Here is a 141,376-nt window from a genome sequence, read left to right as displayed (position 1 = left end):
ATTTGCATATAAAAATTAAAATAGTAAGGAACGGCCCCATCTTGCTATGAGGCATTTGTGAAAAGGAAATACGTTAACTTTTGCTAAGTCCAGTTGTATTAATGTATTTTCATTAATAAAAGGAAATATCAGAAGAAACCAGACAACCTAGGCCTTATTCCAGACATGTCAAACACAAGGCCCGGGGGCCGGATGCGGCCCGCGAAGTGGTTTCACGTGGCCCACGAAACCATCCTGGAAACAGTGGGGGAACGGCCCCCACTGCCTTGGCCCTGGCCCAGAGACCCTCCTTCTGCCAGAGACCCTCTGATCTGTCCCACTCCTGCCCAGGCCCCCATAGGCACCCTTGATGCAAACGATGTAGAGCTGGCCACGCCCACCCAGTAGGCCATATGCACTCTAGCCACGCCCACCCAGTAGGCCACGCCCACCCTGGCCATACCCACCCGGCCCCCTGAGGGCAACCGCAATGCTGATGCGGCCCTCAATGAAATTGAGTTTGACACCCCTGCCTTATTCGGTCATTGTTTCAGAGATATTTCCTTACCTAACCACAGAAACCGAATGACAGTGCAAGAGAGAGAAAAAAACGCCACATGCAGGCACTACTGAGCACAAGCAAGTCACCAAAGGCCCTGGGCAGGGTTTACTTAATATGGATGGGCTGGCAGGGGCCACTATGGAGTGAGGGGAGGCAGGGAATGCGATGAAGCACAAAATTCCTGGGATCTCATAGCTGTAAAACAGCACTTCTCAGGAGAAACCCCCTCCCCCAGCAGAAACGACTTACATGAAGAACTTGTGACCTTTCCTTGCCTGATTCCCATTGGGGTTTTTTTGGTGGGAAATTGGCAGGGAGCATTGAAAATGATGGTCATGTGACTGCAGCTGACCATGGCAATGGAGCAATGCTAAAGCAGACACTTTAAGAAATTTCAATCTGCTTTAAGTTAGCCCATTTGAAGTACGTCGATATAAGTATTATTGCTGTTTCACCAACTGAAGGTTAGGAACAGACGAAACAGGAGTTTTTGTAGTATATAGATGACTGACCCTTCCATTACGCATAGCAGAACAAGTGTATGAGGTAGCAGGTGCTGGTTTTCTGAACTTCCTTCCTTCCTTCTTTTCCCTATCTACCTAAACAAGAAGACTTGAGATCATCCACAAATGTGATATACAATTGCTGCACTTGAGGAGACAACATGACAGCTGTCTCTGGTGGGTTTAGAATTCCTGAAATTTCTGCAGTTATTATCTGAGCATTTCTTTTACAATATTAGCATAGGTTAATACAGCAATTCTGAGTCAAATTTCTTACCAAAGCTATGTTGTTGTTGTTAGTTGCGAAGTCGTGTCTGACCCATCGCGACCCTATGGACAACGTTCCTCCAGGCCTTCCTGTCGTTTTGCCTTTTGGTACTGTCCATAGGGTTTTCATGGCAAAGATACTGGAGTGGGTTGCCATTTCCTTCTCCAGTGGATCACGTTTTGTCAGAACTCTCTGCTATGACCTTTCCGTCTTGGGTGGCCCTGCACGGCATAGCTCATAGCTTCATTGAATTACGCAAGCCCCTTCGCCACGACAAGGCAGTAATCCATGAACGGGACCAAAGCTATACAGGTAGTTATAGACCTAGAACAGTTTTACCGACCGTTTGAAGTTACAATGGCACTGAAAAAAAGTGACTATGACCATTTTTCACACTTAGGATCATTGCAGCATCCCCGTGGTCACGTGATCAAAATTTGGATGCTTGGCAACTGGCATATATTTATGATGGTTGCAGTGTTCCAGGTTCAAGTGGTCACCTTTTGCGACCTTCCGTTAAGCAAGGTCAAGGGGGAAGCCAGATTCACTTAACAAATGTGTCACTAATTTAACAACTGCCATGATTCACTTAACAACTGTGGCAAAAACGGTCATAAAATGGGGCAAAACTCATTTAACAACTATCTCACTTAGCAACAGAAATTTTGGGCTCAATTGTGGCCGTATGTCGAGGACTACCTGTGTCTTTGGCTTCCATTATTAATATTATAGATTTAATAAAACATCCATTCCTATTTGAAGGACAAATTTTGATGGTATAGTTTTTATTTTAATATTAAGAACATAAGAAATTTCTCTTTTCCATCTAGGAAATAGAAGAGTCCAAGGAATATGTCCCGGCATTATTTATGTCTCCAAGATGTTCAGTCAAAGTCCACTTGTCTGCTTTGCTTCAAAGAAGATCGTGCTTTTTTTTGTTGGAGGCGTTCTCTGTTCATCTTCTCCACCCTAAACCCAAACAGATGTAGAATATGACATTTAAGTGGTTGCAAATTAGATCTGGATTCTTACCCTTCTTTTCCCAGAAACATTTAGCAGAGTACTTTATAGTCCTTTTGCTGCAACTGTCTGCCTGGGTAGGGGATGCCCTGTTTGTTAATAAGGGAATAAGGTATAGAAATAAGCTATAGAAATAAGGGAATAAGGTATAGAAATCCCACAGCCTGTACTGGCCAATCACAGAAACATACAAGGGTGGTAAAAGAGAACTAAAATCTATATGTCTACATTCCTTCAAGAAGCAGGAACTTTAGAGGCATATGATAAGGGAAAATTTACCTCTCCCTTGCAAGTTACAAATATAACACAAATTCTAGATTGCTTCTCTCCTTGATTAGCTTCCATCCATTGCTTCTTGTCCTGCCTTCAGGCGCTTTGAAGAATAGCTTGACTCCCTCTTCTTTGTGGCAGCCCCTGAGATATTGGAACAATGCTCTCACGTCACCCCTCGTCCTTCTCTTCGTTAAACTACACATACCCAATTCCAGCAGCCGTTCCTTATATGTTTTAGCCTCCAGACCGCTAATCATCTCTGTACTCTTCTCTGTACTCTTTCCAGAGTCTCAACATCTTTTTTACATCGTGGTGACCAAAACTGGATGCAGTATTCCAAGTGTGGCCTTACCAAGGCATTGTAAAGTGGTATTAATACTTCACGTGATCTTGATTCTAGTGTTTTTTGTGTTGATCCATGATGTGCCATTCAAAATTAACAAACAAATGCTACCTGTGCTTCTCTAATTGAAATTAAGACAGTGAAGAACTAGAATATCTTATTATGATGTATTAAACCAGGGGTGTCAAACTCGCGACGTGATGTGTCGCGACGTATAGCAACTTTTTCCCCCCATTGTCGGCAATAGGGTGGGCGTGGTTTCGGCATGGTGCATCCGGCCCATGGGCCAGCAGTTTGACACCCCTGTATTAAACTGTAGGTACTCTGTAACACCACAGGTCTTTCCTTAAACTGCCAAATGTGATAATTATGCTGAATAATGGGAGAGAAGAAGCTCTTGTTTTAATTGCAAATGGCTCCATCTCAACCTAAGAGAGCATCAACTGAGAATTCTGGTGTACCATCTTCTTACGTTTCAAATGAATTCTAATTCAGTGCTCTGTTACTTTTGTCTCAGATTTACCTTTTTCTGATCATCTCAGCAGTTTCTTCAGATACAACATGAGGTTTCACAGTGGATTCTGCAATCATGGTCCTGATCTTTTGTAAGCAGTCTGCCAAATTCCTCATCTGATAGCGACTCACTTCAGAGGTGATTATTAGCTCTCCCAATTTATTGATCTTATGTTTTTGCTGAGAAATAAAACATTTTATTATTTTATTTTTCATGTTTCTAAACCACCCAACTTTCTCAAAAATAAAATTTATTTATATAATTTCCTATCCTCTGGAAAATAAAACAGGTTTCTATTATCAAAATACAATTTTTAAAAGCACCACATAAACTGTAGTGGTTTAAATTACATAATGTTACACAATAATAAAACTTTTATGTTTCCATTAAGCCAAAATCAAATGAGTCATATTAAAAGTTAAGGTAAAATGTGAAACCTGCCACTCCCTATATTTGTGAACAAATTATGTTTTTGTCTTAGCAACAAATAATTCATCTTGTTTGAAAACTTGGGATTAGACCTTATTTAGAAATATTTTGGCCCCAATTTTTATTTGAAACCATTCAAAGCAGTTCTTTGACACTGGGACCTGTCTGCTAAATTATAGGAGGCCACTTATTCTTTGAAATAAAGGAAATAAAGTAATACATTTTTGCACACAACCTCATATTCTTACATAATCCTGAGTTTTTGAACTAAAGAGAGAAGTAAAATGTTTCTACTAAACAATCATACAAAGAATATAATTAACAGAACTCTCAGCCACTGACCTAGTAAATGCCTCCTTTTTTCAGTGGTCCCTAATATCATGTCTTTTACCAGGCATTTACTGTGTTATCTGTCACAGTGCTTGTAAAAAAAAAAGAATTTAAATGTCATAATGGGATAAAGAAATTTTAAAGATCCATCTTCCGGTGTTATATGTTTATGGATTTATATTTCACTACACAACCTAAATGGATTCCTCTGGATGGTCCTTTTTTTGTGTGTAGGAAATTGGTAAACATAGTGTATGCTACTTAATAAGCTATCTCAAAAAGGGAAAATAATTTTTGAGAATTACCAGCACTGCCATTTTTTGTCGCACTTCTTCCGTGATCCAGTCTGCTGATGCCAAATGGAATCTGACTTCCGCTTTCGAATTCACTGGGTGTCATAAGAAGAAATAAATAACCACTCTGCAGGATAAAGAGTTATGCAACTTGGAAAGGCCTACCTTTCCCTTCCAATTTATTGATGTGTGCTGCTCATGAATACCTGATCTTATTTATTTGTCAAATGTCAAGGCTGCCCAACTCCAAAACACATACCTTAATTTTATTGTAGGAAGTCTCATTAATGTCAATGGGATTTGTTCCCAAGCAATATATGTATACGTAGTCAGACTTGTCTCTGCTTTGTCTTGTTTTTACCTTTATTAACATTCTGGCCTCCTGGGCCACTGCTCCGTGAATAGGATACAGACAAACGACCTGGAAATCCAAAAAAAATGAAAGCATGAAAAAGAAGGATTAAAAAGATATCCATTTATGCTCTCAATATATTTAAAAGACAACAAGTTAACCTATATTGACATCTGGAGAACTTTATTAAGAATAAATGGTCTCTTAAAGTATAATATTGCCCATTTTTAGGAACATTTTGGTGATTAGAAATAATTCTCTTGCTGAAGTTATTATTGTTACTGTTTTTCCCCAAGTAATTTTATTAAGAATTTTTAAAAGAAAGATTAAAAACTAACGGAAACTAATATAGATTAAATAATAGAAATAGGGGGGGGAAAGGAAGGAAGAATCCAAGTGTAAGAAAGTCCAAAGTAAGAAAATCCATAAGGGGTTTCCAGTCAGCAATAATCAAAGAAGTCAATTTAGCCATTTCAGCAAATTCCATCATCATCACCATCAACACCATCATCATTATCAGCAGCAGCATCCATTCCTCTATTGTGGGTACAGTCACATTTTCACATCTTTATGCATATAAGATTGACACTTCTGTACAATGTTCCATCCCTTCAGTATATGCTAATATGCATTTAATAAAACACAAATCCATTACTTTCAATGGCATTTATTTGGGACCAAATTTTATCTATAAAGCAGATAAAATAGATAAAATGCATAAGGAAATCTCTTTGGAAAAATCAAAGCATTTTGTTTATGTTCTGGACTCACCCATAGGAATCTCTGGAATTGTCTGGCTTGCTGAATCCTGTAACACAGAGATGCAATACAGTTGAATACTACAAATTATTCCTCTTGCAAACACTTTGTAATAAATTTATCCTATTAAAAGGGAAGTAATAAAAATAATCAATTTTTAAATAAGACCTTATGCAAAGTCTGTTTTCACTACAAACAAGCACCAGAGTTCTAAGCCACCTGTATTATTTCTTTTTTCCTATTTTTTATTTACTTTATTTATTTCTCCCTTTCACTAAATTTCAGAGTAATGTATTCATGATCAGATTATATTCTATGTTAACTGCTACCAATCCGGTACTTTCAAATACGTTGGACTGTAAATAACGTAAGAGCCAATGGAGTAGACTTTTAAAGGTATTAGATCAGGATCATGAAGACCCAAATTCAGTTGTACTATGAGCCACTTACGCTCAATCTACTTTACAAAGATATTGTTGTAAAAATAAAACTGGAAGAAGTTAATATTGCTATCTTATGCTATCTGCATAGCCCATGGTTAATATTGTACAACAGTTGTACAGAAGAAGAAGTTATGGCTTTTTAGCAAATAAACAGCAATATAAATACTTTTTTTTATCTCTAGCAAAGATCAGTCTATTTGAGGTACTCCCTCAAACTCTTTCCAGCACAAATCCATTACCATTACCAGTTGCAAAAGCATTTGTATTCATTTATTTTAAAAGTGCATGAGGGCATACTACATTTGCAGAAACTCACTGCCAAGAACTAAAAGAAAGGGCTATTTATTACATTACTTCTAAACTGTGTGGTACAGTCCCTTCAGATTTACTCAGTTCTTGGATCTACATTTAAGTTAAAACTGAGGTATAACTTTTTAAGTTAAATTACTTTCACTGTTTAATTTTTGTATGTTATCTTATTGTTTTTGTTGCGCATTGCCTTAATAGAAAAATATTGAAACAAATGTAAATATAATATGCTTTGCAAAGTTTCAACAGGGTGAACTAGGTTTGAAATAATTTTACTGCTAATTTTGGAAGAGGGTAAAATGTAAAAATAAAGTACTCTTTAAGTCAAGTTTAATTCCTGATGACTTTATCAGCCTTGCTGTATATAGTGAAGGGGTGTAAAGTAGGTTAGAGTAACATGAGTGAACACCACTATAGAAGTGAGGTAACTTGGATGAGATGCTAGGAGGTAGATATGTCACTACAGCATATGCATGACAACAACATTGCACGTGTATTAATTGAGCATCATTGTGGTTTGCAGCAAATGCTGTTGGACACCTGCATTTTTTTCCGGCAATAATATGAAATGCTTTGCCATCATTCTCTTTTGACTCCACAGTCCAGCCCTAAGATTTCCAATCACCCTTTTGGGCACAAGATGCAATAACTGGTCAGCAAAAGTAATGATTGGTTTATGAAAGCTGATGGAATCTTAGGGAATCTTGTTTTAATTAACTTTTTCCTCCCGACATTAAAAAGTGAGCTGACTACACATATTAGACCCGAGACTTCATGGTTCCTATCCTTCTGTCTCTATGGTCATCTTGTCTCTATAATCTGTGCCCCAACAAACATCTCCCTTCGGAGCTCCGAATCCCAACCTTTGCAGTGTCCGCTTCCTTTTCCTGCAGCTGATACAGTTGGTCCAAACTGTATGCACTTCGGAATTGAGAACCGAAGGCCGGGCGACCAGAAGCTAAACCTCGAAGCGGAATTTTCCTAGATGTCTCCCAGAAGAGTAGCCACTGAACCGGCATTCGTCGCAAGCAGCACAACGCGCCTGCCGCCATCTTGAGATGTGGCGATCACTTTCTGTAACGACTCCGGCTGAAGTTGGCTTCCTGTCACTGGCGTTCCGTGAAAATATTGTTCCGGGGTGGGGAGGTTATGGGGATCAAGGAAAATACGACGAGTTATACTTTTATATTTCAGTATTACTTATTTGCGTATATATATTTAAATATCACACTGTTTTCGCTCAGTACTATAAGATGCTTGGCTCAGTAGAAATGCTTACGAGGGGAACTGCATGTTTGTGCTTTAAGTTCCTAATAATGTTTACGCGTAAGCATACATAATTCCTAGTAAAATAGCAGAAGACTGAGCTGCAAATTACATTAACATAAGAGGCTGAATATAGATCGGATTTCAGATGCCACGGGATTAAGGTTACAAAAAGATTTACAAGGGAGTAAGTCACACTGAACACAAAAATAAAAAAAATACATTAATTAACGAGCCAGGGTAGAGCTTTAATTTATTATATATGTGTTTCACAGTTGGCTGAAAAGCCATAGCGTCTGTTTGAACGAACTTTAATATCAAATATTTCTATTATGCAAAAATGGAAAATATTTTTAAAAGAAAATTTATCTTAATTCTTTAAAGAATTATTTTAAATTTCCTTTAAAAATAATTTTCTTTTGTGCATGAAATTTCTTATTGATACTTAGTTGTAAAATCAGAACATGAATACATACTTGTACATACGAAAATATTATTTTGATTTTTAGGTATTCAGTAACAAAACAAAAATCAAACTTTTAAAATTTAAGTCAGACCTTTGATATATACTATAAGATTGGCTTTTTGCAAGCCCCTATGTTATTCATAGAACCCTGCTAAACTAATTAAGATAGAATAGTATGTATGCCTGTAGCAGTTTGGAAAAAAGGCTTCAGCAGTCACTTATGTCTTTTACACCTCATGACAAGCAAGCATAAGCATACATATGCTGGCTGCAAAAATCCTGGGAACTATTGTATGACAGCAAAAGAGCTAAGAGTTTTCTGTAGCTCTTCATTGATATTTTATCAAGATAAGGTGTGCCTAAAGTAGAATTACATAAGACCCATGCCCTGGTGACCTCCTGTTCAAGATTATTGCTATGCCCTCTATATGGGACTGCACTTGAAGAGAACTTGGAAACTCAGAATGAAGTGATGCGAGCAGTTTTGGACATTTTTCATTACATGCATATAATATCACTGCTCTGCAAGCTACACTGGCTTCCAGTGATTTTCTAGGCGCAATCCAAGGTGCTGATTATCACCTGTATAAAGTCCTATGTGGCATAGCACAAGGTTCTTTACAGGACTTCTTGTTTCCCATCATCTCTGCTTGCCCCACCAGATCTAGGAGGGAGGATATGCTCTGGGTCCCTTCCATCAAGCAATCTAATCTATTTGGAGTCAGGAATCATGCCTTCTCTGTGGCAGTACCTGCCTTGTGGACAGTATCACCTGAAGATACAGATAGACCAGATTCAGTTAGTATTTTGTAAGTCATTAAAGACCTGGGCCTGGAAGTTTAGGAGAGCTTTTTTTTTTCTTATAAGCTGGCATTTTTGTGGCATTCAATATTATAGTTTGGATTGTTTAAATTGTTGGTTTTACCTTTGCATGCTACCAAAAGTCATTGTTATAAGCTGTATGGCCATATAAAATGTATTGATCCATAAATCAATTAAAATACTTTTGAAGTAATGTAGCTGTTATATAAATGATTTTTGTTGCTGTTAAATTACATTTTCATGTATCCAGTAATTTTGGAGCGTTAGAAACTCTGGAAGTTTGGGAGCATATGGTGAAGCGTTGACAAGAAGGCAGACACTGGAGACTTTTTTTAATTTTAATTCCATTTATATCCTGCCCTTCTCCGAAGACTCAGGGCGGCTTACAAGCTTACAAGACTTGCCTATTAATTAAAAACATTGCTATAATGAGTTTGGTTGGTCATATAACACCCATTTCTCTGAAAGTGGACACCCAGAATGCTCTTATCACCTCAGTGGCATCTTTGTGGGATTTAAAGGCAAATAAATAAATGTAGTGCTAGAGGCTATGCTTTGGTATACAGGTTATCAGGGTCCCCCCCTTTTTTCTTTTTTGCTAAAAGAATCTTTAAAAGAAATGAGGTGAGAAGGGATTCTGTAGGACATCAAAGAAAATAATTAGGCACTGATACTAAACTTACTATTTTGCCCACTCTTGACATAATGTTATACCAGTGATTTTCAGTAAAAGGAAATCTATTCCAATGTATTAATGAAAGAATTCTTTGAAGTCAGTATCATAAGACTGAACACTTTAAGGTAGAAGCTAGCCAGATTTTTGCAATCATGTATTAAGAGTATGATTTCACACGATGTTCAGGCTAAATAAAGGTATGGTAGAAGTCTAGAATTAGGTCTCATTGAATTCATAGTTTCCTGGCAGGTACACTAAAACAGGGCTTTTCAACCAGTGGTACAGGTACCACCTGTGGTACATTAGCACCTGGCAGGTGGTACACAACCATCCTAGAAAAGTGGTAGTGGGGGAAGGGAATGAGGTGAACCGGTGGCAGCAGCGCACAAGCCTGAGCGAGAGATGGTTGGAGCTGCAGGGCTGTCAGGGCTCAGCGGAAGCGCCAGGATCAGTGCTTCTTCGGGGCTGTTGGCTCAGTGGAAGCGCCAGGATCAGCGCCAGGCTCCAGCTTCTAAGCCAAGAAGCGCCGATCAGCTGGAATGTTGCAGCATCCCCAGGGTCTTGTGACTTATATTCAGATGCTTGGCAACTGATTCATATTAATGACGGTCACAGAGTTCCAGGGTCATGTGAAGTGACCAAAACCTGCTGCAACCACCCAGGAGATGGGGGGAATAAAAACCAAACACCCCACCCCACCCCACTCCCGCTGCCAATCCTCAACAGAAATGCTCACAACAATGAAAACCTCGGACAGGAGGAAGAGCGCCGCTGGGTGGGCAGGCAGGTGGCTTGGGGGGCACTTTTTTCAGTGCCATTGTAACTTCAAACAGTCACTAAGCGAACTGTTGTAAGTCGAGGACTACCTGTACATCACTTTTTTCCTTTTTTTGTCAAGTCTTTGACACCTTGCTAGGTGACTGGTGGTACTCGGATGTTGCCATATCCTAAAAGTGGTACAATGGGTGAAAAGGTTGAAAAGCCCTGCACTAAAATACTGATGATTTATCATTCTTTTATATATTTCCTTTTGAATAGAGAGTTCCTAGAGTGCAAACATCAGAAATGATATACATATTTTAACATGTGTAACAGAAGACTGCGTTCAGCCAAAAAGCTTAATGATCTATGTCATATTTTTCCAAATATATTTAGTCCAGTCCTACTTTACAGGAATATTAAGCAGAATATGCCTATGATATAGCCTAGCTCCCTTATCTAATATCTAATGCAGCTTATGTTTTCACTGCATCATATACTTTATTGATCAGGGATATATATATAGGACACTGAGGCTTTAAATAGGGCAAAGAGGGAAAGGATTTCTGTTATGTCCTGTAGCATATTCCTCCCTCCCCATTCTATTGAACTTGTAATTTTAACTTAGCAGTATATGGTTCTAGTAGCTATATTATTAGCAATAGTGGCCTTTGGCTCCTAGAACAAAATAAATAACAGATTTTTAAAGATAGTACTATGAGGCAGGAATTATGCTCTTGAGGACAAAAATAATTGTTACTTAGGCAGAAAATACAGAACATGTATGCTAAGGATTCTGGCAGCAACGTTGTGAAAAGTGACACACTGCAAAACTACTTTTGAAGTACATTTTGAATAGTCAATATTTCAGATCCCAATCAAATTAAAGTGCTGGGTTGTTGTTTTTTTGCTGCTCTTACAGATTGCCCTACAGTTGGGAACTTGGATCTTTACTTACATGTAAATCTGTTATTTATAATTCTTGTTATTGGTCTGGTTTAATAGCAAGTAGTTTGGAATGATCAAATGCTTAGTCTTTCATGGTATAGGACAGGGGTCTTCAAACTTGGCCCTTTTATGACTTGTGGACTTCAACTCCCAAGAATTCCTCAGCCAGGCACGCTGGCTGAGGAATTCTGGGAGTTGAAGTCCACAAGTCATAAAAGGGCCAAGTTTGAAGACCCCTGGTATAGGACCTGCTTATTTGAGGTATCACTTGTCTCCAATTGTTTTTGCCCATCCAGTGTATGGGCAGGGTGGATACACTCCATGTTCCATCAATGAAGTATTTCCATTATATGGGATCAAGGAAGTGTGCTTTCTATCATAGCCCTTGCCCTCTGGGAACAGGATGCGCAGGATGCCGATTCCTTGGTTTCTGGAAGTCTCTTTTAAGACCTGGCTCTGGTCCCAGTCATAAGGGTAAGGTCGCTATGGAGCCTATTGCCCTTTTTTTCTTAAATATTGGGAATATTTTTTAATCCAGGCATTGGTATTGTTTATAATGTATGTACAGCTCGATTGCTTCATTTAGTGACCATTTGTTGTTACCATGTGATGAAAAGCAATTTTGTGACTAATCTTCACATTTATGACCTTTGTAAACAAAGGAAAGCTGAAGTAATGTCATAAGCAGTTTCATTTAGTGATTGCTTTACTTAATGGCCAAGTAGCTGTCCCATTGTGTAGCTAAACAAGGAGTAGCTGTACTGGATTTATTATATGCCACCCAAAATCATGCTGGAGTTGGGTGGCCCTGAGAAATCCAGTAAAATAAACTAATACATTAGAATTGGATTGTTAAACAGGGTATCTTGTGGATTACAATGTAGGAAGTCATGGTTGTCATGAATTATATATGTGGGAAGGATTGTCTGCCTGAACAGACTAAAAGCACCTGCCCTCCTTCCTCCCACCTTCTTGGCCCTCCCCAGTTGTCAAGACAACCCGGTTGTCAATCAAACAGCAGCTGCTGAACACAAGAGGAGAGACAAGATGGTTGCCTGAGAGTTCTGCCATCACAGGCCTTGGGAAGAAAAGTTTGCACCAACACAGCCAAAGCATGCAAGTCAAATAAAGAGACAAACTAAAAGACAGACAGGCCCGATTAGAAGAGGCAACCAAGAAAGGAACAGCTAAAAAAACTGTGGGAAGAGATAGATCTTTTTTCCTTCCCTCAAAACTGGTATGAGGTAAAAGTTCTTCTAGCCATTTCCCTCAGAGGGAGTAAAGATTCAAGACAGAAGAACTAAGAGGTCCAGCCAAAAAAACCCACAACCAAGTAGAAAAGATGAAGAAAAAGTCAGAAATACACAACAAAAAATAGAAAACAAACTAAAAAAAGACTGAACTCTGCAGAAAGCATATAACTATAGAATGACAACAGAGATATATAGGGATTAAGATAATAAAAATATAACAATAAAAAATAAAGAAATACTAGAAATACAAAAAGAAAGCTATAAAATATAGTGAACATAGAACCTTATTTTATTAAATTATTTCTGAACTACCAGGAGTTGAAGGCATTTATAACTTTTTATATATAAAATTTCCTTTTCTAAAATAAGTGTCTTAACTGAAGGAAATACAAAAACAAAAAAACAACCACCTATCCAAATTTCCTCTCTGTGTTAGTGTGTGTCTCTTATTCAGTAGTTTCATTTAATGCCGATATTGCTTTTGGTCAAAAATGTTATATTTTGCTGATCTGACATTATAGTGTAACTGTTTCTTTGTTAAACTCTGTATTTTGTTTCTTATGTGAATAATTATGGAGCCAGTTTTAAATAATCAGAAAAGATATTTGCAAAGAGATTAAAAATACGTAGTAATTCAAACCACTGGAGCATTCAGAGTCTACAATATAAGATTATGCTTTCTCTTTATTCTGTTGCTGGAGGAAATATCTATTATAAAAACAGCAACAGTGCTGTTTCCTGGTTTGTTCCCCACCACTTTATTTTATGCCTAAAACGTGTGTGTGTGTGTGTGTGTGTGTGTGTTTGTGTGTGTATATAAGGAAAATTCAGCATTCATAGTACTGGTATTTCTTTTTTATTTAAGAACAGAATAAAGCATTTTTAAATATATTAATTTTAAGTATGCTACACAAACAAGACACTGGTTTATACGTTAACAGTTTTCAAAACCAAGATTGCAATGGCCCTTTCCCACCCGAAATACTGATGCAACAAACAGATTATTTTTAGAACAAATATAAATTCAAAGTCCTTTAGTAAAAAGGTAGTAACAGAAAATTAAAATGCCACAGCTATGATGGCGACAGATCAAAGTAAATGTTATGAGAACCAACTTCCTTTGTTATTTTCACAATTACTGATTTTTTACTGTAAGGCATGAAGGTTTATATATGGTTACCAAAGTGGTAGCCACAATCATGGGTATGGCTCGTTTAGACCACATCCAGGGTACAGAAGAGATTTGAACATTTAATAGAACCAATTCAAAGAATAGCTCTGGATAGGCTAACTTAAAAGTACTTCCAAGTATTTCAAAAGTGACTTCATTTGGCTAAGCACAAGGACTCAAAAGTTTTTCATGGCAAGAATATAGGAAATGAAATGTCAATCTGGTGACACAAGAATGAAGATGCTCACTCTCTTTGACTTCACAGTTGACTTCCCACACAACTACGTTCTTAAAACTTTTATTTACTGTTTTCATGAAATTGGATATAAAAACTAGACAGATCTACCATGATGAAATGCAGTGTATGACAAGAGGCACAAATAATTAGAAAAATCTGTAAGCCTCCATTTCCTTGATGAAACTTAGCAATATTGACCACTAAATAATATTGTCTGAGGATCATGGTATGAAAAATCACACAACAGTGTTTAAAGATGAAAGAACAAGAAGGTAATATGCTGAACATAATAATAACGGCACATTAAAATATTTTGTTATCATAATTCCAAAGAAACGACGACGACTTTGGATTTTATTCAGATATATATCCAAAAGGACCCACAACATTTTTTCAAGTATTGTACTGCTTGCTAAGTCAATAATCTTATGTATGTGTACCCTAAACACTATTGAAATGTAATACTGGTAAGCATCATGTGCAGGAATTCCTATCATTTATTATGGTGTATCTAAAACAGCCCAATATTTAATTTCAATGAAATGGATAGTGATGATTCCTGAGACTGGAGAGAGAAAGCTTTGTGTATAAATATGTGATGTATAAATCACCCCTATTCAGGTTTTGCAAGGCATGCAAATTATCTTAGGAGCAGGTCACAGAAGATAATAAGGGTAATCCTTTGAGCAACCAGGCTTCAAAAACCAACACTAACTAAAGATGGAGCTCTCTCCCCAAGTCAGTAATAGCACTTATTTGTTTGACTTCTGGAAAATCCCAGAATGACAACTTACTGAAATAAATACTGGAGGAAATATACGTCCTATGTTTACTTGGTTAGATGTTAGATGATCAGAACAATTAGGTATGTCTGATGAAGACATTAATCACTGACTTTTCTCTTCAAGTTTTTCCAGTTGCAATGAACTTGCATTGTAAATATTGAAAAATTTGACCAATAAAATAATGGCTTAAACAGGAAGAACACATTCCCCTTCAGAAAAGGGAGAAGTCCATTTAAAAGTCTCACTGATGGGTCTGATTCCATGCGTTCTTTATGGAAAGAAACAAAATGGAACTACAGTATAGAGGAAAGGTTGCATTTCATGAGTTGCTTTTGGAAATTATTTTTTTAAAAAATTATATTTTGGACACTCCATATCATTGTCAGAAATCTAATCTTGATCCTATGTTCCATGCAGAAAAGTGAACAGTGGCTGTGGCAACAAATGAAGCTGTGGTTAGTTGGCCCGATTTCCTATTTACGCATTCTGGCTGCTGCATGATGTGAAGAAATCCTCATAAAATCTTTGATACCAACTACAACTACAACATATAAATTTTGCAGCAGATTCAGGGAGCCAGACATTTTGGAGTACCAACTTAAAGAATATGACTTGGATTCTTGCTGTTTTTCAGGCACTCCAGCAGGCTCCCTTTCTGTGCAAGCTATCAATATAAGAAGCTTCCAGAGCACAAAGGCAGAAAGCTAGGCAATTTTTCCTGGGCTAAAAAGAATATGAGGCTGAAGGTGCAGGTGGATAGGGAAGATTCACTTGCTAGTCTTCTTTTTCACCTTGGTGGCATTGATATCTGCTTTCGTCTTCTGGATTCGAGAGAAGATTTCCTTAAACAGAGCTTTATATTCTGGCTGACTCTGCTCTAGTCGTTTGTCTACAGCTTCCACATGTTTGCTAAAACTCTTCTCCATTGTTTTGAGCTCTTCCAGCTCATAACCCTCCCCCCGGAAGTCTCTAAAGGAGCTGTCACGGGAGATGGGCCGAGAGGTTTGTACACCGGCATGGCGTACGCTGTCCTTATGCTGACGGCACTTGCTGAGAAGCTCCTCATACTTTTCCAGCAGGGCATGGTATTGCTCATCCACTTCCCTCAGGATTGACATTCCCCTTTTCCGTACATTGTTGGCATGGAGTGTATAATTACCTTCATGGCGGCTCACAGCATCCTTGGTTACAATGGCATTAAGAGCTGTGTCGCTACAGCTTTTCCGGACAGGATGGTTCGGAGAAGCTGCCATGGAGGATTCATGATTTTTCCTCCCATCTTCCTCAGAAAGGTCTATGTAGTCGGCTTCAGGAGCATTGTTTAATGGCTCCAGAAGTGTTTCTGACAGGTTATCCTCTCTACTGAGGAGATACTTCTTGACTTGTTTCATCTGCTGGAGTTCCAATAATTCAGTTTCCAATTCTTTAATGCGCAGTTTGCAGCTTTCCATCTCACAAACTCGTTGCTCAAGGTCTGAGTACTCCTGGATGACTGATGTATACTCTCTCTCCACCCTCTCTTTTCGCTGCTTCTCCTGATTAACTTGGGACCGGAGAGAATTGACCATTGCTTGCAGTCGCTCATTCTCTCGTTCCAAGGGCATCTGGCTGAACTCCATTGAAGAGCTGTGGATTTGGAATGCATCCTCATATCTAATATTAAAAGGATAATATAGTTAGCAAATTAACACAGGAACCACAGGTAGACAGCATTATCATTCTTGTGAAGTGTCTAGTAGGACACTTCTGGATAGACACATAGGATAACTCTGGATAAAAATGTAATCTTACCAAAATTCTGTTTATCACATATCCAAGATTCAAAAAGTAAATCTGTATACAGACAGTCCTTGACTTAGAACCATTTGTTTAGTGATCATTTGAAGTTAGAACAGCACTGAAAAAAAATGACTTACACTGGCTCTTGTATTTATAATCACCATAGCATCCCAAGGGTACATAATCAAAATTTGGGTGCTTGGCAACCAGTATATATTTATGATGGTCGCAGCATCTTAGGGTCATGTGATCATCATTTGTGCCCTTCCCAGCTGGCTTCCAACAAGCAAAGTCAATGGGGGAAGCTGGATTCATTTAACAACTGCAGTGATTTGCTTAACAAGCATGACAAAAAAGGATATAAAAGCAGACATGACTCACCTAATAATCACCTTGATTAGCATTAAAAATTCTGGTCCTAAGGACTATTTACAGTAGATACAGTAGATGCGGTAGATATTGAGACTGCTTCTACGTTGAATGCCAGTATTCTCATTTGAGATGGTGGTGGTGGGTGGTATTAATATACTTTCTGAAGTCATACAAATGATTCCTGACAGCAGCTGATATCTAAAATCTTATGTCTTTCTTGTTCAAATACCAGTTTTAACTTGCACAGGAAGAGTGAAACGCTACAAAATTACTTCTATAAATCTACACCTTTCTTCCAGTTGGGTTGCCTAGAACCCCTAGTGTTAAAACAGAATTGTGCTATACCCTGAAGTGACTGAGACCCTTACTTCTCAATATAGTGTATTTCTGTAGTAATAAGAGCTACTATTCCATTTTGATTATAATGGAACTACACTGATCCTTACTGGCAGGTGGATCATTATCAATACAGTACTAAAATGAAGATGTAAAAGAACCTTATTCATTTCCCCCATTACCCTAAGTTTCATACAGCTTGGATGCTTACTGAGCAACTCATGAAATTTCAGACCAAGAGTCCAGATTTTTAAAGATGGTCCAGAAATGCGACAAAGAGAAAGCCCAGATTTTATTTATCAGCTAAATTTATGTCTGACTTTTCTGCAGGAGTTCAAAGCAGCTTATACAAGGATTTCTTTGATTTTGTTCCCTCAACCAACACTGGTGGGATAGGTAGGATTGAAGAAAGAGGGACTGGCTTAAATTTTCCATGGCTAAAGGTGGACTTGAATGTGGATCTCCATGGTCCTAATCCAACACCTATACCAATAATTCTTGTGGTATTTTTAAATCTTGAGAAGAGTTGGATAATGAACAAAAGACAGAATACTGGACTGTGACTTTTTATTAAGACTCTTAATGCATGGAAATACTGTGAAATTTAAACTTGAACCAGTATTCAGTTAATATCAGGTAATGTTTAATTTAATTCCTAAAGGAAATTAATATAGTACATTTGGTAGCAGACTACAGGAATATACCCCATGATGTTAACTTGCTTTTCCTTTATATAGTGCCGTCTCTATAGATTATTTCATTTTAGGATATTAATTTCAACTGTGTTGAAAAAGATAAGGAGAGAGGAGGAGTTAAATAGGAAGGAATGTGATATGGATTTAAGCTGTTCCATAAAGAATTGGATAGAGAATAAGCATAATTTGAAGAATAATTATTTCAGTCTTCAATAATCAAAAGGACACTATGTTCCTTGTGTGTCCTGGATACTGTACAATATTTAACTATATCACATCAGATCTAACAGAGAATTCTGGCAATACTCCTTGAACCTTGTTGATTTTCTGATGTGCTGTCAAACCCCGCAAAAAACTGGTATACTGATTTGACAATGGGGAGACACAAAATAAATAAGTATATCCATGGGGACTGGCCAATTCCCCTTTGAAATTCTGTCTTCAGGTGCCTTTGAATCTGTCCAGTTAGTGGGAGGATGGATATAAAAGAAATGCTGAGAAAATCATATTTGGCTTAATTCAGCATATATTCTTCCTTGACTCCTAAAAAACAACCTGTGGTACAGTTATTAAATTGAAAAAAGCTTGTGGATGGGAAGGGAGTGAGCAATACCAGACTCCCCCACGCCTCATTCATATATGGACTAGAAAGAGGGCAGTGAAATCCCCCTTAATTGTTATAAATCAGTTATCTTTAAAATGCAAATTTTATAATGTTATACATAGCCTTAGGACACCTTGGATAAAACATATCAAAGGTGTGATAAGGATATTTTTACATGGATACTTAAAAGATTTTGTCTAGAATTATTTTAGAACCTAAAGACAACAGTAATTATGTTTGTCAGAACTGCATGAATAATGTTTCTGCTAGAACCAGATGGGACACCAAAAAAATCTTTCAAAGGCAACTGAATTGTGATTAGTATTGATGATGAATGAGATCTCTGACCTTCAGCTGGTAATGAAGTAAAGCGTGTAGAAATGTGTATATTCTTATTCTGTGTCAAATGGAGGAGTTTCAAGTGTGAGAGGAACTCAGTCAGTGCTCTGAATGCGTAATGTGCACTAAAACTAATACTAAGCTAATGGTGAGGAATGCTTTAAACCAGACATGTCAAACTCGTGACATCACATGACGTCGCGCAATGTATTGAAGCTTTTTCCCCATTGCCGGCAATGGGGTGGGTGCGGTTTCCTTGTGACGTGTCCGGCCTATGGGCCGGCAGTTTGAAACCCCTGCTTTAAACTGATACAGAGGACAGTAACTTCTTGAAGTAATTATTTTCATCCATTTGGCACTGCTGGCATTAGATGAAACAATCACTGGAACAGTGTAGCCCAGACATGTCAAACTCACGATGTTATGTGACATCACGCAACGTATCGGAACGGTTTTGCCACTGCTGGTGGGCGTGGCTTCCAGATGATGCATCTGGCCTGCGGGCTGGCAGTTTGACACCCCTGGTGTAGCCTATTTCAAAACAGCTTCTATTTGCATAAATTAGGGAGATATTACATAAAGTAATCTAAAGTCTCTTTTCTGCATTGCTGACCCAGCACATGGCAAGTGCACTTGTTTTCATTTCAAATGCCAATTGTTTGTTTCGGAAAAAGAAATGAACTTCAGCTTTGTTTTATCTCAAGCTGAAGTTCAGTTGCCTCAAGGGATAGTGCAGAAAATCCCAAGCCTTGATTCAGTTAAATGATGCCTTGATTCCTAATATAACAAAGGGAGATTTGAGAATACTGTGAATGGCTCCAAAACTGGGAAACAACTATTTCCACAATTATTGAGCAAACAGTTGGGAAGGAAGAAGACAGATGTAAAGGTCCACACAAAGTTAAGATACACTGTTGTATCATCTGCTTCCTTTATAAACAGTTGGCCAAGCAGAGATATTTAACAAAAATGAAGTACTATTTCTCCTGCCCAAAATACCTAGGACTTGAGCATAGTTCCTTGAGACAAGGAAATGTGTGGATCGTTCGACGCCTTTCTCTTTTTTCCCGGCGGACACGCAGCTGGTCTAAGCTCTGCAGTTCTTCTACTTGTTTTTGTAGCTCGTCAACTTGATTTTGCAGTCCTTCAATAGTTTCTGTCAGGCTGTAAATAAATTTAGGATTGATGGAAAAGAAACAAAAAGCTGAGCACTAAATTATAAAGAATAAAATACAGACATAACATGAAGAAATGGTTATACTACTCGTACACCTATGCTTTCCTCCAAGCTATAATTATCTGCAGCACCATCTCTGCAGAATATGTATATGTGCCCTTCAACTAAAATTTTACACTTCAACAATTCTGGCCTGTAAATTGCAATCACATTCTCAGGGAGGTAAGCTCTGACTGAACCAGCTGACTGTACTGTCAACTTTTCTCTGTTTCTTTTCTCCCTCAATATTAATTACCGTATATACTTGAGTATAAGCCGACTCGAGTATAAGCCGAGACCCCCAATTTCACCCCCAAAAACTGGAAAAAGTTGTTGACTCGAATATAAGCCGATCCGCCGTTCTGCAAGCCTCTGCCGCCAGCAGAGGCTCGATCCGCCATTTTGCAAGCCTGAATACACAGGAATACCCTGTGTGGCCGCGGCTCTCGGGGAAGCCCTGGCTGTCAGCTTCCTCGCTCCACGCTGCCATTCGGGGCCCGCGCGTTCCCCGGGCAAATCGCGGCGCCCAGCAGGCGAGGAAACACGCCCGCTCCAGTCGCCCCCCCTTCCCTCAGGAGACGCGAAGCAAGTGACCGCCCGGAGCTTACCGAGGACTTGCTTCGGTGCTTCCAGGATCGCGCGCACCTCTCCCAAGCCGCCGCCGTCCGGAGACCTGCCGAAGTTTGGGGAGGTGCGCGCGCACCTCCCCAAACCTCCCCAAACCTCCCCAAACGTCGGCAGGTCTCCGGACCTCTGCGCCCTGCCTGCCTGCTTCTTTCCGCAGCGGAAAGAAGCAGGCAGGCAGGGCGCGGAGGAACGGAGACCCGGCGACGTTTGGGGAGGTTTGGGCGCCTCCCCAAACCTCCCCAAACGTCGCCGGGTCTCCGTTCCTCTGCGCCCTGCCTGCCTGCTTCTTTCCACAGCGGAAAGAAGCAGGCAGGCAGGGCGCGGAGGAACGGACACCTGCCGACGTTTGGGGAGGTTTGGGCGCCTCCCCAAACGTCGCCGGGTCTCCGTTCCTCCGCGCCCTGCCTGCCTGCTTCTTTCCACAGCGGAAAGAAGCAGGCAGGCAGGGCGCGGAGGAACGGACACCTGCCGACGTTTGGGGAGGTTTGGACGCCTCCCCAAACGTCGCCGGGTCTCCGTTCCTCTGCGCCCTGCCTGCCTGCTTCTTTCCACAGCGGAAAGAAGCAGGCAGGCAGGGCGCAGAGGAACGGAGACCCGGCGACGTTTGGGGAGGTTTGGGGAGGCGCCCAAACCTCCCCAAACGTCGGCAGGTCTGCGCGGAGGAACGGAGACCTGGGGAGGTTTGGGGAGGCGCCCAAACCTCCCCAAACGTCGGCAGGAGGAACGGAGACCTGGGGAGGTTTGGGGAGGCGCCCAAACCTCCCCAAACGTCGGCAGGAGGAACGGAGACCTGGGGAGGTTTGGGGAGGCGCCCAAACCTCCCCAAACATCGGCAGGTCTGCGCGGAGGAACGGAGACCTGGGGAGGTTTGGGGAGGCGCCCAAACCTCCCCAAACGTCGGCAGGAGGAACGGAGACCTGCCAACGTTTGGGGAGGCGCCCAAACCTCCCCAAACGTCGGCAGGTCTGCGCGGAGGAACGGAGACCTGGGGAGGTTTGGGGAGGCGCCCAAACCTCCCCAAACGTCGGCAGGAGGAACGGAGACCTGCCGACGTTTGGGGAGGTTTGGGGAGGTGCGCGCGCACCTCCCCAAACCTCCCCAAACTTTGGCAGGTCTCGGACGGCGGTGGCTTGGGAGAGGTGCGCGCGATCCCGGAAGCACCAAAGCCTCGGCCGCGCACAAGTCCTCGGTAAGTTTTTTTGTTGACTGGAGTATAAGCCGAAGTGGAATTTTTCAGCCCAAAAAGTGGGCTGAAAAATTCGGCTTATACTCAAGTATATACGGTATGTATGCTTTCCCCAAATATTTAAAGAAGCATAAATCAAAGAATAACTATGTTTCTATCTGCCTATTTTTTCCAGAAGTGCTAAATCATCAAAGTTGCTATTATATCATTTAATTTAATTTTAATTTTAATTTTAATTTAATTTTAATTTAATTTTTAATAATTTTAATTTTAATTTGTTTAATTGTGGGCTAGTCTTATTTAATTCTATTTTAAAGTGTACTTATTTGTATTGTTTTAACTCGCCCTGTAAACCGCCCTGAGTCCTTCGGGAATAGGGCGGTATATAAAATCAATCAATCAATCAAATAAATAAATAAATAAATGTTATGAACTGAACCTTCTCACACATCCTTCCTCCATTTCAATATATTTTCTTTTTCCATCCTACAAATCCTACCCTGGAAATATGAGATGGTATAGAGGACTCAGTCAATAGTGTTTTCCAGTGGGAATTATGTGTCAGAATTTTTCATTCGGAAACACTTTTAAACTACCCTTCAGGAAACAGAATGTACAAAAGCTCTGGGGCAATGATAAGTCCAAAACAACATATGGGGTAAGAGAGAAGTCATCCATTCACATGCCCATCTAATATAATTCTTTCCTCATAGGGAGCTGGCTAACTATATTTTTATTTGTAACAGGTGTACTCAAAAGAGAACATGTTTGTGTATCTCTCTGTCACTACAGTTAGTGGCAAATGCTACCTTGCATACCTTTTTTTCAGGAGGGAATATGACTACAAAATTTCCTATTAGTTCTGAAATCAGCAGTTTTTATCATTTAGAAGCTGCAAAATACAATAGCTAATCTTTCTAAAGATTGGAAAACAAAACCCCTCACTCAGAACTGAATACTCTTTCAACTATTAGGTAACTGCCAGCAATGCAATCTCTACCTTTCAATTTTTGACATACCTGAAACAAACATGATATCCCTGGGCCCCACGGTATGGTGGGACTTTTCAAAGTCTTTGTGAGCTGAATAAATTACCTTTGTTCAGCTGTCTGTATAGCGAAAACTACAAGGTAACTGCTCTGGAGAATCGTGGGAAACCCCACTTTATTCCACTTACCCACTCCTCAAGACGCACTTGTCACTTGAACCCAAGGCATTTTAACATTTCCCCCCCCCCCCGCCCCCAAGCAAATGCAGGGAAGAAATGGCAAATCCAGGGGAAGGATACTGACTGACTGCCATTTTTGCATTTTTCCTGATCGACTAGCTAGCCAGCTATATGCAAATTCAGGAAATGCAGCAAGACATGCTGCAGAGGTAAGAGGGGTATTGCCAATGTCTGTGTAAAGGTGTCAATAGATTAATATTAATTTTCTCATTTGGTCATCAGTAGACTTAAAAAAATTGACTTTACGATTAACTCTGGCAAGAGGGGTTGTATTTTCCTGTCCATGACTATGAATGAAAAAAATCTGATCCTTTGAGGATAGCAAAAAAATCTTAAATCTACCAATCAGACCCACCAGTCAAATGATTACCATTGTATCTTCTGCTGTGATGCCTTACTCTCTAGCACAAGCTTCTGGTTGGCCAATTCTAGATCCCGTGCTGTTAAATCCAGCTGTTCATAAACTTTAGCATGCTGTTCATTCATATGCCGCAACATTTCCAGCTGTTTTGTCAAATACTATAAAGAAAAACAAAAAAGAAGTACAGCCGAACCAATCCAACCTCTTTAAGAATAGCATAATTAAACAGAAGGCAAATCAACTGCAACTTTTTAAATGTCTAAAAATGTGTCTCTAATCAAGCATCAATTTTAGGATAGCCTAGGCAATTATAAAAATGAGCAAATGGGACAATCTATCTTAAAAAAACAATATAAGCTTTTCTTTCACACAAAAAGTACAATCTGTGGAGAGATGACTTAGGAGAAACTATGTCAGCGACAGTTACAAAAACATATTTTAAGCCCAAGAAATGAAGAAAATATTAGAAAGTAACTCAAATTGACTCTGCTTTAACTCCCTCCCTGGGGTGTAAGATGGAGGGAAGGGAAAATGCAGTCAGGATTCTTGCGTTATAGGTTTTCTTCACAAAATCGATCTTCAATCTTTCTTGAGGAATCTGTTTCCTGAACTGAACTACTTCAAAGGGATGGCCTCAATCTTGAAAGCCTCACTTCTCCGCCTCTTACATTTTATACAGATATAATTTAAAAATACATTTATGAGATAATCAAGTAAGACACACCAATTTAAATCCCTTTAAAGCAGCAGAAAATGCCTTATGGAATTTTTTCCACCCTTTTAAAAAAGTACTCTGCATCATGAGACTAGAAAGGACAGAGGGGCTTATGGTGAAGCAGTCAGAAGCATTCTGAGATGCTTCCCAATTTCCTCGCCCAGATACCCGAGGGACTTTTTGCCCCCTTCTGTTTCTCCAATCAGGGCTGATCACTTTCAACACTATCTTTCTCTTATTGGTTTTTCCCACATCAAATTATCCTGTTTATCGAGAATTATCCCACAGAGAGAGTTATGAGTCTCTTCACAAGCATTTCTCAACCTCAGTAATCTTAAGATGTATGGCGTTCACCGCCTAGAATTCTCCAGCCAGCACATCTTAAAGTTGCTGAGGTTGAGAAGCGTCACTTTACACAATTCTGTTTTGTTGGGTAAAAAAGTAAAATAGAGAACCTGTACTAGCTCAAAACAACCCATATTAAAGTTTCTGCTCAAGATGAACGTGTATGAGCTGGGGGACAGAGGGCTTCGCTGGATAGTGACAAAACAAACACATCTCAAGTGACAGAACACTTTGTCATGGAACTCTTCTGCTCTGTTCTTCTGGGGCTTAATCCAGCTTTGCTTCAGCAATTTTCATGTGTGCTTCTCACTCCCTCCCTAATCATACATCTTTGTGGATGCTGCTGATTTGTCTGTCCTAAATTAAATTCTACCCAAATATTTACATATATTTTTTTAGCAATGCTTAATGTACACTTGCAGCATAAATGGGTTATTTGAGTTAAACATTTGCTTGTGCTTCCCCAGTCTCTGTTGACAGTACCTCTATCTCTTGCACTTGTTCCTCATTAGTGGTGTACATTTGCTGCAGAGAATCTTCCAGTTCCTTGTTGCGCTCCAGAAGTGTCTTCCCTAATTCGGCTGCTAAGTGCAAGTCTAAAAAGCAGACAAAACATATATAAAGGCCTTTTTACTCTAAGTAATTTGGAATGCCATATGCAATGCTGGTAAAGTTGACATGTTTAAATATTCTTAACCCATTTTTTTCAAGATCCAAAGCAGCTAATGCCACTGAAAGCTGTATCAAACTTCAAAGGTAAAATCACTACACATCTGACATTACATGATAAAAAGTAACTTCTTTAATTATAATAATTCTTTTAATTCCAAAGAATCTTATGATAAAACCCACATTTATTTTGTCCCTAATTCTTGCAGACTAGGTGTTTTTAAGCCTCTTATATAATTGAATCATTTTCTCGCCAACAAGTTTTTTCCTACACATGATAGAAATATTTTATTATTGGGTTCAGCATACATATTTATGAGTGATTTAAGGTTACCTATGATTTATTTATTTCACAGCTCAGCTGAAGGGCAAATTGTTCTAATTATCTCGCTCTGGTGGAAATTACAAGTCAGCAGTGCTAATTGTATTTCTGCTATCCTAATTTCATATTATAATTCTTAGCTGCTCAGAGAAGATGTCCTGAAGAGTGGCATATAAATTCCACAGTAACAAGAAAAATAACGATATGACTAGAACAGTAGAACTAGCAACATGTGCTTTATAACATACCTTGTGACCTCTGCAGAAAGATACAAAACATCAGGAAAAGCATTCAAGTTTACCTTGAGGTAAGATGGGTAGTCTATAAATTTTATAAATAAATACATGTCAATGCATTCCAAGGGATCCAAAATGACCCTATTATGCTGATACTAAGCCATCTGGAATAGAGTATGATCATAGCAGTATGCTACTACTTCAGAGCCTCCTAAAGAAGAACCTGAAGATATGTGGGGTCCAGCCTATACTGTAAAGGGTTTTTAAAAAGTGAGCTCCTCCTTTGACTTAATCTGGGAACACACTGGCAAGTTAATATAATTTTTGTGAGATTCTTCATTATGTACAGTAAACAACCAACAATTGTCTTTGACAGTTATGAACTTTTGGCCCATCCCTTTAAGAAATCAATTTGCCATTCTTCCTTCTTGCCAGGTGGCTGACACATGGACACATAGCCACAGACAAACTATAGTTGTTCCATTTCTAAAGAGATTTATTCAACTTCCTCTCTCATATTCTTGCTATTTGGTCAAAATGCAATTGTTCTAGTTAGCATTTCCAAATGTTATGTGAACTGACTGATTTTAAAGGCATTCTATTTGCTTGGACTTTTTATATGTTAAGTGTTTATTTGATGCCTTTATAGTTGTAGGAGAGAGACTGGCAGAGCTAGGGGGAGGAATTAAATGAGGCAGCAGTTAGAATCCTTATCTAGCCACAAAAGAATGAAGTCTAACCTCCCTTGATTGCTATTGACCTGCATTTAATCCTGTCCAGGTATAAACTGTTAATCTGAGAAGATTCCTATGAATAGGCTTTAGCAATAAATCAGTAATTTAGAAGCTTCATGTGTAGACCTGGTTTTTGGCAATAATTGCTATTCTATGCTGCCCTGATTATTATGAGAACAAAACCAAACATGTTATATGATGGTATATAAGTACAGCCTAGAAAGTAAGCTTTAATCTTTTTTTCTTATGCTGTTCTATAGCTTCCTTGACTGCTTTCTACATTTCTATATTGGGTTATTAACCCAGAGTGTCTTGTAGCTTACAAAACACTTAGGAAAGTTGGGTTTATAGTTTTGTACAACAACTCTCCAATCCTTTTTGTCCCTTTCTTACCCTCATCAGCAATTTTAACAAGTCCTCCCAGCTGCCTTTACTTCTGTTTGATCACCATTTTGTCAATGCAATGAGAGAGAAGATTGGAGTATTGGCTGTCTCAGGTGGAACATCACAGAGACTTTCAAATGCAGCTGCCCATTTAAATGACAACTCTCTCAGGGCAATATGGCTATAAGGAAATGTCTTAATTATCCCATCCTGGTGGGAAGTAGAAGGGGGCAGTGCTACCACTGAGGTGCTAATTGAATCACTGCCTTTTACTTGGGTTTCTCTGAATTTAACAAGCTACTGGTGTTGGGTAGCTATTATTTGGAATCCGTTGCTATAGTAAAAGGAGGAGAAAGGTGCCCCACTTCTTTCCATCTGCTTCATTCCCCATACTTGCATGGTTCAGGTTTCAGAATTAACATGCCTTTCCTTTAATAGCTCTTGACATATATAGGAAGACAAAGATTTAGCCTCTACTAAATCTATTGATAAAAAATCAGTGCAGGTATTAAAAAGGAAAGGTGAATTGTGATAAACATCTACATTGCAGACAAGAGGTAATGGTGTACAAAAACAAAGGTAAATTATTAGTAGGTCAATTTTGCTTAATTTTCCTTTAAAGGCGAAGACTTCTCAGGAAGCACTATATAACATCCAAAGCTTGGCTTAGGAGTTTGGTATTCCTGAACTTTTATCTGTTGGTTATTCGCCAGAAATCTGATCTCCAGTTTTGGCACTATAGCACTGAATGAATTGTTAAGAGCCAACTTAACGTTAATTGCAATAATGATATGTGAAAACCCTGGCTGCCAATTGTACTCTTTGACTGGAGAACATTAACAGGGAGTGATAATTATTGCTAAAAAGACATATACAGTCATCTCCAATTTTCTAAGTGTGCTCAGGAGACTGACAACATAACAAAAATGGGTTAGATGGAAACAGTATTAATTAGTTTTTATATTTCTGCTGTATTCCATGACCAAAGTTTCCATCCAAATTACAACATTACATAAAACACTTGATTTTTCTAACATTAACCTGCTTGAAAAATAATGACACACAAAAAATAAATTAGCCAGGAAATATAAATCCAACTATCCTGGTACAGGCTAGGTACTTAAAATTAAGCTGAAACATTCAGAAATCCCTGAAGGAAAAATAGCTTTCATGATATGGAAAATACATTAACGTGGTTATTGGAGAGGATTCCAAAACAGAGACACACAACTTGTAAAGTAGCCCTCCCTTTAGTGGTCCATGTAGAAAAATAACTTTAAAGAAGACAGAATAACCAGGCAGATACATAAGAGAATAGGCTCCTTGAAATACCTTCTCCTTTGGATTAACTGAACTTTTTGAACTATCTGTACATGGAATTCCACATACAACACAGTGCAATAATTCAAATGAAAGGGTACAGAAATATCAAACGAAGAGCCTTTCCACATGAAGCCTTTGTACTAGTTTGAAAGCAATTCTGGGCTTCTGCAATCTCACAATATCCAATATATACACTAGCAGAGTCAGAATTAAATTGCCCTGAGACCACAAGAAAAAGCATCACAGCACTGTGGATGGAGCCTGTGATCCATTTTCCCTTGGCAGAATCTTCTGCTCACTCTGCCTTCCTGTTCTTGGGGTTCAGGCCTTTCAAGGAGAAATATAGCTTGACATTTTTTCCCAAGCATAGATATAGTTGGGTTTTGTTTTGCTCTTTTCAGAAAATCAAATGAATAAAATAAGGATATTGTTGTAGGGTAGTATTTGATTGCTAACTGCTAGGTATTAGTATAGAAGTATTCATGCTGATTCAGTAAGGTAGAAAAGATTTGAGCTTTTCCTGTATTTCTGAGGATTACGTCACTCGTAACCCTCTCTATTCATCATATGGCATCTAATTTAATCTGCTGGGATTGGGGTTACATTAAGTGGATTAGGAAACACAGGATTTTAACTTCAGGATTTTAAAACCAATCCAGCAATGTTATTTGTAGGCGTTAGAAGAGATGAAAGTAAAGAAACTGTGATAAAATATAATTTAAGGTTTTTTTCTATAACTGAGTAATACTTTATTGAAAGAAAGTAAAGTTTCCATTTTAAAATGTCTACTATTTAAATATTCATTAATTTATTACTGGATCAACAATTTCAAAAAGACTGTATATGATTTACAAATAATACAAACATAAACATGGAAATAATAAATCCATAAGGCAATAAGAATAAATCTTACTGTCCTTTAATGCACCAAGCAAAAAAACCAACAATGACATCAGCCACAATCATCCACTTTAGGAAAAATACTAGAAATTGTTGAAGTTGTTGCAGTCTTAGTGCAGTCTTAGTGCAGGGGTGTCAAACTCAATTTCATTGAGGACCGCATCAGCATTGCGGTTGCCTTCAGGGGGCTGGGTGGGTGTGGCCTACTGGGTGGGTGTGGCTAAAGTGCATATGGCCTACTGGGTGGGCGTGGCCAGCTCTACATCGTTCTCATCAAGGGTGCCTATGGGGGCCTGGGCAGGAGTGGGACAGATCTGAGGGTCTCTGGCAGAAGGAGGGTCTCTGGGCCAGGGCCAAGACAGAGGGGGCCGTTCCCTCACTGTTTCCAGGATGGCTTTGTGGGCCGCATGAAACCACTCCGCGGGCCGGATCCAGCCCCCGGGCCTTGTGTTTGACATGTCTGTCTTAGTGCTTCTCCTGAAATCTAATTAGGCTGGCGCTGACTTAACATTGGATGAAACACAAAGAAAAGAGGCCACAGAAAACAAATCAAAATAAGCAAACAAAAAAGAGAGATCACTGATGATGGCAATCACTCAAGAATGGGTCTCTAAATACCCCTAGATCCTATTGGATGGTTAGAAATTGCATATACCCAGGTCCTGAATCACTGAAGGCCTGCTTCTTTAATATATTAATTTTTAAAAAATATCCAGGGATTTTGCAGGTATATTATTGGCTGGGTTCAGACATTATACTAAAGTAGATATGCTTTAGTTATTGTTTGTTAAAGGAATTGTTATTACTATGTTCTGTGAACCCTGCCAAGCCATTAAACATGTTTTATAAAGTCTGAGTTCACAGGCTAGGCTTACAAATAACTATGTAAGTTAGTGTGTTATATAGTGTGGAAAACCAAAAATATTACAATACAATAAATGGAAAAGGAATGAGTGTGTGCACATACACACAATCTCTTTCTCTCTCTCTCTCTCACACACACACACACACACACACACAGAGAGAGAGAGAGAGAGAGAGAGAGAGAGAGAGAGAGAGAGAGAGAGAGAGAGAGAATTGAACTAAGATGATTATAGAAGCTGAGACCACCAGAACTTTTAACCATAGAAGCAATAAATGAGAACTGATCTGGAAATTTTTTTGGAACTATTGGAGATAAGATGTAATTCAAAAAACACACTTGGACTTCTTTGTTGCTTGCAAAATCTGGTAAAGTAGCTTTATCAGCTTGCATTTTTACAAAAGAGACATCCAATATTATGTCAGAAGAATGAGGAAGGCAGATAGCAGCACAGTAAGAAAACATGAACTGAAAATTCATAAATTCAGAATGGAACAAAATGGCAATAGTCTAGGAACCAAGTTGTCATGGTTACTGAAATAGCTCTGGATGACCCGACACATTTGTCACACTCAGTTCAGTTTTAGAGCAGCTTAAATAAAAGATAAATAAATTGTGGTTAATAAAGCTTGCAACTGTATGTTTATTCCATCTATTTTAACCATTATCTAATAGTTAAGCTGCACACTAAATAAAGTTTTAATAATGATTTTTCTATATGACCATTCTCCAATGTGTAATTAAAGGTCATTATTTATCACCCCACAAAGAATTAAACTATCTCCATTCAAGTCTGAGCCAAGCAAATCAATATTACAGGGATTTAAGTCTATGCTCCACTCACATAGGGGAAAAACAGGAAGTTAAATATCTTTATGGCAACTTGTACATCTTGGTGTCACAACACCACCCGTATTTTTAAAAGGCATACACTAATTAGAGAAGAATGAGTGCTAAAGTTGGAAGGAAATGAACATTTGGATTTGGTCTTGGTATATGAAATGAAATCAGGAGACAGACTAATGGCATTCTGTTTAGAAAAATCAATATTTATAGCAAATGCCCTCTTCCAGCAATAATTGATGGCTATACACATGGAGATCAATGGATGTATAACAACTAAATCAAAATGTAGTACGCATTGTTCAAGCAAAGATACAGAATCTCTATTTGGTCAAAAACCAGACTTAGGGCTAAATATAACTGTTCTGAAAAAAAGCAAACTTAACAGAACAAATAAAATAACCAAAGCTACAAAGTATAACTCAGTGATACCACATTTGATGATGTGGCAAATATAATGAACAGAATTAATGATTAGATTGAAATCTGTGACATTAAAAAAGAGACAAACAAAAATATACTGAAATACAGAAAGAAAGCAAAAAGGAACAAAATGGGTGTTTGACTACTACACACTAAAAACACAAGAAAGCTGAAAAGCAAAAGACAACAGAGGCACAGGAAAGATTAACTAAAAAAGTAATGTAAATAAATTGAGGATAATAATCAAATGGGAAGGACAAGAGATTTTTAAAAGGAAAATTAAAGAAATGATACCTAGTGGGTTATGAAGTTGCGAGGCAACCAAACTATTGAATTTTGTCATAACAACTTTCCTTCCCTCCCAGATTTAATATACCGTACATTTATTTTACAAATTTATTGTCTCACCGTTCTATCATTTGTAAATCAAATATTATCTCTTTAATGACTTAAGCAAAGACAGGGTTCTTTTTCTGTACTCTTTATTATCTTTAAGCACTTCTTCTGTTCTCTAGAACAAATCTGATGAGTAGAAAGTGGCTTTCCTCCATATCTTTTATTATAATTTATTCAGTTGCTATACATTTAATGATCACTGCCTCTCATATTAATTATATAATACTATTACTGATTTGGCTGAGAGGCCCTAACCTACCTCCAGGGCCAATGATAGGTTCTGTAGTTTAATCAATATCAACTATATCTGATCATGAGAAATGTTCCATGATCTTACATGGGGCTGCCCTTGAATGCCACTCGGAGGCTCCAGCTGGTGCAGAATGCAGCCGCGCGAGTTGTGATGGGGGTCTCCCGATACTCCCATGTAACACCTCTGCTCCGCGAGCTGCATTGGCTTCCAGTTGTCTTCCGAGTGAGATTCAAGGTGCTGGTGATGACCTTGTTGTTGTTAGTTGCGAAGTCGTGTCCGACCCATCGCGACCCTATGGACAATGTTCCTCCAGGCCTTCCTGTCCTCTACCATCTTCTGGAGTCCATTTAAGCTCACGCCTACTGCTTCAGTGACTCCATCCAGCCACCTCATTCTCTGTCGTCCCCTTCTTCTATTGCCCTCAATCTTTCCCAGCATTAGGCTCTTCTCCAGTGAGTCCTTCCTTCTCATTAGGTGGCCAAAGTATTTGAGTTTTAGCTTCAGGATCTGGCCTTCTAAAGAGCAGTCAGGGTTGATCTCCTCTAGGACTGATGACCTATAAAGCCCTAAATGGCATGGGTCCGGGTTATTTACGGGAGCACTTCTTGCCGGCGTTAACTTCCCATCGCCCTGTGCGCTCCCACAGAGAGGGCCTCCTCAGGGTGCCGTCGGTCAGGGAATGTTGACTGGCGGCTCCCAGGGGGAGAGCATTCTCTGTGGGCGCACCTGCCCTGTGGAATCAGCTTCCAGTTGAGCTTCGGATGGCTCCCGACCTTCGCTCGTTTCGCCGCGACCTGAAGACTTGGTTGTTTGAACAGGCCGGCCTGGACTGAGGGATTGGATTTTAGAGTTATATTTTAAAAATTTTAAATTTTACAATGTATTTATTACTTAGGGCTATTGATTTAATCTTATTTTAATTTTTATATCTTGTGTGTTGTTAGTGTTTTTTGCCCTGTACACCGTCCCAAGTCCTTGGAGAGGGGCGGTATATAAATCTAATAAAATAAATAAATAAATAAATTGTAAAGAAGTCTTAGGAAATCATTTCCCCTGCATTCTACTAATGGGATAAAAAAATGCATGTTCAATGCATAATATAAAATCCTTCATAACCCTAAACTGTGTTCATAATTTTCTCATTAAATTAATTTCCAAAGAGAAAATTTAAAATATTGAAACCCAGTAGTCTCTTTGCTTTAACAGGCTTTCCACTTTCTTAGAAATGATTCTTATTATCCTAAAAATGTAGAAAGACTGCAAAAGGATCTTCATAAAAGTCTTTTTATTAATGCTGAGCTCTAGTAAGAAATTTTTCTAATACTGTTTTAGTATCTTCTCTGAAATCTCTATTACTAATAATTTTCCTTCTGTTGATTAACATTTTAAGTTTATTTTGATTCCTACCATATGTGTGATGAGCAGAGTTCCAAGCATAAAACTGAGATGATACATAATCCAATACTGCCTCACATCTCTCTCACTTCAGTTCCCTTAGCCTAACCTGTTAAATAGAGATTAGTCTTTATTTTGGCCTTACTAACCCAGGAGTAAGGAAATCCTTACCTCCAATAACATACTTTTCTGGAAAAAAAATTCAAGTGAAGTAGTCTAGCTTTTTGACTTCTGCTTCTGGTTTATTCTACAAGCTTTTTCAATTGGAAAACACTGTTTAATCTGCTTTCAATGCATAATAAACTCCCAGTAGTCTTTGTAACAATAGACTAACATTAATTTTCCAGAATCACCAATACATTTGTGATTTAAGGTTATGCCAAGATTTCATGCTGCTACTTCACCATACCTTTATTTACAATCAGACAATGTGATCCATAGATTTGAGCAGTAGAAATATTTAGGAATGGCAAGCTGAGTCTTCCAAATGGCCCTTCTATATTTTTAAGTAGCACTCCCCTGAACTTTTATCACTAAAATCCAGTGAAAATCAGAGGTGTTAAATTCCTGCTCTTTTCAAAACTGTCTGCAAATCTTTCAATAGCTTAAGGCCACAGCAAATTAAACAAACCAATTAATTTTAATATGGGTCCATTTCAAGACTGAAAAACTTTTGTTGACCTTGGAATCACTTCTGAATTGTGTTCTGTGATGTCAGAATAGTCCATTTCAAGCTTGAAGCATTTTTACTTTGAAAGATTTTGCACTCATCTAAAAGCTGTTTCATGGAAGAAAATATGGCTTCACACAACTTAAAATGAAAACACAGATCAGAATCAGAATAGAGTTGGAAGGGACCTTGGAGGTCTTCCAGTCCAGAAGTCCCCAACCTTTTGAGCATCAGGGACTGGTTCCGTGGAGAGAGGTTTTTCTGTGGACCGGGGGGGCGTGATTTCATGTACTGCCTACATCCCACAGATGGGGCTTTGCTTGTTTGCAAGAACCGGTTTTGGGCACGCCACGGCCTGGTGCCTGTCCAGGGACTGGGGGTTGGGGGGCCCTTTTCTAGTCCAGCGCCCTGCTGAAGAAGGAGATCCTATACCATTTCAAACAAGTGACTGTCCGTCTCTTCTTAAAAACCTCCAGTAATGAAGCACCCACAATGTCTGAAGGCAAGCTGGTTAATTGTCCTCACGGTTAGGAAGTTTCTCCTTAATTGCTTCTCTCCTTGATTAGTTTCCATCTGTTGTTTCTTATCCTGCCCTCTGGTGCTTTGGAAAATAAATTGACCCCCTCCTCTTTGCGGTAGCCTCTCAAATACTGGAATATTGCTATCATGTACCCCCCTAGTCCTTCTTTTCTCTAGACTAGCCAAACCCAAATCCTGCAAACGTTCTTCATATGTTTTAATCTCCAGGCCTTTAATCATCTTAGTTGCTCTTCTTTGTACTTTTTCCAAAGTCTCATAATCTTTTCTGTAATGTGGTGACCAAAACTGGATGCAATATTCCAGGTGTGATCTTACTAAGGCTTTATAAAGCGATACTAATATTTCACGTGATCTTGATTAAGAATTCAACATTCATACTTCTCAGGTAGGAATCACTGCTCCATCACATCAAGGCATCAAATTGGGAGACAATCATTTAAGCAACAATATGATTTTCAGCAACTAAAAAGCAATGGCCAGTATCTGTACAAGTGTGTTTACTAAAAATATAATTACCCCAGTGAAACACCAGTTGAAAGCCAGGCCTAGTAAGTTGAAGGACAGAGTTAACCAAAATGATAAGCTTGTGGAACAGGATGGGCACAAATCAAAAGTTATTTAGAAAAAGTGCTCTGGATTTTGCATAAGCACTAGACAAAGTCACAAGTAACTAAATTCTCTCTTTGGAATTTTTCTTCCCCAAGCTGGCACAGAAATGTACCTGACTCTTGCGCTGGAGAGGAGCACTGCCCTACTTCTCCCTCATGTACAAGGCAGGAGGACCTGGATAGCCAGTTAAATCTTTTCCTATTATAAATGAATAGAAAATATCTGGGAGAAAAGGATAGCATATATGTAATTTGGTTTTATGGTATTTCATTGGTGGGAATTTTTGTTTACTCTTTCAAAATATTTTCTATTTTCAGCAAATGAAACAAAAACATCCTGGGGAAAAAGATAGAGAAATAATTCAGAGCCTTCACTTTTTTTTTTTTGCCACAACGCAATTAATTTTGGTGGCAATGGGTTTATTGGATTTTGAAGAAATGCTCGCTGGCCGTATAAAGCTGCTTGGTGTGGCTGTATGTTGTGGAGATCTTATTTAAATTGTGGTAACTAATCTATGTAATTACGTATAAGAAATGATAAGAAATTAAAGTATGTTGTCCTGGTAAATCTGGAACAATTGTTTTGTGCCAGCCTAATCCACTTCACAAGGTTGCTGTGAGAATTGATTGGGAAACAAAGCACACCAAGTCTTCAAAAGTGGCTGGCACTGAGCGGGATGCAATATATAGAAATAGATTACAAAAGGAGATGTGTGTGTCATGTTCTTGAACGCAACTATCAAATCCTAGCAAGAGCCAAGTGTTGTTTTATTTGCATCCAACTGCAATTCATTTTAAAGAGGCATTAATTGTGAAGCAGGCAAGATGCAAAGGTTTAGAAAATGTTCTTTGATTCTTCACAGTTAAATTTCCTAATTCTCTTTTCCCTTGACAATTCTTAGCAAACATTCCTTGGAAAGCCTGCTGGATTATGTCAGAAGAGCCACATCATCACCTTCTGGCTGACAGAAACACAGCTCACTGTCGCCACTTCCCTCCGTAGTTCTTTCCCCGTTCATGCATTCTAATCATAGTACTTCCTGAAAGGAGCAAGCAGCAATACTTTGATCCCAGAATGCCTTTCTTCAGCAAATAGGAATGGGAGGAATGATTAAACCAAATACATACATTTCAACAAACTACAGGCTGTTGTTTGTGTTTGGATGGATGCATTATTGTACAGTCAAAACCCAACAAATAATTATTGGTAGTTTACATCTGCTGTTACAGCTGCTTTTTAACAATGAAGGAAGAACAGTATAAAGAAAAGGGAGGTTTTTACTGGTAGAAACAAAATAAGTCCATTTTTGTTTATCCTTCATTACCAGTATTCACTAGATTTAAATCTGAAAAGAATCTAATCCTATGCAAAGAATTAGTTCACATGCCCATTGCCTAAAAATCAATGAGTAATATGGAATAAGGTAAAGGTTCCCCCGCACATGTGTGCTAGTCGTTTCCGACTCTAGGGGCCAGTGCTCATCTCCGTTTCAAAGCCAAAGAGCCAGTGCTTGTCCAAGGACGCTTCCGTGGTCATGTGGCCGGCATGACTAGACACCAAAGGTGCATGGAATGCTGTTACCTTCCCACCGTAGTGGTCCCTATTTTTCTACTTGCATTTTTACGTGCTTTCAAACTGCTAGGTTGGCAGAAGCTGGGACGAGTAACAGGCGCTCACTCTGTTACGCGGCACTCGGGATTTGACCCACCAAACTGCCGACCTTCTGATCGACAAGCTCAGCGTCCTAACCCACTGAGCCACCGCGTCCCTTGTCTATGGAATACACATCTGCAAAATCAGAGAATGGAAAAACTGGGGAAAGCCACAGAAAATGATTCTTATTCCGAATGTTTTCATATCTCAGGATATTTTGCTGTTGACTATAGTTAATTCAGACAGTTCATGGGATTTCTCCTTATGTAATATCCCCTTCCTCTTGCATTCAAGATATCTTTTAGAGTAATATCTTTTGGAGGCTTTGTGGAACTGTATTGGAATTACATTAGTCTTAAATGCCAATTTCTTCCAAACTTAGAACCTACAGAATTTTTTGATCCTGCTAGTTGGAGATAATTCAAATCACATTACAACACATTTGAAGGTCATCTATTTGGGAAAGTTTTTTGGTATGATACCATCCATCTAACCTTTCAAGAGCTTGAGAAAGAAATGTTTTCATTATTTTGACTAACAGAACTGAAATTTTAAGATGAAACTGCAGTCTTCTGCTTTTTGCATCAACTATCAAATTATAAGTTAATTTATTTTTTTCATATCAAATTTTTAACTGTCCAGTCAGCTACAGGAAAGATCAAGTGGAAAGTAAGTGTACATACCAAATACTTTTAGGAAAATAATACAATTAACGAAAGCAGAAGAATAAAAAGTAGCATAAAGATTGGTATTACATGTAATCTAACTCATTGGGACAATCACAAGAATATTCAAACTACAGTAGTTTAAGAAACAAAGAAAATGCAAACAAGTGTCATACTGTAAATAGTATATATACTTTTGGCACCAGATATAATTCACTACAATAAGGGGTGGTTAGTGTATGTATAGCCCTTTAGGTTAGCTTCTAATTAAAATACTGTTATTTATGAAAAGCATTTATATTCTACAAATCATTAACTGAACTAGGAAAGCAGCAGTAATATATCCTGAGTTCACAAAACAACCATTGTTCTTAAAGTATTTTGCTTTTAGCAGTGAAAGTACGGTATTTAATCTGAAAAGCAGAGAACCTGCCAAATTTTGCTTTTCCTTCAGGAAGACAGAATTTAGACTCCCTTTATATTACATATCTAATAACCATATTGCATCATACCAGTCTCCACACTTCCCAACCCAAAATGATGACACTACAATGAGTATCAATGTTTCAGAGTCTTAGTTAGGTTCAATGCAGCTCCATGTAGTACAATAGTCTTAATACATGACAGCTTTGTGCATCATGCAATCATACCATGTAATCCCAAGTTTTTTTGCATTGGTTCCTTGGCTATCAAAAAGTTAAGCAAAATTGTTCCTGCCTCACAGTTGCTTAGCAGACCATCAGAACATATCAAGCCTGTGGATTAGACCATAAAATGAAAATTCTGGGGAAAAAACGGTTTGTAATATACTTCCATGTGGTTTTCAATATTTATGAACATTTCCATGGAATCACCAAGAACTGAGATTGACTTTAAGGAACTTATTTGTATTTCTAGTACTTACTTATTAACACTACTTTTTTGAAACTTGTTTGTCACTAATTTTTACAGTTTATCAACCTGATGTGCTGCCATGGTACTCCTACAAGATATAGTGTAAACCTGTGTATCTGACTTTGCACTAAGGCTGAATGCATATTCCCAACTTAACCACTTTAGCTATAGCTCAATACATATTAACTTTGACATTTAAAGATGTGCTAGCTGTCCAAATAGTACCATACAAACACAATCTTACTTCTTATTCAAATTATAATGCAGAATTATTAGAGCATGGTACTGGCAAGTTTCCATTCATGTCATCAAGCAAAACCCTTGGTTGTCTCACTGCTGTAGAACAGATTTACTGTTGCTGACTCAAGAAACAGACCTATCATCCATCCATCTATCCATCTATCCATCCATCTATCTATCTATCTATCTATCTATCTATCTATCTATCTATCTATCTATCTATCTATCTATCTATCTATCTATCTATCTTCATTCATGTATTCTTACCTTAATCAAGTTTCTTGGAGGATAAAATTTTATCTTTCCTTTTAGGATCTTGAATGTATGCAAACGACATGGAACAAATGATAATTCTTGAATAAGATCATATTGGACTATATTTAAGATTCAGTGTTTTAGTAGAAAAGTTTAGGATATGCTTAAATTAGTGTGACACAAAAGTCCTAAAAGATGACCTTTCTCCATAATAAAGACAACTTTATCAGCAATTAATGCAAAGTTAAACCAGTTTCTTTGTTTATTTATTTAATTTGTATAGATGTCCATCTCACATGAAAGTTACTCTGGGCAGCATACGGCACTTGATTAAAAATGTATTTAATTTCTTATCAATATTGTAAACATTTTTTTCCTAAGGAGTCCTTTAGGAAATGTAATAATAATAATCCTGAGATGATACTTTTATTAGGGTCAAACAACATCTGTCTATCCCAGGCCCTTAAGAAGGACTAGATAGGTCAATAAAAATGCCAGTTTAAACATCTGGCTGAGTGTGCATCCAACCATAATAATAATGGTATCTAATATGAATTAGATAAATACCAAGCCAGAATTTAGTAATGCTGTAAAAAGTTAAAAGTCTAAATACTTATTAATTTTCAAATTCCATGTGACGTTCCCCAAATTGGGAAAACTTTTATGTCTCAGCAAAATGATGTGCAGAATTTGCTGTGACTCATTGAAAAACACTGCTGGAAGCACACAATGTAACATTTTGCTGCATTTTACAAATTATCTCTTTTTAAAATGTTGGCTCATATACTGTTGGATCGTTTGCAATTGAAAATCGGATTATTCTTGGTTAGATATCTCTGACCTACAACAGTCTACAATTGACTCCACTAAAACTAAGAAAATTTAGCAGGATGAGTAAACTAATTGGACATAAACCACCCAAGTGTTTTAAGAGTTTCTGCAGGGGATAAACTCTATGAGCCCTAGAAATCTAAATCAGTTTTAGCCTAACAGAATAACAAGTGCAAAGCAAATCTTCCTCTGGGTCTACAGAGGCATTTTAATTTGAAATTGTCCCCAGGGCACACTGTGAACGGCTACACGTGCAATTTGGTGACTTTAAACTCCCCGTGAGATGCTGCAGAAGAGGGCTTCCAGAAAAAGAGATGAGAAGCTTCTTTTTTTTAAAAAAAAAAATCTAGCTTCCTTCTGCTCTTGTCCGGACCTGCTGGGTCACGACTCAGGCCGTCCCCTGTGCGAAGTGCAACCCTCGCTGGGGTGCTCGTGTTTTTACATTTCCTTACCTTGTTCCAAGTCTTGCTGATCATACCACGGTTCCTCCTCCTCACTCTGAAACTCATCCATCCTGTCGGCGCTTAGCATGAACTCTACTCCGCAAACATCCAAAATTGAGCTGCGAGCAAAGAAAGGCTGCCCTCCCAAAAGATAATACTCTACACTCCCGCAGAGTGAGAGCGAATCAAGGGGTGGGAGGAAAACGGAGGGTGGAGGAGGAGACCAAGGGGACGCTTTTCCAAAAGGCCGGCGCTGGTGAGGGCAGAAAGCGATCGGTCGCCAGACTTCAAGGCGGGAATCGGCGCAGACGAACCACCGGGGCAGATCCCGGGATTCCTGAGGCCGGAACAATGGCTTTGCAGATATTCAATTGTAATCAGTGCTGCTGCAGAGGTGCCCTCGAGCTCCAAGATTTTTCTCCTCTGTCTGCATCATCACCTTTCGTCTCCTTTCGTCAGCTTTCGGCCAAGGAGAAAGGGGAGGGGGGGAGAGAGCAGGGAGGCGGCGCACGGATTTCGTCCTCCTTTCTTGCCCTCCGCGCTTTCTGAAAAAGAAGACAGGTGTTGCCTCTTTGTTACGGATGGGAATCCGGAGCTGAATGCTGCAGGGTTCTTGCAAGCGAGTTCACTGGGTGATGCACAAAAGAAAGAGCAAGCTTCCTTTGCAGCCAGTTCCGACTTGTACAGCTCGGTGGAGACCTCTAGCACGGAACTGCTGCAAGAAAATCCATGCCAAAGACGTGGAAGCAGGAGGGGAACGGGAAGGAGGCGGGAAAGGAGGACGATAGACCTCCCTCCTTGTCTTTTTCTCTCTCTCCCCCCCCCCTTCGCCCCCGCTCTCGTTCTTTCATCGGAGGAATTCTAGACGCATCTTAGCTACTAGGCTTGCATTCCGGCAGGATCTGGAGAGCAAGGGCGGAGTCCCTAACGGTGCCAGGCGGGGAGCGTTTCCCTCGGCGGGGACGTTTACCCACTCGTTGAATGTTGCTTTTACACGCACAGGACGCGTGTCTAAGAAAGAGCGATTGGTGCCATTCCAGAGATAGGCCGGGACCACTTGCTGGTGGGATTATTCGCCATTGTTTTTCCCTGGGGAAATCTTCACTGGTGCTCTTGCCGCGTTAAAAGAACCGTCCGACTGGAGAACAGCCCCTACGGTTTTCTAAAATGACTAAATTAGAAGGGCATTTTGCTTTTTACAGTCGAAAGACAAATAACAGATGGCACAGAGTAAACACATAAGATGGGTGGGTCGCGTTTGTCGGTGGCCCCAGCGTGAACGGCTTACTTTTTTGTATTTTTTAGATTCCACACAAAGAACGTCGTTGTTGCGAGTATCTTATGTGGGGGCTAGAGAGTTTCGTTTTCTGGAGGAACTCCCGTTTACACAAAACCTCGGAAGTCCCTTTTCTTTTAGAAATCAAACGCAAGCCATAGGCCCAGGTCAGCAAAACTACGCTGGCTGCCGTGCCTTTGCTTCCCTTCTAAAAAAATGGAAATAGGCGGTTATTTATAAGGCTCAGCAGAATTAGCCCCAGAGATTTGGCCTCATATTTGTGCCAAGCAACCTAACTAAACCAAATACGCAAATATTTGGCTTGAAAGTGTTCCTAATTGGGAACCTTACATCCTGGCTTTTAATCTCATACCTTCCTGAAATTTAGCAAAAGCTAAGTCTTTCTCGTCCCAGCTTCTGCCAACCTAGCAGTTCGAAAGCACGTAAAAATGCAAGTAGAAAAATAGGGTCCACTAGGGTGGGAAGGTAACAGCGTTCTGTGTGCCTTTGGCTTCTAGTCATGCCGGCCACATGACCACAGAGACGTCCTCGGACAAGTGCTGGCTCTTCGGCTTTGAAATGGAGATGAGCACCGGCCCCTAGAGTCGGAAACGACTAGCACGCGTGTGTGGGGGAACCTTTACCTTTTTAAGTCTCTCTTAGTTTGGGTCCTGGTTCTATTTCTCCATACATAAATGCCCCTAACAAGAAGGGTAACATATTTTTTCACCACCTTTTATTACTGAAGCTTTTGGGGGTTGGTTTTTTTTTTGCTTTTGAGGATTTTTCTTTCAAAGATGCCAAAAAACAACAACAAAACCCCACCCTCTTATTAGCCAACCTGAAGTGTAACTGGAAGGAATTTTCTGTCCTTTACTACAAGCCACAAGAACAATGGCATCCCTCTTGGCATGGGAAAGCCTAGTTTGGCCTGAGCTAGGCAGAGGATGGATAGATACAGGGCTTTTTTTGTCATAGAATGCTCAGAACGGAGTTCCGGCACCTTTTTTGGATGGAACCTTGTAGGGTAGGCAAGGCGGGTTGTATGACGTGTGAGTTCCGGCATTTTTTTCTTTTACAAAAAAAGCACTGGATAGATAGATACATAGGTAGGTAGGTAGATAGATAGATAAATAGATAGATAGATAGATAGATAGATAGATAGATAGATAGATAGATAGATAGATAACCTGCATTGTCATTTTTTTCTGTGGGCACAATGGCACACATTAAAAATGAAATTTAGTTGCTTCCTCTCAAAGTGTACACATATATAACACATTTAAAACATACTATATAGACCTACAACCTTACATATAAGTAACATACAAATATTAGTCACTGTCCATCTTGAATACATAATGGAAGGAGGAAGCTTTAGAGTTCACAAGGTTAATACTGTATGGAACAAAGTTGTGACTGAATCTGGATCCTAGCACCATCAGACAGAAGGCATTGTGCAAATCTTCTGTCTTTCTATTTAAAGGGATTTTTGTGGAAAGAAAAAAATCAGCAATAAATTACAAATGGAAGGTCTTGGTTACTTTCAGCTAAATTGTGATTGCAGAGTGATGCCTCTAACTGTTCTAACACCAAACTAATTTGTTCTACTTCTTCATTCTTCTGTCAAATGATTTTTTTGGTTATTGTTGTTTTTTTGTCCTTGAAGACCGGATCCACTTCTTATGATCTGTGACTTATTGAATTTATTTTATAGTCTGTCTTCTCTTCCAAGAGCTTAAGGCAGCATTCATAGGATCTTCCTTCATTTTATAATCTCAACAGCCATCTGCAATGGAGGTACTCCTCAACATACAAGAGTTCATTTAGTGACTGTTCAAAGTTACAACGGCACTAAAAATGTGGTTTACTGCTATTTTTCACAGTTACAGCCTTGGCGGCATCCCTGCTTGGCACCTGTTTCATATTTGTGACCATTGCTGTGACCCAAGGTCATGTGATCCCCTTTTGCAACTTTCTCATAAGCAAAGTCAATGGGGAAGCCAGATTCAGTTAACAACCAGATTACTGATTTATCAACTGCAATGGCAAGAAAAGTCATAAAATAGGGCAAAACTCACTTAAAAATGTCTCATTTAACAACAAAAATTTTGGGCTCAATTGTGATCGTAAGTCAAGGACTACCTGTATTGGTTAGACTGAGACAGATTAACTAGCACAAGAGTAGCTTGGTGAATTTCCAGGACTGAGTTTTGGGAGTTTGGAGAACCATGGATGTGCCCATTCCCTTCTGGTCAATAGCTAGCCACTGCTGCAGCCAATATCTTTTCCCAATATTTTTTTGAATTGAATATTGGTTGTAGTTGAAAATAGAAAAATGTTGTAAAATAATTAAGATATATCTATAAATTAGGTATTGTTTATTGTTCTGTGCTTTTGGAAAAGACAAAAGGAACTAAATAACCCCACCAAGTTGCCAAGGAGATGGCAAATATTGGAAGAAAATTATTGGAAAAAATATTGGATGCAACGTAGCTAGTGACCAGAAGGAACATCCATGGTTCCTAAAACTCCCAAAATATGCCTCTGAACATATGTAAAACATATAATTTAACTTCATGTCCAAGATAACAGCTTGTACTATAAAGCATAAAAGGTTTTTTCACACCTTGCACTTGTTATGGAATAATATGTTGGCATAATGGGAGAAAGACTAAGGGTAGCTGTAGGCTGCTTCATTCATGGGTTGGGAGTGAAATGAGGAAAACGTACAGGTACAGGTCTTCTCTTTTCTTTGCCTTCATTGTTCCTGCTCAGGATCAGAACTATTGGTAGATGCAGAACCTTTATTGCACAGCCAGTTGGGTAGCTTGCAACTGTGAGGTTCTTGCGAATGGAACTGTGAAAGGGGGCAGCATAGATGATTATTGTATATTACCTTCCTAAAATGTCTTGTGTCTGGGTGGCCTTCTAGAAGAACTCAAAAGTCTAAACTACACTATACCACAAATGCTTTCTTCCCTTCACCAAGAAGTGGGAATGCGTAGAGTACATTCTAGGACCAGAAGGAATCAGTGGAAAATACGGTGCATTTTCAATATGCCTGGAAATTGCAAATAAAAAGCCATAGACCTGATCAATGCTATCACAGAGAATGGTCTTAACAAACTAGGACTTTAACTTAGATGGTCATGTGGAGGGGAAATTCTGGGGTAAGGTAGGTAGGTTTGAAACTCATCACTTATGTAGGAAGGCTAACATGAAGTAGCTGATCTTTCAGCAAGTACTGACAATCTGAATACAAAGATTTTGTAATTGGAAAGAGCTATAGGCAGTAGACAAGGATAACAGGCAAATTGTTGGTAGTTTTAAAAGGTGCCAACTGAGTGGAAGTGAATTTAGGCCAATAGTGTTTTATATAACAGTGAATGTATTTCTGAGGTCTGATCATTAAAACCTTGCCTGGAAGTAGGAAAAATATGACAGTGGTTAGTGATGCCATTCCATACAGTCCAACAAACCCATTAGAGATGAAATAATCACCATATTCCCTGTGTGCCCAACTAGATTTGAATTAATGCATCATTGTGTCTCATGTGTAGTTAGCTCATCTCTGATTTTATCTGATAGTTCCTTTCTGAATTGGTTAGTTAAGGTTTCCATTCCAATACATATCCTGAGCTAATTGCTGAAATTCCCACAAAAGCTTTTATCTTGACAAAGGCAGCAGATTTCATGTTAACAGTCTTACTTGACTGAATCCTCAAAAATATTTCTTGCACATCCCACCAAATTCATACAGTTTGTAGTTATAAATCCTAATGGACTTAGTTGGTAGGAAATCATCTGATTTTAGCTGTATGGTTCAAGGAAGGCAGTAAATTCTCTTGGGTACTTACAGTTGTCTGACAGGGATAGAGTACATACGCTAGGTGCCAATGTAAGAATTTTCATACTGATAAAGTAGCTAATAACTGTTACATAGGCCAGATTCAGATGCACATTGGTCCATCTTCATAGATGGGTAGTTTTTTTCCTCATTACACTAAAAGCCAAAGACTAAGAAAGCTAAAGTCGCCATCAGGAAAGCTAAGGCTGACTCTATTCCTATAGTCTTTCTTGTACCAATTTTTATTCAAGATTTCATTGTCTTGCTTGGCTAACTTATTACTAATATAAATTTCAAATTGGGAAGGGCTGCCGTTCATTTCTGGTTAATGTGATTTTATTAAATGAGATTTTTAATTGATGAGTTTTAATATTTAACATTGTTAATTTGCATATTATTATTAGCCACTTTTAGTACTTTTGTAGAGAAAAGTCAAGTTATAAATTACCATATTTTATATAATGCAGTAGGGCCACACACATACACACGCATACACATACATACATAAGAAAGTCCCATTGATGGCACTTCCTTCAGTTAAGGTAATTAGAACTGCAATCGCTAATATACTGTATGTTTACGCTTAAAGTATGACCTTTAAATTAGCAGTTAAATATTTAAAAGGAGAAAAACATAACTTCATGTTAACAATTCAGATTATGCGTAAGCACATGGAGAATGGATTATAAAGGAGAATAAGGTTTTAAAGTGTCCTCATTGAATATTGTGCTGGTGGGAGGGAGGGAGAAAGCATGAAGCAATAAATAAATCATGTCAAGGAGAGGCTAATGAAAGGAACTGAGGGATCATTTTACAGACTTAGCTTCCACTGAGGTAAAGTGGGGAAGCTGTCTTCCATGGCAAATTTTGAACATAATTAAGGCAGGCAAACTGAGTTACTTTATTGCCGCACAGGATTGTTATTGTCAAATACAATATATACATATACATATACATATACATATACATATACATATACATATACATATACATACACACACACACACACACACACACACACATATATATATATATGCTCGTTTGTATGCAAGAGACTCTCTTGTAAATTACTGAAGCCCTATTATTGACCCACTCTGGATAAACTTTATGGAGTCAGAGAGAAGAAAGGTATCATCAATTAAAAAAAATCCAAGGTAAATAGGTTTGGACTGGCCCTGCAGAGAACTGGGTTCAAAGCCACTCCCAGCACTGCAAGATCACTTTTGGGGTTGTCACCTACTCTCAGCCCAGTTCCACCTACCTCACAGGTCGGTGGTGGCTGTGAAGAATAGGAGAGAAGGGCAAGAGATGGGGTATGAAACCTCAATGAATGGGCACGATTAAAGGTACAAAACAAGTGTGCCTAAATGGAGGAAATACCCAAGGATTTATTTCAAAGGCAAGAGGCCAAGAAAAAATGTGCGGAAGAAGGGACCTTGTAGAACTGCATTTCCCCTCATGCCGACCTAAGCTGACTCGCTTTAAACACGGATTTCCGACTATCTGGAGTCCCGGAGAGGCAGGCAACGAAGGGGAAAAGCGACAGGCCGAATTAAAGACGGGTGGGGGGGCCGGATTCAGACAAGGCGGCCAGTGGGCTGCTCGTCCGGCGTTGGCAGACGAAGAGACGCCTTCGCCGGCAGGGAAGGTGGAGAAACGGCGCTCGACTCGGCGACACTGGCGAGCCACCAAGGAGGAACCACCCGCCCGCTCGCTGAAGCCGGGGCGAGCGAAGGAGGCGACAGTCGTGTAACTGAGCGAAAGCGAGGCGGAGCCGCGCCTCTGACGCTCAGGAAAGGCGGGCTCAGCGCCGGGAATAGCCTCAGCTGCCTTTGACAAGCGGGAGGAGACCAGCTAGCCTGCAGGGAGCAGGTGGACGGAGCGGCGCTGATGGAGCCCACCGTGTCCGGCAGAGGGGGCGAGGACGAGGGAGATTAGCGGGACGGGCGGCGGCGGCAGAGGAGGAAGAGGAGGGCACCGCCGCAGTGAGTGAGTGAGCGACCGCCGGCGAGCGAGCGAGCGAAGGAGAGCGAGCAAGGCGGGGAGCAGGGAAGCGGACCGGGATCCTGGTTGCGGGAGGATGGGTAACGCCGACTCCAAGCTCAACTTCAGGAAGGCGGTGATCCAGCTCACCACGAAGACTCAGGTGAGCGGCTTGCGAAACAGCTCGGCCCATCTCATTGCTTTACAGCAGAGGCGTCCGGGGCAGGTGGGGACTGGGAAAAGGCCTTTCGAGAGGGGCTTTGGAGGAGGGCTGGTCGGTCAGGGCATTTTATCAGAAGCAAGCCGCGGGGTGGCGTCGGCGGGGAGTACTTTCGGCTGCGGGGTCGCAACAGGATCTCTTTCGCCGCCGCCCTGGGGTGTTGGCTTCGGGGACACATAATTCGATTGGAGAAGAGCTGGCGATGGTTCAGAAAACCCTGTTGGGGTTTCTGATGGCTGATCCTTGACGGGCATGGGCATCCACAGCCAGGGCTGGGTTGCCAGCCCCTTTGCCTGCAGCATCGCGACTCCACAGGCTTCCAGTTTGCTACCTGCTTCACGTGGCACCCCCAGAAAAATCGGTGTAGCCCTCCGCCGGCTATGCTTCTCCTGAAGTTCAGACCTTAAGCAAGCTGGCTTTCATTCAGGGCTTTCAGGATTTAGGCCTAAGAACAGTATCCATCTGACTATATAGCTGGAGAACCGGTTAGATAAGATGCAAGGAAAACAGCCATGCGAAAATCGGAAAGATAGCGTTTTAGTAATGCTGTGCAATGGATAGAATGCCACAATATTCACCAACATAACTATCACAACATGGGTAGAAATGAATCACGACTTTTTTTCCCCAGCAGTGGGGTGAGCACAGTTTTGTTATGATGCATCCAGCCTGAGGGCCGGCAGTTTGATACCCCTGCATTAATGGCATGACATTCCCATGTAAGCTGCCTTGAGCTCTATTATTCTTAACAATCTAATAATTTCTAATTTTTTATGGAAGCTTGGAGAATAAAAATTTCTTAGAGCCTCAGGCTGATGTCAGGTGCACAAAGGTATTATCAGGGAGAAAAATTCTCAATAACTAGTAACCTATAGGCAAGAGTCACTGAGTACAATCCTGGCAAGTACAACAGCTGTTACAACTTCAGAAACATCCCATGCACTAGAAGCAGGTTGGAAAACCTAGTAATGATTGCTAATGAAAGGCCTTTACTTTGTATTTGAGGTAAGAGAAGTGATCACTTAAAAAAATTAGTTACAGTTTGAAATGTGAATCTGGAACATATTATAGAACAGGGGTCTTCAAACTTGGCCCTTTTATGACTTGTGGACTTCAACTCCCAGAATTCCTCAGCCAGTGTGTCTGGCTGAGGAATTCTGGGAGCTGAAGTCCACAAGTCATAAAAGGGCCAAGTTTGAAGACCCCTGTTATAGAACAACCTTGTGGTACTCTTGGTTCAAAATACAAGTAATTCTCTACAGTTTCCAAATGCTTAAATTTAGTTATCATTCTGAGAGGCAGTTATAGTGAAGTAATGCAGAGATACTGTGTTATTAATTTCAAAATGTCAATTTTAATTTTTTTGCACTGGAGTAATTTTGCCTTAAATTTGTAGGCAGTATTTAAATAGTATTTTACCAATGAACAAAACACAATACAATAGCAACAAAAGAATATCCTTTCCTTAAGGAAACTAGTTGATCATATATATATTTTTTTGCTTTCTCCTGTGCTCCTGATGCCAGGTCACTTCTTCGCTATTTTTTTTAAGATCGTGTTTCACTATGTTTAAGAACAGTTGCAAAAGCAATAAGTAATGCTTGCAATCTCATAGAACAGGTTGTATTTTCCAGAAGCATTTAATGTCTTGACTTTTACAGAGATCCATGTATTTTTAAACTTGGGCTTGCCTTGGGCAACAGATTAGAGAAATTAAAGCAGTTTCCATAGTGCTATTAAATCTATTTTCCTCAATAACACTCTAATTGGAAAATACTTACCTGTAGCTGAATACATTGAATACCAGGGGTCTTCAAACATGGCCCTTTTATGACTTGTGGACTTCAACTCCCAGAATTCCTCAGCCAGCATGCTTGGCTGAGGAATTCTGGGAGTTGAAGTCCACAAGTCATAAAAGGGCCAAATTTGAAGACCCCTGCTGAATACCTTTCTTTTGAAAGGACTTTGTAGTAGCTATACAAGTAGTCCTTGACTTACGACCACAATTGGGATCAGAATTTCTATTGCTAAGCAAGGCTTAAGTGATGGCCAATTTTATGGCCTTTTTTGCCACTGTTGTTAAGTGAATCACTTAATCACATTACAGCTGAGTGAATCAAGCAGTCATTAAACAAATCTGGCTTTCCTCATTGACTTTGCTTGTAGGAAGCCATTGGGAAGGTCACAAATGGTGGTCACATGACCCCAGGAGGCTGCAGCCATCATAAATATAGTCAGGTTGCCGAGTGCCCAAATTCTGATCATGAGAACATAGGAATACTGCGATGGTCGTAAGTGGGAGAACTGATTGTAAATCATTTTTTCCAGTGCTGTTGTAACTCCAAACAGTTGCTAAACAAATGGTTGTAAGCTGAGGATTACTTATAGAGTAAAAAATGAATAAATATACATAATAAAATAGATGCACAGGCAGAACTTGTAATATTAGCAAAACAGGGTAATATATAACTAAAACCCAGTAAAGGATCCTGAACTCCTCATAATTCTTTGTTTCTATTATGTATTTGTTAAATATCTTGGAGTTTGAATGAAGAGTGGAGAGCCAAGAGAACATACGTAATTATAGAAGTTAATAATGTGATGTTAGAGCCAACGTGTGGAACACTGAAAACGTTAGTCTAGGAATGGAGAGATCCAGGTTGTAGTCCACCCTCAGCCATGGAAGTTAATTTGAGCTCTGTGCGAATGTCACATTGTCTCAATCCAATCTATCTCAGAGGATTGACTGCTGTGGGAAAAAATAGGGAGTGTAAAATATGTGCCACCTTGACTCCTGAATGAGAGGTGGAATATAAATAAGGATAGAAAAGTTTTGTCTGTTTTTTTTTACTCATGCTAATATATTATTTGTATTATGTATCTCCAAATGGTAAAAGGTGAAAAATAATTGTAGAGAAGTCTGGCCAAAAAAGCAACCTACTTAAGTTCAGTTAAACTTACTATGGGTTAGTTAAATACAAAATTTCAACCATGGTGTAAACTTTATTTTAAAACATCTAACATAATCCATGATTGTGTTTGCTGACTTTAAAAAAGAACTTGAAATAGTTTGCTGATTTTGAAGTGAACAAGTATGGAAAATGGTGGGAAGAATGCTGTGAGGAAAAGTGGGTAGAAAGGCAGTAGAATACCTATATGCACACACTTGAAAGGCACTCCTAGCAGATTTTTGTTTGAGCTGGTCACTGAAAGATCTATGACAAGATACAGCACTAAACTTATGAACCACACAGTGTGTAGAATGCAGTACTGCAGGCTAATCCTGCTGACTGCCCGTTGCCTGCAATTTGTCAGTTTGATTCTCATTGGCTCAAGGTTTACTCAGCCATCCATTATTTTGTATTGTATGCAAAATTGTATTATTTTGCATAAAGCTGTTTACATAAGTCATTCTAAAGTAGAAATTAAGAAAAATAATAGAATAAAATAAAGTAAAAATAAAATTATCTTAAAATTAATGAAGTAGAGCAATTAAAATCTGGTTGAGACCTATAAAACTGCAAGCAATTAATAGTCTAAATGCTACATATAACTAAAATAGATAACTACAGTAAAAAGACATAAGCACTGGGATTTGTAGAACACTAAAGCTGTGCTAACCTATATTGAGTCTAATGCTTGCTGAAATTCTCTTAGGATTTGTTGAAATTATGACAGTTATGATCCAACCAACTACGACAAAAAATAGCAAAATAAAACATATTGGTATTTTTTTTTAATTTAAAAGGGAAAAAAAGAGGTGGGAAGGATGGAAACTAGGGTAAAATATATTGAATTAGATAAGGCTCAGCATCAATTGTTTACATTTGGTCATAGCTCTGACACAGAACCAGGCTGAATTTAATTATAAAGAAAGGGCATTTCCTTCATAGAGTATCAGTGCAGGTGAGCTGATACAATAAAATACAGCTTTATGATTTAGACTAAAACTTTCCCTGGTCAACGGGAGCCAAACAAGCCAAATCCAAGGTTCAGGTCCAGCTAGGAACAGGTAGCTTATTAAGCTAATTAACTTTATTAAAGAACATCAAAAGATCTCCATTTTTGCTTGTGAACAGGATTTTATTTAGAAGTAGACTTACTCAAAAGTTTTGTTTTTTCCCTGTCCATTAGTTTGGTTATTACCTTCTGTAATATTCCGTGGAATTGCATCCCATGTAATTTAGCAATGACTTTGATGGCACTTCAGTCTTGGAGGAATACTTGTTGGGGGGTCTTCTCTTAAAGGATTTTTGCCTCAGTTTCCAGATGTAATTTACTCTATGATAGGGAGCTTTAGATCTTTCTGGTATTTAGTGATGATATTTAATTATATTTAGTTTAATTATAGTTTTGTATTTAGTCTGTATATTATTATTTATTTTCCGAATTAGGAATATTTTGTGAAATCCAATTATACAACTAATTTAAAATAAATTTAACATTGTTGTCCTTGACTGTTTGGCCAAAATAAAAATCAAATCATGCTTTCCTGTTCTCACGCTGGCTGACAGATGTGAGCCACTGGATATAATAGTCTGTTTACATATGTACACACCCTATTTGCCTTTTGTGTAACCTCGCCTCCTAAAATAAACAATTATTTTGAAAGTACCTGACTGCAAACCTAAGCTTGCTTTCTAGTCTTACAAACATTATTGAATTTGTGACTAGATAACACGGTTTTGTTTCATACAATGTATATTTGTATGGATACTTAAATATTCTTCATTTCTGGGTTATTGTTTTATCATAATAAAACTAATTTGAAAAGCATTATTTTAAAAAGTCCCTAAACTATTCTAAAGCCTGTAATTGCATATGAAAGGCCACAAAATAATGCTATTATTTAAGGTTAGGTTTAGCTTAGCAATGATTTGTTGACTAATAATTGGCTGGTTTTGCAGATAGTGCTAAGCCAAAACAAATCAAACCGAACTGCATTATAACTTCTGACAATTTGTGAAAAATAGTATGCAATGAACTGAATTGTCTTGGCAAGGATTTGAACTCAGAACTTCAACATCCAAACTAAAGTATGTTCTTTGTCTTATTTTTAATTTCCCATTATCTGAAAATCCAGCACTGGGACAGCCTGCTTTCCTGTTTAAAAAGGAAGCTCCTTTTTCTCTTCTTTTCACAGATGTATCCTGTTTCCACATGAATTTCACTTAGTAGTTTGTTTTTCTGGAAATTATTAAAGCAACTGAAATCCACATTGGCATTAAAAAAATATTTTATGTTTATAAACAAGGCATTTAGCACACTTGCAAGTTCTCATTCAGATAACATATTCACAGTGGATGGCATTCCTGAATCATTTGCTAAAGAGTCTTGTTTGTAAGAATTGCATTTAAAACAGCAGTATTCTTTTTACTTAATATTAATAATTGCTGAGTTAAACCTATTTCTTAAAACTAATTTCTTAATTATTTAAAAATATGTATCTTGCCATTCTTTAGATAACAGGAAAAGGAGAATATAAAATGTACAGCCAAATAGCCTCCTGGTTGGCTGGTGTTTTTTTTTTGAAGTAGCCATCAGAGACTAATATTACATAGATAATAAAATATTTTTGAGAAAACAAGGTCATAAAAATAAACCATTATGCAGAAACGAGCGTCAGGCAATGTCTTACTAGGTACCCTTGCTTATCAGTTTTTAAAAACAAAATTGAAGACACATCTGAAGGCATTCCATGAATCAAATGCCATGCAGGAAAAGGTTCTAATTAAAGGAGTTGCTCACTGGGATATGGTTTGAATATTCGCTTCCGGTGAAATGAAAGGAATATAGGGAAGAGGATAGTTCATAAGAGCCCATGTCATTGCCATGTATATAATTTACTGCAGCACGCTGCCTTTAAAGACTGCCTGGAAGTTCTTCAATTGATACACAATATAGCAGCCTAGGTGATCCCAGGTGCCTGCTGGTGGACCCATATCACATCTATTTTGCAGCCTTGCATTGACGTTCTATCATCTTTCAAGTGAAATTTTAAAAAATTCAATTGATAAACCCTTTGTGGCTTAGATCCAGGATGGATAGGTCCAACCCCTTTGATTATGCTGGGAGGAACAGCTAGTTGTCCTCATTTTTGGATGGTCAACTGAGGCCTGAAGACATTGTTTTATCTGCCCTCTGGAACAATCTCCTATGAATAGTTCGTTTGTTTTCGACTCTAGTTGTCTCCAGCTTTGGGATGCTATCTGTGATGTATATTTTTATGTTTTAATTTTTGTTTTTTTCTCCATATTGTGAGCCACCATGAGTCTGCATATAATTGCAGCAAGGTATAAAAACAATAGACAAATAAATTACTCCTAGCCCAAATCTTTAAGAGGTTAAACCAGAATGTTAAATTGAGTTCACAAGCCAACTGGCAGGCTGTGCAGGTCAAGCAAGATAGCTACCATATATTCTGAACGTCTGACATGAATTAGTATTTTGGTTGCAGAATTATGCACTGATTACAGTTGTTGCAAGGTGCTTGCAGAATTTATTAGAGCAGTGCAATTCAGAAATGATTAGGTCATCAATTAGAGCAATAATTCGACTACATCAGAAAACGCTATGGTTGACAAACTAGCTAAATCTAAGAAAGAAATGTTCTTGCTATTGATAGCAATAGCAATAGCACTTAGACACTTAGACACCGCTTCACAGTGCTTTACAGCCTTCTCTTAGTGGTTTACAATGTCAGCATATTGCCACCAATTTGTGTCTCAATTTACCGACATCCAAAAGATGGAAAGCTGAGTTAATCTTGAGCAGGTCAGAATTGAACAGCTGGCAGTCGGCAGAATTAGCCTGCAATACTGCATTCTAACCATTCCGCGACCATGAATATTGAGATCTGTATTTAAAAGAATATCTCTCATTCTAGACCTGATATTCTATCTAGGGAATTATTATTATGTATATATCAAAACCAGACAGTGGAGCAAATCCAAACTCATATTAGATGATTTCCTTTTGTTTTGCCTGAATTATATTAGGAGTCCAGCATGTTTTTTGTCAGATAGAAATGAAAACTACCGGTATTTACATGTTGATAGCTCCTGATACTGTAGCTGACACAATATTTGTTGAAGGGGCCAGAGAATAAAAGGGTTGTGATTCTCAGTCCATGTGCCATTTGTCATCCAGAAGATGTCCAGTGTAGTTAGACCTTTTAAAGTCTAGAGCTGTCCTATGATACCTGCTCATATATCACATTTAACAAGACTACAGTTACTCAACTCAGAGGATCCAAATGATTTTAATGATCTCAATTTTCTGCATCGGTTTCATGGAGCAGTTATCTTACCCCATGTGGAGACTCAACTACAATGATTTTATCCTTGAGGTCAAAGAAGGATCAGGTACATAGAGGGTTGATTATTGGTTTCCCAGCGCTTCTGTACACATCCTCAGAGTAAACAAAGTGAAGATTACCCAATTTAATCTGAAAAACAGAATCCTTGGTATTTTCCAAAACCATCTTTGATTACTGTATTTAATTCCATGTAAAGCTGTTTACTTAAGCCTTTTCTTCACAAAAAGTCACTGCTGTCTACTCAGCTAGAAATAACTTCATTTGGCTTTGAGTAGACACATAATAGGATTGTGATATACATTATTAGTGTTTTGGAAATGTTTCTGAAAAAGCATTTTAATTCACGTAAAATACACCTCTCTGCTATTCATGGAAGCAGATTGATCTTTTTTCCTGAATCACATGTAGGCCTAAAAAAACATGTCTGGTTTAACCAGACCCTAAAGTTAATATGAATCGAAACTGAAATACAAAGCATTTCTTCATTTTCATTTTCCACAGATATATAAAGTATGTTTCCTGCATCTTTTATAGCAGGGGTGTCAAACTGCCGGCCCATGGGCCGGATGCGTCATGCAGAAGCTGCGCCCATCCCATTGACGGCAATGGCAAAACCGTCCCAATACGTTGCATGATGTCATGTGACGTCGCGAGTTTGAAATGTCTGTTCTATAGTTTCATTGAATGGGGGCTTTAGATCCAACAGCTGTAGCTGTGTATTTTGTTCCATGTAATTTAGAGATAGGTTCCTGGCTCAGCTGGCTTTGGTGAGAGATTATCTGCCATTAGGTTGGCAATGAATCCTAGCAACCAGCTACATTTCTGGATGATTTGTCCTCTCTAACGTAACCCTTCAGGCCTTCTAACAATGCATTAACTGCCACTGTAATTGAGTCCATTCAGCTTGCTGCTGGTTATCTTCTTTTTCCATGTATCTTTCTCAGGATTACGGACGTGGTCTTCCCATAATTATCCCCGACATGGTAATTTGAACCTGGTTTTTGTTCCTCTGAGAACTGTGGATTGATTTGTTCTAAGAGTTCAAAGGCATCTTTTCCATCCTGCCTCATCAAAGTCCAACTTTCATTTCCTTAGACATCACAAGGACATTTCCTGCATGTTTTTGATATTTGCATTTATGGAAATATCTGAGTATCTTTTCAAGGGTGTTATTGCAAATCTACCAGGTATTAGTTTGCGGTGTATTTTTTCACCGCTGGTTCCTTTATTGTCAATAATCAATCCTAAAAGATAGAAACTATTTACTCCTTCAGTATCTTCGTTGTTAATTCCAAGGCTGGTTATTGTACCTCTTGAATTTTGTTTGACTCCTTGGTTCTTAATCTTCTGTCAGAGCAGTGCCATCAGCACAGTGAAGGGTATGATGTTTGGAGTAGTTGGTACTGTCTGAGCTTGGTTGTTTCTTGCAGACATTTCATTACACCACTAGGTAACATCATCAGTGCTACTGAATATGGCATTTATTCCCTGTTTATATTTAATAGTTTGCCTTATCACTATTGGTAGGGATGTGGTTTTCTCCTTGGCAATTCCTTGATTAAGGTATTATTTTCTGCTCAATTGTTTATCTGCTTGATTGTTTGTCTCCTTGATAGTTCCTAGACTATGGTATTGTTTTCTAAGTAAAATAAAATATTAAAAAATTCTTGATCATGATTTGACTCATCTTTTGGTATAATCTAAGGTTTATTCCCCTTCATGGATTACTGCCTTGTCGTGGTGAAGGGGCTTGCGTAATTCAATGAAGCTATGAGCTATGCCGTGCAGGGCCACCCAAGACGGACAGGTCATAGCAGAGAGTTCTGACAAAACGTGATCCACTGGAGAAGGAAATGGCAACCCACTCCAGTATCTTTGCCATGAAAACCCTATGGACAGTACCAAAAGGCAAAACGATATGACGCTGGAAGATGAGCCCCTCAGGTCGGAAGGCGTCCAATATGCTACTGGGGAAGAGCAGAGGGCTAGTACTAGTAGTGCCAGAAAGAATGAAGCGACTGGGCCAAAGCCGAAAGGACGCTCAGCTGTGGATGTGTCTGGTGGTGAAAGGAAAGTCCGATGCTGTAAAGATTTTTTTCTCCATAGGAACCTGGAATGTAAGATCCATGAATCAAGGAAAACTGGACGTGGTCAAACAAGAGATGACAAGACTGAACATCGACATCTTAGGTATCAGCGAACTAAAATGGACAGGAATGGGTGAATTTAATTCAGATGACCATCAGGTATACTACTGTGGGCAAGAATCCTTCAGAAGAAATGGAGTAGCCTTCATAGTCAATAAAAGAGTAGGAAAAGCAATACTGGGATACAATCCTCAAAATGACAGAATGATCTCAGTTCGAATCCAAGGCAAACCATTCAATATCACAGTAGTCCAGGTCTGTGCCCCAACCACCAGTGCTGAAGAGGATGAAATTGACCAGTTCTATGAAGCACTACAGCACCTTATAGAACTAACACCAAAAAATGATGTTCTTATCATCATGGGGGATTGGAATGCTAAAGTAGGAAGCCAAAAGATAACTGGAATAACAGGCAAGTTTGGCCTTGGAGTGCAAAATGAAGCAGGGCACAGGCTGATAGAATTCTGTCAAGAGAATACGATGGTCATAGCAAACACTCTTTTCCAACAACCCAAGAGACGGCTCTACACATGGACATCACCAGATGGTCAACACAGAAATCAGATTGACTATATGCTCTGCAGCCAAAGATGGAGAAGCTCTATACAGTCAGTAAAAACAAGACCAGGAGCTGACTGTGGCTCAGACCATGAGCTTCTCCTTGCAAAGTTTAGGCTTAAACTGAAGAAAGTAGGGAAAAGCACTAGGCCACTCAGGTATGAATTAAATCATATCCCTGTTGAATATACAGTAGAGGTGACAAATAGATTTAAGGAATTAGATCTGATAGACAGAGTGCCTGAAGAACTATGGACAGAGGTTCGCGACATTGTACAACAGGTAGCAACCAAAACCATCCCAAAGAAAAAGAAATGCAAGAAAGCAAAATGGCTGTCTGAGGAAGCTTTGCAAATAGCTGAGGAAAGGAGGGAAGCGAAAGGCAAGGGAGAAAAAGAAAGATACACCCAATTGAATGCAGAATTCCAGAGAATAGCTAGAAGAGATAAGAATGCTTTCTTATATGAACAGTGCAAAGAAATAGAAGAAAACAATAGAATAGGGAGGACCAGAGATCTTTTCAAGAAAATTGGAGAAATGAAGGGAACGTTCAATGCAAAAATGGGCATGATAAAGGACCAAAATGGCAGGGACCTAACAGAGGCAGAAGAGATTAAGAAGAGGTGGCAAAATTACACAGAAGAACTATACAAGAATGAGCTTAACGTCCCTGATAATCACAATGAGGTGGTCACTGACCTCGAGCCAGACATCCTAGAATGTGAAGTGAAGTGGGCCTTAGAAAAGCTGAGCAACAACAAAGCTAGTGGAAGTGACAGTATTCCAGCTGAGCTATTCAAAATCTTAAAAGACAATGCAGTAAAAGTGCTACACTCAATTTGCCAGCAAATTTGGAAAACTCAACAATGGCCACAGGATTGGAAAAGATCAGTTTACATTCCAATTCCAAAGAAAGGCAGTGCCAAAGAATGTTCAAACTATCGCACCATTGCACTCATTTCTCATGCTAGTAAAGTCATGCTTAAAATCCTACAAGCTAGACTTCAGCAGTATGTGGATCGAGAACTACCAGAAGTGCAGGCAGGATTTCGAAGAGGCAGAGGAACTAGAGATCAAATTGCCAACATACGCTGGATCATGGAGAAAGCTAGGGAGTTCCAGAAAAACATCTACTTCTGCTTCATTGACTATGCTAAAGCCTTTGATTGTGTGGATCATAACAAACTGTGGCAAGTTCTTAAAGAGATGGGAGTACCAGACCATCTTATTTGTCTCTTGAGAAACCTATATGCGGGTCAAGAAGCAACAGTGAGAACTGGACACGGAACCACTGATTGGTTCAAAATTGGGAAAGGAGTCTGGCAAGGCTGTATACTGTCGCCCTGCCTATTTAACTTATATGCAGAGCACATCATGAGAAAGGCAGGGCTAGATGAATCAAAAGTTGGAATTAAGATTGCCGGAAGAAATATCAACAACCTAAGATACGCAGATGATACCACTCTAATGGCAGAAAGTGAAGAAGAACTAAAGAGCCTCTTGTTGCAGGTGAAGAAGGAGAGTGCAAAACTTGGGCTGAAACTTAACATTAAGAAAACCAAGATCATGGCATCTGGCCCTCTCAATTCCTGGCAAATAGATGGGGAAGAAATGGAGGTAGTGACAGATTTTATTTTCCTGGGCTCCAAGATCACTGCAGATGGGGACTGTAGCCAAGAAATTAAAAGACGCTTGCTCCTGGGGAGGAAAGCCATGGCAAATCTAGACAGCACACTAAAAAGCAGAGACATCACCCTGTCAACAAAAGTGCGTATAGTCAAGGCTATGGTCTTCCCAGTTGCAATGTATGGCAGTGAAAGTTGGACCATAAGAAAGGCTGAGCGCCAAAGAATTGAGGCCTTTGAACTGTGGTGCTGGAGAAGACTCCTGCGAGTCCCTTGGACCGCAAGGCGATCAAACCGGTCAGTCCTAGAGGAGATCAATCCTGACTGCTCTTTAGAAGGCCAGATCCTGAAGCTAAAACTCAAGTACTTTGGCCACCTAATGAGAAGGAAGGACTCACTGGAGAAGAGCCTAATGCTGGGAAAGATCGAGGGCAATAGAAGAAGGGGACGACAGAGAATGAGGTGGCTGGATGGAGTCACTGAAGCAGTAGGCGTGAGCTTAAATGGACTCCAGAAGATGGTAGAGGACAGGAAGGCCTGGAGGAATGTTGTCCATAGGGTCGCGATGGGTCGGACACGACTTCGCAGCTAACAACAACACAAGGTTTATTGGATGTTGACTTCTGTAGTGTCTTTGAATCTGTTCCTTGGGGTGCTTTAGCTTACTGTACCAATTTCTGGTTGGAATCTCTTGAATCTGGCGAACTTTTGGAAGATATGCTTATTTTTCCATGCCTATTTCTATTGTTGTTGTCTTCACAGATGTTATTGTACTGTTTCTTGTCTCTGCTAATAGCTTTCTGCTTTTTAAAAAGTTCTTATCTGAAATTTTATTTTTTTCTTCTGCTCCTTCTCTTCAATTTCCACAGTCTGTTCTGACATCCAGTTTGGTTTCTCCTGTTTCTTGATCTTTGGTAGTCTCATTTCACAATCATCCTATAACAAGTGCTTTGATTCTATGCCAGAGTTCTTCTAGTTTCCTATCAATGAAGTCCAGGACTTCAAAACTATTTCTCATGTTCTTGGTGGAACTTTGTTGTCTTTTTTTCTTTCACTTTTAGCTTAACTTGGAACTTGCACAAAATCAGTTTATAATCCATTGTATAGTCAGCCCCCAGCCATATTTTTGCTGTTATAACTGAGCTGTTTTCATTACCTTGTGCCAATAATATTGTTGATGTAAATAGGTGTCAGTTTGGTTGTCTGAAGATTGTGTTAGCAATGAAGAAAATCATTGTATTGGCAGAAACCAATGAGTTGTTCTCCTGCTTCATGTCTGTTTCCTAGGCCATATAATTCAACTACATTTTCCTTCTTACTCTTTCAGTTTTTGGACTTCTAAATGCACATCTTGTTAATTTCAAATTGAATTTGATAAAAAAAACTAATCAGCCATTTCTTTTGCATCAGAACTTGGAAAACAAAGTTGGATGAACCTAAAATTTGTGATTTTATTGTTTACAGTTTATTGTAATAAAAAACAAATGCTTATGCCCAAGGAAAGACTGTGCAGTGAAGAAATTGCCATCTTCAGCAAAAACTTTCTGCCCAGTAAAATAATGTCTAAGTAATTTGCGATTGTCCTCACTTGAAGCAATTTGCTTCAAGGTTGTACTGAAAACAGTCATTTGAAAACATGTTAGCTAGAATATATGTTAAGTAATTGATACATTTAAGGAACATAGTTTTCCTCAATTATAGTAATAATGCTTACTGTACAGTGGTTATTTTGATCAAATTGAGAGCCACTTCCACTAACTTGAATTCCATTGAATTCCATTCCATTTCATTTTGTTCTCTTGGACCATCATATACGGTAGCTTTGCAGATGACCTATAAAAATACTTGATTCATTTACAGGTGCGTTTTTGTGGTCAACTTATTTCAAATCTCTCACCCTTCCTCTCCTTTCTCTTTAAAAGAACTAAATACAGATTTGCTGTGTTATCCAATGGCTAAATGTGCAAATACTTCCTGCATTAAAGTAATCACCTGTGACTAAGTGTCTACTGGTAAGGAATTTAAAGGGACTTATGGTATTTTATAGTTTGTGGATGGGGGCAGAGCAGCAGGAAAACAAAGTCACTGCAGGACAAACCTGATTTTCTATTTTTAAACTTGAAGGGGAAGAATTAAATCTGAAATACAAGCAACTGCAATGCCAGCCAAAAATTATGGTAGGGCTTATATAATTTTTTTAAAAACCCACATATATTATAGTAATTAAAATAAGCTAAAAGTAATTTAAAGGGAAACAACTGGTTAGAATGCAATGTTGCAGGCTAACTGTGCCCACTGCCAGGGATTTGATCTTGACCAGCTCAAGGTTGACTCAGCCTTCCATCCTTCTGAGGTTGGTAAAATGAGGACCCAGATTGTTGGGGGCAATAGGCTGACACTGTAAACCACTTAGAGTGGGCTGTAAAGCATTATGAAGCAGTATATAAATCTAATTGCTATTGCTACTTAGTATCAATATGGGATTGAGTCCTTCAATTTGTCATTAAATCTAGATCATACATTGCTTCATCTTCCCATTTTTAGTATTAAATACTTATCAAAATTTGATAACTGGCTCGTATCTTGAATCCACTCCTTAAAATCTGGAGGATACGGTACATTTCTTTTCAGTATGTAAAAATATCCTCTTGGCCAACTCCAGACTTGGTAGAGCCACAAAACCTGCTCAACTAGTTTATACTTCCTTACCTCCTTTTACTTTTGCCTTTTCTATTTTAATGACATATTGCCTATTTGATAAGGTAGTTTCCTTTTTCACAGGCAATTCTTAAACAGGTTTTACCTTTATTTTAAACAACCCTCATCTTTATAACAGTGTAACTTCAGAAAAATGTAGGCCACGAAATTAATCAAACATATGTTTCCTTCTCACTCATCTTTCCTAAATACAATTCAAAGCCATGATCGTTTCAAATAACAAGAGCTGTTGCGTGTTTATTATGTCATGCTGGGGAAAGATATCAAGCAAGAATATATGTTTTATATTTTGGCTTATTGGATGCATTCCATTAAACCATAATGACTAGAGTGCTAGCTCTGTTCAATGGAACAAAATGTCTTCTACATAGTTTTATTATAAAGAATGACAACCTTTTGTATAATTGAAAAGAAATTGAACATATTTTGTGGTCCCTGAGTTATAGTTGAGTGTGAATTTGCAGAAAATTGTATATTGCTCTTTCTATGCATATAAAGTTGTTTCTCATTAATTTACCCAGGGTGTCACTTTGATAGGAAATCTTATCATTTAAAAAAAAATTACAGCTGCTATTTTTAGCCTAATCTTGTTTTTAGTTTTTACTAGCATCCTTGCATTATTTTGCTTCCACTTTTGCCTGGTCATTAGTAGCTTATTGTATTAATGATGCATTCATGTTTATTCTGTCTAGAATGTTGGATTGCTTTCATGCTGCAGTGTAGTATTTTTCAGTCTTATATTTTAGTAAAGATTTGCAGAAGTTGCCTTGAGGTATCTTGACATACTTATCAGATCAAATATCAATCAGTATGAATATTGAGCATAAATGAATATCAGAATGAATATTTTATAGCTTTTGTGTTCCTAAATTGATTTTTATTTGTTTTTCAGCCCGTAGAGGCCACAGATGATGCCTTCTGGGACCAGTTCTGGGCAGATACAGCTACTTCAGTCCAAGATGTCTTTGCTCTAGTTCCTGCTGCAGAAATCAGAGCTGTGAGGGAAGAATCTCCTTCAAATTTGGCTACTTTGTGTTACAAGGCAAGAATGAAGTTTGTTTTTTTTAAACTGTTGAAATTCAGTCATAGCAGGCCTATGGCTTGTGGGACACATTCGGCCCTTTGGCTGTCTCTGTCCAGCCGATGGTGGTAGTGACAGCAGGGACCATGGTGGTGATCTTATTAGTTTGATCCTCCACAACTGTCCCCGTTTCACATTTGGTCCCTTGGAAAAATTATTTGCCCATCTTTGAGCCATAGAATTGCCTGCTTAATATGTGGTTTATTTAGCAAAAAAAAATTCAACCAAGTTTAAATTCCTGTTACATTTTTAACCAAATTAAATAAGATTTCAATTTTGTGTCTAAATCCTATGCTTAGGAGTTTCTGTTTTTCTATACAGAAATGCACAAGAGCCATGTATAGCACTCCTGATTTCAACTGGGTTCACAATGAAGGACAGTAGTTGTTAAGTTCTTGTCCCCCATTGCCATTTTCCAGTAGAAACTCATTCCCAACCTTTTTGATCCTGAAGCTTGTTATTTTTATTTGGAAAATATTTTCATTGGAAAAATAGTACAATGAAAAATGCTAATCTCTGTTTTCTTGCACCCTGTTTCAAATTGAAATTTAAAATTTCAAGATTGTGTGGCTTAAGCATTTAGTTAATGCAGATTGCCTAATCTGTATTCCCTAAGCAAAAATGGGAATTGGAAATTAAAAATTATTAATGTAAATTAGTATTTTTTTTCTTTGCATATGCTTTCAGTTTCATCAGATTTTTACTTCATATTTTTTGCATTTATCAGAAGTAACTAGTTTCAATAATATTTCAGTATTCGGCTACCAAACATGGTAATATATACTTTCCAAGCAATGTGTACAAAACCCATATTATAGGAGAGTGTATTTTCTTTAACGTTTACTGTAATGTATTGGCCTCAACTGTTGATATCACTTGCTTAATGTGTGACCTTAATTGCTGTATTTAAGTGTAGGATTGCTTAACGGTTTCTGTTACTGCAACTCAGACTGTCTATCTCCAAGCTGATAATTATGTTTGGGGTGGGAAACTGTTATTTTAAACCTATTGGTTGCCACCTAGAGGCGAACTGTATATATAGCTGTTCAGCAGCCTCTAGTACTGCTTCTGTTGTGAGTTAATAAACATGCTTGCTGTTTCAACACTCTGCCTTGTCAATGCCTAAGCGAACTAAGAACATAACAGTGGCGACAAAGGTGGAATGTGCTGCTTAAATGAGAGAGCCTGAAGTCACTAGGGGGTGAGGCCAGCACAGAGCCTGTCAGGAACTACATTCCCACCCTTGGTCTGCCAGCAAGCCACGCTGGAGACCACCTTGCCCTAAGGATCCATCCTATGGCCTGCATAGAAGCCAGCAGCACAAGGCATTGCGAGCAAGAAGCAACTCACCATGGCGAAAGTTGGAAAACTGGAAGAATTCCATGTGGCACACCCAGAGAGATGGAGTTCCTATGTCTCTTGTGTCAAAAATTACCTCCGTGCTAACCAGGTCGGTGAAGACAGATTGAAGGCCGCGACACTCTTTAGCGTGTGCGGTCCAGCCACCTTCGATATAGCTGAGAACCTGGTCGCCCCTGCGCCGCTCGAGTCAGTCACCTACGTGGATCTGAAGAAAAAGCTCCATGAGGACACTGAGTGTATGGAAGACCCTGATTTGGACTTCGAAGTCGACCAAGTACAGAAGCAACCAGAGAAGGGACCATGGCCAGCTGAGACGGCAGTTCTTTTCTTAGATGCATGGGCTGTGGAGGCCGCCATTGCTGCTCAGAATACTGGTTCTGAACAGCAACGTGCCGGGCATGTGGCAAACAAGGCCACATTGCCGCCATCTGCCGTAGTCACCAGAGGGACAGTCCACCAGAAGACACATTCAGGAGAGGTATCTGGCCCCCGGGGCAACACCGAGGAGGGTTCTGCTTCAGCCGGAGGAGCGTGTTCCGCGCTGGTGCCCATCACCCCCTTAAGCAGAAGTTTAGACTCAAGGTCAAGCTTCAGGGAGTTCCATGCAACATGGAACTGGACACAGGCTCAGCCCTGTCTATCATTTCCTAAGGGACATTCAGGCATATTTGTAATCGCAGCAACAGAAGGGCCAAACTCCAGCCATCTAATCTACTGCTCACAGATTTCCAAAACTCCCATGTGATGGTCAAAGGCGAAGCCACACTTCTGGTACAATTCAAGGGTTTTGAGGGTCTACTAGATGTAGAAGTGGAAGGTGCAAGGCCAACGCATGAGCCTCATCGGCCTCGATTGGTTTGATGCATTGGGCATTCAAGTAACCGGCATCCACAGGACACAAGCGGCAGACCTGTCTTCAGTCTGCCAAGAGTTCACTAATGTTTTCAGCTCAAGTCTAGGGGAGTACAAGGGTCCTCCTATCACCCTCAAGCTTGATCCTATGGTAACTCCAATATGGATCAAGCCTTGTAGAGTGCCTTTCGCCCTCAAACCCAAAATTGACACAGAGCTGAACAAGCTAGTGAGACAAGGGGTATTGCAGCCCATAGACAATGGGTGTGGGAGACCCCCATAGTAATGCCACTTAAGGCCAATGGAGAGGTGCGCATATGCGCTGATTATAAGTGCACTATCAACAGGGCACTTCAACAACATGCATATCCGGTGCCAGTAGTCAGCCATATTTTGGCGTCACTGCAAGGAGGCCGCGTGTTCACCAAATTAGATTTGGCGCAAGCCTACCAGCAACTGCCTGTGGACGAGGCCATGGCAGTAGCCCAGACTATTGTCACGCATAGGGGGGCCTTCAAGGTTAAGCGCCTACAGTTTGGGGTGAGTGTAGCCCCAGGGCTTTTCCAGGGAGTGATGGAGTGAACGCTTAAGGGCATTCCAGGGGTATGCCCCTATTTCGATGATGTTCTCATAGCTGGGGAATCAGTGGAGATTATGGCTGAATGGCTTAAAGCCGTCCTTCAGTGGTTCCGTGACGTGGGACTTAAATTAAAAAAGGAAAAGTGTAAGATTGGGGTAGAGTCAACCGAGTTCCTTGGTTTCTGCATCGATGCTGAAGGCATTCATCCGGCAGACTCCAAGCTAAAAGCAATCCAGCAGGCCCCAAGTCCGAAGTCCAAGAGAGAGCTTCAGGCCTTTCTGGGCCTTTTGAATTTTTGCCATGCCTTCCTCCACACAAGGCTGCAGTGGCAGAGCCATTACACCAGCTCTTGGATAGAAAGGCTCAGTGGCAGTGGACCAGCATCCATGAGAGAAGTTTCAAGGCAGTCAAATCACTTCTGTCTTCAAACTCAGTCCTCACTCATTTTAATGAGAAGCTGCCTGTCTGCATCGCATGTGATGCATCCCCGTATGCGGTCGGGGCTGTGTTGTGCCACTTAATGGCTGATGGGAGGCAGACTCCCATCGCTTATTCCTCTAGACCCTGTCATCCGCAGAGCACAACTATGCGCAACTACACACAATTACGCCTTGGCCATTGTGACTGGAGTAAAAAAGTTCCATGACTACTTGTATGGCTGCCAGTTCACGGTCTTCATGGACCACAAGACACTTCTAGGGTTGTTCACCATGAATAAACGGACACCTCAGATTCTGTCTCCTTGAATGCTGAGGTGGTCTATCTTCCTTTCAGCCTACAGCTACAGGCTGATTCACAAACCGGGCAGAGAAATGGGCCATGCAGATGGCCTTAGGTTGCCCCTGCCACACGTAGTACCAGATCCTGCTCTGGCTGCACGCATCTTGGCTATCCAGGATTTGCCAGAGTCTCCCCTTCATGCTGGGGACGTGGCTGCTGAGACAGCTGACAAAACGCTTAGCTGTGTGTTGAATTGGGTGCACACAGGATGGCTGGACAAATGTCCAGGGCCAGAATTTCAGAGTTTCTTTATGAGGAAAGATGAGCTATCGGCTCATAAAGGGTGCATCCTTTGGGGAGTCGGGTCATAGTCCTGAGCTCTTTAAGGCCCAGGGTATTAGAGTCTCTGTACGAAGGACATCTGGGAATAGTCCACATGAAGGCATTTGCGAGGAGCTACCTTTGGTGGCCAGGGCTAGATAAAGCTGCTAAACTTGCCAGCAATCCAGGCCCGAGATGCCGCAAACCCCTGTCCACTGATGGGAGGACACACACACCCCGTGGTCAAGAATCCACATTGATTTCATTGGATCCTTTCAGGGACAGCTGTTCCTAATTGTGGTGGACAGTCACTCCAAATGGTTAGAGGTCGTACCAGTTCCAACTATGACTGTTGCCAGGACCATCCAGGAACTGCGCAGGATCTTTGCGACGCACAGGTTACCAGACATGTTGGTCTCAGACAATGGGGCCCAATTCACCACTGCAGAATTCCAGTCCTTCCCCAGGGCTAATCTAATAAGGCATGCCACTTCGGCTCCCTTTCACCTGGCCTCAAACGGCCAAGCGGAACGCATGGTCCGCACAACCAAGGAATCTCTGAAGCAGATTGTACAACTCCCTGCACCGCCATGGGCAGAAGCCCAGCCGAACTCAGTTGGGGCTGACACTTGATCACCAAGCTGTACCGGCTACACCCTGACCGATTTGCCTCGGACACAGCACAGTCACCACAAAATTTGCAAGTTGGTGACCGGGTTTGGGCCCAGAATTATGGGCAAAGGGCTTTGTGGGTGGTAGCCATGGTTGCTAAGGTGTCAGGGCCACTCTCCTATGAGGTGGTCCTGAAAGATGGGTGAGTCATTCACTGACACATTGACCAGGTGCATCGGAGGCTAGCAAACCAGTGGCTGGCTCAGGACACTCAAGAGGGCCACCCGCATGGGCAGCGTGACAGCGGCCCAACAGAGGAGCTTGCATGCTCCGACAGGACTCTCCGCCAAGGAGATGGGGGAATGGCTGTAGATAAGTTTTCCCTGGACACACAGTCTTTATCCGCTGAGCAGAACTGGCAAACAGTGCCAAGTGCCAGCCCAGCAGACTTTGCTTCACAAATGGACTTTGGCTTGGGCCTATCGGATCAGGCCAGCCAAAGGGACTCGAGTCAAACCCAAATCCACTGGGCCTCAGAGTCCTGGTCTACCCAGCCTGGCAGGTGAGAGGGTAGACTGGGAGGCTTCAGCAACCCCTAGACATTCGGGTCGGTCGCAAAGGCCGCCTAAGTATTTGCAGGACTATGTCAAGAATTTGAGAGGTTGAGCTATCTAGGGGGAAGGGGTGTATTGGCCTCAATTGTTGATATCACTTGCTTAATGTGTGACCTTAATTGCTGTATTTAAGTATAGGATTGCTTAATGGTTTCTGTTACTGCAACCCAGACTGTCTCCAAGCTGATAATTATGTTTTGGGCGGGAAACTGTTACTTTAAACCTATTGGTTGCTGCCTAGAGGCGAACTGTATATATAGCTGTTCAGCAGCCTCTAGTACTGCTTCTGTTGTGAGTTAATAAACATGCTGGCTGCGTCAATGCCTAACCGAACTAAGAACATAACATTTACCATAAATTGAACTGGGGAATCAGTTGATTGGTCTACCTTTATATGCCTGGGTGGAAATTTAGAGCTTTTATACCTGCCTGCAGAATTATATTCCTACAAACATTATGCATTCTACAGAAGCAGTATTTAGAGAACAAATTACTTTAGAATAATTGTGGGGGAAAAATATTGCACTCAGCATCCTCCTTTCTGAAAAGCACTGACGTTAAAAGCATCTCAGTCGCATATCCCTAAACAGATATCTATGCAGACAAGCTTGCCTCCAATTACTAAAAGCTCCATTTTGCTTCTTTTCCCCACATTTAAATTATATATGAACCAATGTGTCTTATCTACAAAGTCATAAAAGGTCCTCTGTTAAGGAGATTCAATTCTTTAAAGAATTTTCACAGTAATTTTCCTAGAGCAGGGTAGAAAGTGATGTTTTGATGTCATAGCTTAAATCTTAGAATTCTATCTCTCTCACACATTCAAGCCTTATATGCACACATACACAATCTCACATGAATCAAGCTGTCACATTCCGAGGGAATGTCTTTTTATGATTGAAAGGCTATGTCCAAAAGGCATGAGCAACAATATAAAATGATTGCCTATTCATTGTGGTATTAAGTCTTTAGTTGGTAATTCAGAAACCTAAGGTACTGGGTAAAAATTGTTACCCGCATACCAATAATTCTTGTCCTTTGCTTTATTCTAATTCACTCCAGGCAGTGGAAAAACTAGTGCAGGGGGCTGAGAGTGGTTGTCACTCTGAGAAAGAAAAGCAGATTGTCCTGAATTGCAGCCGTCTCTTGACCCGCATCCTACCATATATATTTGAAGATCCTGATTGGAGAGGTTTCTTCTGGTCAACTGTTCCAGGGGCGGGGCGAGGAGGGGTATGTATTTATTAAATTGCACTATTGCTTTTCTGGAGAGTGGAGAAGATGCAGAAGCCAGAGCTGTTCATTTATCAAAGGGAGTTAATGGGAATCTAAATGTCTTACCTGCTGGATTATATTCATTCACAGTGAGGAACTCTTAGCAGGCTTGGGCATATTTGGCTTGTGTAATTTGTCTGGCTCTGATCCTTTTAGATTTCTGTCTATTAGAAAAATGCTTCAATATCCTTGCATGGGAGATGGACTGAGACTCATGAATGGAAGGTTGATGAATGAACAGTCTGTTTTTATCGCAGGATTTTTATAGTACTATTAAAATTGAATTGTCACCTATGGAAATTTCAAGAGAAAGTTTTGGAACAGTAGCAAAAAGCAACCAAAGTTCAAATGAAGCCTGGACTATTTTAAAGTTAATTCTTCAAATAGGACTAAGAGACAAAAAAAATGAAATGAACAAACACAGGTTTTACACTAGAAAAACAGTGTAAACATATATGTGACTAAACATTCAATTATATAGGAGTTATTTTGACTTTCAGGAACAGTGGCAAATAACAAGCACTTTTAATATTTTCTAAGTCATACATAGACAGGACCAAAGAATCAAGAGGTCAGTAGTTCTACTGGTTCAGTCCATTTATACACTCTGTGAGGTGAAAAAAATATTTTCATAGTACGTAAAAATATTCCTATCCTATGTTCATTTACTGAACTGTAAGATCTTCTTTCTGTCATGGTTCTGCCTATCTTTGGAACTTGGATATTTTGTGGAAGCAAAGTCCAAGTCCATAACACTGTGTACATGTACTAACCTTTTATGTATGTTTCACTGCATGCTTTTATATTTATTCCTGAATATCCAGAATATATTCATTCTAAACCACTGCCTTTAATTGTTGTTCCCGGTACAGCAGTTGAAAGAGCTGTTTTACCGTACATGAATTTTAATAACTTTTGTTATAGTTGCAGCACAGGCTTGGGTATGTATCCCATTATTGGCTTGTCTAATGTGGAGGCATTATTTTTGTCTGATGGCTATGTATCCCTACTGTATCTTCTCTGCTTGCCTTATGTCTAGTGTCCTATCCTTAAAATTCTTGTCCTGTCCTTAAAATTCACATAGCAGTATATTGTGTGAATTGTGTGAGAACTGAAATTGATGCCTGTGTAGAGTTTTGTGATCAAAGTACAAGGTATGCACATTCACATAAAAAGTATGGTTATTGAAACATCAGGAACCATTATAACTCTGAAACAATATGCCTGAGGATTCGTTCAAAAACTGCTCTAGTCAGATACATAAAGTCTGAATCCAGATTCTTTTTTCACTCCCTCCCCACCAGTAATGATTTAATTATTTTTCAAAGGTTTTTTTTAATCAATTTTTTTTACCCACCTTTGGATCTTCTGGTTACTAAATAAATAAAAATGTTCATAGTTACTCTTTTGAATGCTCCTGACAGTAATTAAGAACATGTAATTACAATTGAGCAGCTTTCGTTCTATAGTAAAGTTAAAAATGTTTTGCTGTCATCTGGATGCACCTGTGTGAATAATTTTTCTCCTAGTTCCTGTCAAAGAATGTGACCTGAATTCAAATCTTGGTTCAAATGTAATCATTCAGACACTTTCAAGATGTGCCGATATGCATACACGACACTTGTAATATGATATCTTAGATTTTTTTTTCTTAATTTCGAAATAGTTTTATCAAATCAGCCATTCTTGTCAAATTCCCCTTACCAGGATGTAGCACAAGTTCCTGTCTTAATCCTCATAATTCTGTACTGAAACAGAAAGTGTGAGGGGACAAAAAAGCAAACAATCATTAATCAACATGAAAATAGAACAGAACGTTATTGCTTGTTCACTTGCAAATTGTCCTGACTGCAGCTATGACTTATGTATCTGCATTGGCTGCCAGCTCACTGGATTTTTCCTGCATCATATTCTACCTTGGAATCACTCAAAACCACACAGCTGATTTAAATGTGTTGCTTTGTAAAACATTTTAAATAATTAATCTAGCAGGTGGCAACCTCCAGCTGTCCTTGCTGATCTCAGAAGCTAAGCAGGATCAACCGTGGTTAGTACATAGAGAGGGGATAGACCAGTTTGGGAAATATGACCCCCCCCACCCCCGCATAAAAAATATGACAGTGTAAAAGAAGATCCAGTGCATAGAAGATCCAATTATTATGCTAAGTTCAACTCGAGGGCTTCTTTATTATTTTACTAAATATAAAAGCAAGAAAATGCTTGATATTTGTTAAATAACGGATTAATCTTCACTCAGTAAATTCCCATAAATACACTTCTAGTTCTATTGAGCTGAGCAAAACTTAAAAGTGTACAATAATGATAGTGTTTTCTGTTTATTTTACTGAGCAGGAGAATCTAATGTAGAATTGTAACCAGTTATTAATCAGTGCTGAACAGCGTTTTTTTTCTCTGTGGCACGGCTTTGTTTTAAATATTCTCATTATTATGGGGTTGATGAAGTCATAAAATGATCTCTTTAGTTAACTGATTCATGCTTCTAACCTTTAAGATTCTAAGGCTCCTTTTTCCTTCTCTAATTTGAAAGCTAAATGAAAGTGTCTGCAGTTGATTTTTTTTTAATGTCTTGCAACTGTTTTTGCATTTGAAACGCTTTTATTAGATGTTCTGATGTGGCACTAGATAGCGTCAGATCAACAGAGGTTATTATTATAATCCAGTCTGCTTGCTGTGAGTGAAAGTCTCTGTGTCATGCACAAGCTGATCCAGCCTGGCTGTCACAGATAAGCACCTGTCATTTTTTTCAGCATGGGTAGAGGACAAGAATATGAGATCCGGGATGAGTATGGAGTGGGGGGGCGAATGAGCTAGAGACCTGCTGACGAGGATATATGGTTCCCTTGGAAACTGTTGTAAATGTGGAGTGAAGCGTCAGCATTGAGACAAAAGGACGGAACTTGATTTGAAAGCCTTGAAGCACTCGGAGTGCTCTGCAGGAGGATATCTTGGTCTCAGCAAGATGAGAGCATCTCTTCTCTAAGTAATCTCTACTTCTATTGTATATTGGTCACACAGGCTGCACCAGACCAAATGAAGTTGCAGGCTTTGCTGAAATTCTGTTTGTGTGAAAGATAATGAATCTAAATTATAGTTACAAGGATCAAACTACAGTAATTTATAGTCATGGTAGTTCAGTCTGCTTAAATTTTGCCCCGAGTAGTGCGTATGGGATAAATCTTACAGTAAAGGTAAAGGTTCCCCCATGCATGCGTGCTAGTCGTTTCCAACTCTAGGGGCCGGTGCTCATCTCTGTTTCAAAGCCAAAGAGCCAGCGCTTGTCCAAGGATGTCTCCATGGTCATGTGGCCAGCATGACTAGACGCCAAAGATGCACGGAACGCTGTTACCTTCCCACCGTAGTGGTCCCTACTTTTCTACTTACATTTTTACGTGCTTTTGAACTGCTAGGTTGGCAGAAGCTGGGACGAGTAACAGGCGCTCACTCTGTTATGCGGCACTCGGGATTCGACCCACCAAACTGCTGACCTTCTGATCGACAAGCTCAGTGTCCTAACCCACTGAGCCACCGCATCCCTCTAAATCTTACAGTATCTATAGTCTAATGAAACTTCTGGCTTGTGTAAATGCCATTTTTCTATGTGTTATAATACAGGTAGTCCTTGACTTGTAACAGTTCATTTAGTGACAATTTAAAGTTACAGTGGCACTGAAAAATGTGACCATGTTTCACAGTTATGACCTTTGTAGCATCCCCATGATCATGTGATCAAATTCAGATGCTTGGCAACTGATGCATGCTTATGATCATTGCTGTGTCCCAAAGCCATGTGAATCACCTTTTTTGACAAGCAAGCTCAATGGGGAAGCCAGATTCACTTAACAACCGGGTTACTAATTTATAAACTGCAGGGATTATTTACTTAACAACTGTGGCAAGAAAGGTCATAAAATCGGGCATCACTAACAACTAATTTTGAGCTCAGTTGTGGTCATAAGTCGAGGACTACCTGTATGACATCAAGTATTAGTATCAATGCTGGCTTAATAAATAGTTGAAGAATTATCATCCAGATTTTCCTACCCTCCGCCTTATGTTAGCAGTGGTCTGCAATGATGTAAGGTCAGATATGAATTGTTGCAACTTATTGCTGATTTATAGGGAGATGACGATGATGAAAATGCCAGGCCACTGGCTGAGTCACTGCTTCTAGCCATTGCAGATCTGCTCTTCTGTCCAGAGTTCACTGTCCAGAGCCATCGAAAAAACAATGTGGTAAGTCAGACTTTGGTTGTTTAACATCTAGTATGACAGCCTCAATATTTAAGATGGCCAAGGTCAACTGTCAATAGAAAATGTTTACTGCTATAACAATTTTTTGTATACAGTCCAGTGCAGTCGCTGAGCTGTCTGGATTAAGTTGGAATTTTCAGTAAGTGAAATAGTGGTTGCCCTGGGCTATCAATCTCTGTTAAAGATGGTGACCAGCTACTATGGAAAATGGAGGAATGGGCAATTCTGACCCATGTGATTCATTTATTTCCATTTTTTCTATTCATCAAATTTATATACTCCCCATCTAACTATCGAAGTGGTTCTGAATGGTTTACAGATAAACTATAAAATCCATACAAAAGAGTTAAAAAAACAGTTAAAAAGACAGGAGTTAAAAAACAACAACAGAGGGAATGATTTCAAGTCACCAATCACCCCAGGGATCCCCTTGCCAGTTGACAGAGCCAGTTTTTAACACTCTTCCAGAAGGCCAGAAAGATGGGAGCCGCATGTCAGGGGGCACGATGTGCCATGGGACAGGGGCAATAATAGAGAAGGGTCTCTTCCTGGACCCTGACAGTTGAAATTCTGTAGCTGTCAGGGTTTGAAACATGCCCTTCCTGCCCGACCAGATGGGAAAGGCTGATGTAATTGGGATGAGGCTGTTTCTCAGGTAATCTACTCCCATGCCGTGGAGAGTTTTAAAAGTGATCACCAACACTTCAAACTGGACCCTGAAGCAGAGATCTTTCATATGTGCACCTAGAAGTGCCCCAAACTGTTTATGCCATTGCATTCTGTAGACACCTTTTAAGGGTACCCTTTATGGAGCACTTTGCAGTAATTCACATGGGAGTTGATCAGGGCATGACTTGACTGAGAAAATTTTGGATCCCTGATGGCTTATCTCTCAACAGAAGTAGCTATACCAACTGGGAACCATTGCTGCTGCTGCTGCTGCTATTATTATTATTATTATTATTATTATTATTATTATTATTATTATTATTATTATTATTATTATTATTATTATTATTATTATACATACTGAGATTAGGTTCATGTTGCTTTTCTAACCATCTAGGATTTTAAATCAAGAGTTGACTTGTAAAACTTATAGCTTGTTATAATAGGAGCAACATCAGATTCTGGCTTGCATGTAACACTAAAATCAAATCATGAGCGGGGATTTGATAATAGAAAAGCCAGTAAAATCTGTGGAACAGTATATTTCTTAATAACAACAAACCAGAACTCTTCAAAATTCTGACTTACTCTGAATTTTGTCACCAATCTTGAGGGGATTTTAGAAAGAAGAGATACTACTGCAGTGCAATAGATTTTAATCTTCCTTTCTTGCATTGCTTTGCATTGCCACACACAAACATAATATGCAATCGTAAAGAAGATTTTTAAAGCATAGCTATTATTGTCTATGGACACTATGGAGGAGAAGATTGTGAGTTCAATGCTTGTAGTCTTGGTCTTTGTGGGGAAGTTTACTTGTAAGTTTTTTTCCCCCACAAGTATAGAAAACTCTTGCACAGTATAGCAAACCTGTAGAACTGGACTCTGCAAAATAATGACTCATATATCTCTAGGCCACAGTATGACTAATTCTGAAACAACCCCCCCCTTTTATATTTGGGATGCTTTTGATGATAGGACCTTCCTCAATATGTCAGCTCTCACTAAGATTAGCCAGAAATATTGAAAAGACCTGTGGAAACTTATTATACCTTAGTTTTTGCAGGCCAAAGTTCACCTCATCAGAAGCATAAGGTGTAATCTGGGTGGATGTTTGTTGAACTATTTTCACTTAACTCTTTTTAATATGTTTATTGTTTTATTTAATTGTTGCAGACTGCCCAGAGTCACTTTTTGTGAGATTGGCAGCCATATAAATTTGATAAAACAAACAAACAAACAAACGAATGAATGAATGAATGAATGAATGATAAACAAAAAGATGGATATTCCCTCATCTCTAAGTGCTCTAAACCTGCTAAAGACCCCTGCCTTGTGATCTCCACGCAAGTAGCAACTGCTTGGAGCACTTGTGGGTGGTCTCAAGTTTTCTCCTAGTTTGGAGAGGAGTTACAAAGAGCTGGTTTACTTGCTGGCTTTTCATTCTACTGTTCTGCTACTAGGGGAGCCATCCTCATTCTGTCATTATGGATTTTTGATGTTTATTGTAATATAATACGATGCTCTGAGTTTCTCCATATGAGACTTTTATTGTGCAACCACTATGCCTCATTCTCACAACACTGTAAACATCTCATGTCTCTCTATGCTTCTTTCACCTTTCTTCTTATTGTAGAAAATCCATTAAGGTGGGAAAGACTGCGTCACATGATTTGAATTAGTAATGCTAAAAGCATCCTCTAATTCTGTGATGCCGATCGTTGTTTTTTCCACCTGCAAGAGAACTGAGAGATTTGGTCTAAATCTTCATAATCCTATTCATACTTTTTACCTGGAAGGTTTGACAGTATTTGATGTGTTAATTTCTTTTTCTTGTCCAGGACACGGCTGAGGATATCCATGCAATTGATAGTTGTGAATACATCTGGGAGGCTGGTGTTGGATTTGCTCATTCACCGTCACCCAACTTCAGCCATGATTTAAATAGGTGAGGACATCAGCAAATGACAGATCAGGCTAAAGGGAAGTTTATGAATGTAATTGTGGCAAGATCATGAGCATTATGTACAAAGTAAAATGCTCATCCGTGACTAAGGAGACACATTTTTTAAGGTGAGTTGGGCTGAGAGACAGTGATTGGCCCAAGGTCAGCCAGCCAGCTTTTATGCCTTATAAATGACTGCATAGTTTATTATCCTTTACTTCTTTGTTAGTTTTCTGTACCTACTGTACACAAATTCTGGGATGGGGCTAAGCGGAATATACACTTGAATAAGTTGACTGTGAGGTCTGAACAACCAGATCCACAGGTGAAGACTTCAATTAGCTGTTTTATTGCTCAAGCCCAGGGGTGTTCAAACTTGGCCCTTTTATGGCTTATGGACTTCAACTACCAGAATTCCTCAGCCAGGCACGCTGGCTGAGGAATTCTGGGATTTGAAGTCCACAAGTCATAAAAGGGCAAAGTCTGAACACCCCTGCTCAAGCCTATACACAGGAATATTCTCAGATTGATGGTTTGCACCTGGGTAAGACTAGATAAGGTTCAATGGCATTCAAGGGGGAGATCAGACTTCACCCTTTTGTATCCACATAGGGATTTATTTCCCCATTTGACTCCTCCCCCTGGCTTGATAGTCTCTCTCCAATAGTGACATTTTGTAGGAAACATGCTTGTAGCGAACAAGGAAATGTTTTTGTGCCTCCTGATGGCTAAAAGGACTTGAATTGCACAGTATTTCTTTAAGAAGTCTTACTGTAAGAATACCTCACTCTAGTTTTAGCACAATTTTTTTAAAACAGTTTAACAAACGTGCTCCTGCAAAATAAAGAAGAAGGTGCCAATAATACCCTGGAAAAAAAAATCATGACTCTGTGAATAATAATTAATATTCCTGCTGACTGAAATGCTTTACAGGACAGAGCTACTGAAACTTCTGCTGACCTGTTTCTCAGAGGTCATGTACTTGCCTCCCTCCTCCGATAGCAGTAACACTAATCCCTGGGTCCAGTTCTTCTGTTCCACAGAGAACAGGTGAGAAATTGCAAATTGCATGTGATAGATGCTTTGAAAGACTTTTATTTAATCTAAACCTTCTATTAAAAAGGGTTGCATATATATGATAGGCGTCATTCCATTTCTCCTCACTTTATGCCTCCTGTTATTTTTTTTCCTTATTACTTCAGTACATACATATGTCTTTAGAGCTATGTTTGCCTAATTGGAGCCAACCAGCGTTTGATCCAGATAGTGGATGGTTTTGGAATACTAGAGTACATCCACACAGCTGCTAACCCTTCCATGATAGAGTCAGCAGAAAAGCATGTAACCCCAGATCTTGCTGCCACTAGCTCACCCTAGTAGTACACCAAACATTTGTCCTTAAGACAGAGGCACTCTAAAACAAGCAGTTTGCAATAATTAGCAAATTGTGCAGTACGAATGGATTCTTTTTATTACAAATTGCATTGAAGAAATTTTTTAGAAAGAGTTGGGTTATTTTTTTAAATATCTGACAGTGGCTGATTCTTCTGCAGACACCCAGCCATAGTGGAGAGCAAAGTAGGATATTCTAATCTGTATTATCAATCAGATAGCATATTATCTCATTTATTAAAATAACTAAGAATAATAACCTCAAATGCGTTTTTCTTTTCACTAATGAATGTTGCTGAGGAATAAAAACATTATTTAATCAGTGCAAATAAAATACAGTAAAGGCTTGTTCTTTGTTGGAAAGCTTTTAACACTTCAGGCTTCTGAGGCATTGTTTTGAGCATGTTGGATCCTCTTCTAGGCATGCCCTTCCGCTGTTTACTTCCCTCTTGAATATCGTCTGTGCTTACGATCCAGTGGGTTATGGGATCCCCTATAACCACTTGCTCTTCTCGGACTATCGTGAACCACTGGTGGAGCAGGCCGCTCAAGTCCTTATAGTCACATTGGACTATGACACTTCTACCAGCTCCAGTCCCACAGTAGACGGCACTACCACTGGGACAGTCATGGATGATACCGATGTGAGTTGCTCCCTGACTTAGCTGTGTTTATAATGTGAGGAGCGGCAGATATGTGTATAAAATTTCAACAGGCTTTCTTAAAGCAAATCAGCATTCAATGGAAGCTTTTATTGTACATAAGCAACCCTGGCAAGATGGTGCTAAATTCTTCTCTCAGATGGAAGCTTTCCTTGGCACCCAAGAATCCAGATAATTGGCCTGAAACATTTGAACATTTGTTTGGGCTCAAACCTGAAAATGGATTTTTGATTTCATTCTGAGCAAGCATTTATCAAGTACAGGTAGTCCTCGACTTACAACCACAACTGAGCCCAAAATTTCTGTTGATAAGTGAATCTTGCCCCATTTTATGACCTTTCTTTACCCAGCTGTTAAGTGAATCACTGTGTTAAGATAGTGGCACAGTTGTTTAGTGGATCTGGCTTCCCCATTGACTTTGCTTGTCAGAAGGTTGCAAAAGGTGATCACATGACCCTGGGACACTGCAACCGTCATAAATATAAACCAGTTGCCACATGTCTAAATTTTGATCACGTGACCTCAGGAACACTACAATGGTCGTAAGTGTGAAAAATGGTGATAAGTCACTTTTTTCAATGCTGTGATAACTTTGGTCACTAAATGAACTGTTGTAAGTTTTGAGGACTACTTGTATCTTAAAGCAATGTGATGGATCTTAGACATTGTCTCTTAAGTGCTTAAAGGTGTACATTTGCTTTCTTAATACCAAACTGATTAGAATTTCTTTTCCATGTGCATATTTATTAATTCAGACCTTTTCATTCACTGCATTACTGGCATAAATATTTACATTTTCTTCTGTTTCCTCACTGTACTGCATACTGGAGAGAGGTATTCATAATATCCATGAATGAACAGAGACGTGGGCACTTAAGGCATTTGCTTTCTGATTAAAGCAAATGAACTAATTAATCTATGCTGTATTTAAAAAGAATTATGAAATATCAAGCCTATTTTTATTTATTTCATAAAATGATAAGCAGCCATTATATCCTAATGCTTAGCATAGTCAAGGGTCTCCAGATGTTGCTGAATTATCACTCCAAGTACCCTGCCATTGATTGTCCCGATTGAGGCTCCTGGGAATTGTAGTTCACCAATATCTGGGATCACAGGCACCAGATATAGTTTAATATTTAACATTGCATCAGGGTTGTTTGACTGATTTAGTGACAGTGTCATTTGCCAATGAATTCAGAGACAAGCGTACATATCCTGAGGGTGTTTTAAATCTAAGAAACATTTACTTGGTTTCTTTCAATGCAGCCTCCAGGACCAGACAACCTGTTTGTCAATTACCTGTCTAGGATACACAGAGAAGAGGTAATGTATCAGATTTTTAAAAAGCTCTATTGGCTTAATCTTAGGTTTCCACACTGTAACTTATTTATGTTTTTTGTGTTGTCAGGATTTCCAGTTTGTTTTGAAAGGAGTGGCTCGTCTGCTCTCCAACCCTTTGCTCCAAACTTACCTGCCAAATTCTACCAAAAAGATCCAGTTCCATCAAGAGCTCCTGGTTCTCTTCTGGAAACTCTGTGATTTCAATAAGGTTCTGTCTTTTGTCGCTGGCATTATTAAAGAATTGGGTTAGGAAAGATTGCAGGATCTGGGCCTGTTAAATGAACACGTGGGAGAATCTTGGTGATGGTGAGCTGGTCAACAGTAACAATTTTGGATTAGAAGAGAAACAAATGATTGAAAAATCGGGTTATGATGCAGCAGTGAAATAGTTGTTTGGAGTCACTGACCCATTGCTGATGCTGCCTGTGTTCAGATATCAGGCCTGTTGAATATCCCTGAGAAAACGTCCGCCTGAAAACAACCTACATAGGGAAATTATGATGCTTACCTGCTCTTTGATGCCTTCACAGCAAAAATAAATCAGGAAAAGATCATGGTTTTTGTTCAAGAGATTTTTTTTAATCCCAAGATTGCAATTTTCTCCAAGTCTGCTGAGAAATAATCACTTTGAGTAAGCCGAACTTTCTTCCTCCACAAAATCCTCAGCTTTGCCCTCCCTAATGCAATATTTTTACAGGCCTGCTAGAAAACATTAATAAACATGCTGTTACTTGTAGTTCCTATTGATCTAGTTTTATTTTGTACAGCTTTCATGACACTCCCCACCAACTTAGTTTAATTGTTCTTTTTCTTTTTCAGAAATTTCTCTTCTTTGTTCTGAAAAGCAGTGATGTTTTAGATATCCTGGTGCCAATCCTCTACTTTCTTAACGATGCTAGAGCAGATCAATGTAAGTTTGGTTTTATCTGTTTTCAGAACTTATGCTGGGAAAATTTAATTCAGAGTCTTTCCAGCTGATTCCCTAGTCCTGAGATTAATTCCATAAATACAGATTGTATTTGGATCCAAGTTCCTGGATGTTTGGTGCTTATTTACAGTGAATTGTTTATAGTGCTTATTTACAGAATGACAAATCTGGCATTACTAACTTATATAGCAAAAGGTGACATAGCAAACAGCCTCTCCAGTTACTGTTTTAATATAGGTAAAATTGTATCTTGACTGCAAAGGCCCTGTTCCAATACTCCCAACTGATATCTGTGGTCTTTGTCATCCCAAGGGCATGGTTGGATAGCATTGGGTATCCTGTGGCTCCTATTTTTTTGTGACCTTGAGAACTTGACTTCTTCAACAGATTTAACCTTTTCTGCAATTTAGAGATAGGAAAAAATAGAAACTGTAACATAAGCCTGAGGTTAACTGTGAAACACTAGGAAATCGAAGAAACCCTCTGGTTCATGATGCATACAATGTACCGCACCAATTTTACATCATTGAACTATCCCTTTGTAGCTTTCTTCATAGCATTAAGTGCAGCTCTCTGCCATTAAAATGTTGCCCCCCCTCTCTCTGTGCGTGCACACAGACACATAGATACAGACACACAGACATACACATGTATGTATATACATATACACATACTGACACAGACACACAGACACACAAGACACAGACACACAAGACAGATACACACAGACAGACACACAGACACAGACAGACAGACAGATACACACACACACACGCACACACACACACACACACACACACACACACACAATCTCTTGATAGGATTTGATAGGTGAATAAAAATGCCAAACCTGATCTTAACATTTGGCTGGTTGTGCAAACAGCAATACTGGATAATAATAATGTTAAAACATACCAGGGAAATGTGTTTGTTTATAGGCTTTAAAGGTCAAAAGAATGAATTCAAATAAGACCACAAGCTATTTCCATGTCACTTTGTGGGACAGATTAAGATCAAAGTAATTTCTGAGATCCTACTTGGAGAGGGGCCAGAGCTGAGTAGGGACCAAAAGCAACCACACGTATTTATCCACATATTGAGTGATATGGGTTACATTTGGACTTCTGCTTAAATTGCATAGCAACAGATGCAAGCTGCTTCCTGACGTTATACTGTGTGCTGGACAGCAGCATGGGTGATATTGAACCATACTTTTTTTTTTAATACCACAGTGAATGAGTGAGATATTTATGTTAGTAAGCATTATATTTTGTTTTTGATCTGCTATTGTTAATAGTTGGCGTGCCCTCTGGCCACTGACAGATTTAATTTTGGCGCCATATTTTTACAGCTCGAGTTGGTCTTATGCATATTGGTGTCTTCATCTTATTGCTGCTGAGTGGGGAAAGGAATTTTGGTGTCCGCCTCAATAAGCCATATTCTGTACGAGTACCGATGGATATTCCAGTCTTCACAGGGACACATGCAGATCTTCTCATCATTGTGAGTCTGGAATTTGCTACCAGTATCTTTGCTCATAGCAGAGAACCTAGCCACTGTAAAAATAGTATGGCAACTCTGCAATCTTTTGTTTAATTTCTTACTTTCATTCCACCCTGCAGGTTTTTCATAAAATCATCACTAGCGGACACCAGCGGTTGCAGCCCCTATTTGACTGCCTCCTTACCATCATAGTGAATGGTAAGTTGCCTACTCTACAGTGACAGCCAAGCTGAAAATCTTAATATAGATTTAAAATATACTGCTCAAAAAATAAAGGGAACACAAAATAAGACATCCTACTATTAAATACAGTACACTGTGTTGTTTAAGTGTTCCCTTTATTTTTTTGAGCAGTATATATTTTTATTTTCAAAACCTTGGGAGCAAATAGTGCAGCGTGGTTTTCCTTTAGAATTGAAACCCGCATAGTCGTGCATGCAAGGCTTACCGTGTTTAGAAATTTAATTTTAGTACCCAGGACTCTTTTTGGAGGTAATTGTTGAAAAAACTAGGAGATATATGCGTAGTTTTGAACCTCTCTTGGTTTTACTTCTGTCATTCAGAGCTGACATAATTTTAAAAATAGTTGAGGAGTTGCTGTAATACTGCCTTCTTCTCAGTAGATGGCATTTGTTTTCTTTACCATTATGATGTAGCTGTTCAAGAGTTCAGTGAACTTGGATATTATACTACTGTTATTTCCCTTTATAAAATTAATTTGTAGTGCCTTCCCATAGCAAGTGTTAAAATATGCATTGTGCACAATAAGTGTACACGATCTATATCTTAACTGATTGTACACTAAGGTGTAATTATAATGGATATTTGATCTCCCTAAATGACTTTTTAATTTTTTTCTGTCTTCTAGTATCACCATACTTAAAGTCTCTTTCCATGGTAGCAGCTAACAAATTGCTGCATCTATTGGAAGCATTTTCAACTACTTGGTTCCTTTTCTCCATGGTCCAAAACCACCACCTTGTCTTCTTTTTGCTGGAAGTCTTCAACAATATCATCCAGTACCAGTTTGATGGTAAGTGGCTGATCAGTGACAAAAAATTATCCCTCTCTGATAGTTTAATCCAGACATGTCAAACTCGTATGTCACATGACATCACGCAACGTATCGGGACGGTTTTGCTATTGCCGGCAATGGGGTGGGCACGGCTTCCGGATGATGTGTCCAGCCCGCGGGCCGGCAGTTTGACACCCCTGGTTTAATCTATCCAAGAATAAATATTCATCTAGGTATAAAGTATGAAGCTTCCTTATCAAATATGGTGCAAATATCCCTTCTATCTTTTTTAGATTTGTCATTTCTCGTTAGTAAAATATAATTCTCACTTACATTTGGAATGAACTATTTTATGGTTTTGTTTTTATGTAAATTTGGTCCTTTATTTTTTTAAATTGGAAAAGGAAGCTCCTGTTACTGATAACTACTGTTGCCTATATAACACTCCTTGCACATTACTTTATGACATTTTTAAACTACAAAGTGCAATTTAGTCCTCTTTGGATTTTTTTACTTGTTGGTGAAACCTTTTCATATATATGCTTCTATAATTTTCACTCTATAAGTAGGAACTAAGTCTGAGAGGCCATGAATAAGCTAGACTCTCAATAACTTGTTAGCCAGTCAGAAACTCAAATATGCCTGAAATCCTAAATCTTACATGCTGGTAGATGTAACATAAGCATTTTTTTGTTTTAGGATAATGTTTAGAAATATTTCTTTATATAATTTTGATGGCCAGAGTTCTGTAAGAGATAAGTTATCAGTTTTGTAATAGAGAGCTTATCAGTTTATTCTTTTGTAGCCCAGTAATCTAGGGTTGATTCTAAAAAGTAGAAGTCATCACCTTAAGGAACAACCATTCAAAAACTTCAGGCTATAATTTGACTAACATGAAGAAAGGAGCTAAGGTTGGGGGAAGAGAATAACGCCAAACTTCTATTTCCTGAGCATGAGCTGAGCATATAGTTCTAACTATAGTTAATTTCTCTTCCTTTCACATTTAGGGCTATCAGATCTAAGCTGCAAAAATTGAGAGAGCCATTAAATTGTAGGAAACCATTGATTACTTGGTTGTTGTTTTTTTGCTCACCTATCCACGATCTACAGATCTTTTTCAATTTGTGTTTCCCAATAATTACAGAAAGTTAGAGATGTTATTTTTCTTCTCCTGTGTTGTTGTGATTTCCTAGGTAATTCCAATTTGGTATATGCCATTATTCGCAAGCGCAATGTATTCCATCAGCTAGCCAATCTACCTACTGACGTGCAGTCCATCCAGAAAGCTTTGCAACGCAAAAAGAAAGCTCCTGAGCCCATTTCTCGTACCAACTCTCAGGAGGGGATGTCCATGGAGGGATCCCGGCCTGCTGCACCTGCGGAGCCTGGAACACTAAAGGCCAGCCTCGTAGCGACTCCAGGTCAGTCCAGAGTATTTGTGACCCTGAAGGTCACAAAAGATTTTAATTTAGTCCAGAAGGTAGACTGGATAAGCCTTTGATGGTTTAAGACCTGAATCTAGGTTTCTGATAGTAAAGAATTTTTATTTTGTGATTTGTATGGCAAGTGATTATTATTTATTTCTTATCTTTCACTTTCATATCGTTTAATTTTTATTTTGTTAATTTAGGATTCTCCTTTCTTAAAATCTATCGGGCTGTCTGGAACAAGTAAAAATAAATGGTAGTTGTGTCATAAAAATACAAAATATTTTTTTTTTAAAAAACAAGTTTTATTAATTTTCTAATTTTACATCCAAATATTTATGAAGCAGTGGGGTGATTGGGTAGTCAAAAGTCCAATAGCAAAATCTTTTTGTACATAGCTCAGGGTACATCAACAAAAATTCCCTCTCCAATTCCCTTAGTTACAATATCAAAATCAAATTAATACATTTCTAGTTGTGACACAGTCAATTAGAGCAATTATCAATACATTTTCACATACACTTATTCACGTCCTGTTTTTAAATTTTATCTAATTTCAATACAGTGCTCCAAATTAGCCTATAGTATCTAAAGACTTAGTTTTCGGGTAACTCACATTTCCCCTATTTCATTATGTAGTAATTATCATATCTGAAATACGTACATTGTTCATTCAAGTGCATTCTTATTTTATTTCAAAAAACATATTCTATTTGTCATCTTAGTGATACTTCAGTGATTAAAAAAGTATCTTTTATTGTGTCATTCCCAGTTCTATAATATAATTCAAGGTTATATTCTAGAATCTAGTAGGTAATTTTCATTCCCTTAAAAATCTAGATCCTAAATATAAAATCATTTTATATCTTTTAACGATCCCCTTGGCCCATTAAAAGAGATTTTAAGTTCTGTTATTACAAATATATTATTTTAAACTTTTTTTATTGAAAAGTTTTACAATACATTTTATATTTAACAATCCCTCCCCCCCTCCCTCCCCCACCCCATCCTAGCCCTCCCTAACCCTCCCCCCCTTCCCCCCTCCCCCCTCCCCGACTTCCCAGAGCTAAATACAAGGTATAAAAGCAAAAAGCAATCATAAACAACCATATGCTAACAACAATAAACTATTAAGTCTATCGCACTCTAGCTCATATGAAATGACTACAAGCAATACTAATATTACATTAAAAAAAGAAAAAAGAGAGAAAAAGAGAAAACTTATTCAAATGCTAAATGAAACTTTTTAGTCCCATATTTGTTCTGGATATAATCAATCCACTTTTTCCACTCCATAGTATAACGTTGTTGCGAATGATCTTTCAAATAAGCTGAGATCTTTGCCATTTCGGCCAGGTCAGAAACTTTTAGAGTCCATTCTTCTATAGTCGGAAGTTCGTCCTTCTTCCAATATTGACCTATTAAGAGTCTTGCTGCTGTAATTAAATTCAACATCAACTTGATGTCCACAACAGTAGTATCTGTAATTATGCCCAATAAAAACAATTGCGGACAAAACTTTATCCTTTGCTTGAAAATCTTCTGCATATTCCACCAAATTTTTATCCAAAAAGCCTTAACCTTTTTACAGGTCCACCATATATGAAAATACGTTGCATCTTCGCCACCACATCTCCAACATTTAGGTTGATAGTTCGGGTACATACTTGCAAGCTTTTTAGGATCTAAATGCCACCTATAAAATATTTTGTAAAAGTTTTCTCTTAAATTTTGAGCTTGTGTAAATTTTACGTTCCTCACCCAAATCTTTTCCCAAGTATCCATTGTAATAACTTCTTGAATATTCTGAGCCCACTTTATCATACAATCTTTAACAAGTTCTGTTTCTGAGTCAATTTCTATCAATGCAAGATATATCCGTTTAATATGTGCTGGACCCTGATTTCTAATTTGCTTTACCAAATTTTCATCAGTCATTGAGAAACCAATTTTCTGATCTTCTTTCCACCTGGCCCATAATTGACCATATTGAAACCAAGTTTGAACAATCTTTTCATCTTGTAAAAGATTGTACGGCTACAAACACCATACGTTCCTCTCCAAACTTAAGATCTCCTTGTACGTAGTCACATCATGTTTGAAGCCAACATTTATGTTTTCTATTGCATGTTTAGGAATTGCCCACAACGGTATCTTGTAGTCTAACTTATATCTATACTTCTTCCAAACTCTCAGTAATGCCTGTCTTAAAATATGCACTTTAAACACATTATCTACCTTCTTATCATACAATAAATATGCATGCCAGCCAAATAACAAGTCATGGCCCTCAAGATTTAATAATCTCCCTTGTGTCAGATTAATCCAATCACTTATTCCTGACAGCGCAGCAGCTTCATAATATAATTTAAGGTTGGGCATTTTAAGACCACCTCTTTCACGCGTATCCTGCATAATCTTAAATTTAACTCGTGGCCTTTTCCCTGCCCATACAAATTTATTGATACCCCGTTGCCATTCCTCCAAATTTGAGTCTTTTTTAAGAATCGGTATCATTTGAAATAAAAATAGAAATTTAGGCAAGACATTCATTTTCACTGCTGCAATTCTTCCCAGTAAGGACAATTGCAATTTCTCCCAACTCTCCAATTCTTTTTGAATTTTCCCCCATAACTTTTCATAATTATTTTTATATAACTTTGCATTTGAGGGTGACAAATACACCCCCAGATATTTAACCCTTTTAACAATCTCAAATCCAGTTAACCCTTCTAAAAGGGCCTTTTGCGATACTGTCATATTTTTGGCTAATATTTTAGTTTTTTGTACATTAACCTTAAATCCAGAAACCTTCCCATATTGCATTATTATCTCCATCAGGTCCACAACAGAATTTTCTGGCTGGGTCACCGTAACAACCAGATCGTCTGCAAACGCCCTCAGTCTATTATCCTGATCTCTAATTTGAATACCCTTAATTTTTTCCGAATTCCGTATTTTAATCAATAATATCTCCAATGTTAATACAAATAATAAAGGTGATAACGGACACCATTGTCTTGTGCCCTTTTCAATATTGCATACTTCAGTCAAACTATTATTTACTATTATTCGGGCAGTTTGTTTTTGGTATAATGCCCTAATTGGTTGTAAAAATTTATCCCCAAAATTCATTTTATCTAAAACTTTCATCAAAAATTGCCAATCCAGGACTTCCGGTGGCTGCGCGGCGACGGAGACAGCCTTCCCGGGCTGCCCGCGGCTCAGCTGAGTGATTTTCGCCCAAAACAGCGCCGATCAGCTGTTCGGGCGAATTTGAAGCCCCCTCCTCGGGAGAAGAGGAGGGGGTGAGGCCCCAGGTAGGGGTTGAGTTCTCCGGGGCCGCCTGAGCTTGCAGCTTGGGCGGCGGAAGGATCGAACTCCCCCGTAGCCTGGGTCGCTCCCAGCTGGCCAGCGCCTCTGCTCCTGACTTTATGGAGCAGAGCCAGGCGTCTGCGACCACCCCTGCCTGAAGGAAAGACTATGGAATAAAAAGAGCAGGCAGAGCGGTACAAGAGGAAAAGGTGAAGAGGATTATTTTATTCTACTCTCGAGCTTGATGGACTTTTTAAACTCTAAGTGAAAGTGCGTCACAATTGAAAGTAAAAGATGGCGGCTAAGCCTCCCCCTAAAACTCTTCGGAGTGCTGGAACTTCCCCGGTGCAACAATCATCATTGCAGGCATTATATCCTCCTGATGTAGTGACATCGAAGGACTTACGAGATGCTCTGGATAAACTTTTGGAATCAATTAATCAATCAATGGGTGATAAATTTGCACAGATGGAGGAGAAATTGGAGAAATTGGAGGAGAGAATAGAAGAGAGGATGGAGCAGAAGTTCAGCGTGATGAAGGTAGACATTTTGTCTTCAGTGTATAAAGTGGCTGAATGTGTGGAAGATTTGGATGAAAAAGTTAAAGATTTGACTCAAAAGAATGCCATATTAGAAGCAAAAGTATTGGAGAATGAAGATTTAAGAGACAAAATGGATAGAGAATTGAGTCTTGCTCAATATTTCCAGATGCAGTTTGCCATTAGAATCAGAGGTCTAAAGGAGAATATTAAGGAAGATCTAAAGCAGCTGGTTTCTGAGGCTCTCGAAGTGGTATTGAATCAGCCAGCATCTGAAATAAAAGGAGGCATGGATAAAGTGTATCGTGTGAACTCATGGATTGCTAGACAGAGAAAGCTGCCTAGAGATGTGGTGGTTTATTTTGCAAAAAGGGAAATTAGAGATGAAGTTATACAAGCTGCCTATGATACTAAAGTCGTGATTGCTGATCAAGAAGTTCTGGTTCTAAAAGAAATTCCTCCAAAGATTTTAAGGAGAAGGAAGGATTTTACATTTCTTGTGCAAGAGCTCAAGCAACGAGATATAAGGTTCAGATGGGAGATTCCAGCTGGGTTGATGGTGATGCATGAAGGTAAAAGGTACCGTCTGGTTACTGTGATGCAAGCGCGTGATTTTTATAATAATGTTTTAAAAGCAACCCCATTAACACTTCTGGAAGCTGCAAAGGGATCTGGAGAAGGAGAATATCAAGAGGCTGAAGATGGACAGACAGAGGAGAATGGTGCTGGAGGAGATCAAGTGATAACACTTTTGGATGATCCCAGAGAACAGAGGGTGACGCGTGCTGCTTTAAAACGATCAAAAAAGATAAAAGAACAAGATCAGCAGAAGTCTATGGAACTTTCACAACGTACTTATAGCCAAGTAGTGGGAGGTGGGAAAAGATTTGGGTGAGGAATGTAAAATTTATATAAGTTTGAAATCTAAGAGAGAATTTTTACAAAATGTTTTATAGATGGTATTTAGATTTTAAAAAGCTAAGCATGTATTTGAATTATTAGCCTAAATGTTGGAGGTGCGGTGATAAAGACGTAATATATTTTCATATATGGTAGACTTGTAAAAAGGTTAAGGCTTTTTGGATAAAAGTCTGATGGAATATACTAAGTTGATGTTGAATTTAATTACGGCAGCAAGACTTTTGATAGGATAGTACTGGAAAGAGGAACTGCTGACCATAGAAGAGTGGATTTTAAAGGTTTCCGACCTGGTCGAAATGGTGAAGATTTCGGCATATTTGAAAGATTACTCGCAGGAACGCTATATTATGGAAGGGAGAAAATGGCTTGAGTTTACTCAGAATAAGTATAGGGTTAAGAAGTTTTATATTTGAATACCGTATATACTTGAGTATAAGCCGAATTTTTCAGCCCACTTTTTGGGCTGAAAAATTCCACTTCGGCTTATACTCCAGTCAACAAAAAAACTTACCGAGGACTTGTGCGCGGCCGAGGCTTTGGTGCTTCCGGGATCGCGCGCACCTCTCCCAAGCCACCGCAGTCCGAGACCTGCAGGTCTCCGTTCCTCCGCGCCCTGCCTGCCTGCTTCTTTCAGCTGTCTGCCCATCAGCTGTCCATAGGGATGCTGCAAAGCTCTCCTTCTCTAGGCCTTGGACTCCCTCCTGGCTGAAGAGTAGATGAACCAAGCCAGCAAGGAGACAAAATGTTTCTGCAGCTGTTTTTCCTCTGAAGGTTTTTTTTGTTTTTTTTTTTTAAAGTAATCTCCGAAGGTTATGCCAGAAAATGGAGGACGCTGGGTCTTTGCAAGCTTTAGCTGTCCGCCTGGCTGCCTGAAGGCCGCCCTTTTCAGGCAGTCTGACAGACAGCTAAAACTTGCAAAGACCCAGCGTCCTCCATTTTCTGGCACAACTTTTAGGGATTTATTATTATTATTCCTACTACTACTATTACTACTACTACTACTTCAGGAGTAAAAAGTTGCAGAAAAAAATTCTCTCCTTACTAGCTTAGTTCCTCTACTCTTCCATCTGGAGCCAAGGTAAGATTTTAAAAAGGGATATTGGTTGGAAGGCAGAGGGAGAGTTTAGTTTTAGCATCTAAAAAAAGGGGGGGGGAAATCAGCGAGTACATCCCAACCAGCTTTTTATGTTTTTGTTATTGAAGAAATATGGGGGAGGGGGAGGGGTTCTGGGGTGGGTTGGGGAGGGGATAATATTGTAACTTCAATAAAAATTTTCAATAAAAAAAAAAGAAATATGGCTTTCTGGGGGAAGGTGGGGAGGGCGTTAAGGAAGGAAAGGGTTTTTGGAAGCTCGTCCTGAAGCTGCCTTTTGTGCAAGGGGCCTTTTCTCAAAGTCTAGAGAGGCAGCTTTGTTGCCTCCCCGTAGACAGCTGATGGGCGAACACCAAAAGCTCCAAAAGGCTAGGGAACTAGTCCCAGAACACCTTGGTAGGAGGAAGGGCAGAGGCAGAATTGGGAAAGAGGTAAGACAGGGTTTTCCTTCCCAGATGTTTCTCTTTGGCAAGACAGCCAGCTGTGCTGAAGCCCAGTATCTGGGGGTGGGGGAGACCTGAGGCAGGCGGGCTGGTGCTTGCATTAGGCCTCCCAGGATCCCAGAGGCTTGCAGAGCGCGGATCCAGCCTCCGAGGCATGCAGAACGGCGGATCGGCTTATACTCGAGTCAACAACTTTTCCCAGTTTTTGGGGGTGAAATTGGGGGTCTCGGCTTATACTCGAGTCGGCTTATACTCAAGTATATACGGTAAGTCTTCTTTCTTTAATTTTTTTTCTATATTAGTTTTTTTTATATATATTTATATATATTTAATATTACTAAGGTTTGTTTTATCCTATATAAGCTAGAGAGTGATAGATTTTAGAGTTTATGGTTGTTAGTATATGGTTGTTTATGATTGTTTTTTTTATATATATACCTTGTATTTAGCTCTGGGAAGTCGTGGGGGGGAGGGGGGGAGGGGGGAGAGGAAGGGGGGGAGGGAGAAGGGGGGAGGGGGGATTTTTTAAGGGGGAAAAATTGTATGTTAAAACTTTTTAATAAAAAAAAAATTGCCAATCCAGTTGGTCAAAAGCTTTTTCAGCGTCTAAAAAGATCAACGCCGCAGAGATCTGGTTGTTCCTTTCCAAAAACTCCACCAAGTCAACTATATGCCTCACATTATTTTTCATTTGTCTAACACTAATAAACCCAGTTTGGTCCCCATGAATCATCTGTTGCAAAACCCTCATCAATCTATTAGCTAAAACCTTAGCAAATATCTTGTAGTCCGTATTTAAAAGTGATATTGGTCTGTAATTTCTTACTTGAGTAACATCCTGATCTTCCTTCGGAATCAGGGAAATAAAAGCAGTTCTCCAAGACGGAGGCACCCTTCCTCCCCTTTGAATTGTCTGAAACAGTTCCCTTAATGGCTTTATCACCTCCGATTGTAGATTTTTGTAATAGACCGCAGTCAGTCCATCCGTACCTGGCGCTTTATCCACCTTCAGTTGCTTAATTGCTAAAAGAATTTCTTCTTCTGTTATCAATTGATTAATCTCTTCCTTTTGTTCTCGTGTAAGAACCGGGATGTTGGCATTCTTCAGATATACATCAATGTCTGTTTCATTAATATTATCTTTATCGTATAATTTGGAGTAAAAGTCCACAAAGGCTTCCTTAATAAGGTCCTGTTGATACACAACCTTACCTTTATGTTCTATTTTGTCTATGTTAGAAGCCCTTTGCTTTTTCCTTAACCTGTAAGCCAACCATCTACCTGGTTTGTTGGCATTGCAAAAAGTGTTATGTCTAGCAAACCGTAAGTTAGTTGCCACCTGATCAGCCATCAGCTTATCAAATTGTCCTCTTAACAAATTAATAACCTCTTTGGTCTTCACATCCGATGGATTCAAAATTAGGGCCTTTTCTTTTTCCCCAATTTCATTCTCCAATTCTTTCCTCCTAGCTTCCAAGTTACGCCTATATTTATTATTCATATATATTAACACCCCTCTCATATAAGCTTTACTAGCGTCCCAAACCATGTCCATAGATGTATCCTTATTCATATTAATTTCAAAAAAGGCCTTCATCTGTTTTTTACATTCTTCCACATTACTCTGATTTCTAAACAAGTTCTCATTTAAGCGCCAAGAGCGCCTATCTCCATTGTCCTTGTTAATCTCTAACCAGACTGGACTATGATCAGATATAGTTCTTGGACAAATCTTTATCTTCTTAATCCTAGAAAAAAAATCATTAGTCAATAATATAAAATCAATCCTGGAAAAAGATTGGTGTCTATCAGAAAAAAAAGTATAATCCTTTTCATGTAGATGTGTGTCCCTCCAGATATCTCGTAATTCCAGATCATCCTTCATTTCAAAAAAAGATTTAGGCAATCTAGCATGGCTCGGGATATGTTTAAAAGAACCACACTTGTCCAGTTGCACGTCCAAGACACCATTCCAATCTCCCATAAAAATAAAAGATTTATAATCCATCTGGGTAATCTTAATATGTAGTGTTCTATAAAAGTCAGCTTGTTGTTGATTAGGAGCATACAATCCAACCAAAAGCGTTTTTTTGCCTTCTAACAGCAGATCTATCATAACATATCTTCCTTGTTTATCTGCTTCTATTAGTTCCGCTGTCAGAGTACTCTTGACATAAATAACCACTCCATTTTTCTTATTCATTGCAGAAGCAGTAAATTGCGTACCCAACCTTAGGTTCAGCAAGTATTTTTGGTCCATAACCCTAATATGTGTTTCTTGCAAGCAAATAACATCAGTCTTAAATTGTTTTAAGTATTGAAAAACTTTCTTTCTCTTCTGTGGTGAATTTAATCCATTAACGTTCCATGTTAGGAACTTAGTCGCCATCCTTGGCGTCCCGAAGCTTCTGGAGCACGCCTGCCAGGATCCCCTTAACTTCCTTAGGCCGCGCCCCTCCCACAGCTTCGCTATAAGTACGCTTTGGAAGTTCCATAACTTTCTGCTGGTCTTGCTCTTGCTCTTGTCTCGCTCGTCTCAAGGCAGCACGCGTCATCCTCTGCTCTCTGGCGTCTTCCGATAAAGCTGTAATTTGATCCCCTCCAGTACCTTTCTCATCTGTCTGTGTTCCTTCAGCATCTTGAGGCTTTCTCTCACCATTTTTCTTTACAGATTCCAGAAGTGGTGGAGGGGTTGCTTTCAAAACTTTGCTATAAAAATCACGTGCCTGGATCACTGTGACCAAACGGTGTCTCGTGCCTTCATGCATCACCACCATGCCCACTGATATCTCCCATCTAAAGTTGATATCACGTTTCTTAAGCTCCTGTGCCAAAAAAGCAAAATCTTTCCTTCTCCTTAGAATTCTTGGAGGAATCTCTTTTAAAACCAAAACTTCTTGCTCAGCAACCACAAACTTAGTATCATAAGCAACTTGAATAACTTCATTCCTGATTGCTCTCTTTGTAAAATAAACCACCACATCTCTAGGTAGCTTCCTCTGCCTTGCAATCCATGAATTCACACGAAAGATTTTGTCTATATTTCCCTCAATTTCAGCTGCTGACTGTCCCAGTACCGCTTCCAAAGCCTCAGAGACTATCTGCTTTAAATCTTCTTTAGGATTCTCTTTTAAGCCTCTGATTCTGATAGCAAACTCCATCTGGTGGTACTGGACCAGAGTCAAGTCTCCGTCCATTTTATCCATTGTATTTTCATTCTCTAAAACTTTTGCTTCTAGTCTGGAATTCTGTTGACTAAGATCCTCCACTTTTTCCTCCAAGCACTGAACACATACAGCCACGCCTTCAAGTGCAGGCAAGATGTCTGCCCTCATTGCTGTAAACTTCTCTTCCATCTTCTCCTCCAGCTTTCCCATCTTCTCCTCCAGCTTTTCCATCTTTTCATCTATAATATCTGCTATTTGTTGTGAGTGCTTTTCCAAAGCATCCTGTAAATCCTTAACCGTCAGTGCCGGAGCAGGTGCAGGAGGAAGTAAAGCTTGCAGCGAGGACTGTTGCACCGGGGAGGCCCCCGCACTCCAGAGAACTTTAGAAGTTTTAGTCACCATCTTTCCCCACTTTCACATGCTACGCACTTTCACTTTTAAAATCCATAAAGTCCATTGAACTAGAGAACAAAAATCCACTTCACCTTGACCTCCTGTATCGCTCTGCCTGCCTCTTCACACTCCAAAGTCCTTCCTTCAGGCAGGGGTGGTTGCTAACGCTTAGTTCTGCTCCCCAAAACACAGAGCAGAAACGCTGCGCAGCTCGGAGCAAACCTAGGCTTCGGGGGGGCTCGATCCTTCAGCCGCCCGAACTAAAAGCTCAGGCGGCCTTGGAGAGCTCAACCCCTACCTGGGGCCTCACCCCCTCCTCTTCTCCCGAGGAGGGGGCTTCCGAACTGCTGAAACAGCTGATCGGCGCTGTTTTCAGCACTTCTACGAAGCCGCGGAGCGGACAGCCCGGAGATGGCTGTCTTCAGCGTCGCATCGCCACCGGAAGTCCATTATTTTAAACTTTTGTAAAAGGTTAAAAAATCTGAGGTGGTCTGTTTTGCCAGCTACTTGGTTTAATTTTTTTTTGTTGGTTGGTTGGTTTCCTTAGCAAAGTGCAAGGGAAACTTGCTGTAGGTAGAATTGTGTTCTGGTCTTGACTATGGAAGATGGAATAGATCTTGCACAGTTTTTTCCCCCTCCTTTCTTAATGTTGCCTCTCAAAAATCAGCCATTGACAAACTCACAGAGAAATCTCAGGTGTCAGAGGATGGGACCATGCGCTCCCTAGAGCCAGAGTCCTCTCCGTCTCCAGCGGAAGGAAGCCCACCAGGCCTGGCCAGTGATACTGAAACTTGGAATCTGGTAAGTTTGCAAACTGCTCTTGGGTAGCTAGTGGTTGAAGAACACAGCAAGGGTTGAACAATTCAGAATGGCATCTTAATATAATGTTTGGTGCTTCATAGATGGGTAATCAAGGGTTTCATTATCCTTATCAATAAAAGGTAAAGGTTCCCCCGCACATGCGTGCTAGTCGTTTCCAACTCTAGGGGCCAGTGCTCATCTCCGTTTCAAAGCCGAAGAGCCAGCACTTGTCCGAGGACGTCTCCGTGGTCATGTGGCCGGCATGACTAGACGCCAAAGGCGCACAGAACGCTGTTACCTTCCCACCGTAGTGGTCCCTATTTTTCTACTTGCATTTTAACGTGCTTTCGAACTGCTAGGTTGGCAGAAGCTGGGACGAGTAACAGGCGCTCACTCTGTTACGTGGCACTCGGGATTCAACCTGCCAAACTGCTGACCTTCTGATTGACAAGCTCAGCATCCTAACCCACTGAGCCACCGCGTCCCTTATCCTTATCAATAGATCCCCCCAAAATTGGAGAAAACATTTTCTGTGCAAAAAATAATTTAATAGAATGTTGGGGCATATTTTATTTATTTCAATTCGAAACCTGCCTTTTCTTACAGGAAACTTAGGAAATTCCAGACATAGTGGTTAAATTCACTTCGTCCCCTCCTATCGATGGGAACAACCTAGGAACTATATGCATTTGACTTATTGCTCATTTGAATTATCCTGCAATAAACCCCTAACCTATTGGATAGGTTCCCATGATTGGGGAATAGGACAGTACAAGCTGTGCCCAAAGCAAGTGTTTTTATGAATTTATTTTAAAGAAAATTTATTGAAAGTGATACCAATCTCTGAGCCTATGACAACAAAGTTACAGTAATTGTAAACAATGCAGGTTTGATTGATTGTTTTATGCAACAGTAAATCCCAGAGACAGCAAAGTTAACAGCTCAGGGCATCCTGGGTCTTGCTTGTTTGCCCCTTGTTTTAGAGATCAGTTCTGAAGATAAATTATATCTCTGAAGGATTCTGATTATGCTCAGCTTGAAGCACTTGGCTGTGGATAATATACTGTAGCTTTCTTTCTTCTGCTGAAGTGCTGTTGTTGGGGATATAGATATATATTTCCTCCTGATAATTAATCAGCATAAGGATGAGCAAGAATAATAAGAATATGTGTATGGATTTGTGTTTGTATGTATATAGGTGATTCTTGGTTTATGACTGATTGTTCAAACTTGTGATGATGCTGAACAAGGAGGATTTACGACTGGTCCCAGAGGACTGGATTTTGCAGTGCCTCTGCAGTCACGTGATTGCAGTCTGGGAGCTTTTGCAACTGGCTAGAGACGTCCTTGGACTAATGCTGGCTCTTCGGCTTTGAAACGGAGATGAGCACCGGCCCCTAGAGTCGGAAACGACTAGCACGCATGTGCGGGGGAACCTTTACCTTTACCTTTAGTGATTACAATGTCATAGTGAGTCACAGTCACTTGATCATGATTTCCAACATCCATGTTAGCTTTCCACAAAGTCAGTGGGGAAGATGGCAAGTTGGAAGTCATGGTCATATGGGACCCATGCTTAATGACTTGCATGATCCTTGCTTAGTGATTGAACTTATCAGTGGCAATTCTGGTTCCAGTTGCCATCCTGAGGAGTATATGTGTGAAACACACACACACACACACACACAAGATCCAGCACATAGCATGGTGATTAAAGTGGGTAGAAGTGGGGAGTCCATTTGACACAGAAAGGCAGCTGGGTGACTTTGAGCCAGTCCCTCTCTCTCAATCTTGGACTGGGAAGCTGAAAAACAGAGCCTTGCTAAACAATATTTGATTTTATTTGTAGCAGTACACAACAGAGGGAAGTTGTAGCCCATGGATAAGCAAAATAATTTGCATTCTGTCATTAGGAGTCCTCACAATCCAGACGGAATCGACGACGTCTGTCCAGCACATCCTCAGTTGGGCAGTGGAATCCAACTCCTGAATGGGTGAGAGATGCTGGCAAATCTTGCTAAAGAGTAATACAGAGATATAACTTGTTTTTTAATCACATGAGCAACATTCCTTATTATCTTCCTTTGATAAGGAAGCAAGCTGTGATATGAGAAGAGAAAGTCCAATCGTCCACAGAGGATGATATAGTATCTGTTTACTAGTCTCTGGAGTACTTCCCTCTTTATCCAATGTGATAATGGTCTGCTGCTTTCATTTAGGACAGGGGTGGGGAACTATGGCCCTTTTATGACTTCTGGACTTCATCTTCATGGCTAGCTCAGGAATTCTTGGAGCTGAAATCCACAAATCCTAAAAGGACCATAGTTCCCCACCTCTGATTTAGGAGGAAGGACATGTATTGCCCCATTTTGTCATTTGTGCTTAAAAAGTGCTAGAGAACGTATCTTCCATGGAAGTATTTTCACTTTATTTATGGGTTGAATTTCACCTAACCAGAAACTGGGTCATCTCAGCTGCTATTGAACTGATAAGAGCTGAAGGAGGAGGAATGTTGAAACTCTGATTCATAAAAGCCCAGATGATTGTCTTCCTGAATAGCAGGATCGCTATTAATAATTTAAATTATGGAATAGTTATACCTGTCATCATCCACAGCTTTTCTTCCCAGCATAATAAATAGGTTGCTCTGCTTCTCAAACGTTCTCATTTTCTATAGCTGTTTTCTTTCAGAAAGCTTTAGGGTTGAATTGTGTAAAGCATACTCTGAGGTAGATGTTTCCTGTAAAAAAATGAAGCACTCATAAAAAGCCTGGGTACATTAATGAGCTAGCCCCCCCCCCTATGGCAGGGGAACTGATTAGTGGAACATCTGCTGGATCAGGAGATTGCTTTCTTTAAAGCCTTTCCTGCCCCAATGTGAAGAATAATCAGAAAGTTATGCTACTACACCTAGATAGTTGTTTCTTTTTTTTCATCTGAAGGAAAAGCACTGAATTTTTGCTCTCTAGATGGTCATTTTCTGTCCCTCTTCTTCATCTTCCAAAGCTCAGGTAGCAATCATGAGTACATGTGCACAAAAGTGCTTAGACTGAAATGTTGTCTACTTGCAGAACTGTTTCTGGGATTGTTAGTAAGTTCTAACTAGACCCATGATGGGGCAGTGGTTAGAATGCAGTATTGCAAGCTAGTTCTGCTGACTGCCAGCAGTTCGATTCTCACTGGCTCAAAGTTGACTCAGCCTTCCATCCTTCTGAGGTCGGTAAAATGAGGACCCAGATTGTTGGGGGCAATAGACGGACTCTGTAAACCACTTAGAGAGGGCCGTAAAGCACTGTGAAGCAGTATATCAGTCTAAATCAGGGGTAGGCAACCTTGGCTCTTTTATGACTCGTGGATGCTACAGATTTGGATATAGTTTTTGATTTGAATGAAAATGTTCCTGTCAGGTATTGGTTTGCTGAGTTGGGTCAAAGTCTTGGCTCTTGATTGCTATCCTTTTCCTTTGCAGGTGGTGTCTTGGAAATCGAAATTGCCCTTGCAGACAATCATGAGGCTGTTGCAGGTTCTGGTTCCCCAGGTAGAGAAGATTTGTATTGACAAGTAAGTGCCACAGGTCTTGTAAATAAAGCTATTTGGGGGTGAGTGGGAATTGTAAGGTGGTATGAATTTCCTTATTGAGTACTAAACATAATTCCTGTAATAAAATCAGTCTTATTCTCTTTTCACATTTCTACAGAAAAAAATAAAGACTATTATTGTTGAATTGGGTTGATTGGATCATGCATATGGACATACTGTACTTGTCACAGCATTCTCTTTTGGGATAAGAAGAAATAGAATAGAGTAGAATAGAGTCTCCTTTAATAATAATAAGCTACTTTATGCAGAGCATATAAAAGGAATAAGAACTCATGAGCCAAAGACATTAAATGCATAAGAAAAATAAAAGGGAAAATAGTTTACACTAATACCATTCATTATATGTCTCCATACGTATCCAGCCTTGTACGTTGTACATGCTTCCATTTTATTTATATCTGCTTCATATACTGCCTTTTGTTCTTTAAATTTTTCATGTTATTCTTTTTGCAGATCTCAAATCTTTATAAAGATGACTGTTGATCTTTCCTTCCGTTCTCACTACCCATTCATTTTTTCTTCATGTTTGTTTTGCACTTTGATCTTCATTCACTCTGCATATGATCAGTTTAATGAATATTGTTTCTACAGTCACTAAGTTTTGTATTCTGCTTATCTTCCTGATCAGTCAGACTTGATCCCATCATTTCCTGTTTCATCCCACAGATTTTAAGGACTCCATTCCTTGCATTCTATTTAACTTTATGTTTCTCCACTTCCCCAAAGTGGACAGAAACATGCTGTTATAAGGAGCCATTTTTACCTTTTTTGACAAATACTCTTTTCTCACAATAGTTAGTGTTCTTCCCTTCCCTTTCTGTGACCCTAATCCCAAAACTAGATTATTCCACCTGCAAAACCTCTCCTTACCCTTACATTCTCCACTAATCCCCTCAGTCTTTCCTAGGAGACATCACACTTTTGTCTTTCTGTTCATTCCTTTGCCATGTATAAATATGAGAAGACTTGTGCTTAAACCATGTACATAAAACATACAGATCTTTTTCTTATTTTTTCTCATCTCTTTGAATGGCCCATTCACCTTTCCTGCTTTTTCTCTCACTTAGCAGAATATTTTTCCTTTAGGTCTAATTTACTGAGAATGTTGCAAATCTGTTCCCCAACTTAATCTCTAGTTGTCCCATTGTCACCATTCACTGGAGTGTAATGTGCAATTATTGCCAACTATTGACTTGTACTTTGATACTTTCCCATAGTAATGCAGATGATGATGATGCCAATTCAGACTTTCAGGCAAAAATGATCTCTTTCATTCATTATTAAACCTATACCTTTGCTTCCTTGCATATATTCATCAATTCCACACCACAGTATCAGACTGCCTTCTTTCAAATCTATTATATCGTTCCACTTTCTCTTCTTTTCACAAACGCATTTTTCCAATTCTTTTATTTACTCTTTAGGATTCTTCAGGGGCTGTAGGTAGGGCTGCTGATCTTGATTGAAGACTCCTGGTCACAATCTGGCATCTCCTGCCATCCATCTTAAATGGGTTTGTGCTCATCTTGCAATAGCCGCTGGCTTGGAAGCGTTCCCTTCAACCATCCTCTGCTACCAACTTGAGAACAGCTCTCACGAGAGATCGATGGGCTGTTAAGGTGCTTCCAAGTAAAAGAGGCAGGATGCAGAGATGCAATCATTGTGAAGCTTTATTCATCGATAGATTATATAGAAAGAGCTATATGGCATGGAGGCATCCATGCTTGTATGATAGAGAGAGAATGCATGCAAGAGAGAAAGCAAAGACGAGAAGAACAAGAACAAAGAGCAGCCCCTGAGCAGAGGTATTTATGGGGGGTCTCGGCCCCTCCCTAACCATAAAACACTCTCTCCAATGGGGCTGCAGGGGCCTAGGACCCCTGACTCATCAGTGGAAGCAAAGAGGCCTCTTTGCTTCCATCTGATGACCTTTTTGGGTAACTGCCAATGGCTGGCACAAAACATCTAACAGTCTGCTCTTCCAAGTTGTGATTTTCATGTGCCATAGACATTGCTGGATATGCCATACATGCTGCCCATCATGGCTTTGGTCAATTGAGGCTTTCACATACTGCTTTTTTGTAAGATAGAAAAAATACAAATTGTGTCACTAGTCTTTATTGCACCTGTCCTCCATGCAATATTACATTTTATTTCTAAGAATAGTGCTGGTTAATTTGGGTACATTTTGACATGTACCCAAAATGTTGTACATTTTGTTACAAAAAAACCCAATTTGAACTCCAAAGACACTTATGCTATTCAAAGCAGTCTTTGATATTTAATCTGTATCTAACTTGCCAGTTAACATTGCCTACATCCTACTAATTAAAGACATTGAGGGCTTTGGATCATAGGTCATGCTTATGATCTTAACATTAGTTGATGTTCTTTATGATCTTTATTCTTATGGCTGTCTGCACAATTATGTATGTTCAGGCAGTACTCTCCAAAACATCAAGGTTTTATTTTTAAAAAGTATGCTAGGAACAGTATTGTTTCCATTTTAGTGTGAGGAGACATTTGGACAACAGATTAATCACTGCTCATTCAGGAAAGTGGGGATCATATAACCAAGACCTTTAACTCAGCCCACTTCCATTCCCTTTCTTCACCCCAAATAGAACCATCTCTCTCTTCTTGTCAGTCCCAAGCCCAGAAACGACAGTAAAATCCAATTGAGTCCTGTTAGAAATTATAACCGTAGATGCTAACAGAACACTGCCATCTACAGGCTGAATAATTCTGTAGTTGTTGCAATACAAAATGCACTCTAACCTGTATTCCAAAAAGTCCAGTCCTTTGTTTGCTTACACCTAATAGACATAATCTTGCCAAAGTAAAGCTATAACCTTATAAGCTCCTAGATATATCCTGAAAGATTATAGGGTATGGCTACCCTGAATTGTTTTCCTCTTCCCCCCTCCAGCTTGGAACTGCACAGTCTTTTGAGCCGGGTCTTTTTGTGGGAACACTCTTAGTTGACAAAATCCTCCCCTGCTGGTGCTGCGACAAGTGCACATTCCATCACACCTCTTATTCATATGCAGCCTAATATTTCTCTATTTCATTATTTCCTTATTCTACCAAACTTTGTTTTCCTCAGTTTTTCTGTGGGAAAAGGAACATTCATACATATGAAGACTCAGTGCAATATACTATCAGTTTAATGAGAGCAGCAATGAGGAAATGATTTCTTGGTTTGAAGCTGTAGCTTGCCCTAAAGGTTCATTAGCTAATCATGATCTTCCATAGAAACTGAGATTGGAGTACCTGCCCTAGGAACCACATTTTTCCTTCGTCTAACGACCCTTAAAGGGTCGAAAGTTGCTTTGAAGAGGCGGAGCACTTCAGGAGCTCAGATCAGGGAGCGCCCGATCAGAGCGAACTGTAAGACCCTCTGCTAAACGAAGATAAAAGGCTGTTTTTTATCGTCAGCCATAGACGTCTCCAATGGGAAGAAGAGAATCACAATTCAGAGGAACTCCAACAGCGTGTTGAATCTGGGTGAGCAGATCATTTCATTTCCTTCTCTTAGAAGATTATTAATGTTGAATCCCTGATGATAAGAGCTGGAAGGCAAAGACCCCCAGAAGATTTATGAGCGGCGGGTAATTACTTGGGGTAAAAGAGATTCTCTGTTTAAAATATAGGACATTGATTCTTCGTTTAAAATAGTGGACATTGATAAATAAACTAAGGAGGACATCTAGTGGTGGAAAAAGAGAAGAAGAATGAAATCTTTGTAATTCCCTCTGTTGATTGCGTGACCTTGGAAAGAACACCTGCAATAAGATAAAGTTGCTTTGTTATGAGACTGAGACTTTAAGCTACTTTTGTTGAACTTGAATAAGTTTAAACAGAGATTGTTTTTGCTACAGACTGTAAACTTCAAAATGACTTCATCTAATATTACTAGACTTACGAAAAAAACTTCCTCTGCACCCTCAGTTGGCCAATCCAGTCCTACAACACAGGGATCCATTGAAGCTATGTTGCAAAGGGAAAAGACTACAGTTCAAAGTGAAACACCGACCTCATTAAAATTTATTCAGGATCTTATGTTGAAGAATCAAGAGACGGTGGAGAAACATTGCTTGGAGACACAAGGGAATCATAAAATTACACAAGCAACATTGGAGAAGTTAAATGAAGAAATGATAGATATAAAGGGGAAATTGGAATCTCAAAATCAAATGATATTACAAAACCAACAGAAGATAAATAAGATTGAAGAAAAAACAGGTGATAATGACAAAAAGATAAGAAATTTTATTGCAAGAAAATGAAAAGTTAGACAATGAAATTAAGATTTTGGAGATGGCAAATGCGGAGCATTATTTGAGATTCCAAAATATTCCTGAGGACAGAGCAGAAAACATAGAAGAGGTCATTATTGATATCCTGGAGGACGCTCTGAAAATAGACAGATCGGAAATTCAACTTGAGCTGGATGGGGCTTTTCGTTTCAATTCAAGTTATGCAAGAAGAAATAAATTACCAAGAGAAGTACATGTACGGTTTGTAAGGAAGTCAATAAGAGATGAAATATTACAAAAAGTAAGAGATGAACCAATACAATATAAAAATAAAGAAATTGTGGTCTTGTATCTGTTTTGATACCCAAGAGAGTTAGAGATTCACGAAGACAATACCATTTTTTGACCATGAAACGTATGGCTAATGGCATAAATTTTAGATGGCTGATACCAGAAGGCATCTTAATAAACTGGAACAATACAAGATACAGACTTGATTCAATTTGGAAAGCAGAAGACTTTGAGGAGAAGAATAGATCAACTCTGGATGAAGGAGTAAAAAGAGGACAAGAAGAAAGTAAAGAACAGAAACAAACAGAGGAGGAGATCCAAGGAGCAACCGCACAAATGAACAGAAAGAGGAAGGTCTCCAAAAGGGGGAAGATGAAAGACCTGCTAGAGAACAAAGAACTACCAGATCGGTTAGATCAAAATATAAGTAATGGAAATGGATAAAGAAAGTGGAATTTTTTCAGTAAATATAAATGGATTGAATTCTCCAATTAAAAGAAACAAGATTTTTAGGAAACTATGGAAACTAAATTTGGACATAATTTGTTTGCAAGAAACGCATATAAAAGCACAACATTATAAACTATTGGAATATCCAAAAATTGGAAAACTTTATTATGCATCGGCACAAAAAAAGAGGAGTAGCTCTATATATTAAAGAGACAATAAATTCAAAAATGGTGTATTCAGAAGAAGAAGGAAGAATATTAATGGTAGAGATTTATCTGCATCAAAAACAAATATTATTAGTGGCAATATACGCACCGAATAACAATCAGGACAAATTTTATAAAAATCTACATAAAAAAATAATAGAAATGGCGTATCAAAATATTTGTTTACTAGGAGACTTTAATGCAATAATAGATGGAAAAATTGACTACAAAAGTAACAAAATAAAGAAAAATGGTAGAGGAAGACTACCTAAGACATTTTTTGATATGGCAGAGGAAATTGGAATTCAAGATGTTTGGAGGGAAATAAATCCACAAAAATTACAATATACTTTTTACTCAAATAGCCAGAAATCCTGGTCAAGAATTGATATGATTTGGATGACCGCGGATCTGAGAATGAATGTGCAGGACATTGAAATAGAAATAGGTACATGGGCAGATCATAACCCTTTGAAAATGACTTGGAAAGAGATACAAAAAAGGCTAAGATGGACTTTAAATCGTTCTATATTAAAAGAAAAAGAATTTATAGAATTAACAAAAAAAGAAATGGATTTTTTTAAAAAGAAAATAAAGAAGATACTAAGATACAAAATTTATGGGACACAGCTAAAGCATATTTCAGAGGTATAGCAATATTGTATATGGCAAAGAAAAATAAACAGAGAAAACAGCAATATACATTACTAAGAGAGGAATTTGGAAAATTAGAATTAAATTGCAAAAGAATCCTCCAAAAAAGACTTTAAAAAGAGATATGGATATGATAAAACATAAACTAAACTTGATAGACAGAACAGATTAAAAGAGCGAAGCAAATTTTTTTGAAAACGCCAACAAACCGGGAAGATGGTTAGCTTATAAACTTAAAAAACAGAAAGAAAAAAAATGATATATAATTTGCTGGATGAGAAAGGTTATTTACAATATAAAAATTAAGAAATAAAAAAGATAGTTAAATAATTTTATAAAGACTTATATGATAACAAGGAGATTCCAAGAGAGAAGATTGTAAAATATTTAGAAAATAGTAATCTTCCGAAGATTTCAGAGACATTTAAAAATATGTTAGACGAAGGAGTTACAATGATGGAAATAACAGAGGCTATAAAGAGACAAAAAAATGGTAAAGCTTCTGGCCCAGATGGATGTCCGGCAGAACTATACAAAAGTTTGCAAGAGATACTAAGTGATCCGTTGAAAGATGTTTGTAATGGACTTTTAATAGAAGCTAAAATGCCAGCGACGTGGATTGAAGCAAATATTTCTTTAATACCAGGAACCACATCTTATAGTTGCCTCGTATGACCTGAATATCCCAAGTGTAGTTGTCCTGCAAGTCTTTCCTGTCATGGAGGACTGCTGAAGAATGCCCAAATTTCTGGGCTCTATAAAAATGGCAGTTGTAGCACTACAAAGGCTTAGAGATTAATTCAGTCCCTAGGATCCCTCTTTGGAAATACATTGGTGAGAACATACACCACAGGTGCCATCTAAAATCTTGATTTTTGGCTCCTTCACATTCTTAGTGAAATTATTTCCTGCTGTAGGACAGGATAGGGGCTCAGAGGTTAAGATGCTGAGCTTGTCAGCTGGAAAGCCAACAGCCTGGATTTGAGACCTGAACACCGTGCAATGGGGTGAACTCCTGTTACTTGCCCCAGCTCCTGCCAACCTAGCAGTTTGAAAGCATGCAAATGCGAGTAGATAAATAGATACCGCTTTGGCAGGAAAGATTACTGCATTCCACGTTTTCATGCTGGTTACATGATGATGGAAACATCTCTCAAACGATGCAGGCTTCCTAGGCTAAGAATTGGAGATTAGCACCGGTCCCTTGCATTGATCACAACTGGATAGGGGAAACCTTTAGACAGGATATTTGGTTCATTGTTACTTCTGACCACTGGATGGCAGCACCTACTTGAGATCTTGGCCCTTGCACATTCAAGTGTTGGTAGTTGAATGTTTCTGACCATTAAATAGCCTGCTTTCCACTGAACAAATGTTAGAATATTTTCAAGAATCTCAAGCCAATAGCAACAGAGTGTTTGGCCACTGCCACTAAATTAAAAATTAGAAATTTTACTACCGCACTGCGATTTCATAGTTCTTCAAGGTAACATTGATTACTAATGGAGTCAAGTCAAAGATTTTACATAGGATGTTTCTGTACTTCTTCTTTTGTTTTCTATTCATTAACATTATTCAAAATAAAGCATCCAGTGACAAATGCCAACAATAATAGCATGAGGCAAAGAATGAAAAAAAAGAAAATGAACAGCGTAGAATCTTCCCTCCTGGTGCTCTTCCCCAGTCTCAGTCAATCCACTGTAAGATAAAGGCCTCCTTGTTGAAGATTGTGGGCCATAATCTACCATGCTGATTTAGCATGGGTGGGTGGTTTTTTCCAATCTAGTGTCAGGAAAGAAAGGCTGGTCTGAAATCACCCAGCCAGCTTCTATGCTAAAAGAAGGCATAGACCTTGGTCTCCCTGCTCTTAGTACACCTTAACTTTAACCTTAACCACTACATTACTCTGGTTCTCAATATTTCCATTTAGTTGCTCTCACTATTTTAAAACCATATTTCAGTGCATATAAATTCTGTTGGGGAGGGAATAGGGCTAGGCATATACCTGGGGAGAGGGTCTTCAAAAGCATGGATTAAAATAGCTTCTAATCAACAGCCTCCTTCCTTACCTATGGATAGAATGGATCATGGAGTAGGACATCTGTAGAAGTTCAGAAGCACTTTGGAGAACCTGGTCCCTCATACAATCCAGAGTTACACTATAAAGAGTTTTATAGCACTTTACATCGGGCCTGGAAGGTTACCAGTAGCCAAAGTAGTGGGGCAAGAATAGGCATTACATTGCAATGTTGAGGTTCACCTATCAGCATTCTGCAGTACAGGATACTACATTCTGTACCAATTTAAGCTTATTTTCAAAGGGTCTCGTGGAGAGCAGATTACAGCAGTTGAGGAATGCAGTGATAAGTGAATGAGTACTTGTTTTGGGGACTTGTTTAGCCATTGGAACTGGTGCTCCAGCCTAAGCTTGGCAGTGGGGCCATCATCTTCTGTTTTAGCGTTGAGGAGAACTTACAAGTCATACTATCGCTGGAAACATTGTATCTGGGCAGCCCAAGTGTATATACCGTATTTTTTGGACCATAAGACGCACCTGACCATAAGATGCATCCAGTTTTTAGAGGAGGAAAACAAGAATTTGGATTATACTTTTATGCCCTGGGAGCAGCTTGCCTTTCAAACCTCCGATATATAAAAGAAGGGGAAACGTGCTACAAAGGCGTCTCGCGGAGTCTTTCCCAAGTGACGCCTGCGCTTCACCGCTGCAGAAAAAGAAGTGCTGCGTTTCTCACCAGTGCAGGCAGCCTGGGTCCTGTGAGAGGACGAGTGGGAACGAAGCAGCCCTCAGGTCTGTGCTGCGGAAAAGCTGCAAGCGCCGGTGTTGCCTGGGCTCCTGCCTGGCTCACTTGCTTGCGGAAAAGAGGCTGCTTGCTAAATGAGCTGGGCAGCAGCCCGGGATCAGCGTTTCTGAGTGGGGTTTCTTAGCACGACTCAGCTGATTCTGGGCTCACTTAGCAAGCAGCCTCTTTTCCGCAAGCAAGTGAGCTGGGCAGGAGCCTGGGATCAGTTGAGTCACACTTAGAAATCCCATTCAGAAACGCTGATCCCGGGCTCCTGCCTGCTGAGACTCCGGATTTCAGCCACGGACCAGAGGAGAACACCACTAATCAGGTGGGAGGCTGGGAGTCCGGATCCGACGCCACTGGCCAGCTGGAAGTCCCGGCGGGCGGCCCCGCTGCCGCCGAACAGCTGGGAGCATCGGCAACCTTCTCTCGTGGCCGCCAGTCACCTGGGAGTGCTGGTGCTTTTATTTTATTTATTTATTTTAATCCCATTTATATCCGGCCCTTCTCCGAAGACTCAGGGCGGCTTACAATCTAAGCACAAATGAGCAGGAGCGGCCGCCAAGCCCCGGGCTCCCAGCTGACTGGCAGCCCCCAGAGAAGGTTGCCGATGCTCCCGGTTGTTCGGCAGTGTCAGGGCCACCCGCCAGGACTTCTAGCTGGCTAGTGGCATCGGATCCGGAATCCCAGCCTCCCACCTGATCAGCGGTGTTCTCCTCTGGTCCGTGGATAAAATCTGGTGTCTCAGCCTCCCAGCGGAGTGATGGGGGAGGAGCAGAATCTGGAGTACCATACCTTCGGACCATAAGACGCACCCTTGTTTTCCCTCCCACTTTTTTGGGGGAAAAAGTGTGTCTTATGGTCCGAAAAATACGGTAAATGAATGGTGACTCTATCTTGCTAGTAGTTAATTTGAAGACATTTTGCTCTTAACAACATCCAGACTTCTATAGCATTGCTGCCCCAGCTTGGAAGACAACATATAGCTGAATATCCACCTAGTAACCTCATCCCACACCAACTGAAAACTGTACCTGGTTATTATACGCTATGCACTATATACTCTCTCTCTCCACACCAAGATTAAGCAGGCTATGGTATTCCCCCACCCACCCCTCTTTGTTAACTAGCATGGGGAAAAGGCCCTGAGTCCTATTGGACAACTATATGCTCAACTATTTCTCCCTTAATGACTGTTGACTAGAAGTGCCCACTCAAGGAGTGGAATTACCAGTAAAAGGTGCTTCATGTCTTTGAAGGTGGTCCAGAAGAATACTGAAGCATGGTGATGATTAAAATATGGGTCAGTCAACAGTAACTAAGTTTAAACATGCTTGAGATAAACACATGTCCATCAAAAATTAAATAAACACAATTTTTTAAAAAAACCTTCAAAGGGCAGACTTGATGCACCACTAGGTCTTGTTCTGCTGTAAGTTTTCTTGTGTTTCTCTAAACCTGCATGTCCAGTTATTTGTAATTTGCATTAAGAGAGAATGCAATGCATTGTATAGGTAAATCTGTTCCCACTGTCTGCAGGGGCCTTACAGATGAATCTGAGATCCTGAAATTCTTGCAACATGGCACATTGGTGGGGCTCCTTCCTGTCCCTCATCCCATCCTGATCCGCAAATATCAGGCTAATTCTGGTACTGCTATGTGGTTCCGCACTTACATGTGGGGAGTTATATATCTGAGGTAAGCTAGCAGGATTCTATCCAATTTCATCTTACTTGTCATTAGCATGCTGAATGAGAACATTCTTTGAGCCGGAAGTATTAGTCTGGGCTTAGCGTGGTCTTTAAATTCAGTGGTTAGATTCACAGGATACCCTGAAACTAGAAGGATGCAGTTAATTCACTGAATTTAATTTGCATTACTTTTGTGCTGCTGATTTATATAATATGCAATATATATTACTTTTTCTTCAAATTCTGTGATTCTAATGCAGGGGTGTCTAATGTCTAATGCAGGGGTGTACAGCACGGAGACGGCATTGGTCGCGCTGGTGAATGATCTCTGGCGGGCTCGGGACAGGGGTTGTTCCTCTGTCCTAGTCCTATTAGACCTCTCAGCGGCTTTCGATACCATCGACCATGGTATCCTGCTGCGACATCTCAGGGGGTTGGGAGTGGGAGGCACAGTTTTTCAGTGGTTCTCCTCCTACCTTCTGGGACGTTCACAGTCGGTGTTGGCAGGGGGGCAGAGGTCGACCTTGAGGCCTCTCATTTGTGGAGTTCCCCAGGGATCGGTCCTCTCGCCTCTCCTGTTCAACATCTATATTCTATATGAAGCCTCTGGGTGAGATCATTCGTGGTTTTGGAGTTGGGTATCATCAGTATGCTGATGATACCCAGCTTTTCATTTCAACCCCAAACCACCCCAGTGATGCCCTCGACGTGATGTCCCGTTGCCTGGAGGCGGTCCGGGTCTGGATGGGGAGGAACAGGCTTCGGCTCAACCCTGACAAGACTGAGTGGCTGTTCGTGCTGGCATCCCGGGAAATTCAGATTACTCCATCTCTTGCTATGGGGGGGGGGGTGAGCTATTGCCCCCCGTAGATAGGGCCCGCAACTTGGGGGTCCTCCTGGCTGAGGAATTCTGTGAGTTGAAGTCCACAAGTCTTAAAGTTGCCAAGTTTGAAGACCCCTGAGTTACATGTTCAGGAATATGGAGATAAACTTGAAGAAGGCATGCAAGAACAATTACATAACCATCTGCTTAGCCCTGGGAAGAAAGAGAGGGTGAGAACAGAATGATAAGATAATCTTCATTGTCATTTTTTTACTGTGGCACAATGGCACACATCAAAAATGAAATTTAGTTGCCCGCTCTCGAAGTGAAACACATACATGCTGGATTAAGATAGGTTTTGTCTGATCCAGGACATTTGTCTTATATTTATTTTTTATTTATTTGTATCCTGCCTTTATTATTTTCACAAATAATTCAAGAGGTGAACATGTCCAACACACTTTCCTCCATTTTCCCCACAACATCATCCCTGTGAGGTAACTTGGGCTGAAGGAGAGTGACTGGCCCTAAGTCACCCAGCTGCCTTTTATGCCTAAGGCAGGACTGGAACTCATGGTCTCCTGCTTTCAAGCCTGATTACTCTCATGGACATTATACATTTTAAAGACTACATTAGTGGTAAGAAATATAAATTACAAATGAATTTGAAGAATTCAAATAGCATAAAAATGTCATTAGAAATAGCTGTCTATTAAATGCTTCTTCCTCTATATCACTGGGTCTATTGATTTTGCCTGATTGCACATGTTAAAAAGTGCTGCAGGTTCCACCCTGACGTTTATGTTATGTACAAGGGAATGAATATCTGTTTCTCTTTAGGAACGTGGATCCTCCTATCTGGTATGACACAGATGTAAAGCTGTTCGAAATTCAGCGCGTTTGAGGAACGGAACTTGCCTCCGGCTGAGTAGAAACACTGGAAACAAGGATCTTGCTGTGTGCTTGTCCATCACAGCTCTTTCTTCATTTCACTGCCTCCTGCATGCTTCTAGAGGACAATCACAGCCATTTCCCTTCCACTTTTAAAACTCAGCAGCCCTTCCTAACTTTGCCCACCCCCAAGAAAAGGTGCGAAGAAAAGTTGTTGAAGGAATGGCCATTGCTAGGAATCAAACTGAAAACCTAACAAGAGCTTATCAAACCTTCCCCATGCTTTTTGGTGCAATTTTGAATTTGACTAGCTAGAGAAACTGTCTTTTCACTCCCTAGTCAGATTCAGCCTTTATGTAGAAAGACAGTGAATGTAAAGAATTAGAAAGTGGACCAGTGAAGGAAGCGCAACTGCAGGAAGTAGCTTTGTGGTTCTTTTCCAAAGAATGTAGGCTCTCAGCCCTTCCTTTCCAATCCTCTGTTCCCATGCCCCCCAACTGTTTTAGGACAGGGGTCTTCAAACTTGGCCCTTTTATGACTTGTGGATTTCAACTCCCAGAATTCCTCAGCCAGCGTGCCTGGCTGAGGAATTCTGGGAGTTGAAATCCACAAGTCATAAAAGGGCCAAGTTTGAAGACCCCTGCTTTAGGAGATGACTCTTGACCCAACAGTCTACTTATTTATGTTATTTCAGGACAACATTTTGGTTTTGTTCGCTTTCCCCTGTCAATGAATATGTGCGTAATTTCTTTGTCCTGATGTTGTAATGGAACATTCAAATTCCATTTTTGTTTGTTTTCCTAACCTTGTAGAGGAACTCCTTTTAAATATGGATATGTGTCTTGAATATATTTCACAATTCAAAATTGGTGTTTATTGCAAGAATTGTCTCTGGGAAAAATATTGTGGGACATTTTGAGAGATGAGGAAACGGCTTGAGCATATGCTATTTTCAGGGATTTAGAAATTATTGTTTGGTGTTTTTTTTAATGTATTGAAATGAGCAGTCAGACTGCTGGAATGGAGTTTTATTCTCTAGAAAGTCACATAATGTGGTTTGTATCCTAAGTTGGTTAATTAAACTATAATTGATTTAATGTACAACAATTTCTCCTGCTTATAAATTTTCAGCAGCATATTAGTGTGTGTTTTGCTCAACACTAAAGATGGCAAGTATGTAATCTCCTCCTTGCCAGTTTTTATTTGAGCCCTAACCAGATAATCTGAAATATGAGAGGCTGTTTTGCAGAGCCCTTTCTTTTTATAAAATCTTGTCTTTTTCATACGTGACATTAAACAAATATTGTCACCTTGTGGCAAAGGAAAGTGCAACTTAAACTTGTAAAATTAATTCTAATGCAGTTTGTTTTTTCTGCTCAAGAACATTTTTTCATGTTTTTATTACAATAAAGTGAGCAATTTGTAGATATTAACTAGGTGCTGTTGGAGATTAGTTTGCTGAAAGGATAAATAAGATCATTGTTATTCCTTTTTGACATTTTTCCCTTTGACATTTGTCATTTCTTGTCCTGCTCATTAAAAAAACCTGCTGTTTAATTTTTATTTATGCCAATTGAAAGAATGAAGGTTATATTTTCCGTTGAATGTCTTTGGCAATGCCCAGTTAAAGTTCCGATCAATTGCACCATATTTGTATCTCACTACAAAGTAAAGATTCTTGTTAGTAAACACTGATCCATGTCTTTCACCTGTATACATGAACACTCACATATATGTGTGTATGAAGATTTCTGTGACACTCTGGCATTTTGTTGTATATTAATGTGTGGGTTTTTTGTGAATTTATCTTGACTTTTTTTTCTTTACAATTGCATCTCTGCTCTTTGTTCCCTGAAGAATCAAAATTGCACTATAAACTTTACTTTACATATGGAGATAAAATTATCTTAAACGCTTTAGCTGGATTTATCTATATCACAAGAGGTTTATTAGCTTATTTGTGTTACTGTTTGATTTATGATGCTTTGGCATTCTTTGCAACATGTACCTTTCCATTAAAGGCACGGCTGCAGAGGAGCTCTCGGATCAATATTTTACTGTTCATTTTACACTAGCAAATTTGCTAATGAGAAGAAGGGGATAGGTGGACTGTACCCCAGATTCTAGAAGAGGTTGTGGAATCAAAATGCACAAAATAAATGTACCGTCAAGGTAAAGGTAAAGGTTCCCCCGCACATGCGTGCTAGTCGTTTCTGATTCTAGGGGCCAGTGCTCATCTCCGTTTCAAAGCCGAAGAGCCAGCGCTTGTCTGAGGACATCTCGGTGGTCATGTGGCCGGCATGACTAGATGCCAAAGGCGCACGGAACGCTGTTACCTTCCCACCATAGTGGTCCCTATTTTTCTACTTTCATTTTTACGTCCTTTTGAACTGCTAGGTTGGCAGAAGCTGGGACAAGTAACAGGTGCTCACTCTGCTACGTGGCACTCGGGATTCGACCCGCCAAACTGCCGACCTTCTGATCGACAAGCTCAGCATCCTAACCCACTGAGCCACCGCATCCCTCATACCATCAAAGCAACATGAAATTTAAGGAAATTGACATCAATTTCCCAGTTGTTGTGACTGAGGAATGTAAGACTTCTTTTTTCAAAATTTGAAAAAATATTTAAATTCTGGGTAACCAGTTGGTCTAAGAGCCACTGCTCATGTATCTGCTCCAAACTGCACCAGTCATTATTGCCAGAGCGCTAAACCTTTCTATGCTTTTTCCTCAAAAACCAACTTTCAGTAAGGTCCTTTGATAGGACCTTGGGTTTTCAGCCTGGGAAGACTGGGACAACTTTTTAAGAATGCTAACTTACTCGACTCTTATTTCGTCTGGCAACTTTAATTGATACAAAACAGAACAAAACTAGCCAAAATGCAAAATTCAAACCCTTAACAACGTTTGTTCTTTGGTGTTTGGGCCAACTGACTCTCTGGAGCAGACGTTTTCTGAATGGAGCTGAATAAGCTTCCTGCAGCCTATTTTGGCTTATTTTTCTAAAGTAAGAGTTGTGAGAAAGCCAAACCCTGGACTCTATCTTAGTAACTTTTAAATGATTTATTTTACAGGAGAGCAATAAAATAAGAAATGTTTACACTTCCACCTGTTACCCTTTATCAAAGAGAAAGGTTTAGTTATCACTAAAAGGTAGATTGATCGCAAAGCTTGGATCAGTTTTAATCCCTTATATAATCAAACATCTATAATAACCTAGAAGCGGCTTTTCAATGCAGCCTGATTTTTTGTATCCTGAACTCTGAGCACAGCAATTAGAGTAGTGGCCCTGAAGCTTTTGGGCACCAGGGACCGGTTCCATGGAGAAAGGTTTTTCCATGGACCGGAGGGGGTGTGGTTTTGCATGTTGCCTGCATCCCACAGATGGGGCTTCGCTTGTTTGTGTGGACCGGTTGCTGGCATGCTGCAGACCGGTGCCGGTCCATGGACCGGGGGTTGGGGACCCCTGAATTAGAGCACATGTAGTAAACCTGGAAAGTTTAGCTAATTATCATTTTAAGAGGTTGGAAGTTTCCCCACAGTTCTGCTTCTGCATTTTTCAATAATTAAATTAGTATTTCTGATCAAATCCTGAACTTGATATTTTACTCTGCTTTAATATATTTATTCCTGTTCCAGTTTTAATTATTTAGATATTTGTTGTGCAAGATAAAAAAATGAAAACAGGACTATGCCTGAACTGCCTTAACTCACAATTTGTATGATCCTGGTCTAACAAGGTAGCCTTGGAAGAAGCAATCATTTCATCATGGTGTGGGGATCATCTGAGTATGGCTGTCTAGTGCAGGGCAAGACTATCCAAGTGTAAATGAGACTATTGGTGTGGTGTGGAATCCTAAACAAAGTTGCTTGTTGATTTGTAAGGAGAGAGCCTTGCTCTTTTCACACTTTTTATCATTTAATAAAAAAAAATGCTACAGATACAAGTTATAAAGTTTGAATTGTTCCAAAGTATATCAGAAATCCACTTGAGACATTTTCTTATTATCTGCTTGATATCAAAGTTATGTTTCAGTCTTCCTAAATATTACATTTTCTGTTTTGTGCTTTATTGCCTCCGCTGATGCAAAATATAAGGCCAGTTGTCACAAACATATCTAGAACGGCTTTGTATTGTCACATACATATGATAGACACAATCTTTTTGTTTTGATCATAGATGTAAATAGGTGCCACACTTGGGCTATTTTCATGCCATTTCAAAAGACATTGATAGAAATGTCCTTAACTTAAAAGTGTTCCATTTCTTAGTCTCTTCTCAGTGATTCAGCCATATCCAAGGATTGATGCAGTAATAAAAAGTGACCATTTTACCCAAGGGATTGCCATTCTCAACATAGTTTACCTCTCTTTCAAACGTGACATTAGCCTTGTATTCTTAAGGTTAATAATTGTTCAGCGTCACTGTAATTAGATTTTGTAAGTAATGTGTACAGAACAAATCAATCCTATTAAGAGCTATTATGGAGAAATGAACCTTCAATGATTAATGGACCACTTACCGACAAGATCAGAGTATTTTTTCTGATTAAAGAATTATTCAAAATGATATCACAAATCTCTCTTAATGTGAAATTTTCATAATTTTACACATTTTATTACTGGTCTTCGTAATCGTATTTGTAGCAGAATAAAAACAGCAATGTGAGAAAATTTAGATTTGCTTCAGGCAGAGCGATACACCTCCAGAAGATCACCAACAGAATGCATTCGGTAGAACACACCCAACGGAAGCCCAAAGTTGACAATGGCAAACCAGGTGGAATAGCCATAAAATGATTTCTCTATTCCATTCTCAAACACTGGATGTGCTCCAAATGATGGCATAATCCACAGCTGGAAAGGGGATATAAAAATAGAGCAGGATTAGAAAAAAGGTGGTTCCCTGATTGGTGGGATGTGGATATGTGCATTTACTATTAAAAACATGGGAATTTTATCTTAATTTTTGGTAGTATTTCCTAGTTTCTCCACTTCCGGTGAGTGAAAATCTTAACAACCTTGGTTCTTGTGCTACACAAAGAGAAAATCTGAACAAGTTTTTGTTCTTTTGTGTTCACTATGCAATTTCCATGCCTAATCCATGGTTCAAGCATTTCCCTTAGTAACTTTCCTTTTCCTCACGTTTTTATTCTGCGTCCTTAAGCCATTTTTCTTGCCTCAAAAAATCCATTATGGATTTTTTTATGGATTATAGAAATCCTGCTTAATATTTTTAAGTGATAATACCCAAAGCCTTTCGCTGTTTTCTGTGCTAGGTTATTGTGACCTCAGATGGGAAAAAAAACCACTGATCCTTTGATGGATGCTGATCCACACTTTATATTAAGGTCTAGCCCAGGGGTAGGCAACCTCGGCTCTTTTATGACTCATGGACTTCAACTCCCAGAATTCCTGATTCAGCATAGCTGACTCAGGAATTCTGGGAGTTGAAGTCCATGAGTCATAAAAGAGCCGAGGTTGCCTATCCCTGGTCTAGCCAAATTTGTCATTGTTGACAATGGTGCTTGAAAACATATGGCAGGGGCTAGAGTTCCCCAAATATTTTGGACTACCTTTTTAACCAAACTTGGTCACAATGCCATTGGCCAGAGATTTCAATAGAATAGTCATTCAAAACATCTGGAGGGGGACTTAGTAGGTCATCTCTAGTACCTTGTATAGAGTAGGCTATACTTTCAATTATGTCATTTATATAAGTACTTACAATGATATTGCACATGATCAGGAAGCTGGAGATCTCCTTCAGAGCTCTTCTTTTCCAGTTCAGATGCCTGTAGGCCTGGATGTAAGTCCATGAAACACTCTGATTTTCCTGTCTTGTCTGTAGGTTATCCAGGTTTGGGGAGCTCTCTTCACATTTTTCTCTCACACTTTTGTCTCTCTCCTCACCAGCAGGGGATGGGACAGGTTCTTCACAGAGATGGGATAGAGCCCTATCTTCATGAGGAAGAACTTGGGGGGAGGGAGGCCCTTGAGTGGAATATGCGGCAAGTTGAGAGTCCTCACTCATCAGTAGTGGTTGCCTGTGGAGGCCCTCAATGATGAAGATATTCTGGGAAATGTGTTGAATGATGAGGCTTATTGAATAGGCTAGAATGATGCTGTTCAACATGCTTATTGGGTGGGTGGCCACAATGGCTACAATGGAAAAATACGAGATGGCGATTTGGCCTAAGGCTGTTCCCATGAGCAGGATGATATCAAGGCTTCTGGTTGGATTTTTCAGAGTATCCAGCTCTCTTTCTTCTAAGGCATGGACAACAGTTCCAACCAAAGCCCCCACAGTCATTGCAGGCAATAAACAAATGTAGTAGGAATAATACAGTATGAATGACATACGGGTAGGGAAAGAACTAGTGACTTGGATTTGATAGATCATGAAAGTGCAAATACCGATAATTACTGCAGCGATACCAAGCAAAGGCCCCCAGATGATGCCATGGAGTTTGAATCTGGGCTGGATTCCAGAGATGTGGCTCTGGGTTATGCGCCGGCCCACGTTCTTCCACATGACATACAGCATGGAGCAACAAATCAAACAATATTCTGTATTGAAGGGATATAACAAAATATATCCTTTTTGGAAGATCTTGCAGGCGGTCTCGTTTGAGTCCTTGCAGGAGAACGTCAGATTAGCTGAGCAAGATAGGGAAAATGAAGGATTATGCAGAAGATAGATACAAGATTTCCAGATCACAAGATTTGCTTGGAACAAAATGCATAAAGTTACAATATGTAAACACCTAGGCTGAATAAGGAATTTTCTCAGACTTTGGTGCTACTATCATAGAAGACAGAAGAACATATCCTTGACAATGATTATGAATTTTGTTTAAATCAGTAGGTGAGTACGGTGTTGTCTTTTTTCTGTTGAGTAGTGAAATGCTGAACTTGAAGGTCCAGCATACACCAAGTAATCCATTGGTTTATCATGCTACCAATTTGAATCAGTATCAGGAAGCTTTAGATTATGTCTTTCCTATGTACTAATGGCTGTATTTATTATGCAGCATCCATTAAGTGTGCATGTAAAATAGCAAGGGGATGGCTGGAGCACTGCCATGCAATGCCCAGTCCATTTGAATGTGTGCTCACATTGCACACATGTTCAAAAGAGGCAAAACTTGTATTCCAATTCTTCATCTTCCATCTTGCTGATTGGTCTCTGTCTCTGTTTCTGTTTGTTTCTCTGTCTCTGTCTCTGCCTCTCTGCCTCTCTGCCTCTCTCTCTCTCTCTCTCTCTCTCTCTCTCTCTCACACACACACACACACACGGGGGGGGGGAATATGCCATAGCCTGCTTAATCTTGGTGTGGCAAAGATTAAGGCAAAGACCAGGGTTTATAAACCATAGAAACAACCCCTTATGCCAAAATCAACCCATATTGTGACTTAACATGAAATATAAAGACAGATTTTGAAATATGTGGGATAGAATTCTTTGCTCTAGGATACATATGGGAAGAAAATGTCAAATTCATTGGAATTAATTTACAACAGAAAATGACCCTTGCCTTTATATCTTTGTAGAGACTGGTTAAATTCTGATTCAATTTGTCTGTGAACTGTATCATTGGCCACTGCTAAAAACCATAACAGGAGGTTAGTGGCTAAGGTCAGCATTAGCCCACATCTGCCAAAGAAGGAAAACACACTTTTAAAATAATCTTCTCCATTGATCTTTATGAAACAAGTTGTATTACACTGATTTACAGAATATTCTCTTTTTCCAGAACACCTTGTGCAGTATGAAAATCAGCACATCAGTAGCTGAACTGGAGACTTCCAAATGACAGCTATACAAGAATTAAGGAACTGAGTTAGAATGAGAATACAGTTTTACCTAAAATACCATCCCACTCCAGAAGATTGCCTTTCAATATGGAGACAATCCTGAGAGCTGTAGATAATCATCATAAGAATAAATGGTGTGTGTTTGTGTGTGCCAGATTTGTGGAATTCTTTGCCACCCCTCAAGAGCAGTTCCACTCTGGGTCACAAGGCAGAGAAAAAAAGTAAGGGAACGGGTCTTACAATGGAGCAGATAGTGTTGGGGGATTTTTTTTTCTGGATTTTTTTCTCCGTAGTCCCTGGCCTGATCTAGCCCATTTCCCTACTCAGTTTTTCTTTTGCCATTTCTCCCTCATGGAAAAATTGGTTCCAAACTATTCAGTTTTCAGATTCAGATGGGAGAGTCCCTGGATCCCTTTCTTAGGGTCTTGTGGAAGAACAGGTAGAACAACAGCTAATGACCCTCTTTTACCGGTCTACTATAGAGAGTGTCCTCTCGTATGGTATTGTGGTTTGGTATGCTGGTCTGACAGCCGCGGACAGGAAAGTATTACAGAGGGTAGTGAGCACAGCACAAGACATTGTGGGCTGTCCCCTGACACCACTGGATGACATCTCCAGGGCTCGCTGCCTTGGAAGAGTGAGGAAGATTCTCAGGGATGACTCACACCCTGGACGGTATCTCTTTACTCTCCTACCATCCAGTAGGAGATATAGGAATATAGCCAGCCGTACCAACAGGCTGAAAAACAGCTTTTATCCGTGGGCTGTTAGGCTTTTAAATGGGACATAATCTTATGCAGAATTGACTTGGGAGGCCGGTGTGTGGTGTAGTTGGTTCACATAGTGTGGTGGGATGGAGGGTTTGTTGTCACTGTGTGTTGGGGGGAGAGAGCACAGGGAGAGGCTCAGCTAATCTCAATGTACACATGTTGTACTTTGACAATAAAGGTTTATTATTATTATTATTACATAATATCTTTCCAACGTTATGCTGTATTGGAAAGAATATAAAGACTTAAGACTTCATGTTGTGGAAGAAATTTTGAAAGGCAGTACTCAACCTAAAAAGACTCGTCTCTTTTCTGTTTTAGTTAGTTCATATGTTCTACTGAGGTACTAGTATGAATGGCAAAAGAAGAAAATCTAAAGTAGTGTTTCTCAAACTTGGCAAGTTTAAGATTGTGGACTTCAGCTCCCCGAATTCCGATGCTGGCTGTCGAATTCTGGGAACTGAAGTCCACACATCTTAAAAGTTGCCAGGTTTGAAAAACACTGAACTAAACCTATTTGGTTTATGACAGATTTCATAAAAATAGTTAGAATGACACTTTCAGTTCCAATAGGGATGGGAATGATGTGTTACCCTGTAACTTTTCCCTCTAGTAATCTTGATAGAAGACAGAGACTTAGCAGCAGCCTCGCATCAAAAATGATAGAAAGCAATGGAAATCTATAGTAATATAAACACAATCATTTTTGTTCTGTCTGGATTTCTGTTTCATCTATCATTTTCTCTTATGTAATTTTGAGATTTTATATCTGCGTTCACTTAAGGTAAACTAGCAAGGAAACAGATATGTGTGTGTGTGTGTGTGTGTGTGTGTGTGTGTATTTGGGGCCTAGCAAGGTATTCTAAAATACTTAACAAACACTTAACACATATCTCCCTTGCCTCTCAGCTAACAAAGTGAGAAAGAGCCTGTGGCCTAGGGGTTAGAACAATTTCCTAATGTGCAATCGGCCCAGGTTCGAATCTCAGAAGGGTATGGCTGACTGATGAGAACAAATGAATTTGAAATGGCCATATTAGTCTCCCTTTAATTCTTTGTTAGCAATGCAAAAATTTACACAAACACGAGCTGTCACTGGTGTGACTACAGCCTGTGGATGGCCTTGGGTTAGGCTGAAGCAGGCAATAAGATTTGTCCCGTGTTTGGGGCCTAGCAAGGTATTCTAAAATACTTAACAAACACTTAACATATGTGTGTGTGTGTGTGTATTGTCCTTCAGAATATTTGTATAAATACAGATGAAATATACTTTTTATTAGTCAATGCAAAGAGTAACATACAGGGTATTGTTCCCATCTGCTGAAAAGCTGTCTATTCTTTGCTGCTTCTATTTCCCTACCTGGTGAGATTGTGCTGAACCTGGGTACAGTCTTTTGCATGACACCATATAAAGTAAGTCTGAAAGCAAAGCAGAGAGTAAACTTAGGTGTGAAGCATGGAAACACATCTATGCAACAATGTGTACAGTAGTTTGTAAGGGAAAGGGTTCGGTGTCTTGCATTCTTGGTCAAGAAAAAACAGTATTGCAGAGACGAAAAGCTATTTCTCAGTATGCTATCGCCATGGCTTAAGCAACGAGATACTTCTCATGATCTCCATTTGTTCTACAGAGATGCTTGTTTAGAGCTTATGGGACCAGAGCTACAACCACGTACCATGAATTGCACTGGTTACCCTGGCTAATAAGAAATATGCTTTATATCCTTCATCTCCAGATAGAATAATCCCAACGTCTCATTCTCTCCATGTCTATTGAGCATCCTGGAGTAGCAGGAGGCAAAAGGATAAGGGAGCAATGCCTGGGGGGGGGGCTGCCCTTTTCCTTCTTTGTAGGACGCGTAAATGAAGGCATTGCAATCTCCTGTGAAGCCATTTATTGGCAATGCTAGCACATGCTGTATACACATAGTAGCTATCCGGCTCAGTTAGTCTTCTGAGTTAGGTGTAGATGCTTTCCCCTCCATAGTTGTCCTTTCTATACACTCTATTTAGGAACCTATAGTAAAGCAGGTCTATTACCTGAATGCAGATGAAGAGTATTTCTATGGATGGGAACAAGATTTCCATTTGCAATTCGCTCTGAATGTAGATAATGTCATACCCAATCTGGAAACTGTGCAAGGCAACGCTGCATGCTCCAAACAATATTAAAGACCCTTTATGGACATACAAAAGTTTTGTTAACAACAAACCAATAAAATTTATCAATATTTATCACATGCATAAAGAGCATATTTAGAAAGTGAAAAGCAGATCAAATAAAGCAAATAATTTTTCAGTTTTGCCAGAGTCTACAGTATCTATACAAAAGGTGCTGAATGTGTGGTCTGTACCCTGGGTGATGTTTCTGTGTCACCAGATATCTTTCCGGTAGTGTTTGGAAGCTATAAGGTGTAGCTTTGGTTGAAAAGGTTGCTCACTTCTGCCTTAATGTTACAAATAATCAGTTACAGTATTGTGAGAAAGATATAATTTAATTTAATTTAATTTAATAATATTTATATACCGCCCTTCTCCCTGAGGACTCAGGGCGGTTCACAGGGCAAAAGTCAAATACAAAGTACAAACATTAAAAAGAGATTAAATAATTGCCCAAGTTAAAACAATTAATACAATAATAAAACCCCAAAAATAAAATTAAGAATACAAAAAAATAAAAACCCCACCAATCCCCATCAGGCTAGGCCGGCTTGTACAAACAAAAACGTCTTGAGATCGCGACGAAAGGAGCGAAGATCGGGCGCCATCCGGAGCTCTACCGGCAACTGATTCCACAGCTCCGGAGCGCCCACAGAGAAGGATCTCCCCCTGGGCGCCACCAATCGACATTCTCTGATCGGTGGCACCCTGAGGAGGCCCTCTCTGTGGGAACGCACAGGGCGCAGGGAGCTTGATGCCGGCAGCAGATGTTCCCTAAGGTACTCCGGCCCCATGCCATGAAGGGCTTTGAACACCATTACCAGTACCTTGAATCTCACCCGGAAGGCAACTGGCAACCAATGCAGCTCACGGAGCAAAGGTGTAACGTGGGAGTATCGGGAGACTCCCAACACAACTCTCGCGGCTGCATTCTGTACCAGTTGGAGCTTCCGGGTGGTCCTCAAGGGCAGCCCCATGTAGAGAGCGTTGCAGTAGTCCAGACGAGAGGCCACGAGCGCATGAGTGACCGTGCATAAATCATCCCGGCTAAGATAGGGCCGCAACTGGCGCACCAGGCGAACCTGGGCGAAAGGGCAGCAATACTTACCTCTAATCCAAATAGCCCCCGCATGGGCATCCTGATACAAGATGGCATATGGTTTCCTTCTAGTGAACAGTAAGTAATATGCTATCCAGCTCAACGATAGGATCTTGAGGATGGACAGGAAAATCCAGACATCTCTCAATGTAATGGCTACTTTGTTGAAAATCATGCTACATAGGAATGCACTGCCAAGAAACACTACATTCATGGCTAGAAGTCCAGAGAAGAGCTGCCCAGTCTTCCGGGCCTGCTTGTCACGGGGTAACAATGATGAGCAATGTTGGTGGAGCCACGACTTCTCATAATGGATCTTCCAGGACTCTGGCTGTGTACTCAACGATTCATCTCCAGTTTCTTGAAGTTGGTGTTCCTCTCCCATTATCTCTTTCCTGTCCATGACAATTGCTTGATAAAGTTACTGCTTCTGGAATTCTTTATCTATGGTATTAAACAAAGGGGAGATTTACTGAAGACTTAGATGTAGATCCTGAATACCCAACATGGCATCTGTTGACCTCCCTTGATAGTGACGAGGTTCCTTGTGTCACCATTTTTGGGGGAGATGGGGCATATGTAAGTTTGTTTAATTAAAGCAAATAGGTGCCAAGGTCTGTCATTGAAAAAATTTCATTGTGTCTGCATGGTTGGCTAGCTAGATCAAATAAATCAATACATGCTGAACATTTCAATAATTTCTGGTATAATATCCTGATCTATCCTCCAGTGAGGATAATTTCTGTCTGAAGCTGTATTGTTTGCTGCAGAAGCAGCATTGAATCAATGTGAATCATTTGAATCATTTCATGTGGTCTCCGACGTTGCCTCGTTAGAGGAGACAGTTCTGCCTTCCAGGTCCTAATTATTCTGCTATCAAAACATTTTTACATAAAAAGGGCCGGATACAAAACAGGTGCCTTGTCAATAGCAGTTTGGACTAGAAAGGAGGAATACAAACATGGAGAATGCAAACATTCTAATATTTTTTAAGATGGGGAAGAGATGTGTGTTATAGATGCAAACCAAGAAGGAATAATAAGGTTGAAGTGGTTGAAACAACATTGATTGATCACTGACTGTCTTGAACTGGAATTGGAAGGGCTGGGGTGGGAAGGAATTATAAAGACTGGAAGCATTCGTAGAGAAAATTGACATGATAAGCAGGTGAAGTCCAGAGCTCTGCTTAGAGTTCTATGCCCACCTGTCTAGAAAAGAGATACAGGTAAGCGGAAGTGGTAGATAGCACTCTGACATGTCAAGTTATGGAGCAACAGCACTAGTTTGTTTCCTAGTAAGCTGATATTTTGCAGAAAGAAGTATGAACCTGAAGAGTCCAACACCTGTTTGCAAATTTCCTAAAGTGCCCATACTGAGATAGGATTAGGAGGTCACTGTCATGGTCACTGAGATCTAAAAGCTTCCCCCAGGAACAAAAACTTGAATTACTCATATGTGTGAAGAAATAGTAAGAATGCTTGAAATGTGTACAAAACCAACCATTTCATAATCACCTCAAGCTATGGCTGGTATGTGGCTTTACTTGAAGAAAAAAAGTTCCTACCAGCCTCATCTGCTTGTCCAATTATGGAACTTTTGACTTTGTAAAAAGTTGAGTATGTGAGAACTTTCTCAGTCAAAGTTTGATAGGCTGGATTCAAACATTATTAAACCATTTGTTATAACCATAATTTTTAAATGTTGTAGCAGATGACTTTCTACATGATATTAAGCACAAACTATGATTGAATACCAATAGTAGAGAATATATATATAGCTCAGGTTGAGGACCCAGATTGTTGGGGGCAATAAGCTGACTTTGTAATAATGCCGCTGGAGGGGGGTGAAAGCCCTAATAAGCAGGCATATACATAGAATGAAGGCTATTGTGCTTTAGATTGTAAGCCGCCTTGAGTCTTCGGAGAAAGGGCGGGATATAAAATGGGATTAAAAAAAAACCTATGGATCACATTAGCTAAATATTTATTGCACAGAAATAAATTGCATGTTACAGATGAACACAGTGTATGAACACAGACAATATGAATTATGATTTTTGATTCTATTTTGCTTGTGGATCAAGGAGTCATGAAAAAAGTGACTATAAATTAGCATAATACCTGAACTCAATCTATTGAAGAGAAAAAGGATTTGGAGGTTTTCATTTCCACTGTTTTGCGTTCTACCCTCAACACTACGAAGAATAAATCCATACCTTCTTGGAAGTCTACTAGTGTGTCTCCCCTTAGCCTTTTTTTAAGGCTAAACATACCCTATTCTTTTAATCCTTCTCCACATCAGTAGGGGAATTTACATGTTATCTTTTTACCAATTGTTCTGAACCAGCCCTCTTCTCGCACCCCTAATCAAAAGAAGAGACTGGAAAGCGTCCAAGGCTAAAAGGCTTCTGCCAAGATTTAATAGTAAACACACAAGAGCTTATCTTCTCAAGCAAAAGAGTTGCTTTCAGCAACCAGCCCCTCCCCAAACACTCCTTTTATAGAGAGCTCAGGGCGTGGTCTCCCTGTGCCTCCTCCCGAGGAGTCCCATAGCCTTCCTTTGTTTGTCCCTGCTCGACTGCCTCCTGCGTCGGGCGTCCTTGAACAGGGCCAGCTGTGGGTCATCCTCCTCCGCACTCTCGGGCTCACACAGCTGAGCAGAGGTTCCCGGCTGAGGACTCTGCAAAGTCTCCAAATCATCATCAGCCGGTTCGTTTCCCTCCTCCCCCACATCTGAGTCCTCCGATACATCGGAGCCGGCTGTCGGACCCACAGGCTGACCCTGAGTCACAACACCAATACCCAATTGGAAAGTACCTATACAAATGCAGCATTCATGGTCATTTCGTTGCAAGTCATACCAGCATATTTGGAAAGACAGTTACAAGCGGCAGTGAAAAAAAACATTGTTTTATTGCTTCTCAATAAAGTAAAGTGGTAATAAATATCCAGCCATCCGGAGTTATCTTTCCCTTCAGACTATTTTGCCTTACCACTTCTCCTTAACCATTTCCCACCATGTTTAGGTTCCCTCTTTTTCATTCCAAACTTTTCATTTGCTTTTCTGCTTTCTTTGCTAAGTGTTTGAAACAGAACAGAAGCTACTGAATGATAATAATACTTTGATCCGCCTTCTGAAAGCCCTGAACACTCTATGTAACATGTCTTCAGACATAAACTCTGCCAAGGGCATTGCAGCCTATCCTTGCAATCTGCTAGAGGCCTCCTCTGATGTAAATGCCACTGGATTCTATGGGGAGCTTGCTTCTGGGGAAACGGGGTATTGCCATTGCAGCCTAAGTCACTGAAGCCTGAAAGCAAATGCAGAAGAGGATTAGGGCTGGGGCAACCAAAGGAAAAGCACCCTGGTCAGTGGTGGGATTCAGCCACTTCGCACCACTTCAGCAGAACTGGTAGCTAATTTTTTTATTGCCCAGGCCCAGAACGGACTTCCAGAAGTGACATCCACACAGAGAACTGGTTGTTCACATATTTGAATCCCACCACTGACCCTGGTAAATGATTTGCAGATTCCCAGAATTGAGAATTGATATATTGCTGTACTAGCATAACATACATCTTGGCAAATAAAAAAAATAAGGAACAGAAAAAAAGTCTTAAATGCTGGCAAAGAAAAATAATTATTAAACAGGCCAGTCACATTTCAGAGGAACACTTTTTTCAAGGGTACTTGCAATCAGAATTTATTAATACAGTAAAGTGATTTGCTTGGGATTTTTTTAGCTCTTTGATTTTTATCCTTGCTTCCTTTCTTCCCTCCCTCCCAACCACATGGGCAAGATCTTTCATTCACTTTTACTTGATAGTTGGTGCCAAGACATCTCAGTCCATAATCTTCTATTTTGCATTAAATCAAAGGCCAGAGATACATATCTGTATTTAAAAGTTTAACATGTTTTGCTTTAAAAAAAAAAAAGAAAAAGAAATAAAGGATATTTTTGAATGCCAACATAAATATCAACAATTGCTATGTTGAAATTTTTCTAGTCTTTTCTTTTTTAAATGAAAGAAAATACATTTTGCAATTTGTTGCTGCACGTTTAAATTTCTAAAAGCACCCTGCCAAATTTTTCAATTTGTGTACAATAACCACCGTTATGTGTCCAGATTCACTTTTTCTTTTATTAAATATAATTTTTATTAAATATTTTAAAGGAAGATAAAACCAATGCAGACTACTGTAAAATAAGAAAAAGGAAAGGAAAAACAAAGGATCAAAGGAAAAGTTAAAAATACAAGAAAAAAATAATAATAGAAAAATGGGGGAAAAGGATAAACGGCTTCAAGATTATTGTACGATGGAAAGATATATGGCACTATCCACAATGAAGGAACGGCTAGTGAAATCTGAATCGCAACTCTTCCATGTTTTTCTTCTCATACCTTTCAGGTCATTCAAACATGCAAAATAACATTCACTCTTTTTTAAAAAAACCCTTCTACCTCTATTTTGTTCAGTGTAGGATGAAGAGGGCATATAGGAAAAGGGGCATCTCCTGGAACCACTGTGTTATAATTATGCAGAAGATAGACTTCAGCAGTTCTGTGTTTGGTAACAACTAACAAAAACAAGTAGTAACCAATAACAAATTGCACCATCAAAATATCAATGATAGACAGCTGCTCTTCCAGTTTTTCTTCTTCAGCACCATTAACACTGCATGCAGATGGAGGTGGTGTTATTGTAAACCGGCTAATCCAAAAACCAAAAAAGAAAAAAAGAAAAAAGGAAAGGAAAGAAAAAAAAGGGCACAGGCAGATGCCGTGAATGACCCCTCCATTTCCAAATCTATCCCTCTTTAAACACACATCAACCACAAAGTTATTTTAGATGCTGAAGTTTCATCACAATCTGCATATTTTGCCTGTGGCTAGACTTAGCTTGAGGATACGCATGACCTTGAGCCCATGAGGGTTGAGGCAATAGATAAATAGTATTTTTTTCTAAAAAGGGCACTCTATTCAGGTCACGGCTTTAAGCCTTTTGTTTAAGACTTTAAACCACACCTTCTGGCCAAAGGCCCAGATCCATTTAAGGTATATTTCCATTGTTAACAACACTCATTTGTGTTGGGTTGCTTTAAGCTATTGTTTCTTGAAGGAGTCACTAGAGATCCCCAATTGCCTGAGTTGCTAGAGTATGTGTTTGTTTGAGTGTTTTGTGGGAAGGAATTTTTAGGATTCCTAAATACTGATCAGAAATCCTCAGATCATATTTCCAAACAATCATTACAAGGGATTTTTCTTTTTGTCATTAAAGTCCCAGGAATGGAATATTCTTGGGATCTCCAACCTTCAGCAAAGGGTGGAGAGCAGAAAATGCAAGGTTTCTATACTTTCTCTTCTTACCTCTGGACTCCTGGCTAAGCTGCAGTCTCTGCGGGGAAAAGGATCCAGAGAAACTGAATCAACAAAAAGGATTCCCCCCCCTTTAAAATGCCATTTCTTCTCAAGGATGGAAATGTTCTTTCTTCTCAGAAGAACTGAGAAGTTGTCACCGGCATGCAGAGTTGCCAATGGAAAGTGCAGTTTGCATTGATTTTTTTCTCTCTGTTGACCTAGGGGATAGTCTTGTCATTATATTAATTATTAGGCGGAGAGGTTCATTAGCCTGGGAGAGCCCAACCAATGGGAATCAAGTGCTTTCCTTTGCACCTGCCTGGTCAATTCCTGTCAACAGGCTTTGGACACAGCTCAGAACAAGCTGAGCAGAAAGCCACAGGCTTCCTTGACGAAAGGCCCCAAAGCTGCAGTTTTATAGACATCAAAGGCTCCAGAAATTTTTTTTAAATTTTTTTTTTAATCCCATTTATATCCCGCCCTTCTCCGAAGACTCAGGGCGGCTTACAATCTAAGCACAAATCAAATGTGCTTAGCAATAGCCTTCATTCTATGTATATGCCTGCTTATTAGGGCTTTCGCCCCCCCGCCCCCCAAGCCGCATTTTTACAAAGTCAGCTTATTGCCCCCAACAATCTGGGTCCTCATTTTACCTACCTCGGAAGGATGGAAGGCTGAGTCAACCTTGAGCCTGGTTGGACTCGAACCTGCACTAATTGCAGGCAGCTGGTGTTACTTAAGGAGGCATTAGCTCCACCAAGGCTCTTTGGTAAACTGGATAAAGTCTGTACAGCTATTTTCTTGCTTTTGTCAGTTATTTCATTTGTCCGGCATGTCATTTTCTGTAACCCCAAATCCGGAGAGAGTGATCAAAATAGTGGAAGTTTTCTCAGTTCCACCAAGAATGGAGATTGCTAAATGAGGGTGATTCTGGGCTCAAAATAAGAACAGAGTTTACCAAGGTTCTAGATTAAATTTGGGATACACTGTTTAAGTTAAAGTTCATTTCATTTGAGGTATTTCAGGGCCAAACATGTAGTTGGAAATGTACATAACAACACTAATAACAGCAATGTCAATTTAATAGTGAAGCAATGTCAAATGTGGAACATGAAAAAAGTAAAAAAAAAATCTCAGCAGCTTCCCCTGAGTGCTATGCAGAAATGTTGAACTACAATTCCCAGCATTCCCTGCTCAAATTTTTGGGTCACCCTTGCAGTATGACCTTTCTTTTAGAATATCAGGATCGTGTCCAAGAGCCAATCAATAGTTTAGCAGATACAATTTGTAAGTTGCTTCCAAAGTTATATTCTGCAATGTACCAGTCAATTCTGGACATCAAAAAAAGCATGATTTTGTCTGCTGGCTGATTTAAGAAGAAGGCAGCTGCTGCAGCAGCTTCAGCTAGTAATGCTAGAGCAGTGTTTATGGCTCACTGGGGAATTCTGGGAGTTGAAGTCCACACATCTTAAAAGTTGCTGAGGAGGAGAAACACTGCACTGGAGCTTATTCTGCACATGCCAAATAGTCTCGGACAAAGCTGGTGTCAGGAACAATCCTAGCCCATGAAGCCAATTCTTCTGAGAGGAGAAGAAGAGAGCTGATCTCTCCACCTTAAATTGACAAACCACAGACCAGATTAGCTCCTCTATTGTGTCAAAATTTAATTTTGATTTTTCTTCCATCTTTCAGCCTATTACCAGTTCAAGATTTGGGTTCAGCTATTTTTGGATGGGTCATCTGTAGGCCCCCATAGAGTGGTAATAGCAGCATGTTCATCTGGCTGTTACAGGCATAATAAATGTGGGAAGAATACATGTTTTTGTTTGTTGAAAGACAGCAGCCAGTCTTAGTGGGAGGCAGATGTAGATATCTGAAAGCTAGATCTATGCCTTGTGTAGCTATCTTCTCAGGAAAGCATGACTCTTGAAACAAGTGTTATTTCAAAAAGAACTTTTACTGAGAGAAAGGGATTGCCAAGGCGGAATCTGAAGTTCCCACATGAATCATTAGGCTGATTTCCCCTTGTTCAAACCCCACCCCAATGCCCCAGTCCCTCAGGAGCCAATCTGCTGGCATGAAGGTATTATGGGAACTCTGAGACAAGAAGGTGATAACAAGTTGTCTTCTTGGCACCACATCCTTGGTACCAGGCTGAAACTGGCCAGAAAGAAGTCCATCCAGATGGCTGTGATGGCCCATTCCCCCCTCCCTATTTCCCATAGAGATTTATCAAAGTGAAAGCAGGGAATTCTTAAATCCCCAAGTAACAGTCCCCCTCCCCTTGGAATGGCAGTGTTCCAACAGGGACTGTACAGCCTTGCATCATCTGATAAAATTGGATAATTGGAAAAGACACTACCAGATTCCTAGATGAATCTTCTTGGATGTTAAGAACAAAGTGTTTTGTTCTTCTTCCTCAAGGAAGAAGAAAACAGTCCGGTTGCCTTTTTTTGGGGAAAAAAAGCACTGTTGAGACTACCTGATTCTTGCCACCAAAGATTAACACGACTGTCCTCCTACAATGTCAGACTGGGATTAGGAACATATTAGGTGCTATACCTCAGATTAAATCCAGTCATTTTGGCTTTTATCATGTTGCCTGGATTTCGCCCAGGAAGGAAAAGTAGAAATGATTCAGCTAGGTTTTTTTGCCCCCAGTTTCACCATGATGCAATCCTCTTACAAAAATTGATCTTAGTGACTGAAAGAGCATTAACCTTGCCAATCAACATCGTTTCCTCCTGCTGATTAGCTAACTTTGGAGGAATATCTTTGCTTGCATGCTCCCACCTGAGAATATAACTGGATTTCTCAACATGCTAATCAATAGGTTAATTGACAATAAAAAGGTAAGTGAACAGGAAGTTGCCCAAAGCAGGGCAATTAATTGGGGAGCCTTCCTTATATACTTATAAGCTTTAGTCCCCCAACACACCTAACTTGAGCAAAGGTCACAAGTGTAAAAATTTTTGTGAAGGAAACCATCTTATGTTTAAGTGAAGCCATTTTGATCTATGTATTGTTATATATGCTGGATTGCCTGATTTTTCTCATATCTCACAAGATATTCCTGGGAAAGAATGTGAGAACGTGATAAATCATCCAGTTGTACCAGCTGCAAGGACAAATAAGGTGGTGAGCACAAGGTGTGTGGTGATAAGAGGAAGCAAGATAATGAAAAAATGTAGTTTTACTGAACAGAGCATAATTGCTACAAGGACAATTACTACACTGATTGTTCAAAATCATAAAAGACATGTCCAGAGAGAAAAGGGCGGAGTCCCTGCCTTCTTGCTTGCAAGCTGAATCCTACTGATGCCAATAGAACTCAAAAGATTTATCTGTGTCAGAGCAGCGCTCACACTTTTTAAATGTTTTGTTTATTGTTTTACTTTTCTTCAACTGCAAGGAGTCAGAGTAGTGATGAGAAGACACATAGGTGGAACCAACTCTTCTCAGCCATGTTGTCAGAGGGAATTTAGCAGTCACTAACAGAGGGGGGATGAGGGGTCAGTGGTTAAAGACATTGAGCTTGTCAGTTGGAGAGCTGATAGCCTGAGACCTGAGCTCTGCACAATGGGGAGAGCTTCCGTTACTTGCCCCAGCTCCTGCCTACCTAGCAGTTTGAAAATGCAAGTAGATAAATAGGTATCACTTCATGGGCGGGTATAAGTGTTCCATGCACCTTTGGTGTGTAGCCATGCTGGCCACATGACCATGGAAATTGTCTTTGGACAATGCTGGCTCCCTTGGCCAAGAAGCAGAGATGAGCCCTGTGCCCCTAAATTCAGATATGACTAATAGGGAAACTTTTAATTTTAATAAGGGAGTCAGAGCTGCCTGCAACTCCTGGACCAACGATGGCATGCTTTATGCCCTGATGAAGTCTTGCTAGAGTAAAAAATAAAATAATGAAATTTAATTATGGTTGGGCATTTCAGAGAATGGAGTTTTGAATGTTCTGCTCATAAAAAACAAATCTGAGATAGGTTGTTGGAACCTGAGGTAAATTCTGCTGATTATTCCACCCATGTTCTTCAGCAATTGTTACTGTTGAACCTATCATGATTATCAGCAATTAATATCCTTGTCCTTCATAAAAGAATCTTTTTCCCTTCTAAAGTTGGCTTAAAATGATGGGCATTATTACATGCTGCATAAAAGGGATTTCATGAAGAGTATTTCCTTTAGCCTTAACTGAATCTCCCAAAATGTATTCCTCGGAATAAATTGCCTGCCTATTAATAAAGACTGCACAAAGCACCCTTTAGAGTTTAGAAATACGTCTTTTCTATCAATGATAGAAAACAAAGCATTGATTTATTAAACTGCCTTGATCTGCCCTAAATCTACCTTGATTGTCAGCTAGATGTTCAATTTATTTCAACACTTTCTAGTTCTGACAAAACACCATACAACTTGCTGATCAGGCTTAGAAGATCAGCAACACTTGCTGACTCATTCTCGGTTCCTTTTGCTCAGTCAGAATGACTATAGCTAGGCACCAGTTTTTAGAGAAACGAGTTTGACTGATGTCTTAGAATGGCATGGGCTGCAAAAAGTGACGCTTTCAACTTGATAGCTCTTTTAATCAGCTAATCAATTACATAAATATAGAGGAGTCCTCCATGGATCAATAGCTAGAGCTAATACAAAGGTTATACTAAACCCCCTTCTTGTAAATACAATGCTACCACTTAGCCTTTCTATCTGCCCTGATATTACTCTTGACAGAGATTAAACAGGGATATATTTTGGTGACTTTGGGGTTTCACCTCTACATTAAGGTACTATCAATAGTCTTCTGAGCCTTTCTATCTGTCTAAGTCAGATAGTAAGCATCTTTCTCTGCTACTTTATGTCCATGAGACCCTGTCATGCCAACAGGATATGAGGAAAGCATTTTGTGTTTTCTACTGTGCTGACAAGGAACTGAAAATTAGTATCAGGAAATGAGGCCGATCTTATTTCAAATAATCAAAGAAGCACAGATGGCTGATCAAGAGGCATCCAACAGAGGAGGTGAAAATTTGGGTTGACTTTCATCTTTCTGGCACCTGATAGGACATTTGCATGATAGTATCTTTAAGACAACTTTAAGGTTTTCTGTTCAGTAGGAAATTACTCAGTTTTAGTGCAGGTAGGTGCATTCCAAGATTTGGGGTTCCCTAGAAACAGTGTAAGTGTTTAAAAGAGCCATTCTTTTAGTTCTTCAAGGTGTACCAAATGCCCTTTGATGCATCAAGGTACTCAGATTGATTAAAACTCGGAGCTCTTCCTCACATTTCCCTAACTGTGATCATGCCTTGATAACTATTTTATCTTCAACAATGTTGCCTTCACCTCCTCCACAACTGAAAGTCCTCCTAATAGATTTTTTTGCAATGGACATGATCTAGCATGCTTCATTAATGATGTGATTGATGACCCAATCAGGGATAGCAATCTGCCCAGCTCTTGTTAGCCACTTTAGACTGCTGCGGATGTATCCATAGCCAGTTAGATCTGGGCTGTGAGAGAGGCTGGACACCTGACTTCTATTGATGTTTCTGCCCAGCATTTTCCTGTGAGAAATTTAAAGTCCTGTGGGAAAAACAGCATCAGAAAATATTTCAAAGGGACTGTTGATTGAAGTGTTGAATGAAAGTAAGAAGGACTGTGGATTCAATCAACCCCATCCTGCCAGTTTGGTCTGGTGGTTAGGGCGCCAGGCTAGAAACCAGGAGAGCATGCCTTTTGGTCCCACTCTAGGCACAAAGCCCGGTAGCTGGGTAACCTTGGACCAGTCTCTCTCTCTCCCTCCCTCCCTCCCTCCTTCCCTCCCTCCCTCCCTCCCACACCTTAGAAAGCAGGTCATGGAAAAACATTTCTGAAATACCTTGCCAAGAAAACTGACTTGTCCAGTTGCCAAGAGCCAAAACTGATTTGTATGCCCTCCCCAACTCATCCTGCCAGACATTATAATGAGTGATTTGTGGTTGTTCTCCTGTCACCAGCTGATGTGGATGGGAGGAGAATGAAGCCTCAGAACTGTTAAATAGCGGGTACTTTGGTGCAGGAATGACGACGCGAAGTTGAGTACAGGATAACTCATCGTTTATTATTTGCTGGAACTGTACTGAGGCAAATGCTGCAACCAGCCGCAATATATAGTCTAGCCCCTAGGCAGCAGCCAATAGGTTTGAATCAACCATTGCCACCTGGGGATAGCCATTTGCAGCACAGGAGACTGGTAGTCTGGGTTGCTGGAGAGCCGTTAGCTGCTCCAGCAACCCACGTGGTGTATCACAAGAGCCCATAACATGACCCATCATTGACCTGAAAGTCTCCTGACTTTAAACCAGCAAAGATGATACCATTCCTTTGCCTTGTTGCTAAGGCATAGTAAATCTTGGTCCTGAGGTGTTAGGCTTTTCTGCTGGCTGTAGAAATGCACATTGATTCAGCTGAGAGAAGGAGCCCTAAGGCTGCCTCCCGCTTTGGCACTTAACCACAGCACAGTCAGGCCCTGACCATGTAAGTTTTGTGGCTTTTGTCTCACCCTCAGTCCATGAATAAACAGATTCAAGTCACTTTTCCTTTAAAGTGTCTGGCTGATATTTCCACATACTGTACATAAATACTGGGGTTCTTCCTTAGGCTGAGAATATCAAATATAAGAAATGTACAGCTGCCCCATCTTTTGTCTCTTTTTTTCTATGTCCCACCCAGGAATTTTTGTTAGTGCTATGTAGATTTGGCTAACTGTCTTCATTCTGCAGAAAACATATCTTACGAAAGCGTTTCTTTGGATTAGGGATAGTAATACTGTAAAGCAGGGGTCCCCAACCATGGTCCGTGGACCAGCACTGAGATGAAGCATGCCAGAAACCAGGCAGTGCAAATAAGTGAAGCCCCATCTGTGAATGAAGGCAGCACATGAAACCAGGCCCCCTCCAGTCCGTGGAAAAACCTCTCTCCATGGAATCGGTCCCTGATGCCCAAAGGTTTGGGGTGCCCTGCTGTAAATTTCCCCTTTCTCCTTTGTCTACCACTCAGTTTCGCCAGTAAAAATTAATTGGTTGTGTTGCCTTGGATTTGAAGGTCACATGGAAGCAGCTGCTTATTTGAAAATCCTTATTGATTCCTTCCCTGTATTTTCCAGATGGCCTGTCTTCTTTCTTCTTCTCTTGTGCTATTCTATCTGTCCAGTCTCCCTACCCTATGATTTCCCTTGAGCCTGCTTAGTCCTGCCTGCTTTTTCCTGAATGCCCTGTCATTACATCACCCAGACTCATTACTTGCTGTCTGAGGCAGCTGAACCGCCTTGGCATCACCCCTTATGCTGACACTGGTGGTCATGTGTGAATTTGAAGGCATAGCTCTTCCTCACATCCCCATAACTTTAGCATAAAGATACCTGGTAACAGTTTCCATGCCACACCCTCCTGATGTTGGCTTTGTCTCATCCCCCACTTACAATTGAGGCAGCATAAAGATATCTTTTCCATTCAATTTTGAAGAGGCCTTTCCCCTGTCCTCCTGTTACAGTATTTGCCACAACACGCTTCATTGGTGATGTAGTTGGTAATATGGTCATTACCACTAGGAGTAAGATCTGCTAGCATCTATTAGGTTGTGGTGGGCACAATCCCCTCCCCTGTGGTTGTTGGGAATTGCGGTTTTGGTTTGGGCCAGACACCTGGCTTCCACAGAGATGTCTGCCGATGCACTCTTCTGACACTTTCCAAAGCATTTTGAGATTTTCATGTGGGTTTCTTCTATGGACAGGTTTTCAAGCACAATCTTGTGCTGCACAAAATTCCACTGAAACTGGGAGAGAGGCCTGGGCTCTGCCAGCTATGTGTTCCTGGTTCAGTCACCAGTGGGTGCATGGTAAGATCTTTACTGTTTCTGCTAAAAAGGAGTTTCATGTGGTCATTGTTTTTACTGACTTTAGTCCTTGGGGGAGGGCTCACCATTCTCACTCCTCCATTCCAGTTTCCCGGCTGTCTGCAGCCTGCTTCTGAACGTGGCAGCCATGAAGGGTGGAATGTGACTTATTGCCAGCACTGCCAGTCCATTGTAGTATTTGTCAAGGCTGGTGCATTATCAACCACCCCTTCCTTCTTCACTGCACATCTCATCTCTGCCTCTGTAACCGGTTAAGGTGGGCTATTAATTTAAAAGATAGATTTAGATTTAGATTCCCAAGACCCATGCTTGGACATAGCCTGGTTGTTGGCTTCATTACTGTGACAGGATAACAGGTGACAATCAGAGCAAAGGAATTTCTTCTAGTGCAAGGACTGATGTGAAACACTTTAGCATGGCCATCTGGCTGTGTCCTTGGGGGATTGTTTAGAAATCCATCTACGCAGCTTGTTTTAAGCAGTTCGCTATCAATCTCATATTCTCTGCCTCGAAGTGGAAAATACCTTGCTATATTTCACTGACTGAAATTTAATAATATTGGTCAAAATGAACTACTTGTTAATAATATAACATCCAACTATTAACAGATAATTACTTCTTGTAATTAACAGGTGGTCAGACCTGTAATCTAAAAAGATGTTACTGTATAGATCAAAAAACCTTTGTCATTATGCTGAATGAAAATGCTATCTACCAAATCCTGGTAAAACTTGCTACAGTGATCCTTATAATTCTCTTTTCATTTGTGGCATATTGAGGACAGGAATTGGTACATTCTTCCAGCTTTGTTTGGTTCCCATCAACATCACCAACCAGTAAGAAAACGTTCAGCAATCACTCTTCTTAATGTGGGATGGGGATGAAAGAAAATTAGCTTTGACAGATGGTTGAACTTGCTTTGTGCAAGTGTTTCATGAAGGCACATTCAAAAACATCTGCAATCGGTTGATACGTTCCTTTTGCTTTTTGGCGAAGGTTGTTGAGAGCGTGGTGGCGCAGCAGCTCCCTTTGTTCTTGGATGAAGCTGATTATCTAGACCCGTACCAATCGGGCTTCAGGCCCGGGTACTGCACGGAGACGGCATTGGTCGCGCTGGTGAATGATCTCTGGCGGGCTCGGGACAGGGGTTGCTCCTCTGTCCTAGTCCTTTTAGACCTCTCAGCGGCTTTCGATACCATCGACCATGGTATCTTGCTGTGACGTCTCAGGGGGTTGGGAGTGGGAGGCACAGTTTTTTCAGTGGTTCTCCTCCTACCTTCTGGGACGTTCGCAGTCGGTGTTGGCAGGGGGGCAGAGGTCGACCTTGAGGCCTCTCATTTGTGGAGTCCCTCAGGGATCGGTCCTCTCACCTCTCCTGTTCAACATCTATATGAAGCCGCTGGGTGAGATCATTCGTGGTTTTGGAGTTGATGATACCCAGCTTTTTATTTCGACCCCAAACCACCCCAGTGATGCCCTCGATGTGATGTCCTGTTGCCTGGAGGCGGTCCGGGTCTGGATGGGGAGGAACAGGCTTCGGCTCAACCCTGACAAGACTGAGTGGCTGTTCGGCATCCCGGGAAATTCCGATTATTCCATCTCTTGCCATGGGGGGTGAGCTATTACCCCCGTAGATAGGGTGCACAACTTGGGGGTCCTTCTAGATTCACAGCTCTCTTTTGAAGAGCATATTGGAGCTGTGACTAGGGGGGCCCTTTGCCCAGGTTCGCCTGGTGCGCCAGTTGCGACCCTATCTGGACCGGGATGCCTTGCGTACAGTCACTCATGTGCTCGTGACCTCTCATCTGGACTACTGTAATGCTCTCTACATGGGGCTGCCCTTGAAGACCACTCGGAGGTTCCAACTGGTGCAGAATGCAGCCGCATGAGTTGTGCTGGGAGTCTCCCTATACTCCCATGTTACACCTTTGCTCCGCGAGCTGCATTGGCTGCCGGTTGCCCTCCGGGTGAGATTCAAGGTGTTGGTAATGACTTACAAAGCCCTACATGGCATGGGTCCGGATTACCTATGGCACAGGTCTGCAACCCGCGGCTCCGGAGCCGCATGCGGCTCTTTCAGCCGTCTCCTGTGGCTCCCAGTCCTCTGCTATGTGCAGTCCCCCAAAAAAAAGTGGGACTAAAAAAGTTCAACCAATCAGTTCAAATATGCAGGGTAGGTGCATATCTCGCCTTGGCTCCACTCTTTTTTTTTTATTGAAAAGTTTTATCATACATTTTATCTTTAACAATCCCCCCTACCCCTCCCCTATCCCTCCCTCCCTACCCCTCCCCCCTCCCCTCCCCCCCCGACTTCCCAGAGCTAAGTACAAGGTATAAAAAACAAAAAAAAAATCATAAACATCCATATGCTAACAACCATAAACTCTAAAATCTATCTCTCTCTAGCTCATATAGGATAACTACAAACACTATTAATATAAAATATAAAAAAAAAAGAGAAAAGAAAGGAAGACTTATTCAAATGCTACATGAAACTTCTTAGTCCCATATTTGTTCTGGATATACTCAATCCATTTTCTCCACTCCATAACATAACGTTCTTGCGAGTGATCTTTCAAATAAGCCGAGATCTTTGCCATCTCTGCCAGGTCAGAAACCTTTAAAGTCCATTCTTCTATAGTCGGCAGTTCCTCCTTCTTCCAATATTGACCTACTAAGAGTCTTGCTGCCGTAATTAAATTCAACATCAGCTTAGTGTCCACAACCGTAGCATCTGTAATTATTCCCAACAAAAAAAGTTGCGGACAAAACTTTATCCTTTGCTTAAAAATCTTCTGCATATTCCACCAAATTTTTATCCAAAAAGCTTAACCTTTTTACAAGTCCACCATATATGAAAATATGTTGCATCTTCTTCACCACACCTCCAGCATTTAGGCTGATAGTTCGGATACATACTTGCAAGCTTTTTAGGATCTAAATGCCATCTGTAAAACATTTTATAAAAGTTCTCTCTTAAATTTTGAGCTTGTGTGAATTTTACATTCCTCACCCAAAACCTTTCCCACGTGTCCATTGTGATAACTTCTTGGATGTTTTGGGCCCATTTAATCATACAATCTTTAACAAGTTCTGTTTCTGAGTCAATTTCTATCAAAGCAAGATATATCCGTTTAATATGTGCTGGACCCTGATTTCTGATTTGCTTTATCAGATTTTCATCAGTCATTGTAAAACCATTTTTCTGATCTTCTTTCCACCTGGCCCGTAGCTGAGTATATTGAAACCAAGTTTGAACAATCTTCTCATCTCGCAAGAGGCTATATGGTTTCAAACACCAGACATTTCTTTCCAAGCTTAAAATCTCCTTGTACGTAGTCATATCATGTTTAAAACCAACATTTATATTTTCTATTGCGTGTTTTGGGATTGCCCACAATGGTATCTTACAATCTAGCTTATGTCTGTACTTCTTCCAAACTCTCAACAATGCCTGTCTTAAAATATGCACTCTAAACACATTATCTACCTTCTTATCATACAACAAATATGCATGCCAGCCAAACAACAAGTCGTGGCCCTCAAGATTTAATAATCTCTCTTGTGTCAAATTGATCCAATCACTTATTCCTGCTAACGCAGCAGCTTCATAATATAATTTAAAATTAGGCATTTTAAGACCACCTCTTTCACGAGTATCCTGCATAATCTTAAGTTTAACTCGCGGCCTTTTCCCTGCCCAAACAAATTTATTGATACCTCGCTGCCATTCCTCCAAATTAGAATCTTTCTTAAGAACCGGTATCATTTGAAATAAAAATAAGAATTTAGGCAGGACATTCATTTTCACTGCTGCGATTTGCCCCAACAAAGACAATTGCAATTTTCCCCAGCTCTCCATTTCTTTTTGAATTTTCCCCCATAATTTTTCATAGTTATTTTTATATAACTTTGTATTAGAGGGCAACAGAAGCACCCCCAAATATTTAACCCTTTTAACAATCTCAAATCCAGTTAATCCTTCTAAGAGAGCCTTTTGCGAAGCTGTCATATTTTTGGCCAGGATTTTAGTTTTTTGTGTATTAACTTTAAATCCAGAAACCTTCCCATATTGTATTATTATCTCCATCAGGTCCACAACAGAGTTCTCCGGCTGGGTCACTGTAACAACCAGATCGTCTGCGAACGCTCTCAATCTATAATCCTGATCTCTAATTTGTATACCCTTAATTTTTTCCGAATTCCGTATTTTAACCAATAATATCTCCAATGTTAACACAAATAACAAGGGCGATAACGGACACCCTTGCCTTGTGCCCTTCTCAATATTACATGCTTCTGTCAGGCTATTATTAACTATTATTCGGGCAGTTTGTTTTTGATATAATGCCCTAATTGGTTGCAAAAAATTATCCCCAAAATTCATTTTATCTAAAACTTTCATCAAAAATTGCCAATTCAATTGATCAAAAGCTTTTTCAGCATCTAAAAAAATTAGCGCCGCAGGGATCTGGTTGTTCCTTTCCAAAAACTCTAACACATCAACTATATGCCTCACATTATTTATCATTTGCCTACCACTAATAATCCCCGTTTGGTCCCCATGAATCACCTGTTGCAGAACCCTCATCAGTCTATTAGCCAACACCTTAGCAAATATCTTGTAGTCTGTATTTAAAAGTGATATCGGTCTATAATTTTTAACTTGAGTAGCATCTTGGTCTTCCTTCGGAATCAAAGAAATAAAAGCAGTTCTCCAAGACGGAGGCCTTGGCTCCACTCTTCAGTCAAACCCTGTTCTGCGCATGCGTGCATGTATGCACATGCGCACACATTTTTTGCGGCTCCCAGTTTTTCCTTTTGTGAGGGAACCGGTTCTGAGTGGCTCTTTCACTGTTTCAGGTTGCTGACCCCTGACCTATGGCAACACCTGCGGCCGGCGTCAACTTCCCTCTGTCCAGTGCGCTCCCACAGAGAGGGCCTCCTCAGGGTGCCTCCGATCAAAGAATGTCGATTGGTGGCCCCTAGGGGGAGGGCATTCTCTGTGGGCGCGCCAGACCTGTGGAACCGCTTGCCGGTTGAGCTCCGGATGGCCCCCGACCTTCGCTCCTTCCGGCGCGATCTAAAAACTTATTTATTCGAGCAATCTGACCTGGTTTGATGGGTTAGGGTTGGGGTTTTAATATGTCTTTTAATTACTGTTTTAAATTTGGGCATAATATTTAATTGTTTTTTAACTTTTGTATTTCATTTTTATATTTATTGCCCTGTACACCACCCTGAGTCCTTCGGGAGAAGGGCGGTATAAAAATATAATAAATATAAATATAAATATTTTGGACATGGGCTCAACACTCACTTAGAAAAGCTCCAAATCTATGATCAAAAGAAACCCAAACAACTCATGAAGTAGTAAAACCATTTGGCTCTCTTCTGCTTAAATATGAAGTCCCACTCTTGACCTCTCTATGACCCAATTTTTTGAACTGTTTGGCCCAGGGACTTGGCAGGAGAAAGGGGAGATGGTTGGAAAGGACTGGATTCTCCAGGTGCCCAAATCCCTTGGAAGACAAGGTTGAGGGATTGGTGAGGAGG

The 141,376-nt window shown here is 39.9% G+C and overlaps 4 protein-coding genes across 4 annotated transcripts; 1 reads left to right on the top strand and 3 right to left on the bottom strand.

Moving 5' to 3' along the window:
* Positions 1–2,074: 2,074 nt before the first annotated feature.
* Positions 2,075–7,437, bottom strand: MRPL58 (mitochondrial ribosomal protein L58). The gene is made up of 6 exons (XM_081316359.1): positions 7,241–7,437; positions 5,638–5,674; positions 4,876–4,935; positions 4,527–4,609; positions 3,472–3,641; positions 2,075–2,281 (listed from the first exon to the last, which is right to left on the bottom strand). The coding sequence occupies exons 1-6, from the start codon at positions 7,427–7,429 to the stop codon at positions 2,197–2,199; spliced, it is 624 nt and encodes a 207-aa protein (XP_081172485.1). The 5' UTR covers positions 7,430–7,437; the 3' UTR covers positions 2,075–2,196.
* An 8,091-nt stretch (positions 7,438–15,528) lies between these two features.
* Positions 15,529–40,192, bottom strand: CDR2L (cerebellar degeneration related protein 2 like; the record flags this gene model as incomplete). The annotated part of the gene is made up of 5 exons (XM_081316458.1): positions 15,529–16,414; positions 19,886–20,050; positions 23,514–23,662; positions 25,048–25,160; positions 40,114–40,192. The coding sequence occupies 5 exons, from the start codon at positions 40,190–40,192 to the stop codon at positions 15,529–15,531; spliced, it is 1,392 nt and encodes a 463-aa protein (XP_081172584.1).
* Positions 40,193–47,054: 6,862 nt separating this feature from the next.
* HID1 (HID1 domain containing) lies at positions 47,055–114,786 on the top strand. The gene is made up of 19 exons (XM_081315851.1): positions 47,055–47,376; positions 62,692–62,841; positions 69,004–69,174; positions 73,357–73,470; positions 75,999–76,105; positions 77,036–77,152; positions 77,916–78,138; positions 79,426–79,482; positions 79,568–79,708; positions 80,320–80,410; positions 81,780–81,931; positions 82,051–82,129; positions 82,800–82,964; positions 84,140–84,367; positions 94,912–95,045; positions 96,959–97,039; positions 98,515–98,606; positions 108,849–109,007; positions 110,664–114,786. Exons 1-19 carry the CDS (start codon positions 47,311–47,313, stop codon positions 110,725–110,727), a joined length of 2,391 nt encoding a protein of 796 aa, XP_081171977.1. The 5' UTR covers positions 47,055–47,310; the 3' UTR covers positions 110,728–114,786.
* A 617-nt stretch (positions 114,787–115,403) lies between these two features.
* Positions 115,404–122,967, bottom strand: OTOP3 (otopetrin 3; the record flags this gene model as incomplete). The annotated part of the gene is made up of 6 exons (XM_081319005.1): positions 115,404–115,574; positions 116,446–117,377; positions 118,256–118,374; positions 120,666–120,724; positions 121,346–121,482; positions 122,574–122,967. The coding sequence occupies 6 exons, from the start codon at positions 122,965–122,967 to the stop codon at positions 115,404–115,406; spliced, it is 1,812 nt and encodes a 603-aa protein (XP_081175131.1).
* Positions 122,968–141,376: the final 18,409 nt, after the last annotated feature.

Source organism: Vipera berus (assembly GCF_964194415.1).
Source record: "Vipera berus genome assembly, chromosome: 2".
In the NCBI taxonomy this organism is placed as follows: Eukaryota; Metazoa; Chordata; class Lepidosauria; order Squamata; family Viperidae; genus Vipera; species Vipera berus.
Note: the sequence above shows the minus strand (reverse complement) of the source record. Positions and strands in the feature narration are given on the sequence as shown.

Coding starts and splice junctions, on each gene's coding strand:
- MRPL58 (XM_081316359.1), bottom strand. CDS start 7,429: ATGGCGGCAGGCGCGTTGTGCTGCTTGCGACGAATGCCGGTTCAGTGG. Junction 5,675..7,240: donor AGGAAGCGGACACTGCAAAG/GTTGGGATTCGG, acceptor TCTGTGTTACAG/GATTCAGCAAGCCAGACAAT. Junction 3,642..4,526: donor GACAAAAAATGGCAGTGCTG/GTAATTCTCAAA, acceptor TTTATTTCTCAG/CAAAAACATAAGATCAATAA.
- HID1 (XM_081315851.1), top strand. CDS start 47,311: ATGGGTAACGCCGACTCCAAGCTCAACTTCAGGAAGGCGGTGATCCAG. Junction 80,411..81,779: donor CGATGCTAGAGCAGATCAAT/GTAAGTTTGGTT, acceptor ATATTTTTACAG/CTCGAGTTGGTCTTATGCAT. Junction 95,046..96,958: donor ATACTGAAACTTGGAATCTG/GTAAGTTTGCAA, acceptor TTCTGTCATTAG/GAGTCCTCACAATCCAGACG.